The sequence below is a fragment of the Sturnus vulgaris genome, chromosome 12 (assembly GCF_052056855.1).
Source record: "Sturnus vulgaris isolate bStuVul1 chromosome 12, bStuVul1.hap1, whole genome shotgun sequence".
In the NCBI taxonomy this organism is placed as follows: Eukaryota; Metazoa; Chordata; class Aves; order Passeriformes; family Sturnidae; genus Sturnus; species Sturnus vulgaris.
In genome coordinates this window covers 18,474,394-18,588,110 of record NC_142254.1, presented here as the reverse complement: position 1 = coordinate 18,588,110, position 113,717 = coordinate 18,474,394, and the positions used below count along the sequence as shown (strand labels likewise).

The following is a 113,717-nucleotide window of genomic DNA, read 5'->3' as shown; positions in this document are numbered from 1 at the left end:
TTTGGATGTTTTGGACATCCAAAACAATGCCAGAGCATCACTAAACTTTCTCAGCAGAGCAGGAGCACCCCAAAGAGCCATGGGGTTGGGATGCTCCGTCCTACAGCCAGAGCTCTGGGCAGGAAACTCCCCCTGTGGGACAGCACGAGAGGGCAGAAGAGTCAGGACAAGCCAGGGAGCTTCCACCATCCCCTGATGAAATAAGGACATAACACCACTATCATCAAAGAATTAAATAATATATAGGAGTCTTTTAGAGAAGGCAACAGCAAGCTGATCAAGGAAATATTTTTTACCAAAAGTTCTCCAGGGTAATGTAAGCTGGCTGAAGAAGAGACAAACAAAATATCATCTGCTTCAGAAACAAGAGCAGGGTTTCCAGGAGGACACAGAAGGAATTGCATCCCCTCTCCTGGCTGCTCAGTGCTCAGCCCTGGGACTGCCACATCCCTTTCCCTCTCCCCTCCAAGTTCAGTTCCACCCGAATGCAAAACAGGAACATTTCTGACGTTTCAAAAAGTTGTAAAAACAAAGTAAAATAATTTCCATTTTGTTTGGGGAAGGCTCCCCTACACCTTGAAAAGAGCTACACAGAAACCTTCGGAGTTTCCAAGGGTAGGATTCACACCTGAGGAAAAACAAAACCCACACACACACCTTAAACCAACTTTGTGACTTTTATTGATGGGCGACAACTTTATACTTCTAGGTATCACTAAACTGTGTACAATTAGGAACTCAACATTATAGGAGAGCAGACAGCAAAATTAAACAAAGCAGACTTAAAGAAATATCAATCTTAATTATTTTGCCCATTTTCTTAATTTCATGTACACAGAAGCATAAATGCAGTTTGAAATTTCTTAATAGCAATAAAGTTACAATCACCCATCTATATAGACTAACATCTTAACTCCAAATATTTGATCTGCAATGTGTACTTTAAGCAGTTTCTCATCGCACAATTATTAAAATGTGTCTTCCTATCAGGAACCAGCAACTCTGCAGTTTGTACATGTTTTGAAGCACAAAGGACCATTTCCATCTCATACACATCGGCTCATATTTTACCACTTATCAAAAAACTATTGGGGAAGCAGAGAGAGCTTTTTATTTTTTTTTTTTTAATTTTTTTTCTTTTTTTTACTGAAGTAAAGATAAAACATTTTCACAGAAATCTACAAGTTCTGTTGCTGGTGCAGGGTTTTCTTCTACTACGCAATTAGAAAGTGGGAATTTAATGCAAATCCCCTTTTTATTATCTTAGGATTCAGCATTAACTCGGATGAACTTTATTTCTTTTTTAATATTTTTCTTTTTTTTTTGTGATTCACGAGGCTTCCAACCGAGCCACTTCATTCTGCAAAGTCAAAAAAAGTCAACACAATCTACGTTGTGCACAAACGGCAGCTTCCTTTATCACTCTATCCCATAGTTGCGAGGGGACAAAAAAAAAAAGAATAAAAAGGGGCATAAAACAGAAAAAAAAAAAAAAAAGAAAAAAATAAGAAAAAAAAAAATAAAAGAGGGGATGATTCACTCAGAAGAGCATTTACAGGAGGGGAAGTTGGTGATGCTGGCGGGTCACAGCAGGTCCACCTGGCGGTAGTACAGCAGGTAGGCCGTGCGCTCCAGGGCCGCCTTCACCACCTGCGAGTGGTGCACGACCCTCACGGCCTGGTCGTCGATGCGCAGCCACCCATTGAGGCCGATCTGGAACACGTCCGTCGTGTAGTGCCCGCCCGTCGCGCTGTTGCCGTGGTGGTACACGACTGTGGGGACACGGAGGGGGTGGAGGTGGCACACCAGGGGTTAAATGGTACCCAGAGATCACCACACACACACACACACACACACACACACACACACACACACACACACACACAGAGAGTGAAGCTGGCGTAGGAAAAGCTTCGGGGTTTGGGGTGTGCTGGTTATAGAATGGTTTGTTCTGTGTGCCCTGCCTTGGACACCCCAGCATGGCAAAGTCACACACAGTCATGGAATGGTTTGGGATTGGAAGGGAACTTAAAGCTCATCCCACCCCATCCTCTGCCATGGACACCCCCAGCTCTGGGTCAAGGAACATAGAGAAGTCCATAGGTGGGACAGACAAAATCATGGAATGGTTTGGGATTGGAAAGGATCTTAAAGCTCATCCCATCCCACCCCCTGCCTCGGACACCCCAGCATGGAGAAATCCATAGGTGGGACAGACACACAACCATGGAATGGTTTGGGATTGGAACGGTTCTTAAAGCTCATCCCATCCTATCCCCTGCCATGGGACACCTGTCACTGTCCCAGGTTGCTCCAAGTCCCATCCAGCCTGGCCAGGGATACTCCCAGGGATGCAGAGGCAGCCACAGCTGCTCTGGACACCCCACCCTCACAGGGAAGAAAGTATCCATGTATCCTAGGAGACAAATCTTCATCCCAAATATTCCTCTGGTGGTATTTCTGATGGTGACTGGGACTGGTTTGCCCATGGGGAAATGGAAAATGGGATTTTCCAGCTGCCTGCAGTCAATCCCAATGGGGTGACATCCAGAGGCTTAGGTGGGATGAACATCTTGGTTTTGTATGGGATCTAGAGAAAGTGAAGGAAACTGGGACAGTGCTCTGGGATTTGGCTGTAAAACCAAGGAGCTGCTTTAGGTCCCTGTGTCCTGCCCCATCCTTATGGCAGCAGCTCCCCACCCTCACAGGGAAGGATTTCCTCCAATATCCCACCCAACTCTGCCCTCTGGCACTGCAAAGTCATTCCCCTTGTCCTGGCACTCCCAGCCCTTGCCCAAATCAGTGTTTCCCCAGCACACCAAAACTCCCAGTTCTCAACAAATCCCACTAAACACATGGATTTCACACCAACGAGCTACTTCAGTGCAATTAACAAGAAAACACTCAATGTAACCCAGCGTTTCCATAATTCCATATGCAGAATCTGCATTTGCAATCAAGGGACCACACAGATAAAATACCTGCAAAGAGCCGGTAGGTTCTTTGGCCTTTGGAAATTTTACTTTTCACACCAGGAGATAGAAGCTCTGGAGGAGGAAAAACAGTCACATATTAGAAATTCCATATGAAGAGGATCAATTGTTTTTCAGAGAAACCAACTCCACAAAGGGAAACATTTAATTGAAATTTCTTCTGCGTCTTTTTAAGGAATGGTCAGGGTTCTATTAACTGTTAATCAAGGGAGTGAATTTGCAGGTTTGCTGAACACTGTGGTTTATGAAACACCAAAAAATGAAGGGAAAAAAAGACAGAGTAAAAGATCAGACTATTCCATTTTTTCCCTTTCATTCCTGCTGTCAGACAGTGACAGAAACAATTTCAGATTCCAAGTCATGCTTACATTCCTGAAGTGAAACTGCAAAATAAAATATTAAGTAAACAAAAGGGCACTGCCTGACAAGGTCCAGATCTCAGTTGAGATATGAGTATACATTGATTTCATTTACTCTCATTTGAGCTACTGGCTTGCCAACAGTCCATTTGTCAGCTCAGAACAAAAGGCATTGTTTTGGCAAGCTTCAGATGCTGGACAATTTCCAATCTCACACTATTTAAAGTCAGTATATCCTAGGGAACTTGTTAAATAAAGGATCACTGTTTTATCTCTGCACTATGGATTGTCTATCTTCAGGCTGCATTTTCAATTAAACACCAGTTTCCTTCCACCAGCCACTCATTAATTAAATAATTTGACACTTCTCCGAAATTTGTGACAAAAATATCCAATATTGGCAACAGTATTATACAGACAGGGATACAGATCCAGGAGGATCACTTCCCATATCTGCCCTCAGCAGCCTATATCCTTACTCCATAAATCCACTGGAAGCAATTATTTGGCCAACTCATTGCCCAGGAAGTGACAAAAGCTTTAAGATCTTTCATCATAAAAAAAACCCATTAAAAATTCTCCCAAATGACCAAATTTTCAGGTAACAATGAAGACAAAACCTTGTGTGGAAGAAAATCAAAACACAGACACTCACAGGAAACACAACATCATCTTTCCCATGAAGAGAGGGAAATTCTGGTCATAAATCTTTTACCTTTACTGATTTCCAGATCAACTGTGTACTCAATATTCTTGATCAGCTTCTGGCATCCACCAGTCTTCTCATACACAAAGCGTTTGAGGTGTAGAACAAGAACAGGGGGCAGCTTTTCTAAGGTGAGCCTTCGACTGATCTCCACCTGACAAAGACCCACAGGAAGAAAATCTGTCATTTTTTGTTACCTCCTCAAAATTCCTCTTCTAAATAAGGAATAAGTATTTCATTTTAAATACACTAGCAGCAAACCCTCCAGATTTGTTATTATTGCAGTATTAATTTATGATAAACGCTCGTTTGTGATTTAAAGCTCACTGGATCCTCAATCCTAACATTATTTCAGAGAACTCGGTATATTCAAAAAGAAAACCATGAGTTATGACCACACTTGTCTCTACTAAATAGTGATTTTTATATAATTATAGCCAAACAATCCACAAAATTTCTGCCTGGAAACCAGGAGCCGAGCTCAGAATTGCAGAACAGAAATGTTTTGCCTTCCTAGAAATGAAGACATAAAAATATTTCTCAAAATAACTGCTTAAGGTTTTTCTCCTTTTTTTAATTGAGAAAAATCTCTTTACTGGTAACTGGTAATGGGCATATTATTTTTCAACATATTGCTTGATTCTGCTAGACCCTATGTGTTGAATAGAAATTAATGGGGAAGAACTATCATCGCTTTCCAAGGTTCTACAGACAATATGTTCAGTGTTTTTACTACAATTTTAATACAAAAACAACTATTTTAATTTGAATTTCTTTTGGAAAAAGGATGTGTATTTCCATCCAAACTCTGAAATATCACACAGCGCCAAATTTGAACACCCATTTCTTCCAACTCAGCACTGGGTTGTCAGTTAAAAACTTTAAACCATTTGGAGTAAAAAACCAAAAAAAATGAATGGGAAGCAAAATAAGATCTTTGTGGTAAATCATAATCAGCTTGCAAATATTCCTTTCACATGGAAAACTACTGGAGAAATACATGTTCTGAATATTCAAGGTAAACAAATTTCTGCTTTTCATCTTTAGCTCTTCAAGGGAAACGAATCATCCTTTCTTTATCTGACCCTATTCTCACTTGGAGGATTTTGAAAACTTAAGACATGAAAGTCATAGGGAACACCTACAATTCCAGAGTTACCAACAGTGCCCACAGAATTCCCATGTAAGCAATCCCTGCACATCAGAGCTGCCTTTACCACCTCCCACCACAGGAAAAAAGGAAAGGTCTTAGTGAGGGAAGTTTAATTATTATCCTCTATCACAAGTTCTCAAACTGCCAAACCAAAGGCATACTTCTCCTCTTTGTAAGTACTTTTCTATTGCAATTATTACTATAATGTTTTATTTGTATAAAAAGTATTTACTCTGAAGAGCTGCCCCTTTACTAAGAGCATCAGGCAATCCCTAGGAATCAGTAAGTTATGATATTGAACATAATATTATGTATGTTTACCACAGTTCAGCCTGTTAATTTAGTATATTCTCCATTAAAATCCTCAATAAATTATAACATCAACTCAAACCCCAGCCATTTACAGGCCTGGCTTTGTTTCAGAGCTGACATTTCACTGCTGCAGGACACTCTGGAAAGGTTTGCACCTCTTATGTTAAAGTGTGTTCCGACAACTCTTTGTAAAGCCAGAACTCTATAAAAACCCTTTTGAATTAAAAGTTGAGCACTTGGCTGTGAGTAAGGGGTGAAGAGAACCCACCTCTTGCTTGGTTTTTGTGGTGTATCCCTGCACAGACTCTCTTGCCACCAAGCTTTCCAAGGCATCCTGCACGGTTCGGATCTTGTCCGACTGGATGTCCAGCTGCAGGGTGAAGAAAAGCTGCAGTGTGGCAGACTCCTTGGAACTCTGCTGGTAAACAACAGATCTGAGGAGAAAAAAAGAAATCAAAATGTAATAAAGTGTGATTTTCAACCAGACAGAACCTTCAAGGAAGAACGAGTTAGTCAAGTAACTCAATTTATAATTAACTCAAGGCAATGCATACAAATATAAAGGTTAAACATCAAGTTTCAACAATTTACACCATAAAAATGATTTTAACATTGTAAATGAATTGTTTCATTTATACAAAGTTATTGGATAAGCATCCGAAGTTTAAAGAAAAAGACTGAAAATTTTGATAAGGATTTTAAAAAATTCACCTCCTGGCTCTTTTTGTTAGCTTAGTTTTCCAGCATCTCTTCACCAGTGCTTATCTGTGTTCTGCTGTAAAAATCACAGCTGATTCCAGATTCTCCAATAAAAACATAGAATTTTTTCAGTCACTTCTCTAAGACAAATTTTACAGTGATTTTGAATTGTTTGCTTAAATCTTGCCACAGGAAATATAAACTATGCTCCATTGAGGACTGGGAGTTCATTTTCTTCCCATCATTTTCTGTATCCAGACTTTGTCCATGTATATAAATTATGATGTTGTTATATATTGAAACCAGAATTATAATTAACACAGCTCTGACTCATTTGGTCATGCTGGAGTACTTCCAGGTCAGGTAGGAAATGTTAATTTTTAGGTTAATTTGAATGTTCAGGATAATCAAGAGAGCCCTTTTTACTCAGGCAAAGCCCTGAAGCACCAACAGAAAGCCAGTGCAGCTTAATAGTGGCAAATAGATATCCTTTAGAGGGAAGAGAATGCATGAAAAACAGCAGCACCTTTATTTAAAAAACCAGAAATTAGACTCTAACACCTCTTCAGGATATTTTTTTCACAATATGTGCAGAAATTGATTTGATAGCAAAACCTTCACTGGGCTCTGATTTCTCCATAACAATGTCCCCTACTAGAATAATTACAAATCTCAGCTGGACATGGGGAAATGCATCATTTTCAATGAAAAATTACTCAGGCACTGCAAGAATTCTCAGGAAAACTTGGTACTTTCCCACTTAAGCCTCACGTTGCTAAGAAAGACTTTATAGGCTGGGGTTTTTAAGTAATTATGCCAAATAGACATTTAATAGACTCAAGCCTTTGAAGGACAGCCTAAAAACTCCCAAGCCTGAAGTTTCCCAAGTCAAAAGATGCCAACTCAAATCATCTTCTCCTCACTGCTTTTCCCATTGGATTTTTCCAGTTTCTGATGCTTCCATTTAGTGGAATTCTACTGGCAGTTTTATATTCAGTCCTCCCTATCTCCACCCCTGAGGCTGAAGCTTTCCAAAATCCCATGGGATGCTGTTTCTGTGGTGAGCTGTGCCCTGGTGTGAAGGATAAATAAAGTGGATGTGGTGTCAGCAGATGTTGGATTGGATCCTGTGGTTCTGCTGCTCAGTGCAAGTTTTTGCCTTTTTCCACTGTTACCTTTTGCTTTATATAATTTTCTGTGGACTTCTACAGAAAACTGCATCATCTCAGTATTTTTAAGATAAAAACTGATGGAATCATGTATAGATCTGAACAATTGTGACAAATTCTGGTAAATATACCTGGGGGATTAACACCACCTTGGGTGTGTGAACCATCAATGCAGGACTCCATCAATACCTACAAACACCTGTCTGCCAAATTCTATGGAAAATATAATTTTATTTACCAGCTGTCTGGCTCAAAACCCAGAAGAATAAATAATTTCAGAACATTTCCAAGGCAGAAGGCACTAGCCCACATTATTCACACTTCTAGACTCAATATCTGGCAACACAGAGAGTCAAACACCAGCAATTAAGTGTCTGTGTCCAATTTAAAAATAATTCCTCAAGTCTAGCAGTTTTGTTTTGCTGTATGTTTTTAGCAAGTGTTTACTTTGCTTTCATTTTAAATTATACATCTCTCCAAACAAGTCAGAAGGCTTCCTTTCCAAAAAATACTATTTTAGATTCTACTTTCTGCCTTTGTTTGGTAGCAGACCTGCATAGAAGTGATATCCCACATTATTTTCATTCTAGGAGCATCTCGTAGCAATTTACATTTTTCCAGACTTCTTTTGCCTTTAATATTTCTTTACTGTTAAACACAGCTTTCTCTGGGAAGCATGAAGGGTCTGAATAACCTAAAATTCACAATTTCATGCTTTAGTTCATTGTTTTACTGTCAAGATATAACTCTGTAAATCTCATTCTCTTCTCAGTATCCTTATTTATAACATGAGATGAGAAGTTATAAAAATTAGGTAGCTCTAAAACACTTTGGAATTCTTAGACAATATTCAAAACATAAATATTCCAAATTCTTTTTCCACAAGTAATTCAGAGCTTGGGTTCTCAGAGGAGTCTGTTCAAAGACTGAGCCACTGCAAGTCAAGAACTTGTAGGAAGAAGTACTGTACCTTATGTGACCACCAAAAATATCAGTGATGGGAGTCTGGACAAAGTCAGCCTGGCGAGTGACCGAGGACTTGTTGCGAGGTCCCACCTGCTCCCACTCATCCTCACTGCCCTCCCCCTGCTCCTCCTGCTCCTCTTCCTTGGGAACACTCTGAGCCTCGGGGCCGTTGGACACCGACACTTCTTTGGGTGACAAGGAAAAAAAAAAAACAAACCACACATCGGGGTTTTTAACAGATAAAACACCCAGACACATAAAGGATTTGAAAGGCAAAAATCCCAATACAAATAATTTTTTGAGGATAAAATGTTTTCATGCATCATTGTTTTAATTTAAAAAAAAAATAACGAGCATATTCCAGCTTGGCTCCCAGCATGACACATCCATGTATTAACAGAAGGCAGCTCACTGATGACTGTATGTAAATAGCAAAGTTTGATATATTTTTAGTAGTAAATTTATGGGGCTTCTAGAAAATTAGAAAGTCAAGTGTTATTCTAGAAACAGAATTATGCCATTATTAAATACAACTCCTTTTCTGCACAGGTATTTTACAGGGAACCCAAAGCTTAGCAAATATTTTCCCAGCCAGTGCCAAAGTCAGGAGGTTATAAACTGCACACAGCTAAGGAACAAAATATGGTATGACTTTATACCCTAAAAAATTTACCCTACCAAAGAGAAATTGGGTAACCAGTGATCTGAATTCTTACTTGGCTAAGGCATGCAGGATTTTATTTGTAAAGGGGGTTCAAGCTAAAGTCTCTATAAACTGACATTTTACTCTGTATAAAAATTCTACTAATTCTTTCACAGTAAATTCTCCTCCAACTTTGTCAGTAAGAATTTTCAATTAATTTAATATGTTGGTTTGTATTAGATAGGAAAAAAAAATCTTATCAGTTAGTTTAAGGATCAGTGAAAAAGGCACTGATCTATTTTTGAACTCCCATGGAGGGTCTGATATTGCAGGTGTTACAAATGACAAGACTGATCAACTAGGATTAGCCCCAAATAATGCTTAGCTGGGCTCAGTAAAAATGTGTAATACTGAGTTTTGTTGTTTAGGAGAACCAGGGATGGGACTTATTGTCATTCAGAATATTGACAGAACCATGATGCCTTTCCAGAACTCTTCAGATCATTCATAAACTGGGCAGAATGGACTCATTGTATCCAGATTTGACCAAAATATTATTTTCTTATGTTCCAGTCCTCTAAAATATGGCATTTCTATTCCTATCTTAACATCTACTCCGAGAACTACTCTATGTTATGGAATCACCACACAAAAACAGTATTTGAAATCAATTGTTTGCTATAAAAAAAAAAATGCACTAACTTTCATTATGTGGAGAGAGAAGTTTCTTGAGGGTCAGCATTTCTTCATGTAGTCCATTGAGGATAAATCCCAAGTATTCCTCAGCATCCTCTTGCCTGCCCTGAACAAAGTATTTTTTTCAATTAATTCTAAGATATTTTCATGGTTTCCTTTCAACAGAAGGTTCATAACACTGAACAAATCCAGCTTTCTCCTATTAATTTAACTAATTTAGCAACTACTATTGTAACACAAACTCTTTTTTAACCAGTTAAACCCAAACTGCAATAAGCAGTAAATACACACATCAGCTACACAACGGCTACAAAAATACTGCATTTTTCACAATACAAATTCCATTTAATGTGTGAGTTGGAATTTTCTTCCCCCCATTTCTTTTACAACTACCATTAAAAGTTGCTGTCAAGTCAAGGCCAAATCAAAGGACAGTTTGAATTATTATCTTTTCTTTATATTGAAATGAAGTTTCTGGACCTTCAATCAGTCTTAGCTGAATTCCTCATAAAAATGAACTGCTCATTTCTTAAATGTAAATCAATTGGTAACTCCATTATAAAAAGAGATGTTTCATTGCAACAGTAATTTTTCCATTATTCTGACATCTCAAACTGCCAAACCTGTAATTAACATTTTGCTGTAATTCAAGGTCCCAAGACAGCCAAGCTTCATCACCATGAACTGGCCATGAGCTGATTTTAGTGGCACTTGAGCAGAGCCTGAGGTTTGGCTTTGCAGAGGTTTAAGGACTGTGCCTGCCCTGCAATGCAGTTCCACAAGCCAAGGATTTGAAGTCCCACCTTTTCTGACAGACTTGACTTTATAACTGTCAAGAGCCTGTAAATGTAGGTTGGTTCAAAGGCAGCTCCTGGTCGGATGTCTCTCACTATTTTATCACCTAAAGCTGCAAGGTGAAAGAGAATTAATATAAGTAATAATAAATAAAGGGTTTTCTTACAATATACCTTACCAGTCTCTCCACACATCACTAGTTTTGGAGTCCAGCACTTTTTTTATTAATAGTTTTACTGCAATTTTGGGGTCTTGAGCTCAGAAGTTATAAGACAATTCTTATCTGTAAACATTATTTTAAAACATATCACCCTGCAGAAACTCCTATATAGTCAGGAAAAGTTCTAAGAAGATTAACAAGAATATCAATAGCCATCATAAAAGAACACTTTTAGTGCTATTTGCATTTTTTGCATTTCTTTTGTACTCAAAAAACCACGTCCTTAAACGTTTTGTGTATTTGCAATTCTATCAGATCACTTTTGCTCTCTGCAGAATAAAAACCCCAAGAATAGCCTGACAGAATGTTCCACCTAATGGCAATACAAGGCCTCAGAACTATACTTGAAAACTACACAAGAAAATGACCTACAAGTAAAATAAATTGCATAAGCCAGTGAGATTTGTTTTACAGAAAGAAACCACAGAAATGTCTGAACTGTTTGAAAAATCACTGGAACAACCAGCTCCTCCTGATATTTCCTTATCATGTTACATAAAGAATTGTTTCAGGAATGTGCTTGTTTCTACAAGTTTGCAATAAAACAGACTTGGTTTAAAATTAAGTTTAAACAACTGAAATCTTTAAGATAATTTATTTGCATCAAAAAATATGCTATTCTTCACTCCACAATCATCACTGAGCCTAAATATGTATTAGGAGAAATCAGACACATCTGAAGTTTTCCCACTGGAATCAGAAGCCAGGATAATATTCCTGCAGGCAATCTCCAACTGCTTATGGGACCTGTTATGGCCCCATTTTGTCCCAAATCAGTGAGTGTTCAGGATTTAAGGAGCAGAATTGAGCAACCTGATATGTAAACAGCTGGAAATATGTAAGGAAGGCAGTGGAGGAAAATATGGAGAACATAAATTTATTTTCTTAGAAAGGGCATGTTCTTAAAAGGCACCTTCACAATTAAATGAACCTTAAACAAAAACTGTTCCTGTTGCACTTTTACACTTGGTCCACCAAACAGAAGGAAAAAATCCAAGGTGCAACACCTCTCCCCATGCAGATCTTTAGCCCAAAGGCTTCTCCCCATCATTTTCTGCTCTGTGCCCCTGCTCCCACTCACCTTGCTTTGCTTTAGGAGGTACAGGCATATTAGTGAACTCATTCATTAAACGAACACTGAAACAGAAGGGAAGCAACAACTGGACATGAGCAGCAAGTTAACACTTAGAAGGACAAGTAATAAAATTAGATAATTGTCATTCTGATTTCTGAAACAAAACCAAATCAAAGAATATCACCACGAAATGTGGGTAAAGTTCAGACATAACAATGCATCTGATCATTGCAGTGAAATCCAGGCTGGTTCTTGCACCTCCCACACTTCATTTCTGCACATTTAACACTACACAAAACTGATACTCCCAAGGCAATAGGAATATCTTCCTTGACAAGCCAAGGTGTAAAACACCAAGCTCATTATAAAAATGTCACCCAAAAACACACAAAAAACTTCTGGATACAAATCAGCTTCTACCAACAGCCATTGTTAGGTATTTCTGAAGGAGTTTAGCCAGATCCCAGACTTGTATTCCTTTTTCCCAAGCTACTTACAAACTGTCTAGCATTGGTGTGGAGGTGCACGGCCTCTGCGATTTGGAATACATTGGAATGGACTTCATTAAATGATACATTGGAGGGCAAGCAACCAAGGCTTGCAGGGTCTATGCAGTGGCATTAAGGAAATATGCAGAAAATGGCATCTTGTGTATTAACCAAATATTCCATTATATACAAAGTGACATGAAAAACAGAGCTGTATTTTTATTACATAGTTCAACTCAAGAATTAAACTGGAAAATAGGATGAAGCTTTATCACAACATTAACCAACAACGTACAGAAGTTATACTAAAAAAAACCCCAGCATCTTATAACATGCAGTGATCTCACTGACATTTTAATCATGGCAAAAACTTCAATTAATAGGTAAGGAAACATTTCATCCAGGAGCAGGAGAGGAAAAGAACTTTCATAGGAAAGACTTTAGAGAATTAACCATTTGAAAATTTGCAGGAAATAACCTGGAACACATCTTCTGAGAAGAATGGAAGAAACCAGCTGAAACTTAAAGGTGCTGAGTCACCCCTGCAACCAAAGCAAAACCTGCTGAGATGTGAGACACTCTGTACTGCAAAGAGTTAGGAGCAGCCTGGAAAACTCCAGAGTATGCTGGAAGAATAATATTCTAAAAACATCACAACTTGGTGAGAGCAGTGAACAGAGGAAATGCACTAAAAAACTGGAGGGAAAGGGAAATGGCAAAATCAGGGATCAATATCAACAGCTGAAGAGAGAGATTAATCTGATCCCTATAGTGTGCAAAAACTGAGTAATAAATTCCAATGTAAAACTTCAAGACTGCAAAAAATAGGAGCTAAGATGAATAGTGTATATAACCAAAGGAGTACAGAACTGGTGATATACAATAAAAGCTTTATTTAAAGCAGTCATTGGCCTAGAAATAGTTTATTAACATCTGCCATGATCAGTCTTGAAATTGGTGTTAACATTTTTCACTAGCAGTATCAGCACTAGAAGTATCCCAAGTGTCACTTGCAGTCAGCCTTGCTGACCTAGGAGACAAGTTTTTTTATCATAATAGAGCATGGAGGGAAGGTGCTTTCTTTTCCTCAGGGTGAAATTTATTTTTGCAAGGGAATACAACTCCAATTCATTAAGAGCAAGCTCACCTTCCATTGTAAGATTGCAGTAGGATTAATTTAAATTAAATGCTGCTTTACACAGATGATATGACAGTGAAAACCTGCTCAGCACAAACCCAAATGATCCACTTAAAACTGCAAAACAAAGCCCAAGTGTAAGAACACTTACTTCAAGTGCAAAAGAGAAATAACCATTTAAATGGATGCACAGAGTCAAAGGGGAACACTGCTAGAAATTACAAGGCTTTCAGTCAGGAGAAGTTACAGTTCTGAAATATTTTGACACAGGTAACAAAGTGCAAACAGGATTGCAGGAGAACCCTGCACACCAGGTTCAATGATCCAAAATCCCCCTGGATTTCTGGCTGCTACACTTCAACATTTTAATCACAGGAGCAGGATCTGGGAAAACAAAACACTTTTATAAAATACTTACCAGAAAAATCCAGAAAAACTCTGACAGATATAATAAAAAAAAAATCAACTTAAGAGCATTAATTTTTTCCCAGGGAAGGATACAGCATTGATGTAGCACCAGTTTCCTTTGTTGATCAGCCCTCGGGGTTGCAAAGACACTGGTTTATGTATTAGTCTTACATTTTCCAGTATTTCTGCAGAATGAGAAACAGTACATTGAGCATCAACAAAACTCTCATGGCCATCAAACAAATAACTGCTGCAGCATTACAGTCATTCAAATCATTGAACAAGATTCCCAGAAACGTCAGCAAATGATTTCCATTCCATTTAAGCTGTGAATTTTTCACATTCCAAATTAGAGGTTTTTCTTCCACCGATGACATCCCGGGACTCGGAGCAGGAGATGCTGATACAGAACTGATCACTGCCATTCCAAAACAAGACCTACTGATTGGGATTTATTTTCCTAAACCCAGATATTTTATTTATATTGCTACATAGATACATACAGAGATACAAAATGCCATTAGCTGAAATCACCTGTCACCAGTTTTATGAAGTATTTTCCACATTTTTCTGTTTTGAAGAGGGAAGAAGCCAAGGCAGCATTCTCAGTCTAAAAGTTTCACCATCCACTATCTTGCAACAAAATCATCTCAGTCAAAAACACAGACAGATGTGCTCTGCTCTTCAGAACAGGCTGTTTTATTTAGCACTTCCAAAATCTACAAGGTAACAGTCTTACATAACAGAATTCCTACTCTTTCCTGCTTTTGAAACCTTCAGCAATGGCCCAAGTTTAAAACTCAGAAACCACTGCAAGTTAGTCTGTCCCAGTTATGAAACCAAGAGCAACAAAGGGAGCTTTTCCAGGAATCCTGAGCTGTTATTTAGATACCTAAATAACAACTGTTTAAAGAAAATATTGGAGCTCATATACTTTAAACTTGCAAAATAAGGTGTACACAAGACAAAATACAAATTGCAAGTAAATATAGCAATTGTGTACCAGAGGAGTTATTTATTTTTATAATAAATGTGAGGGGCTCTAAAGCTCTTATAAAGAATTGGAGCTGTTCACTATGGTACTAAAAGATAAAATAACATGATATAGGTACAAAAACTGAGGTACAAAGCTGTAAGTAAGCAGAGGAGGTGGCAGAACAGCAAACAAAATCCACATCCTTCTACTGGCAAGCTATCTCCCTATCTGTACCATCATATTTCCTGCAGTTCTAAGTAAACAAAATTGACCAAAAAGGAGAAAATGTTTACTTTAGTTGTCTATTGCATAAAGAACGTGCCACCTGAAAGAGCAGACAGCAAAGAAATGGCAAATGGAAGATGATGTAGCACAGATGAAGAAGATTCTTTTATACTGAGGGTTAAAAAGCGTTATTTAAATTATTGCTAAAGTACTTCAGAATTTATTGCTAGAGCAGAAGCATTTGAACTGTGTTCACACACAGTATTTCTTTTAACATAACTCATCACTGTTGAAAATCAGGATAAAAGTAACAGAAAAAGCTTCTATTTTTTGTGTCTATCAATAAATTTTACATTAACCTTTTTCTTCCCCATTTTTGCCTCATGCTAAATAAAGATATTAAGAGGACCTTTAGCATCCTCTTGTGGTCACAAAGCTGCTTTGTGAACAGGCTTCAACAGTGCAATTCCTGGGAGTTTTTTAACAAAGAAGTTGGGTTAGTGTACAGCAATTACATTCAACAGCACATTTCCAGCTTACATCTAACACACAGTAACTAAAAGAACTTTTACAAGTGTATCAGAAGAAAAATACACATACAACCGTGAGAAAATCTTAAAATTTCAAAACCTGTTGGAAAGCTCATGTCATCACCCAGAAAAGTCATTTCTTTTGGAAAAGAAATTTGTGAGAAGGAGATGAGGAGATGTTTAGATAATTCTGCTGGCAAACAGAAAGCATTTTGCTGAAGTTCATTCATTGGGTTTTGTTATTACAATTACCTCTCACATGTTTTTAAACAAGGTGATTTCCTACACAAAGCAAGTCCAGAGTTTAAGGAAAGAGAAGCCCATGGATATGTGTCCATGCTGAAGAGACAAGGGGGGTTACAAGTCAGGAACTGAACACTTGGCTTAAGGCCCTGATTTGGAGAATATTGTCTCTGTCACTCTGATCTTTCCTCTAATCTGGACAAGGATTAAAAAATCCCAAGAAAACGCTACTGGATGACCCTAAACAAAAACATTTCTATAAGAATACAATTTGAATGCACAAAAGGCTGCATTTTTGAAGTTTATAAAACCCCACAAGACCCTGGATGTCTCCACAACTCCTTGCTCTAGTATTTACCTAGCTTTAAAACGAGAAAATAATCTTCAACTGTATCACATTGAAACATCTTTCTTACAATCTGAATTAATTTCATTTTATCACTAGTCTTGGCAGAAATGAATCACCATCTTCCTTATGAATTCATTATGTAACTTTGGATTTACAACCATGGTCACGCCAACAATGTCATCCAAGACAAATTAACTCTGAATTTTCAATGTTTGCCCACATGATTTTTTAAATCTTATTTCCATTTTTGCTGCTGCAAAAGGAATACCCAAAGACTTGACATTGCATCAAGTCCTCAATAGCAACAGCAGAATTAGCTGTTTTCCATGTTTTCCATGTAAATTGGTATTAACACACACTGGGAGGAAAAAATCTTTGTCTTCTTCAGCTGCACTAAAGACACCCATCAACTCCCTAGACTTCCAGATCCTTTCCTCTAATATTTCTACCATTAGTTCTTCACATTGTACTTGCATTTGGCTTCTGTTCTGGTGCCTTCCATACTTGGATTTATTGGATTCCCTTCCTTCTAATTTGAAATCATTCCAGATTTAGTCAGATCTTAAAAGTTCCTGTTCTTCACTTCATCTGAAATCCTGCCTGCTGTAAACAGATTTTATGGGCACTGTAACCTCCATCATCCACAGTGAAAACACTGCAGAAGAACATGATTCAGAAAATTGCTTTACATTCTCTCACTGCAATTTTTCCTAAGATCACCAAGAACAGTTAAAAGACTGCTCAGAGAATTGATATTTTTCCAATCACATTATTTCCTTAGCTTATTCCAACATTATATAAGGCATTATTAATTATCAGGTTATAATTGTAGGGGACTAACTATGAAATGTGGCAAGTAAAGTCTTGAAGAATCTTATTTTTTTACCAATATAATTTATAACCTTACTATCTCTTAGATATGAATTATTTAAATGTTTGTCCTGGCATCTAAATTAGGCTGTGGTGCTTAATTACTACACTTGTCCCTTTCTAAACACACAAGTGCACACCTGGCACAGCAGATACATCTTGGACACTTGGTAAAATTACCTTTTCAGTATTTGTTCCTCATCAAGATTAACATGAAATTTGTCTGTTCTATTTATTTTCTGGTCCTGATCATCTCCTTACCTTGTGCAGCTTCTGTTTTTGAGGCTAAAGGAACCATAGATTTCTGCAGGTTGAATCAAGCAGCATTAAATTATCTTCAGGGTGCCTGTGAATCATTAACCTCCCTTGTAATAACTGCTGAAATTTAAGTACAAACCAACAATTTGTCCCTGGAAAAGCAACTTCTCTTCTTGTGTGTTGAGCACCTGTTCTAAATATAAACTGCAGAAGGACCTCAGCACTCCAACACTGGGTTGTTTGTTAATTTGATTTGTTAATTTTACCTGTTCACTCAAGATACTTCAGGTGTAGAGTTTACCTGTGTCCAGCCCCCTGTGGCACTTGTGGTCAAAAATTCATTGCCACTGGCATGAGCTGAAGCTGCTGAATTCCCAGCAAATCCAACAGGAGGATCTCAACTCAGCCACAGGGAAAACAAGGAACTCACCTGACAAACACACAGACCCTCACACACTGATCACCGAGGCAGGAGACTTGAAATTAAATACATACAGATGATCTCTCTGGAAATCATGAGGTGAAATTCTTGTAACATGTTTTTGAGTGTGGGTGGATGAACAGAGCACTCAGGTAGGACAGAAAACACTCAAGTACATATAAAGAGAATAAAGAAAAACACCTTTTTCCACAGAGTAAAGCACTGATCACATGGCATTCAGATCTCCAAGTAAACATTCTACACCGAAATCAGCAACATCTGAATTGCAGCAATTGCAAGCAATAACTCCTACCTAAATCAGCTACAATGAGCAGATGAATTCCTTTTATCTATGCTCAGATTATTCCTCCACCCAAACAGTAAGCTAATAGTGAAGGTGCAAAAGAACACTGGGTAAAAGTTACATTTGTGTTTTACTACAAACTAAAAAGCTCTGCTCCCACCTGGTGGCAAAAAATAGTACAGAAGCAGTGACAGTCTAGAAAGTTACAGCTGGAAGAACTCGGACAAGATAAAAAACCTTTTCCATTTATGGCAAGCAATCCTAGCTTTATGATGGCCAAAAAATAGTTTTAACTTAAAATCATTACCAAATGATAGCTTGAGACTTCAAGACAACATTCTCCACATGGGTTCATACAGACTGTAATCACCTTTTATACATATATATAGTTTTAATACAGTGTTTGTAGCACCTAAGTGGAAAATGCACTGAAATATACGTTATTGTGACAGCTTTTCTCTCAGCAGACAATTGTGAGTAATGAAACCATTGCTGAATAAGGAGGGAAGGAGAGGCAGAACACAATTCTGGGCACTCTGAACATCATCTCCAGGTCAACTTCTGTTCAGAGTGGAAATCTGACTTGAAGCTCTAACATTCAAAACATCATTGTACCTGTAAATTAGCTTGTAGCATAAACAGCAGGACTCTGCACAAAGCCTTCTCACACATGGACCACTTCACAGATTTAAAATAATTACTTTGGTTCCCCCACTCGTGAGTCAGTGACACAAAATGCACCCAAGCTGGGAGAACTTGACCATTTCTGGCTGAATCTGTACAACCAACCTCCTGCAGTTTCTAGCATTTCCCATTAGGACCACAAATATGACAGGACCAAAACTTAAAGCTTTTGTATCACTCATTCCCTGTCCTGATGTCCCCTCTGGACAGCTCCTTAGGATTATTGTTGAACTAGGAATAGCTAGCATTGGTTATGGATAAAGCAATACCGTTTATAATGGTTAAATTGGAAGGACAGACACCTCAAAAAGCGTATTAGTAAATATGATATTTCCTGAATTGAAATTTCTGAAGCAAGACCTATGTAGTCATGACACTTCAGCTGCTGTTTAGTGCCCAGGAATTTCAGCTATTTTTGCATAAATATAGCAATACTCTTCTTGTAATGGAATACTCTGCAAAATTGTAAATACTGGATAATATAACACGCCATTTTCTGAACAAACCTAACATATTCTCCTTTTTATAACAGCACACAGCCTATTTGAAAGCACAGATCACTTCCACAGACTGTTTGACAAGTTGTTTGACAAGCAGCAATAGTTTCCCTGTATCTGGGATAATGACACGGCAGCGCCTGGTTGGAATGTTTACCCAGGGGGATACAAACTGGCTTACTCAAATGACATCCTTCATGCAGTGTTTGAACAGTCAGCTCATTACCAGAGGAATGTTCTCTATCAGTATTGCACACTCCTGTTTACAAGCAGAGTTAATACCCTTCAGTGTAACATCCACTCGTGTGTATTAACTATACCTGCAATCTTTATGGCTACGGGATCCTCTGAAACTGGAACAGGTCCCTCTTTGACTTCAACCTGTTTTTCAGGGACCAGAGGAGATGTGGCAGGAGGGGTATACTTAGTCTCAACATAGACCACGGATGTGGAAGCAGAGGGCTTGGAATTGTGAAAAAGACTAGCCCACGACTTTGCAGGCTGATTAACAGGGACTGATCCTGCAAGCGGGACCGTTGCCTCAGTAGTAGGTGAAGCTTCCTCAGGCTTAGCTTGGTCTGAGTCAGTGCTTTCCACAGTGTGCAATTCTACCCCATTGGCAGCTGCGTCCTCACCAGAGGATTCAAGTGTTTGTCCATTAGTAACGCCGAGAGTTTCAGTAGTATCAGTACCAGCATAAGGCTGTACACCAGCTGTCCTTAGGGGGCTATCTCTGCCGGCCTCCGGGGGGAGGCAGAACTGTTCAGAATGGGTAAGGCGGCACACCTCGGCCTGCCCGGCAGTCCTGCCGGGGGCTGCGGCGCCGGGGCCGGGCTCGGCACACGCAGCTCCGGCCACGAAGTCCACGGAGCTGGCGGGGCTGCTGCAAGTCCTGGGCGTGGCCAGCGAGGGGAGGTCTCCGGCCAGCTCCGCGTCCTCCGCGCTCAGGCTGTTGAGTCCCGCGGCCGTGGCGTGCCCGTTCACCAGCGCCTCCGGGGCAGCCACGCCGTCAGGGACATCTTCCAAGTAACTGTAGTATCCGGGGGGTCTTTTTTTCTTCTTTTTCCGCTCCCTCTGCCCAAGGCCTCCAGCCAAGCCGTCGTTTTCAGCGTTGGAGCCGCTGTCCAGAGCCAGGGTGGGGTCACTGAACTGGCAGTCAATGGAGTTGTAGTTTGTGTCGCTGAGAGCATCATCTGGGGTTTTCTGAGCAGGTGCACAGCTGAGAATGAATTCTGGAGCCTGAGGATTCAGAGTACTCGAAATACTGTAGTCGGTGTTATTTAGGACAGATGACTGAGTCTCAATAACTTCATTAACACCAAATTCAATTCTCTGATAATCTTCCCCTGGACAAGAGAAAGCAAATCTCAGTTAGAGAAAAACATCGAATGAAAAAGCTACAAAAGCAAGAAAAAATACTCTCCTACTTTCCCGTAAGTCAGAAAACAAAGTACACTCCCCCAAACAAAAGGAATTCTCGTTCTTAACCATGACGACTTTCAAAAGATCATTTTCTTAAAGATAGCAGAGCATGATTCAGGTTTTCTTCACCACAGTTATGTAATTTCCAAATCACTGCACAGCTCCTGCACATAACCCCTATTAAATTCACTTCTTAAGAAAAACTATTAAAGTTCAATGTCTATAGGAATAACCTGCATTAAATTAATTACTGGATAATTGCCTATAAAATACAGTGTAATACTTAATTCCACATCTTTTTCAAGCCAGTCTGTTCAACTGACAATTACAAAATCCAAGCCTTTGCCTTTTTAACTTTCCCATATGAGACGTTTGCTTTTTGAGGGGCTGGGTTTGGTTTTCCTGGTGTGATTTATCATAAACATTTACCAAAATCCTTAATAACTGAAAAATTTATTTATTAATTGCATGGAACACTGCAATTAAAACTGTTGAGCCTCCGGGTTCATTGATAACTTCTTCAATTTTATCACAATTAGATTCATTACTATTACTATGTGACTGTAACGATATACATGAGTCCAGGATTTTATGACATGAAATACAACGCATTCCTCAACAGAAATCAGCATTCACCTTACATAGGAGTTGTACTGAAAACTTATGAACAGATTTTTTTTATTGATTTATTTATTTGCTCTGGAACTAAAGAAACACTAAGAAATATTCTCATGATAGACTGCAAAATATTTTCAGTCACCAAGTTGTGTAATTTCCTGGAATTTATTTAATGTTATAATGTATGTGTGCTAACTGGTAACACCGAATACTTCAGCTACAACTATTTCTGTAACTATGGAGTAAAGATATAAAATTAATGAAACAGTTTCAGGAATTCTGAAGGTAAGCTGACATTTTACAGCTCTGCAGGTATTTTTGATACGTATGTAACTGTTTCAAAGAAATTTACATTTTAATAATTTGTGTTTCCTCAACCATGGGGGCTAAAACATATATTCCCATTTTTTAAGACTTACTACCGAACCAAATAACACTAGATATTAGTTGCAAAGGAATTAAGTGAATACAGCACTAAACTTTTAAAATTTTGTGCAACTTACATTATGCACGACATGTCAACAAATACATATTTTCAAGTACATCACAGACTCACTAAAAATGAGGTGGATTTTTTTTAAACACAACAAAAAGCAACCAACAGTTCCCAGAAAAAAGTTATTGACACACCTAATGAAATAATCCTATGGGAAAACAATGTAGCAGGGAATTTTTTGATATATGACTGTCAATATAGAAGTTTTGCAATTCTGGGTATTTTCTAGAAAAATCTGCTAACAAATAATTTAGCTTTAAAAAACGTGAAAGGTACAAGAATCTGCATTTTTTAATATCAAATGAAGAGTAACAAACATTCAATGTGTGTTGAGGTCTGACTTATCCATGCAATACCAACATATTATGATTTAATGAACAAATTATAAAGATGTTAATTGCTATTCTGCTTTCATCTATTAACATGACTAAATGAGAAGCAAACATGTCACAAATCAACTTCAATCTTGCTGCCAGTCAGACTAAAGGAGACTTTTTAAAAATTAAAAAAAAGGGTAAAAATCCCACACACATCTGGTTTCACTAAATCATCTTAAGAAGAGAGTGAATTTCAAATTTCTAATTTTTTCCCCTGTCCCTGTGAGACAGCATTTTTAACACCCTGTCTGGTATTCACCAAGCACTTCTGCAATCACTGTTGAGCCATCACCACCCAGAAGAGAGGGCTGAAGTTCCTTTTTGAAAAAATCAGCAGCCTGGAGGCAGGGGAGGGGGGGAAGCTGTGCCTGATGTGCACTGGACAGGGAAGGGCTGGGAGAGCTCAGGCAGCACCTCCTGTTCCAGGGGCAGCCTCTGCTTCATTTGTGTGCAAATGCAAAGTTTTGGGAGCTTTAAGGGATATAAATCCACACCAAAACCATTCCTCATTAGTTCATCTGTTCATGGAATGGCTGCTCAGCTCAAGCATGAGCCAAGAGCTGGTTCTTTCTACCCTCTGTTACAACAACACAAAGCACAGCAGGTAACACCCAATATTCCTCCAACCTTGATACAAATGAATTACTGGGCACATTTCAAGTCCCTACCGGTTCAAATAATCCAGGACTTCTTCTTTTCCAAAATCCAAGTTTAAAAAAAAAAAAAAAAAGTAATTGCTTCAAAGCTTCAAAACAAAGAATGTGGTTTCCCTCCATGGACGAGTCAAGTCCATCAGAGCCCCAGGTTAAAGTTGTCACCTCTGCACCCCTGTCCAGCTCCTCTCTCCCCAGCAAGCTCCCAGCACTGGTGTGACCCAAAGCTAACCTGGCAAAAAAAACCATCATCTAAGGGAGCATGTTTTCTAGTTTTGGTGAATTTATGAATTTATTCACAATAGCCCAGTCAGGGCTAGTAGGGAGCAGAAAACAGAACACATCCCTTACAGTTATGGCACAATGAACATCAGAGGCTGAAACCTTGCCAAGAGCATAACTGATGTTGTAGCGTTTAACACACAAATTAGGAAGTTACAGCTGAGCAATTAATCTTTGCACCTTACAGCAGGATTAGAATAATAAATACCAGTAGCTACTGTACAGTTAGTCTATGGAATGACTGTCAGAAGCTCATTTGCTGTAAGACTGTGTCAAGCTCATTTGAGAAAAATAAGAGGTAATTTTTTTCTTATTTGTTTTGACTTTCCACTTTGCTTCAGGGCATCTTTGTTTCAATCTAGTTCACAGCTCTATTTCTGAATGGACTGAAACAGATCTCTGTGCCATGAACAACATGGCACACATATTGAAACAAGCACCAACAGATGCTCCAAGGACAGTCTATGTACAACCCCAAAATCTGTGAATGCACAGTACTAATTAGTGTGAACAGAGTTCTGCAGATTAGAGCTTAAGCCATGATTTGATTACTCCTAGTAGGTATTAATAGATATTCTGATTCTGTAATAAACACTGAAGATAAGTACAGAAAAAAATGAAGACTATGGGGAATGGTAACATGGTAAGTGTGTGTCATCATACACAAATATAAATATTCTGCAAAACCAAGCATTCCAGTTTAGTTTGCACAGCTTCCTATGCAGCCATCACAGTGATAATGTGCATGCACAGTACAGTGGAAGCTTGTTAAAGACATTTTTCAAGCAAAACCTAATTTGCTGTCATTACCTAATCTCAGGGCTGGGAGGGGTTCTCTCAAGGTCTAGGAATGATCTGAAAGACATTTGTACAAACCATCTTTCTGTATGGCTTGTGAACATTAAAATCTCAGTCTGAAAGAACAAAACTTAAACCCAGTTAGACAAAGCAATATTTGACTGGATGCCCCTGTCACCAACAGACAATTCACACCACATGGTCTTTTAAAAAAAACTCTCAAACTCCTGTTTAAAACTACTCAGGGTCCTAAAACTGGTCCTGTACTAAATAAAACTCCTGAACTGTCAGAAGTGCTGCTGATCTGCTCTCAAATGAGACCTGTGGTGGTCCTTTCTGTTTTTCTTCAAAAGCAAGGCTGAAGTCTCTAAGCACAATGATCAGGTGATCTTAAACACTAATGTGTAGCTTGGTTGTCTTCTGAGCACTTCTGAGTGATGTTCAGTCAGATACTTCCACGATTTTCTAAGGAGATCTGGAGTAATTTTCATATACATCTGTCTGAGTCTCAACTTCCTTGCTCTCCTCTGGTTCAGAGAGGAAACCAAAAACGCATTTACCTGCTGCTTAAAATAGTGTGGAAGTTTGTTTAAAATTATTCAGAGTGAGGATCCCAGGGCAGCTCCTACCTACCTGTCCACTTCTTGCAACTCTGAAGTACAGTCAGGCTGTAAGAGGTATGGGTTGAGACACAGGAGACCTGTGAGTGTCTCAGCTTTAAAAGGGGAACTCTTTATTTTTACATCAAGCCACACTTTCATCAAGAGAGAAAAAAAAAAACCAAACCAGGATTCTGGTTATAATAGCCAAGCCAGGCAGAAACAGGAGTCAAAGGGAGCACAGAACAGAGCACTGCTTGCAGAGCAGTCTTGCTGTAACTGTTAGAAAATACTCATGCTATGGCTCTTCAGCCCCCCTCATTTTCACAGCTACACTCTACAGTGTTTCCATAAGGCTCTGTGTGGTAGCACAGTGAAGGAGGAGTAAGATGCCCACTGTAATTAGCTGAAGTTCAATGCAGGATTTTCAAAATCTCTCACAGATATCATTCAGTAAAGTTTTAAGAACCAACGTGCCTAACATGTGCCTTTGTAGGTCCTGAGTAAGTTCTAACAATTATATTTAAAGAGAGATTACAGTAAATCTCATGAAAGTGTCATAATCTTGAAGTTTTAAAAAAAAAAATCTTGATTTCTTACCATCATGAAACTTACCTGTGGATTTAATACCACATGAAACTGTTTCATTGTATGGGGGGAGCTGTACAAAAAAGAAATGAAACTTATTTAAAGGCAAAGCAACTCTATGAACATTTCATATCAGTTTTATATGAAACATCCGAATGCTTTAAAAATAACATCATAATTGAGATTTGATTTCGGGGAGGATGCCTTGAACTCATGTTTCTATATTTATCAAATCCCACACTGCAGCTTCAGGCGTCCTTGCAGATTACCACAAGTACCAAAAGATAAAGATTATCTTGGTTACACACTACAGGCTCACCAACCTCTCAAACAATTCACCTCCCAGCATCAGCATCTTTCTTCATCAACTCATTTTAGGATGAGGAACACATCCTCTCTTTAGACAAAAGCTGAAGACAGAGCAAATTGGCAAAGGATAAAACAAACTTTGGCACAGCCAACAATCACACCTCAACCTTTTGACTCTCAACCTGCTCCAGTGTGGCCCCTGTAATTTTTCAGCTAAGGTGGGTTCTTGAACACATTGATCAGCCCAAGCATGATGTACCCACAGCACAGGGTTTGTAAATACATCTTCTATAAACACTGCCATCATTTTATGGACTCGGGGTTGACAGAACCCTTGCTATGGTGTAACCACAGGTGGGCAATTTCTAACCCCCCTACCTGCCCCTAAACCTCCTGAGCACTGGAAGTTTCTCCTGTGCCTGCAGCACTGGCAGAATTGAGGCAGAACTGCCACATTGCATTCCAGCAGCTCCTGGAGAACAATTTCTGTAGTGGGAGATACAACACTGAGAGGACAGTGCAGCTTTACCACTGCTACTCTAATAGTAACTCCACTGGTGTAACAAATCAAAGATTTCTTCATTGAACTTTTCAATTCCCTAAAGCTACAGATACTCACGTATTGCCTTTTTAATGCACTGCAGACACCAGTGCAGCAGAAACGGTAGGAAAAATATTCCTGAAATTCCATTGCAAAAGTATATAAAAAAACACATGCTGTAAATTCATTTATGAACCTCAATAGATATATCATCTTTACAAGTCAAAAATGAGAATCAGTGGGTCAAGCTTCATATTAATTTTGAACACAGGTTGAATATAATTTTAGTTAAAGCTAAAGAAAAAAATCACTCTAAATGTCTATAACAGTTTATGATAAACCCTGCAATTTTTTGTTTTTATCCAAAGCAAAGACCTTCAGAAAATACAAAGATTTTAAAAAAAAAAGTAGTCAGCCTCTTGGTCCTCAAAATACCTGATTAATCAAGAGCACTTCTGCAAAGCTGACTTGTTCCATACAACTGGGTCATGTGAACCATCCCAGTCAACAGGTATGGGACAGAACACGTGTCAAAAATGTCACAAGTAAAAATACAGACTCACCAGCTTGGAACAGACCTTCAAGATCATGGAGCTCAACCCATGCCCTAACACCTCAACCAAACCATGGCACCCAGTGCCACATCCAGTCTTTTTTAAACACATCCAGGGATGGAGACTCCACCACCTCCCAGGCAGACAATTCCAGCACTTGATCACTCTTCCCATAAAAAACTTCTTCCTAATATCCAACCCCTATTTCCCTTTAGCTTTAACTACTCCCTTGCAGAGTTTCCCTTGGGTTTGTGGTTAAGGGACCTCAGAGGGACAGCAGCACATGAGGGGACTGTCCCCAGCTCCATGTGTGTCAAACATCACTGCAGCATTATCATCTCTGCCTCGTCCTTCTTCAATTTCACCCTGCCTTTTTCAGACCAACTTTTTTACACCAATTAGTGTAAAACTAATAAGCATCGTTTTTATTTCATCACCCAGGTAATTAAAACATTGAACTGAACCAGATCAAGGACAAACTTAAAGAACATCGTTCAACAGCTCTTTATTTTGGCAGCTAACCAGCAAGTGATACACTGAGAAAATGAAGTCACACTGGTTCTTGTGCTGCAGGTTCATACTTTGAGAACAGCTTTACACAAGCCAAGATATGGCATTTTCATCCTCCCCAAAGTAAGTGTTGGAACAGCTGATGGGAGCACTTCAGGTGACACTAGAAGGGGTGAAAATGTCCCACTGCTGTGACTGCATTTCTGGTGGGAGAACAGCAGGATCATCACAGGTATTACCTAAAGATCTCTTCTGCTTCCCACAGCCAGAGACACAGCTCTCCCCCCAGAAAAGAAGAAATGCTCTTTTTCCTTTCTGAACTTCCCTCACTCCCCACCCCATTACCTTCGTGCCCTTTCATTGTTTAGCAGTTGATTACACTAATTATCCTTGGAAAATTAAACGACAGGAAACAAAGTCACATTAACAATGGTTTGTAAGCTGTGACAAAAGGATTTCCCCATCTACAGCTCGAGTGTTCGTTTCCTTTATGAAGGAGAGGGCAGGATGGAAGCATGACTGAAATGTCTGAATGGAAATGTCTGGAGGAAATACATGGAAATTGACCCAGAGGAAAATTATTTTTCAAGTCTGGAGATGAGGACAATGGGATAAAACTCTTCTCTACGAAGGAAAATGGTTTCATCATTCTCTACCAAGAACTACAGAGAATAAGAGCCCACAATGCTATGTAGTCAGTATGTAATGAACTCCAACACACAAAGACAACTGTTCCCACTCCCTGGTTCTCTCTGTCACTAATTAGTTCATTATTGATTCATTTCTCAGACCTCACACACAGCTTTCCCTGTGAGCACAGCTCTGAGGGTCAGCAGTGCTCCACCCAGCCAGAAATATTAACAATGCCTGGGCTCCAAAAAGGCTCCCAAGATTTAACAGCCCACCTTACACACAAGAACTCTGCTGGGAAAGTTCTCAGTACCCACCCCTTTAAAAAAGCCACCAAAGCTGAGGTACAGGGCTGGAAAATTCATTGTCAACATCCCACCACTACTGTCAGCTAGTCCAGCTCTGAAAGATGACAAGCAGAACGTGGAATCATTAATTTACATCTAAAAATTGACTTAATATCCACATATCTGGAAAGAAGACTACTGAATAAAATTTTCAGTTTGTAAATTAGCAAGCCAAGTGAATGATAAATATTTGTATTGTTGTATTTCAAATTCATACAAAGAGATGGAACTTTCAAATGTTATTTCTAAAATAAGTTTAAAGTAGATCTTACCTCAACAGAGCATCGTGGAGTCACAAAGAACTGATTAAATTCATCAGGGCTGAACTCCCCAAAAATATACTAAAAATAAAAGAGAAGTATCTTTGTTAAAGAATTATTTACATTCAATACAATTAATAAATTCATATTAAAATCCATTAGGATACTAGAATTCAAAAAGACCCAAGTGTTGGGAGTCAGAAACTCCACCTTGCATCCCAACTCCCATTTTGGTTCCTTCCTACATCTTTAGCAAAGAACTTTAAGCTCTGAAACTGTAAATAAAGCATTTTCCTTCAAATTCCCACTGGAGGTGATCACAAACTGCTCCTCATCCTGTGACCAGTTTAAACCATCCCGTGGAGTGAGGAGTTGCATCAGCTCATACAAGTCCCAGGCAAAGGCCAGTTTGCCTTCTAAACCCACTCCTCACAAAAGGAAAAAAAATCATCCAAGAATTACTTCAATTACTTCTCCAGAGTTCTGCTAAACTGAGGAGTTACACAAGACTAAGTGTCCTGAGGGCACAAAGAACTGAAACTGCTCAGGTGTAGGAAAATACACAAAAAATCATCAATTCTTCATAACAAACCTACGAGAAAACATCTTTTCTTAACATCCTCTTCCTGCAGCTTTTCAGATATTTTGCATCTAAACACTATGAAAAAAAAACTACCTAGCAAGACCACAAAGAAAATGACACTAAAACGAGAAATTGAATTTACAGAAAACAAAGGATTCCCAATAAAAAGGTCGGAGCTATTGGCATTTCACAGCGCCTGGAAGTTTCTATCAACTTCCACCTCCAGCGGTAATTGACTGAGTAACACCCAAACATTCCGGACAGAGATACTAGGACACAAAGAAGTTAAACAAGGAGCTGAATAAACTGACAAAACAGACAAAGAGGACTGAAAAACACCACTCTTGGCATGTGGATAAAAGCAGGTCATTCTGGCCCAGTACATCTCAGCCCCCACTCCCATTTATCTCCGTGCTCTCCCAGGGTCACTCTGGACAATTCTCGGCTCTCCTCCACCCTCCCACCAGAAAAGCTTTTTCAGCAATGGCGAGTCTTGCTCCTGGTAAATCCTCAGCTTGGCTGTATCGACACACAACAAACTAGAGTGGGAGTTGAGCCAGAGAAAAGAATTCCCAAAATCTGGGAAATCATCTCTTCTGAAGTGCAGGCTGCTACCACACACTGCACACACAATAACCCAAACACAGGATTTTTTTTCCCAGACTTTAGGTGGTTTATTCCAATGGAACTTGCTGTTTACATGACTCACAGCCATCTACATTCATAAATTTCAAAGCTTAACTGAAAGCCAAATTCCACAGCAATTACAAACCATCGTTTTCTTACACAAAAAGTGATTTATACACACATCACTTTTACATGTGGCAGAGTGTGCCCATTTTAATGGCCTTCAGGGTTTTTAAAAAACCAGCAATGTAATCTGGTTTAGACTACAAACAACTCTAACAGTCAAAACAAACTGGAACATCTGTGATTCAAAGGGTGAAGAACAGTTAAACATATAATGCTTCAAAAACTCTTCCCTCAGCCAACTGCTGCCCACCAAGGGAGAATCCAACAGCCAAATCCCCAAATTGTACCCGAGTGGCTTCACAGGTCCTGGCACAGACTCAGGCTTGGTTTATACTTTCAATATAACCAAGGCATTTTATTCATCAACATATGAACTAGAATTTATCATGTTCCAGAAACAAACCTAAGAAAATCACTTGCTGACTCATCATTAAAATTATGTTTTAGGAGATATTTTTGATGTTGTCACACAACAGAACAAAACAATTAATATCAAGTGTAGGCTGTTAAAAGTTATATAAATACAACCCTAATTTCTCCATCTAATAATAGAATAAAGTCATTTTATTAACCAACATTTTTAAGCAAAGTATCACAGGCCTGGTACTTCTTTCTGAGCTTCTTTTTTCATGAGGAAACACAAGACACAAATTGAACAAAGTGATCATTAGTACTATATTAATAAACTGTTTTCATGGTGTATTCATTTAGAGAAATTTGTGTCTATACTACTCTTCCTGCATAATTTAAAACAGGACGTTAAATATTTACCAACATCTCATCCTAGTCAGACTAAAGCTCAAAAAACCCATCCTATTTAGGCTTGAAACAAACAGAATTTGATCTGATTTGATTTTATTTATCAATGCTTTACACCAGCATTAAGTCACCAGTTAAAACATCCCTGCATGATAACTGAGAAAAATAATGTTTCAAAATAAACTTAAGGCCATAGGAGTGATGACACCAAACCCGCCCAGTTTAACCAACCTCCTCTGCCTCCAGTCAACCTCATCTCCCCAGAAATAACTTCTGCAAGCTGGACAGAATTTTCTACCCTTTTCAAGACACAACGACGCATTTGAGTGAAAAAACTGTGATTTCACATGCCTTGGCAAGTATAACAATCCCTACCAAAAAAAGACAGGATTCAGAGTGGGGGAAAAATGTATTTTAAGCAAATTGAAAGACACTGTAACTCCCTGCCTGCTGTCCATCCACCCCAAGGAATCAGTGTACCTGGCACTCTACAAGTTACCTGTGGGAGAAAATACTTGTTTAGCTCTAAAACAGCATCAAGCATTGCTGCAGTACTTACACCCTGTACCATTAATTCAAATTTAGAAGGTTTTCCTGCACCTTAAATGCCCAAGTAATAAGAAATTTTGAGCAAGAGCAGACTAAGAGCCTATAAAAAGTAGCAGATCCTTACAAGAATAATCTCATTACCAGAGCTTTTGGGGTCCTAGCTTGTTTGCACCCTCAAAATCGTTCCATCTGAAGTCAAAATTCTCAAAGTTGCCTTCTTTTCCAAACTGACAAAATCTAATGCTAGGACATCAAACAGTTAATTAAATTACTTACTCTGATTATCAAGCCACTAAAAACAAGCATTAATTTCTCCCCCACTCCATAAATAACATTTTAACACATGGCAGAGATACACCAGCACGTGTTAATTCTTGGCCAAGCTCGTTTCAGATGATTTCAATTCCAATTTTAGTATTTTCAAGTGTGTAAGAAACACACACATTCATTACAACTCCATCAAGCTGATGCCTTTAATGCCCAACTAACCTGGCCCAGGCAGTCCCAATCTCTGATCCTGTATGTCACAACACTTCAAGGTCCCAGTCAGGGATTACAGATGGACTTCACAAGCTCCAAGGAAAAGTGGGAGTCAGACACAGACAGCTCAGGGTCAGCCCTGGAGCAGGTGAGAGATTGTGCTGTGCTCATAAGCTGCTTGTCCTGCTCCATCAGTGCTGTGCCAAGGCAGCAAGAGCCTCCCACCTGCACCAGCAACTGCACAGCCCTGAGTGAAGGTCGGGCACTGCACGTGAGCACAGAGCTCACCTGGCCCAGCCAGGCCTCTATTCCCATCAGTCACACACAAACTCGGGGGATCTGGCAACATACAAACCCAAAATATTAAAAAATATCACCTGTGAAAAGTTGAGGTTTAATTAATAGCTCCACATAAATTTCATTTTAAGACAAAATTAAAAACAAAAAAATAATTTAAAAAATCAAGATTTCTTCAACACAGTTGAACATTCAATTGCTGATTTCAAAAACTGATTTTGATTTATAGTCTCAGACAGAAACGCAGCTGCTTGAAAAGCACATTAAACAGCAGTCAGTGGTTTCAGTGTTCACTAACAGGAGAGCACAGACAAAGCTGAGGAGACCCAGTGTCACACCAAGACTGAATGTGGAAGAAAATCTAAAGAGAACACTTGGAGAAAGTGCTGAAATTTTCCAAAAGCAATGATACCCCCAGACTTACTTTTAAAGTTACCTAATCCCTAAGAGGCTTAATTCAGTCCCATCTGCCCTCCCTCTCCTTCTCAAAGCCTCTCCACAACCTCTCGAAGAGCTGTCTGTCTGTCCTGGCTCCTGGGAGGAATCCTCTGGTGTTTTGGGGAGCAGGAATTTGACACAGCACTCCTCCCCGATGATTTAACTCTGCAGAGCCATCACTGACCCTGCACTGAGGGTCCCTTAGGACACCTCAGCCTGGGGAGCTTCATTGCTGTCACACATTAAAAGCAGCATCACAAACAGTATCCAACAGATGCCAATGACCTTCCACTTGCAACTGTATAAAAAACCAGATGGGAAATAAGAACCTCCTGTGGGGGGAGGCCGGGGTGTGTGGGAAGAATGAGGCTTTGTGGAATTCTTGGAAAGGAGAGACACAGGACAGCTCTACCTCTGCTGCCTTTCCACTTCCTCATCGAGGCCACCAAACTTCTCCTTTGGGATGGAAAAACACCACCAAACCCAAAACATACCGATGGACCTATTCCATTGTGCAATTCTCAGCACAAACCCAACCTGACCATTTACCAGAGATGTACAGAGTTAACAAACATACTAAAATTACCATGATTTAACTAATGTGAGCAAATACACACCAACATAACCAAATGCTTCACTTACACTGCACTATCAAGTATTTATGCATTTTCCATCCAGAATCTTCCATATTGAGTTTCCATAACCAACCACTTTAAAGAGACAATTATTCACAAGGGCTGCTTTCCACCCTGGTTTTTAAGCACTGGTTTCAACATACACAAATTCTGAACTTCTGAGAGGTTTCAAATGTGAATGTCTTCTTGCAGATGTCACATGTATGAGACAAGATGAAAGTAAAACTAACAGTGCTTGAATAAACCTTAAAAATGAGGTAGTTTTAGACAGAACACAACTAAAATCTTTCCCTTCAGATACTGACACTAACCACAACCAGCACATTAATTAAAGAAAAAACTGCAAAATTAAACATACTTTATGTTATTCTAAAATGGCATCTTGTCTCATGAAGCTGCTGCTTCCATGGGTGTTCCAGTACTTCAGATTTAATTTATTTGCCTTATCTCCACTTATCAAGATTTTGCAATAAAGTTTGGGCATTGAATACAAAAATACTGTCATGCTCTTGGGACTACAAAAAAGCCCCACAACTAAAGTATTAAACTAACCAGTTAAAAATGTAGTTCTGAACTGCTTCCTGTGAAACTGAAGAGAGGACAAAGAAAGAGCTGCATCTTGACTCTCTTCTGCAAGTTAAAATTTTAATACCAGAACATTACACAAACATTCTGCAGATGAGAATATTCTTAAAAGTGTAGCATTTTTGAAATATATTTAGTTAGGAATATTGAATGGATGAGACTATTAAAGCTGTAACAGTGTTTCCAGCTCACTCCTGAGCCTCTGTCACCAATTCCATGTTCAGTCTGACATGCTGCAAGCAAACAAGCTCCCTATATTGAATCCCTGCCTCCCGACATTAATTCTCTTTAGAAAAATACTCATGTTAAACACCTTCCTTAGAGCAAATCCCAAATCCTGCTGGTTGTCAGTCGCTGGTGCTTCCAGTCACAACAAAACTGGAATCAGTTTCTAACTTAATCTCTCCAATGTGATTACAGCAGTGAAACATCCAGCTGCACTCCAGGAGATTCTGCAGCACTCAGAACAAATCCTTTCATCAATAACATCCCCTTTACATCTTCAAGATATTATCTGCAGCTAGATTTTAACACAAATTACATAAAATTAATTAACCAAACAAATCTATCCAAGGAGATTTGGTTTTTACCTCCCAGGAATGAAAGCAAAAGTATTTATATGTTTGTGTAATAACTGATCACCAAGCAGCATCTTGACTATGCATTTAAAAGCACCAGCAACAGAACTGATTTCAAGGATGGGAGGAAAGACCCCAAAAGGCTAAAATACCTGACCTGCAAGCTCTCCCCATGCTGACTGGTTTCTGCTGTGGTCCCCCAACCACCTTAAAAAACAAATGCTAATGTTACTCCAGTGCCTGCAATGAAATCTGCACTGGTGTTCCTGTCTGGCAGCACGAACACTGTCCTGGAGGAATAGAAGGAGGATGAGTACGTGTTCCACAGCTGCTTGTCCTAGAAAAAAAGGCAGAAATAGCACTGCTGCTGCATCATCATCCTGGGATCACCTGTGCTACAAGAAAACCAGGAAAATGAAGTGTCAACTTTGGCTTTCAGAAAGCATTAACGTGGCTTTCATCTACCACCCAACAGCTTCAGATCTTCAGTCAAATTAGTTTAAGCTGCAAAGACTCCCACTTCAACTGCTTTTCCATAAAGGAGTTAAAAATACAGCTTTTACAGCTGGATTATTCCTTGCCACCACTAAATGTCTAAGCAGAAGGTCGAACAAGTCAAACTAGTTCACTAGTTTGAACTGAAATGATGAAATAGCTGATGTATACTCTAAGCTATACTTATATATATAATATATATAATTTTGCCCACCAAGTTACTCCTACAAAGTGGAATTACTCTTACAGCTCTGGGATAGGCTGGAGTAGAGCAGGAAAAGGAAGCATTCAGACAGAAGTGTGTTTTCTGGCAAGGAAAAAAGGGCACATGGATATGACTGCACTTGGGTTTTATTAGCAGAGAAAACACTCTCCCATTAGTCATTCCTGCATTGCTTCCTCACCCTTCATTTCTCTCCCAATTTCTCAAGGTTTAACAGCTTTTTTATGGGAAATGCAGGAAAAAGCAGCCTTCCCACAGGTTGTCCTTTCCTCTGAGCTGAAATTCATCAAGTCTTAGTACACAGATGATTACTTAACTGGAGACAAGTTTTACAAACTAACACATCTCAAGACGCTTATTACTAAAATGTTTTAAAAAGCACAGAGAAAATTGTGAAACTGAAAAACGGGTTTGCTGTTTGGGCTTTTTTTAGATTCTGAACTTGCAACCAGCATCCCATAACCAGGAGCTATGAAAACCACTGGCCATGTATTTACAGTTGTACCACAGCCTAAATAATATTTTAGGCAAAGCATATGTCAATATACCCTCTTTACGAAAAAAATAAAGCCGACTTTTATAAACACAAATGTATGCAAATGGAGCCACACTTAAAGGTGGAGCAGCTGCATATTAAAACTTTTAACAGCTGAAAATGCAACAAATCACAAGCAAACTCTCAGTGAAGCTGCCAGTCCTTTATCATTAGCCTGAAGCTCAAAACTAGAACATGAAAACATCTCCATAGTGCCTGGAGAAAGATCAGAGCTAGGTAAATGTAGGTCACCTAAGCCCATGAGTCAGTGCAACTCTGCCTGCCCACCATTTAAGTTATCAAAGGCTCAAAAATATAGTGTATGACTGAACCTTCCCTTTTTTCTTTCTCCCCAGTCCAGGGGGTTTTCAGACGTTATTATAGAATTCTTACAGCAGAAGAAAGTTACAGATTTTCTGCACATTTCACATAAATTAATCTGATGGGTTTTATTCATTCATGGAAAAAAAAAATAATGATCATCCTCAAAAAGTCATTTTCTGGTCAGAGGAAAAGCCAGATCTCTGGCTAGTAGTGAAACACTGTTGTGACTGTCACAGCACTGGAAGGACAGGTTTTGTGGCCAAACGGCCCCTACACCCTGATGTAATCAAGGGAGCACAACGTGGATCTCAGCAGTTTATCTTGAATATTGTAACTCAAATACTCGCTTAAGCAGAGCAGGTTGTACTCTTTTTATCAATTATATAACGTACTTCAAATCAAAGCAACAAACTGAACAATAACCACAGAAAATCCTGCCAAAAGACGAGCCAATTCCTTCCACCCAAACAAGTTCTGTTTATGTATGCTCCTCATTCTATTTCCAATAATGAGGTGCCTGTTGACACTCCTCTATTTCAAACAGCAGCTGCCACAAAGTGCATCCAGCCCAAGGAAGTTGTCCATTAAATGGTCAGTGTAGTTAGCAGGGGGCAGAAAAAGGGAGTGGAAGGATAAAAACCACCCATCTCACCCAGGCACCACTGCATTTCTGAGTGAGCTGTTCCAGAAAGACTCCTCTTCCCATGGCCAGGCCTGCACCAGCAGAAAACCTCTGCTGCTTCACATGTCAGATTTTACCCAGCTGGTATTTTTCTGTTCCACTAAACAAGAAAAAGCCCACTAAAACAGACAAGACGTTATTTTGTAAATAACCACAGCATAAGAAGGGCAATGCAACCGTAGCACTCGTACACGATCATAAAGCACTGGCCCCTGACAGGGGAACTGTATCCACATTTTATATACAACTTTTCATTTGCATCCTGTGGCACACCATCAGGTGTTCCTGATGTGAAAATACCTCCCTGGCACCTTCCCCTGGCACCCAGGGTAGGAACACAAGTGTTATAAACAATGAGCTGCAATGAAGAGCTGGCATTTGGGGACTACAGCAGGAATACCTGCAAAGTGCATTCCAGGCAAGAGCAGAGGGAGGGAACTGAATTGTGAGAGGTGATTACATCAACTCTTGGCTCTTTGGAAAGCAAAAGAAGGAATTTCTGACACCTTTCCACCACCACTACAAACCCACAGAACATCTGCCTGTGATAAAGAGAAATAGTAACATTTTCCTATCTGTTTTCTTGCTACGTTAAATCTAAATACAAGCCAAACAAAAATACTTTCCTATCATAATCTCCAAGCTGGCAGTCCTCACAAATATCAAATGAAAAAGAAATACTTCCCAAACAGGGACACTGGTCCTTCATCAGTTCTGAATTCAAGCACAGTGGTTGGTAAAACACCTCTGGCCAAGGCCTCATCTCTTCACACCCTCTAATAGTTTGAAAACACCAGCTCCAGGCTGGCTGCTCGAAACTCAGCAAACACATTTACTTCAAGCTCTGCAGGCTCCTCTTGCACTCAACTAGTTATTGAATCTATGTGCAAATTGGAAACTTTCCCTATAATGAAGAACGAAAATAATTAAGACTTGCATTATTCTGATTTACCACTGCATGATAAGCTCTGAGGAGAGAGAAGTTGGAACATGAAGATCTTCAAGAACACAGCCAGTTTAACTACTCTTTTATTACAGGTGGGGCAGGCAAAACAATCCCTTAGTAATTTTATCTAATATTTCCCAGCAGAAAACCCTTGGTGTTGGCCCTTTTTTTTCTTTCTCTGCCAAACTAAAATCATGAGGGCTGCAACCTTCAGTGCCAGACACCTTCAGTGGGGTGAAGTTCTAAGAATATGGTGGTAAAATCAGTTCTGCATCTGGAAAACACTGCTTGGGCCACATTAAAAAGCAAATTGCCTTGGAACACCTCATAGCTGTCCACTCACGCTCCACAAATCCACTTTTTTTCTGTGGTTTACAATCTTTATTTAGCAGCTCCTTCAGCAGCTAAAATCCTGCAGGATTGTTTTCCACAAGCTTCTCTCAGTTCCTCAAGGTGGTAACCAGCACATATGCATCTTTCCTGCCATCCCCACAGCATCCAGGAGCCAGCACATTCCTACCCTGGCCGGGCAGGATGCTCTGGGCCACCGGAACAAAGATCAGCTTTCCTGGAATGGCTTCCAGCTCCAAAACTGCAGAGCTGCTTGGCACTGCCCTGCCACAGCAAAGCCTTTCTTCTCTTCTTACTGTGTCTGAATTTACCTCACAGGCTGCTTTTATCTTTCAAATCCATGGTTTAAAGAAGTAAAACTCACAGATCTAGACTTGGATGAGGTTATTAAAAAGAAAAAATTATAAGTAGAGCTCTAGGAGTAAAAAGTGCAAGAATCTGAGTTTTAAGAAATGAAACAGATTAAATATGGGCACATTTTAAGTAGTTCAAAAATATTACAATTGGTTTGATGAGGCCAAAGAAGAGGAACAAGAGTTAGATGAAAAGCTGACAGAGAATCTGAAATTATTGGTAGAGACAGCAAAGGAGAAAAAAAGAAATTGAAAACCGTTTTGTGCCTGCCAGACCACTCTCCCTTCCAAAAGCTGAACTATCACCCAAAATTCTGAAGTCATGTCATCCTTCTACTGTTGCAAGGAATTTCTTTAAATCAGTTCCAGCAGTTTGTATCTCACCCTCCCTCTCCTGTGAGCTGCTCCATGTGCCGGGACAGTGAGTGCCCTTTCCATGCAGGTGAAGGTGCCAACCTTGCAGATACAGCAGCCAAAATTCAGGATGCCACCCTATTATTTTAAATATAGAAACTGCACTAAAAATTATGCTTCTAAAATACAGCAATCAAAAGCAATGCTGCATAAAAATTCAGACTGTTTGTATCTTCATTAGAGTCCCACTAGTTTGTGTATATTTGGTATTTTCTTTGCTTATTTCCACTACTCTCATCTTCACAGAGGACAAATACCTCAAAGGATCAATACAGACCTATCCAAGAGAACGATTCTACCCTGGGCAGTGAGGAGACAGACTGCTGTTCCTATTTGTCAAGCAAGCTGGAAAATATACAGAAAATTGGGAAAGAATGCCTAATTTCTGAATTACTGCAGCTAAACACTGTGGACAACTGAAACCTCTCTCTCTAACAGCACCTCAGCACACAAGTCACCCACACAATGCTTTTCACAAGCAATTACTCAGGGCAGGATTTAGGATGGCTAAGATTAGGTGAGGCAAAAATTAGCTATCTGGACTCCATCCCGACATGGAACACAGATTAGCACTTTTGGAAAGCAGCTAAGCCCACCTGCCCAGGACTCATATGCCTCTTTTGATGGCCTAGCTTCACATCTCAAACCTAAATTTTTGAAGAGCTGAATGCTTAGAACATATTGCTGGATTCACAATCTCATCTCCTCTCCAGAGGCTGAATGATCAGCGAGGTGATTACTATCAAACAGAAAAAATGATCCAGATGATCTTTTATTCATTTTTTTCCACTGGTGGACGGAGTGTTAAAGAAGTGAGGAATCGATGTCGAGCAGAACATACAAGTGGCCAGGAACAAGGAAGAATGAGACTTTCCCCTCTGCAAGTTGTGACCTGCCAAAAATGGGTTATCTCATAGAGAAACAGGCAAAAATAAACCAGAGAATATGTGAAAAACACAATGATTGGTAAATGACTCATGGGGATCACAGAAATGAAACACAACTGCTACTGCATAATAAAGTCTCCAATATTTTAAATTCAGTGTCAGCTGAAGTTTGATAGTAACAGCTCTGCAGAGGTTCTTGCTGTGTTTTCTCCTGAAGGAACTCCAGCCCCTTCCAGGATTTCACCAGGTGACACAAAAGGGATGTGGGATGTCCCATGAGGACACCATCCCACGTTGTGATTCTCAGAAATTCTCAGCCACCCACCTCCTCTATCAGCCCAACATGTGGCAGGTGGAAACCTGCGAGGATCTGGCAAAGCCCGTGACGGCAACTTTGTATTTTGAGGGGATTTGCAAGCTAAAATGAAAATTGGGACACCACACATATGCCACCACCTCCCGAGACAGTTTTAGAGCTTAAGTATCTGCAAAACAATTTTATGTAGATGCAACATAGCTGTTAAAACAAATGCACAATTAATACACTGCTGCCACCAAATCCCAAGCAGTAAGCAGGCTAAACACTAATATTTTAAGTAACAGCATTAAAAATTGGGTGTGAGTATGGCAGTAGGTATACTGCAAGAAAAAAAAGTCTTGAAATTGTCAAAGTTAAGTAGCTGATTTCAAAAGACTAGCACTGATAATGCTGCTACTTTATGTCTTTCCTTGTAAAAGATCTTCTGTCAGCATTCAGAACTCTTTTGCACATATGAATGAACAGAATGCACAACACAGCACTCAAGATATTTCCCAGCATTTACAGACTCAAAGATACTGAAACTCTTTTGCTTTCTGAAGGTAAAAAAAGCGATTAAACCAGAATATAGTGGCAGATAAAGCCCCCAATGCTCAGAGATCAGAGTACACTCATAGCTCGGGTACCCTCCATGCAGGCAGGAGTTGAGTCACCACTTCCTTGGCGTCTGAGAAGGGGAATATCAGAATACGGACACCCAGCAGGAGCACACACAGCTCTGCTCTGGCTCTTCAGCTTCCCCAGTGCAAGGACAGAGGCGGGAGCAGCTCTGTCTGCAGAGTCCCTGCTCTCCTCTCCCTCATCCACGCATGGCTTTGGAGATCCCACACAAGTACTGACAAATTGTCATCTGTCCCACAATGCAGACAAGGTTGAGCAACAACCACGAAACCACACCCACAACCCTCACACTTCTGCACACTCTGAACCTGTAAGACTTTCAAACAACGCCAATTTAGGCAGTTTTTGGAAGAACATGCTTCTCATGTCTATACAGTGCCTCCTTTGGTCCCAAATCTAATTAAGAGACCTAGCAAATCATAATGACATTCGGTAAAGTAATGAGTTACTCACACAATTGTTCTAAATGGTTGTTTTGCGAGTAAGGCAGAAAACACAAAGTGAACTAGAAAATAGAAACTGATTTAAATTTCACACCAGTCATGTCTGCCATTATCAATATCGCTACTCAGTAAACACGCTGGATGTGCTGGACACTCAGACCTGCCAGAATGAGCAGTTGTTCACTAATTACAAGTGCTTTTTATTTCAAGCCGTCACAAAAAAAAAATTAGCACACACACAGTTAAAAAAATTGGTTTGCAAACCGAATTACTAAAAAGCACCTTTGTTCTTAGCTTCTGTTTTCTAACTAAAAAACTCCATGAGAAATTCAGACCAACTGTGAAGTCACTTTACCATGAAAACACACAGGTTACAGCTCAGCCCCCAGTGGAGCACTGCTGCTGGGCAGGAGGGACCCCTCTGGTACCCACCACTGCCAGCAGCACAAAGCAAAAAAATGTGGGAAAAATGTGCAAAGTGCCCTACCCCACTGCAGGGCTCAATGCTGATGAGAACCAGGGGAAATCTCTACTTCAAGGATGTGATTAGACCAAATCAGAAAACTGTATCAGCCTTAATGTGACAATCATTAGTGCCAAGTGTAATACACATCCACTGCCTTTATCCTCTCCAATTCAGCAAACTCAGCTGTGGCAACATCTGGAACACCATGGAGTATCTGCTCATGGACTCACAGCAACAAGAGTGACCACCAAAGCCCAGTGCTGTGTTTGGACTATGGGAAGTTCAAGAGACTGAGCCCATGAACCTGTTGACAGGAACAAACTCAACAGTTTTATTTCTTCTGCTCTGAAAGCTGACTGCTCCTCTTCCACACTTCTGGTTCTGCTGCACTTACATAAAATTGTCATCCTGACTTTGCAAGTGACAGAAAATATATCTCATTCTTTTCTGCTCTGAAAGCACACTAACTGCATAAACTCTGGTTGTTGTTTCAAGTTCTGTTAGGGAGTTCTCACTTTGTGTGATGAAATGTGGAAGCCTAAACTTCTTGTTAAGGGCACTGGTCTATGGTCACAGCCCTTAGGTTCGAAGAAAGTGAGCACTGCCCAAGTATGTGGAAATTGCCTCACTAAGTTATCTTTAACTTTTTTCCAACTTTGTATCAATTAACTACAGCGCTCCACAGACATTTTCAAACAGTTGTGGTTTTGGTTTTGTATCCCAAACGCAGTAGCAGAACAGAAAGTGAGGTTTTCATGCTGTAAAGACATCAGAATGTTATTTCTTACTTTCTTTGGTCAGCTAGCTATTATTAGAACCCGTAAGATTTAATGGATAGACTGAAGTAGACTGGAACTCAAGAGAACTTGATTCTTTTTGCAATTCAGCTGTTACCTGTGCTGACAATGACTCTTTTTCTTTCTGCTTGACTGCCCTCTCCTTTTCACCCTATCTACTCATATTTAAAATGACAAGGCCATCCCACACTATGTACCAGCCTCATTTCGAGCCAAATACCCTCCCTAAGGTAACATGGTCCAAAACCATTATTTGAATACAACTAATCTAATTGCCTGCCCCTGCAACTGAACAAATTAACTGAACTTTTTCCACTTCCCTCTGCACTCAGCCCTAATGCTTGCACCAAGAATTCAAAGGATTAACAGTACCTTACCTATTGGTTAAAGGTTGCTATTTACCTACAAAGGCATCCCACTCCAACAACACAAACCATTTTCACTCCAGAAGCCTTCACTTCTCTGTATGAATGATACACGACTTCTATATTTTGAGTTACAGTGGCAAATCCATTGCCACCCTGCAACATTCAGATAAAATGAGGCAGGAAATCTGTGAATCACTACAGCAGGCTCTAAATGTTGTATGAGAAAACATGGCCAGTGCACTGAGGGAATAACTCAGCTATTTCTGCTGGTCTGCTCAGTGGAGTTCAAACAAAATAAGAAGTCTTTCATATACAGAATTCTTTGAAGAAAACCTACTTTCTTGCATGTTTTTTAAAATGCATCTTTTCATACAACCTTTAGAGACATGCTCTTCTTTACAGATGGTGCATTTTTCTCTTCCACCTCAAAGCTGAGCTTCACTAGGGATATTTACTTTTTTAACAAAGTAAAAGAAAAATCAGATCCCTTAAGTGTTTTTCCAGTTTGTGTTAACATTACCCTCAATGGCAGCTGATCTATATTCCTTTCTTCCCTACTATAATCCCAATGCAAATAACACACAGTGCTTCTTTTAGAGCTTCCATCCATGATATGAATTCACATACAACACTACAGCAGCAAAACTCCCCAAAGTGCCCCTGCACATTTCTTTCCTACGGCACAGACATTGGTGACTACCACAGAATCTCAACAAGCCTTTCATGCTTTGAAGAACAGATGCTTTTTTCACAAGGTGTATGATTCAAAGAAGTCTTGCACAAACACTTTGTTAGGGCTACTGTGATTTAATCTTCCTCCTGCCTAACTACAGGTGAAGAAAAACAGATCTTGTAGCACACACTGAAGATCAATAAATTGTATGCTGTCAAACAAGGAGGAAAAGTTCTTACATATATTAAAAATATCAAGAACATCTGGAAATAAATTAGGTATTATAGAGTCAAATCCAAAATGAAAAGACTAATGTACTTCAAAGTTTTACTCTATTAAAGCATTAATGAATATATTAACATGAGCACTAACAAAATAGAATCCTTTCAAGTGTTTTAAAAATAACCAACACAGCCCCATTATTGGAAATACTTAAAACACAGGCTTAAACACCTATGTTACAATTTCATAAAACCAAAATAGGGTTCAGAACCCCAATTTTAAAACATCAGACTATTCTATTATGGAATGTCTGAATATACAAACATACACACACACATGTACACACACATACACACACTTTTTTCACCATGAAGCATAACCCTTTGTTCCCTAATCCCCAGTTGTATGTTTAATGATCACACATAAAACACTTCCATCAAAAAGAAAAACCGCAGTTCCAGCATGTTTAATTCTTTGGAAATGAACATCTACATTGCTGAAATGGCATTAGAGTGACAAATGACTATAATCCAATGGCCCAAGGCCAGCAACTTCTATTCTAACAGATTTGGCAGTTTTGTACGACACAGCATGTTGTGTGTCGACTGCTAAACAGAAATGAGACTGCTCAGTTTACCTATAAACAAAACCCCACTTAACTTTGCAAGTATTTTAACAGCTACATGAATGGAAAGACCAGTGTGTCTGAGCAACTGCCTACAGAAACTGGATTTATTAATAGGTAAATGGCTGGATCCATTCTAAGAAGTCTCCAGATCAGTGCTATAGTCTAGAATGCACAGAATAAATAGCAGTGATTCACAAAACCTGTGGGTTTTAGCCTATTTGCATGCTGCCATATAGTTCCAAATTTAAGTTCTATGTCAGTTTTCCCAGACTTCCTTTTTTTAAGTCAACCAACCCACATTCACCCACTTTACTCTCTGTGGATTCACCATTCACATTTTAGAAAGGCAAATGATCCCTTCTGGCTACCGAAACTCCCAGCTTCAGCTGCAGCCTGAATTCCCAAGATCACAGAAGCCTGGAATAACTACTCACTCCATGGGCAAAAGACGGGCCCAGACCCTTCTGAGCAATGAAAAAGAAGTGGGGAGAGACAAACCCAGCTTCTTCAACCCTTTAAAACATGGGACAGCAACTGAGCAGCAGTAGCAAGATGAGGCACTCACACACTCCCTCCAATTCCACTCCCCAGCAGCCCTTTCCCACACCACCTTTTGTGTTCAGGGTGTCCCCCATATCCTCAGTGGATTTCACAAACCTGACAGAATCCAATTGCCCCGTCCCCAAACACTTCTTTCTGCCTGTGAGGACACTCCAGCGTTACACGTAAGTGCACAAGAAACTCATCCAGCTGCATAACAACCATTTTTCTGGACATTATTTTCGAGACATCGATTTCCTAATCACCACAAACATCAGGCAAGGCACTGCAAAGGCAGCACAGCACAAATGCCTGCAGACTGCTGCCTTTTTTTTTTTTTTTTTTTTTTTTTTTCCTTTCTTGCTTTTTGTCTTCTAGAAAGAGCCCTGGCTTAGGGAAACATCAAACTACACCCTGGCAGGGAGCAGCCCTCCAAGCCGGCCATAAAAGAGGCAGTTTGCAGTGCAGTATTTCAGGGAGTCAGGTTGCATGCCATGTTCCGAGTTCCAGTTCTTCTGGTTGCCAGGCCAGACACAACCTGGGTGAGGATGAGCAGCTTAGGAGCTTGTTCAGCTTTTTTTCTCAGCTCAAGCTCGCCTGGTTTTCACTTCAGCTGGGTTTGGGGGCAACGTGGTACATTTAAAATGGCACCGAGTTCATTTGACACCACTGTAATGGTGAAAGAACAAAACAAGCATAAATGATTCATTCTGCTGTGGTATCCTTTCTTCTGCTTAACTTGTTTTCACAGGATTTACAAATGATGCATCTGTATTAATTCCTTCTATGAAAAACAATAGAAAAAGTGGCTAAAACAACTGTTTATACAGTTCCTACAGAGTTTTATTCTTTCCAAACAGGGAAATAGTTTTTAAGCTTTCTTTTTTTTTTTTTTTAAGAGATTTTTAGATGCCCTTGATGACAAGTGGTTTTAACTAGATCAGCTTAACATCTTTAATGTCATGGAGTGATACAGCAGGTTTGCTTCTAGCTCACCTTAAAAAAAGGACAGATTGTGAACACAGGCAGCACACACCCAGCAGACAGACAGGAACACTAAAACCTCTCATGAGATGATTATGAAATAGTGACATGGAATAGAGGTACAAACCACCAGCAATATCTAAACTCCTGTGCTTGCTGAGCTGGCCACCTAAAATCAATGTCCCTTTGGATTTATTCCATATGATGGTGTCTCGGGATTCATTTGTCACAATGTGCAAACTGACTGATGAAATACTTCTGCCCACTGTTCCATGAATCCATCCACTGGCAGAAATCTGACTCTGCATTTTAGCTGGAGGAGGAGCAGCATTTTCTTGAAGATGTTTTTTCCCCTGTGTGACAAAAAACGTCTCGATGATGGTACACCCATATTAGAAATATGGAAGAACATATTTTTTTGTCCACTTTTGCATCATGACATGAACATAATGACTCGATAATCTTATTTAGCTTGTACTCAGAACAGGAAACTTCTAGCAAAACTTTATTTTGCCTATTGATCTGTAACACTACCATCCTAAAACAAAAAGGAAACACCTACATCTAAAACTGCATCCCCGAACCTATCTTCAGGCTTTTCATCTCAAAGGGTTGAAAACACTGTTGTCTTAATTCAGCATCACAGTACTGTTCTGGAAAATGTACTCACATAAATCCTAGACAGCATCTCAGTTAACTGGTTAAATTTGAAAAAAAAATAAAAAATAAAAAACAACTCAAAATAGGTTGTGTTTAATAACATGAACAAAGCATCAGCTCAACAGTATCTTACAAATGTGCTTCCCAAATGATGTATGTTCCACATTATATATAAACTATATAATACAAATAATATATTGTAACTTAAGCAGCAACCTCACGAGACCTAAAAATCCACCTTTACCTACAGAAGGGGATGATTTAAAATAATCTATGCTCAAGTTGCTACTAAAGATGAATTTACAGCCCAGTTTTAATATCAGCTATGGAGCACTTCACCATAAACTAAATCATCAGCCTGACTTTTTTTGTTTTGAAGTACACCAATATAATTACAGACAGACAAAAACACATCCTTAACTCCTCTAAATAATTTTAAAAGCTGCATTTTAAACCCCGAAAGAATCAAACTGACCACATGCACTGCTGAGGGAGGAGAAAGCAGGGAGTGATACAACTCTTGAGTTGGACACTAATCCTTCTGATGTATCTGAATTCCAAAAATCATTCACTGGAACAGTAAAAAAAGGTCCAAAAGTGAGTGAGTTTCCTTCACTTTAAAATGAAACTTAATGGACACAAAAACTTAAAATTAGCCTTAAATTTGAAACAAACTCCAAACACTGCAGCTGCCTTAAGAATACCCACATTAACAGAAGCACTCACGTTTTTCTCTCAAACATAAATAAACCAAGCTGGACAAGAAATGTCGGTATAGTTTTCACCGATTACAAACTTTTTTTTAATGGAAAAATCAGTGTCAATGCCATCAGAGCACAACTTCATTTGATGATAATTTCATTCAGAAAAAAGCAAAACAACAAAACAAAAAAACCCCCACAGAACTCATAATAAAGCATCACCCTGTTCGAAATGACTTACATTTTATGAAATGTGCTTTCTATGACAGAAGACACGGATCCTTAACAAAATTAGTTTAACGCCACCACAGTTTTCTAAACTTTATTATTTGCTAAACAACAAAGTTGCTCTAAGTCTTGCAAATAAAACACTTCAGTGCTCCACACGCTTTTCCTGACATTCCTGCTTTCAAGCTCTTTGGGAGAAAAACCTTAACGGAAAGAAACAGCGAAGCGAACCCATTCAATCATTCGCTCTAAGCACACACTGGATTAGCCCAGGAACCGAGCTGTAAACTTCCAGCGAAAAACCACCACGACTGCAGTTTTTTTTCCACTCGGTGCACAAATCTCCCGGCTGGTTCAGCCAGTGGGATACGGGGAATCCGCACACGCATCCCCGTGCACGGCGATCTTGCAACACTCAGCCCTTTGCACCTCGATGCGCAGGGGTTTATCGAGTGTTTGGGCGGGGGGGAGGGGGGAGGATTAGTTTACAAATCTCCTTATTCCCTTCTCGTTATAGAATCGTTTCTGCCTCTCCCCCCCGCCAAAAAATAAAAAAAAAAAAGAGCGGCCGGAGCGACGGGCTCCGTCCGTGGCACCCTCGGGCGGGGGCTCAGCACCGACACCCCCCGCCCCGGGCCCCGGCGTGGTGACACCGACCCCGGCACGGCACCGACCCCCCGCACCCGGGACCCCTCCGGCATGGGAATTCCGCCCCGGGAGCGCGGGATCCGCCGTCCCCGCGGGCAGCGAGGCGGCCCCACCGCCCTCAGCACATTCAATGAACGTGCACAATCACCCTGGGCCTACTCCCGGCCACCACGCTCTCCCCCCCCACCCCGGGGCCCGCCCGCCGCCAGGAGCCCGGTGGGGTCCGGCCGCGGTTCCGCAGGGATGCCCGCGGGCCCGGACGGTACCTGCGCGCCGTGCAGGGCCATGGCGCCCCGCGTCCCCGGGGAGCTCGGCGGTCCCGGCCCCTCACGCCGCCGCCCCCGCCGCCGCCATCTTCTCCCTCGCACGCACCAGCCGGGCCGGGCGGGCGGGCGCGCGCCGCACCGCGCATGCGCCGTCCCCGCCCGCCCGCTGCGCGCGCACGGGGCGGGAGCTGAGGGCGCCGAGGGAAAAGGGCGGGAGCGGCTCCGCCTCTGTGAGGGGAGCCCCGAGAGCCGCCGTGGAACCGCGCTCCGGGCATCGCGGGGAGAGACTGACTGAGGGAAACGCGACGGGTTCGGCCTAGAGAAGAGAAGGCTGAGAGGGGATCTTGTTAATGCGTATAAAATATCGCCAGGGCGGGTGCCAGAAGGATCACAGAATCGTGGAATGGTTTAGGAACTTAAAGATCATCCAGTTCCATCCACGCCATGGTCAGAGACACCTCCCACTGTCCCAGGCTGCTCCAAGCCCTGTCCAGCCTGGCCTTGGACATTCCAGGGATCCGGGAGCAGCCAAGCTGCTCTGGGCACCCTGTGCCAGGATGGTGCCAGACCTTTTTCCGTGGTGCTCAACAACAGGACGAGCAGCAATGGCCATAAGCTAAACCATAAGAAGTTTCAGCTCAACATGAGGAAGAATTTTTCCTTGGGAAAGGTGACAGAGCTCTGGAATAGCTGCCCAAGGAGGGCGTGGAGTCTCTTCTGAGGAGGCATCCCGACCCCACCGTGTTCCTGTGTCACCTGCTCCAGATGTCCCTGCCTTGGCAAGGTTGGACTGGTTGATCTCCAGAAATATTTTCCAACCCAAATAATTCCGTGACTCCTTGATTAAGTTGGGAAAGCCTTCCAAGACCATCGAGTCCAACCTGTGACCGATCTCTACCTTGTCAGCCAGGCCAGAGCACTGAGTGCCACATCCAGGCATTCCTTGGACACCTCCAGGTGATTCCACCACCTCCCTGGGCTGTCCTTTCCAATGTTTAATCACCCTTTCTGTGAAGAATTTCCTCCTAATGTCCAATAATGTCCAAATTTCATCTGTGAAAGGCCACATGCCAAGGGTCACTCTGGCAAATGACAGGTAAGGGTGTGTGCCCAGATTATGCCACAGCAAAGCTGTCCCGCCTCTGTCCCAAATAACCAGGGTGGGAATGGGTTCAGGGTTTGTATCTAGGAAAAAAAAAAAAAAAAGAGGAATGACTAAGCCAATCTCATGATTTTGAGAGGATTGAGTCACAACAATACTGAAACCCCCAGGCAAGAATCCATCAAATTAATCGCTAATTGACTCCATATTTTTTTTTTCCTTAAACAAACTACCAAGTCCTGCAAAAGCCTAATTCGGCTGGACAGCGAGTGATAGAGAACTTTATACCAGTGAGAAAGTTGAAGAGAAGAAGAGCACACAAGAACTTTGTGTCGTTGGCTGTTCACGGGATGTGAGAAGATTCCTCCTCGTCTCCAGGACAAGGACACGTCCCTCCTGTTTTGTGAAGTGCAACACTTACGGTGTGCTGATGACAGTAAATGATTTTCTCTATCAGCCTTTCCCCTTCCAGCTGACACACCCAGCTGCCGCTCCCTCGCTTTTGTCTCTCCCGAGTGTTGCTGTGCTGTCCTGAGGCAGAGAACCAGCAGTGAAAATGGCTGGTTAATATTAAAAGGGAGAAACAAAAAAGGGAGACAAATGTTCTGGCTTTTTGCATACAGCATTTCAAACGTCTGAAAGCCCCTCTCCCCTCGGGAGTCTAATTTACAAGGTAAATAATGGAGTGAAAACCCTTACGTAGCTTGTCTGGTTGAAGGCAAAATTCCCTTCTGCCCACAATGCTGCCTAAGTAAACCGACTGTTTCAAAATACAAATGAGCACAGTGTCTTCGGCCTGGAAAGCAGAAAATTCAAATACCAAACTGTTAAAACCCGGAGCTAAGGGTGAAAACTGAGAAAGCATGCCACTGTCTCATTCAGCAACATTTTAAACACGTTCAATTTTATCCCATCTTGGTATAGCTTAATTATAAAGTCTGCTAACATTTTACCATAATATTTCGTGATAATCTAAGGGGGGTTTGTGATATCATGTTTTGATGAAACTCGCTGCAAAGTTTCCACCTCGGTTCTGTTTTATCAATTTTTGCCGGTTTTAATGGCCTGTTATTTCATTACTGCTTTCACTGAATAAATCTGTTGTATTTTCTTACATTCCTTATGCCAGCGGCTCTGAATTATCCCTCCAAAAGAGCACGTTGCTTTTCCAAATTAAAAAAATAACCAGTGTCGTGTTTTTCTTTCTGGGTATCCACGTTCTTAAGATTCATGGAGTCATGTTCCTAACAACATGTGAATTCATCAAAAACAAATGAGGTCCATGGCTGTGGAAATAAAGAGTTGTCTGACAGCAGCCCGGGAGCTGGATAAACCACTCCCAGGGTATCTGGCTCCAGGTGCTGCTGTAATTGCTCTTATCCTGCTGGAAATGCAAAGTGTTGGGGACTTTGTGGAATTTCACAAGGTCATGAGATCTGTGCTGGTGACAGCGCCAGGGAGATGTGTACACATGACTTCTGAGGATGACTTTTGGGGAGCTCTCAGGACCCTCACACCCACTTTTTCAGGGACAGAGGGAATACTGTAGCACTTCAGGTGCTTCCCTTGTAGAGCTTCCTCCTGATGCCAAGAGCTTCTGGAGCTCCCAGGACATTTTCTTCAGAGATGCAGAACCTTTATCCCAACAGTTTCTAGGTCCAATAAGGGCTTTGCCTACACAAAGTATTTGCAAGCAGCAGTCACCTTCCCTGGCTGGATCTCAGGGGGGGTTAGCTGGCTCATAAAAACAGGAAATGTAAGTTTTCAGTAGAGAACTGTAAGTTTTCAGTAGAGTGTTCAGTAGAACAGCTCTAGGTCAGCATCAGAGATTGTAGAATTGTCAATCTTAGTAGTATTTTTTGAACTTTCTGAGCCCGAAATGTCCCAGGCCAGCAGCAGGCACTGGGAGTGGGGAAAAGAGAGCAGGACAGGAATGGTTCTGCAGGTAGAAGACTTTAGACAGGTAGCACGGGACACAAACCACAACTATATAATTCCAAAAGTGGGTTAATGCTAACCTAACTTCAAACTCCACATTCCTGAATTTGCTGGAAGTTTGTAGAAGATTTTCTGATGTAAAAAGTTTAAGCATGGACTAGTTCCAGCAGAAACACATTTGAAGTGTGGACAAGCCTTTAGTAGATCATGTGGATCCCTGAATCAGTGTTTCAATTATCTATGCAGAACTTCTGGCTAATTAATTGTGACTTATTCATCCTTATCTTAAATATAAGTTTTCCCTCTTCTCATTCAATCATCTCTTTCAGTTCTGGAGCACCAAAAGAGCCAGCAAGTCTCCATCTCACCTTCCCCTCATGTTCTGTCACCCAACCAAACATCATAAAATCAAAGGTATATTTTTTTCCCAAAGCTACTCCGAGTTCCAGGAGGAACTAAAAAAATGTGTGTAGCACCAACAACCCCGTGACTGGGCTGTGTCCTCCCTGTGTGGAGTTACCAGGAAGGAGGAGGAAGCTGTGAGTAACTGAGCTGTGCTCTGACTCTCACAGCACAGTGACAGAACCTCTCTGTCTGCCCTGACCTGATCTCTGAGACACCCCAAAACCATAAGTTCATTAGGCAATAATTAGCATCTTGCTCATTATTACATGCATGAGAACTGAAATAGCTCAAGAAGCTGAAATAAAATAATATTTAAAGCCTGTCAGCATTTTTTCTGTCTTACTGGTCAGAGGTTTGCTAAGACATACCAGCAAGGGAAGAATCACAATTCAAATCTGGGCTTGTTTTCTGCAAGTTAAATTGCTCTCAGAAAGAGTACTGAAGGTTAAATTATTTCTTTACATTCCCTAGACACACGACCCCTTTTTTTGCTGTCACGCAAGAATCCAGAATCCTAAACAGCCCAGAAAATCAGCAGTCTTTGGAAAAAAACACTGCAAGCAGTCTCATCTCTTACACAGAAAGACACCAGCACATTTTTCTCAATTTTAGATTTTCACTTGAGAACAAAAATATTTCCATCTTCTTTCTCAAGCCTTCAAACCAGCTGCATCTCACACCAGGCTGTAATTTTTCCTCAGGGTACCTCGAGGGATTTGTTATCTAATGTCAGTTACAGGCAGCAGCTCCTTGACATGCCAATGCCACGATACAGGCATGGAAGTGTGGGAAAAGCAAACCTCAGGGTTTTGGTAGCTGCTTTGTTTCAGGTAAAACGAGCTTTCCTCAGAATTTGGCAATGGAAGCCTTTTTAAAAATGAGGTAGAGCAGTAGTTATTTTTCCCTGGGGCAGGAAGAAAGAGCTGTGCTTCCTGGCAAGAGTAAAACGCTTCACAGAGCTTAGGGATGGAGGTGGTGGGATGTGCAGGTTCAGGAGCCAGGCTGAGCCAAGAGAATTCACCTTTCCTCTACCAACCCTAATTCCTCACCAAGAGGACTGTTCAGACCTCAAAAGCCGGAGCAGAAATCTACTCGTGTCACACAAATTCTCCCTTTCATTTTTCAGAAATTCCAGCACACCAATTCCCCAAAGCTGTGCAGTGCTGGGGAGCAGGGGTGATCTCCAAGCTCCCTGTGCTGTCTGCTGAGGGATGATCAGCCACATCTGGATCCACAACATCCAAAATCAAGAGTGATCAGCCACATCTGGATCCACAATATCCAAAATCCTGGGTGATCAGCCACATCTGGACTCACAACACCCCAAATCCAGGGGCACTCTGCCAGACTATGCCTTTAGAATTGCTCCCTGCCATGAGCTTGGAGGTGCAAATGGGGATCACTTGTTCCTTTAGTAATGGAAAAATGCTCCTGACAACAAGAGGTAGGATCCCCCAGGGAGCTCTGATGACACAGGAGATGTCCCACACTCACTCACAGCTTCTGGCTTTGGTATTTTCCCCAACTCATAGACCAGGGGAAACAAGGATTGCTTTGATGAGCACTGGAGCTCATAAGTTTGTTCATGCAATGAAGTTTACTGATAAGAAATAATAAATTGTTTATAAATTGTTTAACCCCGTTAAATAGTGTCTTTGAAACCAGACAACAAACTGGATTGGATCTTTTGTCAGACCTGCAAAAATGTGAAAAGGAATTTCATAGAATCACAGAATGGTTTGGCTTGAAGGGACCTTAAAACTCATCTTGTTTCACCCCCTGCCATGGCAGGGACACCTTCCACTGTCCCAGGTTGTTCCAAGCCCCAATGTCCAGCCTGGCCTTGGACATTTCCAGGGATCCAGGGGCAGCCACAGCTTCTCTGGGTACCTGTACCTGGGTCTCCCCATCCTCCCAGGGAGAATTTCTTCCCAATGTCCCATCTAACCCTGCCCTCTGGCACTGGGGAGCCATTCCCCTTTGTCTCTTCTGACTGTCTAGAGCAGAAAAATGCAGAAAAGATGAATTATCTAAATAAGTTATATTTCTACTTCATATTGTTACATTTACTTTCCTAAAATGTTTCCACCATTACAAATTTCACTGAAAAATGATTACAGGATTATTTTTTTTCCAATTAATCACAAAGGAAAACCTCAGTGAAATCAATGCACAAGACATCAGACTGTGATGAATAGAATATTCTAAACTGGATTTATTGTTCCCAGACATTAATGTAATACATAAACACGTTAGAAGAGGGGATATAGTAACAAGCAACCCAGTAACAGAAAAAAAAATAAGTCTTTGAAATTTTTGTTCTATACTTACACATGAAAATGTCCCCAAAAAGTGAAGTAGTTGTCAGTCAACATAGCAAGGATTTCAGACATTAAAAAAAAACCCCAAAAACTTGTTAATTAGTTTGTCATAACCAAAATGTTTCATTTGGGTTTTTTTTGGTTTTGTTTTAAATTTATTTTTAGGCTAAAAAGGAATAACCATTACCTCATGCAGTATACAAAGGCTTTAAAATAAATCCATTAATGCAAATGAAAGATTGACTCTTGAGGCTTTTTTTAAAAATAAAAATTAAAAAAAAAACCTCAAGGAGTTTCAGAAAATTAATTCCAACTCGGTTTTTTAGCATTGAAAAAACAACCTATAACCTCCTTGCACTCCAGAAATTTATTGTTACCTCCTTCAATATATGTGTGCTTGTAGTAGGTCTTAGATTTACCAGAGTTTCAAATGAAATTAAATGCAAAAATGTTTTTTAGTGTTTTCCAATTATTGAGGTAAATAGTTGAGGGGGAGAAAAAAAAAGAATGAGGGTAGCAGGATATCTCCTGCACATACACCACCAGATGGAAGAAAAGGCAAATCTGAAATACATGGAAAGGGAGATGGGAGAGGAGGACTGAGAAAAAATAACAGCAATGATCAACAGCTGAACTTTAAACCAAAGCCCTTGAAATCCACCGAGCAGAGGAGCAGCCACTGAAATAAAGTGTGTTTATGAGCATGGCTGGGGAGCTGGGCTCTGGGGAAACTGGAATTGTGACAATAGTCCCAGTTCCAGCTGACTGCCTGACAATGCTGGCAATGCCAGCGCTGCTCCAACAGCTGCACCACGTCCTGGCCAAGCCACACAGAGACCAAAGATCATCAGAGGGGAGTTCCTGATGCCAACAACAGGGTCACAAGCACAGAGCAGAGCAGCTTCTATAGTCAACAACGTAATAAATGGCAAACGAGAGACTGAGATAGCAAAATGTGGTATAAAAAAGTATAAAAGTTGTTTTTAAAAACCTCCTTAAAATGTTGATATAATACGATGTATGTGGAAATGCCATGAGCCACAGAAGGAAAAGCCTAAGCCATAACATTCAGGAGAGCAGCAGAACCTCTCTGGCCACATCACCCTTTGTATAGCAAGAGGGGGAGTTTTTGGTTTCTTTTGTTGTTTTTACCTTAAACATGAGTTTAATCCAAAAACCACATTCAAGTGTACATTTTCCGAGGCTTCAGAAGATGCCCTCCCCACCCTGTTTAAAATGAAAAGGAATAAAGGTTAGATAGAAATGTCTAAATACAAGGTCCCTTCGGAGTCCACCACCCAAGGGTGGCTATCCAGGAGTGGTCATCTCCCTCGATCTTGATGTTTTTTTGTTTTTATCTTTTTCTTTTTCTCCTCTGTTTTGGGTTTCAGGGCGCAGACACACGCGGACACTCCGGCAATCGCTTTGGGCAAGTCCGTTCCTTTGCACCACTTATTTTTCTCCTTATCATAGACCTGGACTGTTTTGGAGAAGACAGCTTCCTCCCAGCTGTATCCTCCGAGGATGTAAATCTTCCCTTCCCAAACTGCCACCCCCGACTCGCTGTTGGCTTGCAGCAGAGGGGCCACTCTGGTCCACTGGTTGCACTGGGGGCTGTAGGACTCCACGCTGAGGATGTCAAAGCGAGCCATGGTCTCGATGTTGTCATCACTGCCACCGATGGAGTAGATGTTGTCCTGCAGGGTGCACATGCTGTGCCAGCCCCTGGCAGTGATCATGGGCCTCTTCTCCTCCCACACGTCCGTGCGGTGATCGTAGCACAGCAGGTTCTTTCTGTAGGGGCCGATCTGGTAATCGTGGCCTCCCGAAATGTACACGAATTCCTTGTAGACCGTGCCAGCGTGGCCATAGGTAAACCTGGGGCAGGCAGACAGGAACAGTCCTTATGGATTTTATCAAGACACAGAGGCATGCAGCAGGGACTGTGCTAAAGAAGCAAATAAACAGTAACTGAAGGCAGAAGAATCCCTGATCTGGCAGTTACCCAGTAACTCCTCTCATTCCCAGGGCTTCACCCTGCACTGCAGAGTGCACAGCCTGACAACCACTCTTAAATCATCCTTTCCATAGCTGGTCGCTACAGAGCACTAAGGTATGACAATCGCTTTTTAATGCATCCTCTAGAGTGTGTCACACAACAGAAATAGCCCATCCTGCTCTACTGGCATGACCTTCACTCCCATTTTCCTGCTCCAGTGCTTGGCTTGCATCAGTCTGAGAGGGCCAGGGAGGGAAAAAAATCCACATCTCAGTAAAGGTTTCTGTGACAGAAAGAGCAAATAATCATGACACCTCTCAGACTTACCAGCAGGGATAAAGCAAAAGAAACCAAGAAGAAAACTGCTGCTGCCTTGCCCTTGCACAGCTTCAGGATCACTGGTCATATTTCTTACCCACAGGCACTCTCTGCCCGGTTCACCTGCAGTCCCACACAGGCAGTGTCCCTTTCATGAGCCATCTGTCTGTTCTACCAGCACTGCCCTACAGGAGGGAACTTCTCTGGTCACCCCAGGACAAGGCAGCAGACCCCCAGTCCATCACAGATCATGGTGAAGTAAGAGAAAATGAGATGGTAGAAGCAACACCATTCATGCTTCATCCACAGGGCAGAGAGAAACCCCCTTTGATCATCAACAATAAAGCCACTACAAACCTAAATCTCCACGCTGTTCTTAACTTCACGCTAGGCTATTCCTGCCCAAACCCCTTTGAGCTCTCAGGAGTGGACAGCCAAGGTGATGAACAGCATCAGCTCCTTTGAACATATCATTCTTACATGTCTTTCTTTCCTCTTTTGGGGGAGTTGGGGTGTCAAAAGATGCGGCACCAGCCACAGCAAATTGGCTCTCACAAGGAGCCCAATCAATTCAATACCCACAGGGCACAGAGCAATGTGCTCATCACGCTGCTCTCACGAGCTTCTGCCACCATCCTTTGTAGTCAGGTACTCGAGACAACGCAACCTCCACGGCACACAAACCTCTGCTAGCATTGCTTTAGCCTTTGAACCGTGCCTGAACACGCTGAGCTCCGTGTGGAGACAACCTTGAGCTGTTTTCATTTCGCAGGATAATGGTTTCTCTGAGCCACACAAATGCTATCGGAACATCTTCCGCACACCTGAGTGCCAGCGCTTCTGTGCCAAGGGAAAAGATGGACTAGAAAAGAAACCCCACATTTACCCTGAAAGCACAACGCTTCTGAGATGAGCTAAAAGGTGGTTATTATTCTAGATGCCTACCGAAACCTCTGATCCCTGTCTGAATCAGATATTTTAATAGGTTCCTGCTACAAGAAGCAGAAAAATCCCTGACACGCTTGGGCTGATAATGCTGAGTGACCAGGACAGTCTGTTCAACTAGAGCACCAGCCCTGGAGATCTTGCAGAGGTGACTTCACAGCTGTTCTGCTTCTTGGCCTCTCAGGGAAAAGACAGGAAGAAAAAAGGAGAGAATTTTGGTACAATTATGGACTTTATCCAAAAAGGCAACTAAAAATTTCCACAGCTCTCAATGTGCCTCATGATGGAAGCAGTTAATTCACGCTCAGTGCTTCTGGTGGACATGATGTACCCTGAGCACATGAACCCTTGGCTTTCACTCTCTGACAGAAATACCACAGCAGATGAAGTGCCCAGAGATGCTGCTCCACTTTGTCTGAGGTCTCTTCCAGACAAGAACCAGGACTGTCCATCTCCAATGGTTTCTGGGCCGCTTGTCAGAGCCTGTGTTTCTCCACATACACAGGAATGGGTTTAAAAATGCTCCATCTGAGATGGGATGGACAGCTTGAGTTCAGTTCATTTCAAACTGCAGCAGACTTTAAACCCACATGAAACCAAGCAGCCTGGAGGCTGTGCTGTACCAGGGAGTTTGGAGGAGTCAGGAGGAGGACAGTGCAAGGGCATGGAATCCACCCCAGAGCCCAGCATTATTGCACTGCTGATGGCAATCACACATTCAACATTCAGGGGGAGAAATGACCCTAAGTTAATAAAAACTTGCATTTTGGAGAAGCAGGTTAAATATTCTCCTACTCTGGAGTTCTGTACAGGTAAGCAAGCAATAGCCATTGTCTCTCAAGCACAGGCATGCATCCCAGCACAGGCAGCTGCAGAAAAAGCACTGATCTGCTTCTTTTGCCTCAGTCAATGGCTGTGTCCAGGGAACAGCAGCAGCTAAGAGAGTGGTTTGACAGAAACAATCAGATCTGAAACTCCAAATCGACCATCAATTTGTTATTGTCCAGTACAGGACAATTACCCACTGAAATGCACCAGAGGTGTTTCACTTTGCCTCACTTCTGAAAGCTCATCCAAAATACCATCATTTTCATAGGAACTGCATGAAATAGATGCATAAATTGAAACCAATCAATACAAATCCTTTCTACAAGCCCTGTGATTGAGAGAGGGGCATTACTAAATGGGCACAGCAATAGAGTGGGTCCAGACATCCTCCAACAGAGAGCATTGAGCATTTTGGCAGTGTTATCTGCAAGAGTGGCCAGAACAAAGCAGAGGCATTAAGAGAAAGGAGATTTGACTTTAACATCTGCTGGAGCCTGGCACCGATTTTGAATGTCTTAACCCAGATACGGTGCTGAAAAATTAGTTCCTGACCCAGTAACACTTCAAATGCTAGAAAACCTACCATTTACTGTCCAAGACAGGAGAACACATAACTCAATAAAGCTTTGGGAATCCCCTACTCCAACCAAAGTCCAGGTGAGCTGTGGTTGCTCTGGATCTCAGTGTCCACCTGTTGTAGCCCTGCGAGATCGTTCATGACCCAACCAGCAGAGCAGATACCATCACTCCCCAACCTGTTCCAACACAGCCCTTCACACAACAGCTTTCAGTTGTTCTGCCAAACTTTAACCTAGGGCCACTCAATTAATTTCTCTGCTGTCTGCAGCAGAGCTTTTCATGGTCTGTTCAGGATGAGAACACACTGCCCCACCTCCTGCTCTGCCAAGCTCGTCAGCCACCGCTGCTCCCTGCCGGGCTAGAAACTATGACAGAAACTGCTCCCAGTTTCTGGGAAAACAGGCAAAAAATACAAGGCCTCTCTGAAGAAAGGGAAAGGTATCCCACAACCAAGGACCCTAATGAGCATCAGCAAAATTAATTCCCTTGTAACAGGCTTGGACCAGGTCCATCCTTTAGACAACTTGGCTGAAGTTTTTGCCACGAAGCATCTGCCCCGGGAGGCTGCTTGCCTCTCCAGAAAGCCTTAGTTCAGTCAAAACAGCTCAGCTCCTTCCAAGAGAGCGCTTAGGGAAAACAACAAGTTGTTCTGACCATATAGGGTGGAAGGAGACGGGGGTAAGAAGAGATAAAGAGCCTGTAAAGCTCTTCCTTACAAGAGTGAGACTGCAAACAGCAGCATGGACACGGCATTTGGCACTGGCATGTGTGCTCAAGGACACAACCACTGCCTTTCCCCTGCAAATCTCCACCTATGTGGCAAGCTCTAACCCTTGGGAAGCAACAAAACAAACCCCTTTTCTGGATGTGCAGCATAGAAGCTTTAACAAACAACCTCTGAGAGTCCCACCCCACACAGCTCGAGTTGAACAACATAAGCCCACACCCCACAATGACCTCAACACGAGCCTGCCACTCCAGGGAACAGGATTACAGGCAGCTGCTGGCTTGGGACAGTCAGGAATGGCACCAAAAAGCCTGCTTGTGGTGGTCATGCTCCCAAGAGGAACAAAACACGTTCTCTTCAGAGGGAAGAAGACAGAAAAACACAAGAAAAGAGGCAGTTTTGTTGGGATGCATTGCCTGATCAGGACTGGAGCTTCTGGCTTCGTCTACGTGAAAAGTTTTGCTGCTAGAATAGGGCTGGGGGAGATGTTATTTGAGTGAGGAACTTAAATCTGTTTGAGGAACAAAACCATGTGGTGAGGAGGAAAACAGATGAGATGAGGAGTGTGTTGAAGGGAAGACTGGAGCAGGCAGCAGGAACTGTAGCTGGAATGTTTTTAGTCTTGAATGGATCACAGAATCCTGTCTCATCCTTCCTCCACTGCCAGTAAATCACACACTCACAGGGATGGGGCAGCCACAGCTTCTCTGGGCAACCTGTACCAGGGCCTCACCATCTCACAGCAAAGAATTTTTCCTAATATCTGATCTAACCCTGCCCTCTGCCCATGGGAAGCCATTCCCCCTTGTCCTGGCACTCCAGGCCCTTGTACAGCGTCTCTCCATCTTTCCTGTGGGCTCCCTTCAGGCCCTGGAGTGCCACAGTTAGGTCAACCTGAAGCCTCTCTTTTCCGGATTGAACAAACCCAATTCTCTCAGCCTTTCCTCTTAGGAGAGGTTTCCATCCCTCTGATCATCCTGGTGCCTCCTCTGGACTGGTTCCAACAGCTCCACCTGAAGCACCTCAAGGAAGGGCTTTTTCAAATCTGCCAGAGCCACTGCTCCCCCAGCTCAAGCAGTGTCAGAAAGGTTCCTGCTGCTCACCTCTGAGTCTGGCCTTTTGCAATCTGCAAGAAGTTCTTTTTGCCTTCTGTGCAGAAACATGTAAACAATTCACTGCCCAGCACCAAAAGGAAAAAAAGGACTGAAAAGACAAAAAATCTAAAGGTGCCAAGAGTCCACTAAGGTCTAACAAGACTTAAACGTGTAAAACAGCAGCTGCATGGAAAAGTGGAAGCTGTCTAGTTCACCACACAGCTGAGCTCACACAACGACAGAGCAACAGGAAAAGAAAATGCAGAATCATTTATTTGGATGCAGGAATAATTCATCCCACTCCTTGCAGTGTAAGAGGGGTCTGTCCCCTAAGGGGGGACTTTTGCCTCATCCAAGAAGACCAGCCAGGCAATCAAATAAAAAATTAACACCCACGAGTCAAAGTTCACCTTAAATGCTGCAGCTGCAGAATTCCCAAAGCCAGCACACAGGTAGCATTTGGAATATGCAGATAAACTGCTCCTTTCTAGAGAGTCTGGGTGGATTAAGCCAACAGTGTGAACTTCCCCAGGATCATTTATGAGTAAAAATATCCATACAGGATACACCTCACAGGTGACCCCAGTTTACAGAAGGATTTAGGACCTGAAGATACTCTCCTACACAGCTTCCTAGGAAAGACTGTGGTGTTTAGCCCCAGCTGCTGGATCTGCCTATGTGAGCAGAAATAAAAAAGCATCCTGCTTGTGAAGAGCACTCAGGCCCAGCTGTTAGCCTGGATCAGCCTTGCATTGCAGCACCTGCCCAAAATAGAACTGGGCAACAGGCTCCTGTGCCTTCACTGGCTGCCTCTGGCTCTGCAGCTCTGCAGCTCAGGGACCAGGGAAAAACCCTCAAACCAAACTGCAGGAATCTGTCTGTGATGGTACTGGGAGAGCCAGCACTGCTGCTGAGGTTTCAGACATCATGGGAACACCATCCCTACAACGTCCCTGCGATTGCCACAAATGTGAAACGTCACTGAATCTGAGTCACTGCTAGCAAATGAAATGTCCTGCTGTCCTTACAAAGTCACTGCTCTGACGTTGATTCAAGACACAGCAATGCCCTGCCTGTCACCACAAGAGCTGCAGGGCTTAAACCTCTCAAAAGCAGAACAGCCAAGTCTTAACTCAGACAGAGAGAGAGCTCACATTTGCCAGGGTTCTGTATTTCTAGCACAGGTAAATGTGTTTAGCTGTGACAGCCAACCTGAGCAGCCCAACACCGAGAAAAGCCCTACAAGGAAAATCATCACACCGAGGTGACAAAGTAAGGCCAAAGAAATGACAAACCCCTTTGACCAAGATGTGAAAAGTGCTTCTGAAAATATTCAACTCCAAGTGGCCACAGGAAAAGCTTTGTAAGAATTGTAGAATTAAATGATCAGAGCTCTCCCTCCCAGCCTCCAGATGCACCTTGGGATGAAAACTAACACCTCGCTGGCACACTGCCTGCTCAGATCCCAATTCTGCTGTGGGTTGACATGGCTGATGCCACACTGGTTTTACATCCCTTTCCCTCCCTTCCAGGGTTCCCATTCATCAGCTAAAGTCACAAAAGCTCCCTTTCTTTACCAGCACTCTTCAAACACAGGGGAGCTTCCATCCAGCACAGTTACCTGGGCAGTCCTGCTATGTAGGTCCAGGAGTCCTTCTGAGGGCTGTAGGTCTCAACTGAAGACAGGGCCCCGTTTTCATTCCTGCCACCAACAGCCACCAGCATGTCAGTGATGGCTCCCAGGTAGAAATCTACTCGTCGCTGTCTCATGGAGGCAACCTGGCAAAGAAAACAACCTGCTGGCATCTTCCAGTGTCTGGTAAGCAAGGGACTTAAGGGCTATTCATGTCTGAGGATTGGGCTGCTGCTCCTTCCCCCTTATTTGGTAAGGAGAGATTCTGGTTTTGACCATTATATTAAAAAAAAAACACTTCTGGTTTTCTGCAGTAGCATCCGTTTTCAAACAAGGGGAAAACAGGAAACATCTAAGAGACAGGTTACTCTATAAACGTTTGTGTTTATAGGACCTCCTTCCCAAATTCTGCAAGAAACGGGTATTGGAATCACTAAAATCCACAAGTGAGCCATCCAGGATGACTGATTCGCAGAGGAATCATGATTGGTTCATATGGAAACCATAACTGGTCCATATAGGAACCATGGCTGGTCCTTATAGGAAGAAGGAGTGGCTGATACAGTGACCCACACAGGTGAAGGGTTTTGTGGCAGAACTGGGAGCAAAGAGCTTGTTCTAAAGGACATTTAGTACAGAGACACTTGACAATTGTCAGACACATTTCCTTTTTACATCACACCCGTTTTTGATTCATATGTACTACTGCTTGAGGAAGATGAACCAAGCAGTCACCTCTGAGTCCATTCCAGCATTATTCCCAGAAATAATCTAAAGAACTGCAGGTGGATGCTGATGAGGAGTTTCTCAGAGAGATGCCCGAATCCCAAATGAAGCTGAAAATCTGCCCCAAACCCTTTTAAGCATTCCCACAAAGGACTCAAGTAGCTGCTTCAACTTAACTGACTTGACTTTTCATTTGGAAGTGCTGCCGTTTGACTATTCTAACAAGCCCCGTCCTTTCAGCAGAAAAGGAGAAAACACTTGAAAACATGAAGGACGTTGAACAGAGAAATAATACAGCTCAAGTCTCACCTTTATCCACTGGTTACAGCGGGGATCATACCTATATAGGAGATTTGACGCCGCATCCCCTCCATTGTCCCGGGAAAAGCTGCCCCCGGCTATGAAGATGAAGCCTCCCAAGACCGCGACACAGTGGTGACTCCTCCGGGCCGGCAGAGGGGTTTCTGCCACCCACTGTCCCTTCCTGGTGTCCAGGAAGCAGGTGTCATCACAGAGCTCCAGGCAGCGCTCCGACACCTCCCCGCCCACGAAGAGCAGGCGCTCCTCGCAGGTGCGCAGCGCCGTGCGCTTGGTCTGCAGCACGGGCTGAGCCGTCACGCTGTTGTGATAATTCACTGCCTCCTCGATGAAACCCTCGCAGTTGGCTTCCTTGGGCAGCAGCGAGCACACGGCAGGCTTGACTCGGTGCAGCAGGTCGCTCTTGGGGATCAAGGGGAAGTGGATGTTGTCCAGCACCTGGTAAGCCTCGTTCTCCCGCTCCGGGTACTGCGTGAGCCACTGCAGGGCAGCCTGCAGCAGGTCGTGCTCGCACTCCTGCTGCACGTCGCTGCTGTCCAGGTACTGGCACAGCTTCTGCAAGGAAATGTTCTGCAGGAAGTCCGGCGTGAAGGACAGCGTGCCGAAGTTCTGCAGGATGAAGGAGTCGATGTAGGAGTCAAGGCGCTTCAGGTTGTAGATGGAGGCCAGCTCCTGCAGGTACAGGTAATTCTCCTCGCTGACCTCGTTCTCCAGGTACTCGCAGCAGAAATCCACCACCTTCCAGATCTGCAGCAGGTGGGCTGTCTCGAGCACGTAGTCGATGTTCCCTCCATCCAGAGACAGCTCACTGCCGTACAGAAAATCCACCACGGCCTTGAGACCGATGTAGGAGGCTCCAAAAAGCTCCACCTCCTTCTGGTGGGCCTCCCTCATGCCGATGGTGAACATGGAGTTGAAGTAGTCACTGCACACGGCCAGGAGGTTGCGGTGGGCCGGGACTCTCTGCTCATCCACCACCAGCACGATGTCACAGAACAGGCCTCGGTGCCTCTGCTCGTTCAGGCTCTGCAGAACCAGACTGGAGTGGTCATCCCACCTGTACACCTGGAAAACACAGTCAGCATCAGGCACGAGGCGCCTCCATCGATGTCAGCTCCAGAGCGAAATGTGTTTTCCCACTAAGTGCAGTCATACATAAGTCAGAGGCAGCTTTTCTGTGTTGCACATTCACATTTATAATAAATTCCGACATGAAATAGCTGGCAAATGACACAATACGAGCCTGAGCTCCTCACCTTCACTTTGAAAGGTCTATGGAGACTTTTACTGCTTCCTACTCCCCTTTTTTTATAATTTACTCTTCCTTCCCCCACAGTGCTGCATTGAAACCTCCTCCCTGATGAGTTATACAGGCACAATTTTCTGAAACTCTTCCACTCATTGTCTTGGAGACATCTTGCTGACATTTCCTTTCTTCCTTGTCCCCTAAATGACTCCTTACAGAGTTCTCCGAGCTAAGCTACTCACAGAGCATTTAGAGTGGGAAGCACACACGAAGCAGCACTCTGAATTTTCATTCAGCCCATGTATTGTTTGGGTTACTGCTTGCTTGACAGCTGCCCCCTCTTAAATCTTTCCAGAACTCTGCATTTCTAAGCCTGTTAGGGTAAAATCCCTCTCTTTCTTCCCACAATATTCCAGGCACACACACTGCACTCAGAAGTAATAGCTGTTTATTTATGTGCAAAGCCACACATGTGGAGAACTGATTCCCACAAGGCTTCTCCTCGCTTCCAGAAGCTGAGGTAGGTTTTGTTTAAATGAATAGGAGTAGATATTTTCCTTTTAAAGAAAAGGGAAAATGCCCTCAGGACACATCCATTAAGTGCCCTTCTGGGATCCCCCCGGTCCTCACATCCTAACCATCAGCTCTGGATGTGTCACTGAGCTTTTGAGGCAAACAGCATTTGCTTCTTTTCTCACAGACTCACATCATCAGATGAACCAATATGGAAACATTCTGTTAGCCCTCAAATGTCCTGCAGAGCTTGAACGGGGCTGGTCAGCCCAAAATGTCAAGTGAAGTTTTAGTTGTTTTGGGAGTTTTAGGAGGAATTATATGCGTGGTGGAACAGACCTTGTGATGCCTCTTAGTAAAAAGCCAGGTTAAGGTAAATGCAAAGACCAAATACTTTAATTACCAAACCCAAACCAAGCAGAGCCTGTAAGAACTTGTAAGTGTAGTTAAAAAAGGGTGGAAAGGAAGCACATCCCTGTGTCCTACCTAAGGCAGTCCTGGCTCTCTGCATCTTGCCCTGTCCTAAACCCCCAGGCTGCATTCCCAGAGGTGACACCCAAAAAGGTCACACAGGTGACCTGAGGTCTCTTCAAGCCTCCCAGACACTCCCCTTTCCTTCCCCACCAAACTGTTGTTTCTCCAATAAATCCTAATTACCTGTGGCTCTCCTGGCTGCCCGAGCAGAGAGCACAGCAGTCTGGAAAAGCCATTGCTGGGTTGGTTAAACCACGGTGGGACCCTCTCTACCCACCTGGGTGGAAAAGGTTTGATTCTTAGAGCCAAGAGGGCTTTTTGAGACCCAAATTAACAACAAAATGTGCTGCTCTTAGTGTGACATCCCAGCAGATTCTCTTTATTTCCTTATGTTCTTTTCTAAACAATGGAGCCCAAGCTGCCAAAACTCCTGCTGTTGGAATGGCTCTGAACATTCGAGTGTGCAGAGTTAAACCAGTCTAAGGAAAGAGGCTTCAATAATTAAAAGGATTCTGGATCAAAACCCTTTAATTTGCCTTATACTCATCACACCCCTGGACTTAAAAAGGGATCTATAGCATAGACAACTAAGTGGTTTCCACTGAGGAATAAAACTGCCAGAGATCTGTAACAGAAAAAAAACAACCCATAAAAATAGGGATTTAAGGACTGTAAAGCTTTTTATCTGCATTTTCCTGAGGTTGGGAAAAGCTGATACTGTACAGGAGCCTAAGCAGAAACCGGGGGGGGGGGGGGAAGAGAGGGGGAGAAGAATAAATATGGCAAAGGATAAACCACACTTTTGTGGCAGCTATAATCGGGGGTAGTTGATGGTGGCAGATGAACAGACAAGAAATAACAACTTGCAGCACCCTCTCCTGAATCTGACTCACGGGGGATAGGATTGAACCAAATCCTTGCATTGAACCAAACCCATCCTCCCTCTCATCCCTGGGAACTGGCTGATCATTTCTCTCTAATATTCCCTAATACCACCATCATGCATAACAAGATTACAGCAGAATATAAGATTTGCCAGAGATCCCTCTCTGCTGAGCTGGGTGTTGAGTCAGCAGCGTAATCCTGCCCTCAGATCCGCCTGGCAACTCGCTCTCCTCAAATCCTTGTTGCCATGTGGAGCTGCTGCTGCTCCAGGAATCAGGCATGAAACCATTCCACACTCAGAATACAGCAACATCTTTCAGCCACTTGGCAAGTTCATTTGTTCAGGAGCTGAGAGCTGCACATTTCAAAACCAAGACTAATTTTATACTGAACTTGAACATCTTTCTCAAGCTATTTATATTCTGCAGAACAGCCTTAGCATTATCCAGTAATTCTAAGTTTAACAGATAGTGGCAGCTGCCGTCTAAGCAAGCAAATAAAACAATGCTGTCAAGTTAATTAATTTTTAATGTGATGAATTATCATTACATTCAGACTAAACCATTTAAGTGGTAGACAGGATCAGCATTGAGGGAAAGATTATATTGGTAGGGATGCATTTAAAAATTAGTCCTATTTGTCTTTCATCAATTGTGTTAGAGCAGAATTTCAGCTTCTCTTAGATTCAAAGATCTAATTTCTCTCAGACTGCTAATGCAGCACTGCTGCTCATCAATGGTGCAAAAGAAAATTAGATCTGGCTCATTCAGCTTTGGTAAGACAGATGAAGGCACTGAAAAGTTTCTCTTTTCCAGCTTTTTTTCTGGTATTACAAGGTGCCTGTTCTGCAGTTCCTGTAACTACAGCACAAAAGCAGCTTGCACTGGCATGAAACAAAGTGAACAAAATAATTACAGCTGTTATTAACATTTTATAAGTCATCCTGAGGATCTGCATAAAGAGCTGCCTGGGATGGATTTCCGTGAATTCACAAATAAAAACAATGTATTTGTGCAGAGAGAGGTTTGATACAAAGAAAATGAACCCCACGAACCTAAGAAAGCAGTCCAGGTTCTGTGAGTTCACTGGGCTAACCACAGTTTGCAGGATCAAGATTCCCATCTTTTACAAAACCAAGACCGAAACTAAAGAGTAATCTCAGCTATGCTTTTGCAACGAGCTTGGATTTTACGAGATAGATCAGCATAAAAAAATAAACACATCACATTTCATAACTGAATTTTTAGTATAGAGAAACTACTGTGCTGCAATGATGTGGGTTTCTAAGTTATGAGTCATAACGAGCAGATGTCCATTTGCTCCTGCTTTTCCTTTTTTTCCCTTAATCACTAGGCAGGAACTTCTACCAAAAATACTTGAGCAGGTAAACCACCATTTCGATCCCTCTTTTTAAAAGCTCAGAACACTCACATTCCCCCACACCGTCTACCCCCACCACCCTCGTTGTTTCCATAGCGGTTTTTTTTTTCGGTAGGAGACACAAATCGCACGAACCTTCGAGGATTCACTTATCTTGTGCGGGCGGCAGATCCTGCTCTGCCGGGTTCCGTCCATGACCGCCCGATCCGCAGCACTTCTGCAACAAAGGCACAGGGAGACGTTCAGCAGCTCGCCAGCCCCTCCTGAGCGCTCGCACGCATCTTGTGCTGAGCAGGGAATGTTCCCAATTCCCACACCGGCACGTGCTGATCTGCCCCTTGGAAACGCCCGCCTTGAAAAAAAAAAAAAAAATTATTTTTTCCCTCCTCGGTGCTGTTCCCCGGTGTTGTCACAGGTCGCGTTGTGTCAACAAGTTGGGCACAGCCCAGCCCAGCGCCGGTACCGGGGCCGGCCGGAGCCCCCCGGCCGCGGTGACCGACCGGCCCCGGCCCCGCTCCGAGCCTACATCGGCCGCGGGGGGAAAATCCGGGCGGAAAACAGCGGGGAAAACAAAGCGGTGACAAATTCCTGGAGGCTGCAGCCGCCCCGCGCCCCGCGCCCGGGGCAGGAAACGCCGGCGGGGCGGGACCGGAGCGGGGAGGGACCGGAGCGGGGCCGGGAACAGCAGGGGAGGGACCGGGGCGGTGCGGGGCGGGGATGGGATGGGATGGGATGGGATGGGATGGGATGGGATGGGATGGGATGGGATGGGATGGGATGGGATGGGATGGGATGGGATGGGATGGGATGGGATCCCCCCCGCGGGAGAAAACCAGCGCCAGGGATGCTCGAACACATCCCGGGATATCGGGGCTGTTCCCTGCCCCAGGCCAGGGATATTCGGACACATCCCAGGAGCTCGGGGTGCTCCCTGCCCCGGGATGCACGGACAGCATATCCCGGGAGATCAGGGCTGCTCCTTGCCCCGGGATGCACCGACACATCCCGGGATATCGGGGCTGTTCCTGCCGGGTCAGGGATGGTTCTGGCAGAGCCTGAGGCTCTGGGTAGCCGTGCCAGGGGCACTGCTGCAGGGAACGCGGTGTGTTTACTTTGTACAGCGGTGATAAATGTGCAGTGGGTGCGGAGGTGCTGCCAGAAACCTCATCACCATCTCCTCTTGCTTACCCGGCATGACACTACCTGACCTCGGAAATTCACCTCCCCAGTGGGACTTTCCCTGCTTCTGCGGGACTTTCCCTCATTCATTACGCCCCAGGAAGCTTAAAATTAAGAAACCCCCACCCTGGTGAGCAGCAGGCTGAAGGTTCCATGCCTCGGGGGGGAATCAGAAGCCGAGACACTTCACAGACCCACCGGGTCCAGTTTCAGTGCAATGGTCCCCCCACAACACTCAGGAAAAGCCCTTTGCTAGCCCACACTCCTGGGTATCCTCCAGAGATTATGGCCGGGACAGCAGAGGACTGGGTGTGTGTCCAGCTCCATCTGCTCCCACCAAGGACAGCCCAGCTTGGACACGTGTCCCAGGTGGTGACAGGGCTGCCGTGGCTGGCAGAGGATGATGAGCAGTGTGTGACACCAGGGGACTGTGCCACGGCTGCCTGCTGCCAGCACCTCCACCTGCCCCAGCCTCTGCCACCCTCCAGTGCTGGCCATAGCTCCAGGGCTGGGGCAGCAGCACCCAGCCAGCTCCTGGGACACCCCAGGAGACCCGAGGGTGTGATGGGCTTGTACTCATCTGTTCATTATTGAGTCTGGAGATGGAAAGTGGTTTTGCCAGCTTTGGTCTCTCCTGCAGCCCTTGAGACCATGAGGACCAGGGTAAAGACCCTTGACTGTCTGAGTGAATTCCCACTTTGCTGCCAGCCCCAGTGCTGACTGTGACCTGTAAATTGACAACCCCAGTGCTAACTGTGACCTGAAAATTCAGGGCAGCCTCTTCCTGAAGGAGAGCATTGTTCTCTCCATTTCTTCCTGTTTCTGCACAGAAAATACAGGGATGGAGAAGCAGGATTGGGGACAGGCATACAGAAAAAAAGAGGGGGAGATGGCAGAGAGACACAGGGACAAGGCACTTGCAGGGGTGTATTTTAAGATAAAGATAATGCTCCTGGGGGCTCATGGCTGTGCAGAACCATCCTGTTTGCTCAGCTCCCTCCAAATATTCTGAGACCCTTCCTGAACCTCATGGTACAGTCCAGACAGCTGAAGGTCAGTCCAGACTCCCAGGACTTCATGCCTGCTGGAGATGTTTTTTTGAGGAGGTTCGTAAGTCCTCACTTTCTCTTGTGCTTCTTCTCCAAGGACTCCTGTGACATGGACAGGTATTTCTGCCAGGCCAGTGACATTTTCCTGACAGGATGAAAAGCCCTGTGCTTTGGAGGTCTCAGAATTGCCATATGAAAAGCAAATCAGAGCTCACCAAAGTCAAAATAGTAGATAATTTCCTCACTTCAGTCACAGCCTGATGAAACTGAGCACAATACTCCATCCATTAAAAAAAAAAAAAAAAAAAAATCCATGGAAAAGTGAAAAAGACAAGGAAGAGAAGCAAAGAGAAGAGGTTTGGTCCCACAAGGAAGATGTGCATTTCTGATGATTGGATCTGGCACTCAAAAGTGTGAGGCATGAAGTCCCTAATTAAGAGAATTAACGCTCCAGCCACTGGGTTGCAGAGACCTGCACAAGGATGACATTGGAGTCACCCACCTCTGCCCTAGGACACACCAGGACCTGAGGATCAGGGATGGAAGGAACAAGGACAAGGACAAGCAGCAGTGTCACAGGTATAAAGAGCAGCAAGTACCAGTGGATGATAAACGCAGACTACAAAAAATACATTTATGAGCAGATAATGGTCAGCATAAAGGCTTTCAAAAAAATGAAAGTGTTCCTAAAAGCAAAGACAATCAATATAAATCCCGAAGTATTAATGCGTGATTATATTATCATCTAGAGCCCGCAGCCTACAGATATGGAGTGCGATTCACCCGGTGTCCTACCCTTGTCCTGACTTCAGAAACATTTCCCTGTTCCCTATGACCTCATCGGATCAGAGATGCACTGCAGCAATGCCCGAGCTGATCCCGGAGCTCCGGGAGCCTCACGGCACCCAGGGACGGGGATGCAGCTGGAAGGAGCTGCGGGCAGGGCTGGGGCTGTGGGGCTCTAGAGGGTCCCTGGCAGCCAGGGCTGGCTCTGGAGGTCCTGTCCCTCGAGATGTCTGACAGCACCCAGAAACCGTGGGGTAATGAGGCTCCCACTGCTCAGCCTTCACATGGACAACACTGATGTGAAACAAGCAACCATCATCCCCTGCAAACTTTAAAAGAAACAAAATGTGATACTTTTTATCAAGGCGTGTAGTTTTTATTAAATTGCAAACCCAACCCCACGGGCTTCGGGTAGAAACCCACTAAAATGCCTAAGGACCGGTTTGTGGAACTCCAGTCCTTGTGTACATCACCGAGTGCTGTTTATTTCCAGCGGGGTTCTGCGATAGAGACCTGTCTCTATTTGTGTGGGACCGAAGCGCAGCCTCACAGGCATCCTCTGCCTCTCATCCCGCATCTCCCCGGAGCGCAGAGACTCGCAGAGATGCGGGCTTGTTCCTGGGCAGCGCCGGGAGCCCGGCAGGGGGAGATCGCTGCATGGGAACGGGGCGAGCCGCTCGCACACAGCACAGACACGGACAGACACCCAGACAGACACACAGCCGGGCCCCAGCGCCCGCACACACCTGGCCAGCAGGCTGTCAGCACCCAAAATCACCCCGGAGCCGCTGTTCCAGACCGCGGCCGCCCGCAGGGCTGGGGAAGGGATGCGGGTGATGTTGGGTCTCCGCTGCTCCTTGGCCCCGGCACAGCCCCGAGCCCCCATCCCCATCCCCATCCCCATCCTCATCCCCATCCTCGCCCCTTTCCCCTCGCCCCCCGCTCACCTGCCCGGCTCTGCGCTACCTCCCGTGCTCCCGGCCCGGCCCCCGGCCCCGCCGCTCCTCCGCCGGCTGCTCCATCCCGGGCGCCTCCTCCTCCTTCTCCTCCTCCTCCTCCTCCTTCCTCCTCCCGGCGCTCAGCGGCTGCCAAAGCATCGGGGGGCTGCCAGCACAGCGGCGGCCGTGCGGAGCATCCCCGCGGCGGCTGCGGGCCGGGCCGGGCCGAGCCCCGCGGCCCCCGCGCCCCCCGCCCGGGCTATTGCATCACCGCGGTCCCCCCGCGCCGGGAGGGGCCGGGCCAGGGCCGGGCTCAGCCGAGCCATTGGCGGCGGCGGCGGCGGGGGCGGGACGGCCGCGGTTCGCGGGGCTCGGCTCGGCTCGGCTCGGCTCGCTCAGCGCGGTGCGGCAGCAGCGGCGGCCGCGGCCACCCCAGCTCCGCGCCGCTCCGCGCTGACCCCCCCTCCCCTTCGCCCCCATGGCCACCAAAATCGACAAGGAGGCGTGCAGGGAGGCGTACAACCTCGTCAGGGACGATGCCACCGAGGTGAACTGGTAGGTGGCCCCCGGCATCCCTCCCGGACGCGCAGCGCTGCGCTGGGATTCCCGTCCTCTTCGCCCCGCTCCCCAAAGGGTGGCTTCTACAGACCTCGCCCCCTTCTCGTTTCCCCCTCTTCCTAAAGGATGGGGCTTCTTACAGTCTATTCTCCCCCATCTCCTGCTTTCCTTTCCTGTATTCCTTTCCTTTCAATGTATTCTTCGCCTTCCCTTCCCCCATTCCAAAGGGTGACTTTTAAATGTGTTATCCTCTTTCCTTTCCCACCTTCCGGAAAGGTGACTTTAACCGTATTATCCCCCTTGTCTTTTCCCTCCCCGAAGGGTGACGTTTAAGTACAATGGCTCTACAATCGTCCCTGGAGACCAAGGCGTAGACTATGAAACCTTTAAAAGGAAGTGCACAGGTAAGCTCCGTCTCCGTGGCTTTAGCCCCTTTCAGCCCTTCCTGCTGCCCTGGGCGAGGGGAAAGGATGGGAGGGAACTTGGGGCAACTGGGCTTAGTGCTGCTGCTTCCCCGTGCCCGCCCTGTCCTGCGGGATGGCGCTTCCAGCTCCACAGAGTGCAACTCCCTCAAGTCCATAGTCCAGCGGGTCCTTTGTCTCACCCTTAGACTTAAGGTCCTTTGGGCTCTTTGTCGCCTCTTTGCACAATCTTTCAGTGCTTCTCGGTTATAAACCGGATAAAAGGCGAGATAAGCAACGGTCGCCTTGCTGGGCAGTGCAATTTCAGGGCAAAACCGACCCAGTTGTGGCTAGAAAGATGCGGTCATACAGATCGTTGAGAACGAAATACTTTAAAAATTCTTCTGAAAATCACAGCGCTAAAGCAACTGCAGTTGGAAGGTTTGCTGGGGTTTTTTAAGAACACGGAACGTGAGCGGAGGGTGGTCATTGCAAAGCGGGGCTCGAACAATACAGCCCTGCAAACAATCGCAGATGTGGCGTTGCACAACCGCAACTGTTGCGGCTCCAGGTTTAAACGTGGCACTCGATCGCTGAGCTGCCGGCTGAGGAACATTCAGGGGAGGAACAAAGCCTGGGGAAAACGAAAATAAATTAAAGAGTGTTTGACTTCGTCTGATCGTGACTTTTGATGAGTTTCACGAAAGCGGGTTTTGATTTTTCTCTCAGTTTCCCTCCTATCTTGGCTCCTAGTTAACAATGTCACCGAGCGAGGCGAGATATGGAGTATTTTTTACTAATATTGGATTATAACAAAGTCTTCCTCGCTCGGCCGGTTACTGTACAATCAAGTGCTATGATTCACGTGTATTTTCAGAATTCTGTGTCTGGACTGTGGAGGGGATGCGTTGAGCACCCTCTGAAGGTGGGGCAGTTCCTGGGGACACCTCAGGCAGTGGCTGTGGAAACAGCAGCGCCTGTTCCTGGGGCTGGGAATCCCAGGGCTTGGCTGTGCTTTGTTGAGTGGAAGGAGAGAATTCCCAGGAACGTAACTGAGGGCAGGACAGGTCTGATCAATCACAGCAGAAAAGAGTATTTCAGTCCTTGGAAAGGAGCCATGAAATGAAGATGGTTTAGGCTGCTCTGCTCTGATGTTGGCAGTGGGGTCTCACGGAGATTAATGCAGCCACTCGTTTCCAGCTGCTCTTGAGAACCTGCAGGGAAAATTCTCGGAACTAAGAAAGGTCCTGCTGTAGTTGGTGTCAGAAGAGCTGATCACTGCACTGCAGGAGCTCCTTCCCACTCAACTCTCTTTAGTGGGCAGCAGAAGGGAAAAGCAATTACCTGGAATCCAGGGAATCTCAGGGTTCAGCACTTTGGAAGTTCATGGCAGTGGTTAATTGCTCCCGTGGGAGGTCGGTGACTTCAGGATGTGAGTGTCACGTTCTCTGTCTCCTCTCCTGGCCAACATAACTGAGCATCTCCAGCGTCTCCAGACTCCTGAGGCTTGCAGGGGACCCTTCCCCATTTATTGTCCCTCATTGCCTTTACACAGTCCATGTCTTTTTGTCTGAGCTGGTTTTCAATGTCATTTTCAATCTCCATTCTGTGGCAAAGGGAATCCTTTTCTGGAGTGGCTGAGCAAGCACGAGTTGGGCTGGGTAGGATGAGGATGGCAAATAGTGGAGGCACACATTGCACTCTAGAGTGCAGCCACATCTGTGTTCTTAACAAGGCTTATAAATTGGGTGTTCAAACCAAGCTGGCCCCAAACCAGAAAAAAAGGAATTTTTCCATATTTTAGAAATAAGCTCAGTAAAGGAAGAGTTAAATACAGGGCATTTGTGGGGTAGGCAGTGGCCTATTGTTAGCCTTTAATGGGGAGCTAAATCCCTTAGAGCTGCTCCATTGCTCCCTTTCCCTCTTCCTTCTTTCCCTTTCCCTTGGCATGCACCTGCTGAGGGCTGTTCCCTGGCAGACCAAGGCCAAGAAGTTGTCCTCAAACCCACCTCTGGAGCACAGCTGCTGGAGGCTTAAATGAAAGACAAATTGAGGTGCCTGGTCCTTGGCTGAGAACTGAACAGGATCTTCCTCCACCCACGAATTTCGGTGCTGCAGTTGGGGAAGGAAGAGATGCAAGTTTTGGAGCCTCCATATGTGCAGCAAACCTTCACCTGGCCTGCTAGACATAGTCAGGAATCAAACCTAGTGCCAGCAGTGGAGTTGGAGCTTTCCTTCCCATCTGGAAGAAAGTAAGAGTTGGTAGGAATATTTCTACTGAAACAAAGTCAGTAAAAAAAGCGTAGTAAGGGTGGGAAAAGCTGTTAAATATTATTTCTTCTTCTTGCTACAACTCTTTCCTCGTGTCTCTTCCATCTCCTTTTACATTTCATTGGAGGGGAGAAGAGCAAATGCTATTAAAAATTTTTAGAACCTTGGTATCAGAAAAGACTTCTTTGTTTTGAATTCCTGTTGTGTGACAAACACTGCCCTGAAATCTACAAAGTGGGCAGTTGCCTCTGCTAGAAGCTGAGCATCACTTGGTGGTTGGAGGGGAGAGCAGGAGCTGGGATTGCAAATCTCAGCGTGCAAAGAGTCACTGCCAGAGCTCTCTCTGCTCCACTTCCTGCACCAGCTATTTCAGCGCCGTTCAGAGCTGCAAACATCCGTGTTCCTGCTTTCTTTAGGCACCATTCTTATAAAAAGCACCTTGGTACACATTGCTCCCCTGCCGGGCACTGGGCAGCAGCACAGGCGGGGTCTGGGACCAGGAAGGGCTTTGGGACCTCTTTGGAAGGTACTGCCTGTGGTGGATGTCCCTCCTTGTGCAGTGACACAGGTCAGGGGGCTGCAAGGGGCTCTTGGTAACAGGGCTGTGGTTTTGCTTTTCCTCCCCCTATTCATAACCTTCTCCATGCCCATCACTGACTCTGCAAACCTCCTCGGGGAACCAGCGTGGCTGGGGACAAAGGGGAAGGAGAGAAACTGAAATTGCTTCTTTTAGAGGAAGTAGCAGTTGAGGGAGGCTGTGCCAGAAACCAGCTCTGCACATCTCCAGCCCTGCTCTGGGGCTTCTGGAGGAGCACACATGACAGAGGTGCTGAGCTGGGGCAGTGAGACCCATGCCCTGAGCCAGGAGCTGCTGCTGTCCCTGCTGTGGGTTCATTCCTCCTCTGCTGCACTCTCAGATACACATCCCACCCCAGATCCTGGCGTGGGGGCCTTTTCTTCCTTAGATCTTCACTAAGCTTTGGGTAGGATGAGAAATGTTTAACAAACAGCATCATTAAACCAGCACGTTTTTCCCAAACTTATTTGGGGATGGCAATTGCCACTCTTAGAGGAAGAAAACATAGAAAGAAGAGCTTCTTCAGTGCCCTTTTGTTCAGGGCTCTGGGGTGCTGCTGCAAACACAGCCTGAACCCTGGACTCCTGTGTGTCAGTCGCTGTTGTGCTGTCACTGTCAAGGTCTGTTTGTCCCAGGACAACTCAGACCCTGTCTGGGAGGCAGCAGACCCTGCTGTAGAGCCAGGCATTCATCTTCCCTGGCCTCCAAAGGCCACCCCCACGTGTGTGAGCATCTCTCCTCCAGCCTATCCCAAAGTAAAGCCAAGGAGGTTGGTTTAAGCCACTGGCACATCTTTGTATGATTTGGAGGTGGCTGCTGGGGGCTCTTCTTCTTGCAGTCCTGCCTAAATCCAGTGTCCTGCCTGATGCCAGTGTCCTGCCTGTGCTGGCCCTTGTCTGACCCAGAGAGCCTGGAGACCAAACTCGAGGCCATTCACTGTGCCAGGGTCATTAAACACTCCGTGTAGACACTCCTTGTGTCTTCTGGCTGAGGACTGTTTTGGTTGTTCTTAACAGCACAGATTACCTCTGCATGAAACAAGGACTTAATTCAAGGCTTCTGATCCATTTTACTCCCCAGTTCCAGCTCTTGCCTCTGCAGATGGCCTGGCTCCAGAGGAAACATTAATTTGGTGGTTAGCACTATGTGCCATCAGTACACTTTGAAATAAAACAGCTGAGCTGGTGCATTTGAAGCCAGAAAGAGATAAGAGTTGAAGGTTATTGTATGGAAGGATGTGACAGCTCTTAGGATTGTTTTTTGGGATGTTTTTAATTTCAAAGTCATATAACTGGGCTGGTGATGCTGTTGCTGAGAAGAGTTGAATGAGTTACAACTGAAATGACATCCTGTGGAACTTCTGTGTGTGTCTGTTGTACCTGACTGCCCTGGACATTGCCTCACTGTATTGTGAAGCAGCAGAGCATCACATTGGCTATGTCTGTGGTTTAATTTCATTTTTTTTAGTGTGTAATTTGCCATTAAGCAACAGAGTGGTCAGAAGACTGTATTTTCCCTCTCCACTCCCCAGCCATATGTGAACAGCTGTTCTCAATGCATCTCTGACAAAAGAAATAATGAGCCTTTTATTTGGAAAGCCCCAGTCCAGATAAATAATTGCAATGACAGCATGAAATGGGATGGTTATTCATGTGTCTGAAAAGATCAGCCCAAAACCACACTGGGCATTCAGCAGCAGGAAGAACAGAAAATCTTTGGTCTGAAATAAATACCCTATAAAATCATTTGGGGTTGATATAAAATATTAGAAAATAGAAATAGAATTGGCTCCTAACAAAAATACAAGTTTTTTGGGGTTTAGATCAATAGTCCCAGAAAGCCTGGGCTGCACATTAAAAATGCAGGAGCTGTGAGTTGAGAGATCACCAAGGTTACGTTGGCACCTGAGGTTGTAGGAAAGATTTGTAAAAACACACGAGGACATATAATGAGATAGGTGCTTATCTGCATTTGGCTGCATCTTAAGTTGCTAAAATGGGCCTTGTAAATCAATCTCCTACTGCTTTTGTTTTTCCTCTTCAGTGTTCATCTCTCCTGCTTTCCCTTGCTGGCTATTTAAAGGAAGACCTGGGGCCATGGGTGGCTTATGGAATTTGTCACCGTGCCCCTGTGGCCTCCCTGCCTGTGTGGACGTGCTCCTGGCAGGGTCACAGTGATCTCCTGGCTGCTCCAGGCTTAGCCTGGCCCTGCCTGTGGACAGGGTGTGGGTTATGGGGATATTCTCACTCATTTTTGTGGGAGTAACTCATCATGTCAAGGCCTGCAGCAATGGTAACTCTTTGGTTTTGTGATTTTAATTAAAATGTTGTGGCTGTGGCTCTGCCTTTGTCATCCCATGGGGGAGCACAGCAGCAGGGAAAGGAGAGTTTTGGACCTTTTGCCTGCCCTTTGTTTTGGGACATGGCTCTTTTGGCAACCAACACCACCATTCCTTCCTTCAGGGAAGAGCTGGGACCCCTTCTGCTCCCATTCTGCCAGGTCAGGACAGAAATCATGAATGCCACTGGGGTAGCAGCAACCTCCTGGTGGCTTCAGTGGAGCAGAGAAGCCACTGTGGGGTCATTTTCCCTGTGCACTTGTGTCCTGCACTCACATCAGCCACCCCGAGCCACCTGGAGAAGGTTTGGTGCTCCAGCCAAGCCCTGTGGTGGCCCTGGGGTCAGACAGGTCTGAGATGATTTAATGAACATGTTGGGGTCTCTGCAAGAGATCTGTGGGCTTAGTGCAGGGTTTAAGAGGAAAAAACAGTGTAGGAAGAGGTAGGGAATGTTTCTGTCTGCACTTGTAGCCATGTGACCACAGGGCTGACTGAAGAGGTGGAGAATTGACAAATTAATCTAAAATTAATCCAATCGAAGCAAACAAATTAAATCTTCATGGAACCTGCCATGTGCTGTAGTAATTCATGTTGGACAGAGGACAAAAGCAGACCAGTCCATCACCTGCCTTGCTGCCTGTGACCTTGATGCAGCAGGCAGGTGATGCTGGGAGCAGTGTTTTTATCGTGGCACATCTGTGGCTTGGCCATTCACAGCCCTCAGCCCAAGAACCGTGACGGTTTGACAGTGTATTTCTTTCCTGCAGCTATTATATTTCACTGATGACTCACTGCATTTTAATCTAATGGGGATTTTTTCACTACAGCTGAACCAAAGCACTTGAGTGGATGTAGAAAAAGGGAAGGATACCATGAAGGAAATCTCTGTAGTTTGGCATCAAGCTCTGTTGACAGCCAAGGGCAGTTTAATCAGAATATTTGGAAAATCCTGCCTTAGTGATAAATAAAGAGTTTGGAGAGAAATACCAAGTGATGCTCGTTAAGGCATTCATTGTGCTGCTCATTGTTTGTCCAGCCATTGTGAAAGGAGTCCAGGTATTAATTGAATTAACATTGTTAATTTCTGCTGTTTGGGTCTTGTGTGATCTCAAATACAGCTGCAATTTCCATTCTCCCCAGATCATTTATTCACTTCTCTCTGCCCTGAAATTCATGCCTCAGTGGCTGGGAAGGAGGTTGCACAGCACTAGGCAGGATTTCCTCTTGCAGGGGAAATCTACATTGTCTCTCTCTGATTTGTTCTGCTCCCCTCACTCCCAGCAAATTCCTAAAACCACCGTGAGTGGTTTTGTGTGAGAAGGGGGTGGTGGATGTTAATGCCCTGAGATTTCTCTGGGACTTGGCACTGATGGCATTGATGACATCCAGCGTGGGGAGTTGATCTGGCAGGGTAGAACTGATTAACTGTGAAAGAGGAAATCTGGGAGCAGGAAAGAACTTGCATTTTGATCCCCTTATCACTCCGAACACGCTTCAGACTAATTGTGAAACTCAGCCACTTCTGCTCAGGGATTTTGACCTGCAGTTGGAGAGGCTTATACCCAGGCTGAGCTAGTGCTGAAAACCTCTCCATCCGTCCCTGATGCCCTTTTAGGAACAGAGACATGTTAATTGCTCAGGGCTCCAATTCTCATTCCCTCTCGGCTTTGTGTGCAGTGCAATTCAAGTGTGGCACAGCGAGTTAAGGCATCACATTTGGGCTAAATATCCTGGGCTGAAAGCTGTGGCAGCTGGAGAGCCTGATCTGCCTCCAGTAGGGATATAAACTCCACGGGGAGACAGGAGCAGACAGGACCTGGCTGGGGTGTGACCCCTTCAAGCCCCCACAAGTGAAGCAGCCCCAGGAAAATCTTCCCGGGAGGTGACTCAGAGCCCCAGTCCAAGCTCAGGTGCTCATTAAACTCACTGGGACTGAACACGGTGAAGTAAGAGCTGTTCATGCTCAGGTGAGCTCATGGATAAAAGCTGGAATTGCTGGATTTGGCTCTCTTTAGTGTCATGGAGCTGCTTTTAACCAGGATGGGCAAGCACTGGAAGTTCTGCTGAGAAGCAAATCCTGCTGCTGCCAGTGAGCTGTGGGCTCATGTAAAATGGAAGTTATTCTGACAGACAAATTCATAGAACCCCAGAATGGTTTGTCTTGGAAGGGGCCTTAAGGATAATCTCATTCCAGCCCCATCATAAGCAGGGACACCTTCCACTATCCCATGTTGCTCCAAGTCCCATCCAACCCAGCCTTGGACACTTCCAGGCATGGGGCACTCCTGGAACTTCCTCCCTGTGCTGCTATGAAAAACCACTGATTTTTCACATTCATTTTCTTTTTCCATTCTCTTTATGATAAAGGGCCATATTCTGTGACAGCCTTTGTTGGAAGGGGCAGGGACGAGAACCCCACAGGCTCAAGGTGGGGACGGGCAGTGACAGCCCTGCAGTGCAGGTGACACTCAGTGACACCAAAGGACCTTCCAGGACTGTTCCCTGAGGAGCCACAGCACAATTCTGGGCAGAGCGTGGCCTCCTTTGCTGTCAGAGCTAGGGAAGCAAGGCTTGCTCCTGGATCTGTTAATTGTAATTTAGGGGATTTACTGTCTCACTTCCCCTTGGGTATTTCCTGGCTGTCGCTTCATTTATGGCTCTAATCAATCTGGGGAGGAGGATTTGCTGTCAGAACCAGGAGTCTCCACGTGTGTTTCTTACACTCACCAGTAGCAGGGTAACTGAGGGAGAAGTTTTGTTTGCCTGCATTGTTGATACACGGCTCTTTCTCTCCTTCCAAAGACCCATCTGGATTTTTCCTCTGAATAAGATCTCTTTGTTTCTATTTTGAGACCTTTAGAGGAGTTTCAGTCAGTGACAAAAAAATAAAAAAGAACAAAAAGAAGAATGAAAAAAAGAGAGAACAAAACAGGGAGAGAGCAGAGGTGGATTTTTTTCAGACTTAAAAAAATCTCTTTTATCAAAGGGATTTTGTCTTTGTCCACACTTTGGCAAATCAAAGTGTTAAAGAAGCTCCTAGATATGTCAGCTTGCAGAAGAATATCCCAATTTTTTTAAAAGCATTGATTTCTAGCAGCTTATTTTCTGGGGATGGGCAATTTAGAGCTGCTTCTTCCCTGTCTCCAGAGCTCTTGGGGCTGTCCTGGCTCATGGAGAGTGCTGGGGATGTTGGCAGTCATTCCTACACCTGGAGCCTACATTTTCACCTGGCAATTAGTCAACCCAGCAAATCCCTCTAAGGCATGTTGAACTGGTCACAAGAGGTGTGCCAGGATTACCAGGAGTCTTTGTTCTGGTTTGAGTCACCTCCTTTAAAAGGCCTCGAGTGACCTCTGAGAGATGAAGAAGCCACGATGAGGAATATTCCACAATTGCACAAGTGCCCATCTGCTCTCTGCTTTCTGCCACTCCTGGTGCAAGGCTCCAGCGTCCCTTGGAGCCTGGGGATGCAGGGGGATAGTGCTCCTGATCAGGAAGGCTTCCAGCTGCCTGGCTCCATGAATCACCAGGAGATGGAGGAAGGAGCTCTTTGAGATAAGAGTCTACAAGGTTGTCACACATATGGCCAGGTTAAATTGTCTGGCGTGGTGTAGCACAAACCAGCTGTGAAACAAAGATCAGCACAACTCCAAAATTCAGGACTTTTCCCTCCAGGACTTTAGAAAGAGTAGAAAAACACACCTGGGCAAGTAATTGCAGGTTTTTCTTTTCCTCCTTCTTCTCCCCTCCTTCTTGTAAATTCATATTACAAGTGAGCCAGAAATTGATGGAAAGAGGGAGAAAGATCAGATTTGCACAATGGCCAGTCTCTGGTAATATTATAAAATGTGACCCTAACCCTGCTATTCTGTAAGAAAGAGACACCAAGGTATCACTTTCTTCCTTTCTTCACCAGACCTGTAGGTGAATCATTTGGCTGAATGTGTAACTGGGGTTAGCTCTGTGCTCCTGACCTGCCTGCTGGCTGAATTTCAGCCATTTCCACTGTGATGTGGCATGTCCAGCACAGCCAGTTTCCTCCCAGTAACTCAGAGAACCCAGAAGAGGCAGAGCTAAAATGGGCAAAGCACACCTTGTAAGCACAGGGCATGTGAGCAGAGCCCCTGGATTGCCCCCTGATTCCCAAATGCTGGCATTGAAACACGGGATCAGTGCCTTGCCTTGGTGTTTGAGAGCAACAGGCTCACCCTGGAAAAGGGGAAGGCAGGGATGCTCCTGGCTTTAATGAATTTGTCCCTTTTTTGCCTCTGCAGATGATGTGCGATTGTTCGGCTTTGTCCGATTTACCACCGGCGATGCCATGAGCAAGAGAGTCAAGTTTGCCCTCATCACCTGGATTGGAGAGGATGTCAGTGGCCTGCAGAGAGCCAAAACCGGCACTGACAAGACTCTGGTCAAGGAAGTAGTACAGGTAACCTCTTCCTTATGCTCCTAACCACCAGCTCCCATCGCTGTTTTCTGCACAAACACCAGCAAAAGGAGTGAGAAGGGAAGGATTGGCTCATCCTCCAACTTGGGAGTTAATCCTTTAAAGAGAAGACAGTTTCCTATTGCCTGTCTTCCTCTTAGGAGGGCTTAACATCTGCCCTTTGAGCACTCAGGCATAACAAAGCACCTTTTGAGCTTAAGGCTGCCTTAGCTATTTCATGAGGAGGGAATTTATGCACTCCCCTCCTTGTCACCACTGAGATGTATCTCATCCCCTTCCTTGATATGGAAATAATTCCATATTGAATGATCATGAGCAGTATTAAGGTAAAATTAAACAGGAAGACCCACACCCTTGTTTAAACTTCTCTGGAGGCCTTTTGTCTTTGCACAGCGAATTTGTGGAGCTAATCACCCAAAGTCTGAAGTCCCCATCGTACCAATTAACTAACTCTTAATAGCTAACTAGATGTGAACAGGCTTTGTTTGGCCTTGGGCGTAGCAGGGGAAAGAGAAATGTGCTCAGTCCAAGTGAGAACAAACAAGAGCCAGGAGAGAAGTGACTCGTGGGAGGCTGCACAGAGCCACAGCTGAAACCTGGCTGTGATGGAGAGGATGCTGATGTTGGGAATGTTTCTTCTGGAGAAGTATTTAAAGCAGGATTAGCTCTTCCAATGAAACATGGAACCAGCTCTCCAGAGCCTGAGAAATGGTTTTGCTTATGCTCTTGGAGAACGGGCTGGTGATTAAATTAATCTCCCTCAGTAACTGAGCTCTTGCCTGTGTAAAGGAATCTCCCAACAGGACACGGTGAAGGGTGAGAATGGAGCCCCCCTCAACTCTTTGGTAGTTTATATGATACAGAAGATTACTTTTAGATAAGAAGAAAGATGAAGATAGAACATTCCTGTCCTTCCAGAAAATAAACTCTGGTGCTAAATGTTTCACAATGACAACGACTCAGAGGGGTCTGTTCTCCAAAGAAACTTCCAGAATGACACCTGAGAGACAGGAAAACAAGTTTCTACTCATGGGAAGCAGCTGAAACTGCGTAATTGTAGCTGAAGATGAAATTATAGAGTACTAATGAATGACTCTTATATGAGTCACTAAGCCCAAGATTTTCTTAAAAATCTGTTTAGACAATGTGTTCCTGTTGAGTTGAATAGCATTCCTGAGCACTGTGCTCAGATCTGTCCCTAGGTCTGTTACATATAATTTGCAATTTCACTTGTTTCATCTTTGATTAGTAGTCTGTACAAGTTAATAATCTGGTGGAGCATTAACCATTCTTGGCTGTTACTTAAAAGCTTTCATATTCCAATTAGTCTGCACTAAAATACAAAAACAATACAACTGGTACTTGATACACTTTTACTGAGCAACCTTGTCTCTAAACCCCTAAAGCATTTCTCAATGTCACAGCAATGGTGATCTCCTGTCCAGAATTATCTTGACAAGTATTTTGAATAGTTCTTAATATGCAACTGAATCCCTCTGAGTGGAGTGAGATAAAAGCAGAACTATTTTCTTCTTTTTATGCCTGTGACCTTGCAGATAATCTGTCAAAATAAACAAGGACAAGAAAATCCAACTGAAATTTAACGGAGGGAATTTATCCCAGAGCTGTTTCTCTCTTAGTAGTTCCCTTGACCTTCAGGCACATTCTCAGTCTTCTGTTTTTCACTGAGTTTATTTGAGATATGAGTTATACCTAGAAAAACACACTTGTTTTTTTTTTTTGTTGGGTTTTTTTTTTTGGTAATGATAAACTACAAATCTGAGTCAGTGTTGGTTCATCATTTAGAATCAGTAATACCTACTGGAATCAGTAGCTCCTACCACCCTGAGGTGGGAGATTTTTGGTCTGCAAACCCTGAATGGGATGTGGTGCAGTTGGGCTCTGTGCAGGGAAGGGTGGCACAAGGAGGTTTCTTGTACAGCTTTGATCTACACAAGGGACAGGCTGGGATTCCAGAAGAGCAGCTCTTCACTCTGAGGAGCCCTCAGTAAAACCTGAAGGGCTCTCACCATCTTGTACAATTTGCCAAAGTGACTGTGGGTCTTTATTTAAAACCAAAGTGTGAGGGGATTCCTGCTTCATATCCTGTGCTGTGCTGATGATCTGGGGCTGAGCTCTGCTCAGAGCTGAACAAACACCAATAAATGTTGCCGATCCTGTGAGACAAAGTGAAAGCCAGTCAGCTCAGGCACCTCCTGCCAGCACAACCCAGCCCTGGGATAAAGAGGATCCCACACAGGGATTGTTAATGGGCTCCCAGGAGCACCTGCCATAAGGACAACACAAGGGACATTAACTGGAGAGGAGCAGATTCTGGGCTGTGAACAAAGGGACGAACTATTACAGAGCAGAGACAGGGACTGGGCTGCCCTGGCTTTTGTGTTCCTGCCTTGGAAGGGGGAGCAGGTGCTGTGAAATCCGTGGGGAGGTGGCTTGGGAAGCAGCGCTGGTAGTGAGTGCAGGAGGTTGCCAGAAAACCTCTCAGGAAGAAAGGACAATTGATTTTTAGCTGTAATAACTGTAAAATGACAGGGATGGATCTCATCTGCTACAAATAGCTGTAGTTCTTCTGATCTGTGCTAGATGAGAGCCAGGTCTTCTGGCCCTACTCGGACCTATGCTTATTACCTCTTTAATGTTGTTGGAAAATGGCTTTTGAGTTTATTGTATTTCTTTTGGATTGTAGAAAAATCCACTTAAAGAACTATTAGGAGCTTTTTTTTTTCCCCCCACAGCCATTTATTTTTCCATCCTTTCCTCCTTAACTCAGCTGGAAATCTTGGCTCAAGTCTGCAGCCTGGTCCAAGCAATTCAGCTTAGAAGTAAGGCCAGGATGGGGAACAAGTGTTTATCTCTATCTTCTTAAGGGTCTGGCTAAGTCCTACAGTGTGAGACTGCTGTGCAAATGGAGACAGGGAGTAGGGGGATGCACAATTCCATCTTTTATCCACTGGGCTTCTCTCCATGCCAAGGACAGATCTAATGGGGGAAGAAGTGGTACAAAATTTCCCATTGCAGGTGGTCGCTTAAGATGTTTGGGAGATCATTTCTGGGGTAGAGTCTAAACCTACCCCTAGAACAATGTAAACAACTGGGAACTTTGTGGAACAGTGACTTCTGCAAGGCTGCATCTGCCTGTCAGCAGCAGCCATGTGTCACCTTGAGCACAGGGTGACCTGGCAGATGTGTCCAGAGAGCCACCCCACAGCACTGGTGTCCCCTGCACTGCTGCACTTTGGTCACCAGAGCCCACAGCAAGGGTGAGGGCACAGGCACAGGGCTTGTGGCACTGGGAGTGGCACCCTGTGCTGAAATGGGGTGGTTTTGATGTAAACACCAAAGAACTGGAAACAGGACTTGGTTTCTCTCTGAGTGTTCCTTCCTCTCTGTGAACTCGTTGCCCTTCATGGCTGCATTTTCTACCAGGAGATTTTACCTCTTCCTTAGGCAGCATTGGGGGCTTTTTACTGATAGGATTGAATTCATGTCCTGCAGGACTCTTCCAGCAAAGGGACTGCCCAATCTTTGCCAGTTTGTCTGATTTTCCATGGATTTTGACTCCTCTCTGTTTTCATCAGCACTCCTTCCCCCACAAGTCATGTGCTCTGTTATTTCCCTAATTCATATTCAGGGTAAAACAGCTCTGTTTCTGTGAGCAAATATTCGAGGCATTTTATTCATCATTATTTTTGGTGAGGAATTCATCTGGCTTTGGTGATGTCAACAGCTCTACTGAGTTCCTGCTTTGCAGCTCACGCCCAGATCTTTGTTTTGCTCACCTTCCCCTTTTCCTCTGGATTCCTCACTGCACTGATGATGGTGTCCCATGAGGGAGCAACCACTGATAGGGTCCTTGTCCCTCATCTTGGTATCACACAGAATTCCCTGTATGTGCTTTGGTTCTCTTGTATCAGTACAGAGTCCTGACCAGAAGATTTGATACCTAAATTAAACCAGAAGGTTTAATAGCTTTGTTAGAGGCAGTCAGGAAACCAAACTCACAGGGAACAGCTATGCCACAGAGGCTTAGAGACTTACTCATGAGGGTGAGTGAGATCCTGCTGGGAAGGCAAACTAAAATCCCTTTTTTACTGTTTTTCCTGTTCTGGTTTACTGTAATGACAATACCAAATGGGTATGGATTTACAAGAACTCCCAGTCTAGAGAAGAGGGACAGAATCAGCAGCTTCTCAAGGCCCTGTGTCTGACACACAGACTTGTGACTCTTCCAGTGGGATGAAGCACAGACAGGCAGAATTTGCAGAGCAGCTGAAATGCAGCTCCCATTGCTGAGACAAGTGTTTGCCAGAGGTTTGGACTGGCTTCTCTCAGTGTCTGGAATTGATCCATGTAAAATTGGCAGGGAGCAGATTTGAAGAGAGGGTTTTTGCTGAGCTTGGAGTCTGACAGCTGAGTGCAGGAGCAGGTTTGCTGGAGGCCTGGGACTCAGACCATGCTGGAAAAGAAACCTGGGAGATGTCATCTCTGTACTGCATCTGCACTGAGGATCAGATGTCCAGTGGGTGGGAGTGGTGACATTAAGCATAGTAGAACTGAGGATTTGAACATCAGCAGAAGCTGCTCCAAGCCCCAGTAAAAGTAAAATAAATAAGAAATGGCAAGAAGCTGCTCAGCTACCTGGCACCATCTGTAGCTGCTGAGAATCCAAGTGCCTCTAGAATACCAGGATTTTACTCCTGGCTTCAGGCTTCCCAAGCTGGAATTTATAAGGGCCTCTACAGACCTAGCTTGGTACAATATCTGCACCACACAGATTTTCCCTTGGGCAATTTAGGGAAATTTTATGGCCCATATGCTAAACATTCAGGGCTTGGAAGACGAAGAAAATCTACTCCACCCTTTTTTTCCCCCCTTTAAGTTGGCTGGAAGAGGAGGATTGAGATTTCTGCACAAATGTCATGATTCCCAGGGAGGGATGCAGGCTCCTTCTTTGCTCCTGCAGGGTTGGAGCCCTTTCAGTCTTTATATGCTGAGGCTGGGGATGGGATTCCAAAATTGTGACTCTGTGCTGCTCAGGTGCCAGAGAGGTGCACTGGAGAACCAGGAGTGAACCTCAGGATTTCTGTGTCCTGTTCACTGATCTGAGAGGCAAAGCCAAGAGACTGTGGTCACTGTTGTGTTGTGAGAGTGAGAAAGATAAATGGCATCATTGTTTTTGTTATCTGGAGGCTGCTGGTGACTGGGGTGAAGACAAAGGTTAGAATTCACTGGCAGGGCTTGCTGTGATTGTAGAAAGCCTGGGCTTGGGGGGAGGAGAAGGGAAAAGGAAGTGGAGGATGTAAGATGAAGATACATGTCAGCAAATCAAGAGCCCAAACATCAGAGTTATGCACTGTGCCTTAGGATTTGCACCCTGAACAAAAGCTCAGCCCCAGAGAGCTCAGACAGTAAATTCAGAGTGATGAGAGAGGCTGTGGCTGGAGAAGGTCAAGCAGGATGTGAAAATCAGAAATTCCAGGCATCCAACTCACCAAAAGCATCTTCCCTCCTTGAGGAGACACCGTGGTGGGTAAGAGCTGGCGTGAGGAACTGAGGAGGACCCTGAGAATGGAATAAGGCAGAGTTATTAATAGCAGTGACCCAGATTGCACTCTGAGGGTACAAATCCGGCACAAGAGGTGGCCCAGTCAGCTAAGAGGATATTTAAGGGTGGCTGGGAGCAGAACCCATCTGGCCACTGCTAGGGGGGTACTGTTCATTCCTTGCAAGGTGTCTCGGTGGTGCTGATGTGAAATCGTGGCTGATGCTCACAGATCATCACCCAGGAGTCATCTGGGTAAGTGTCTAGTGGAGAAGGCATCTGAATAATTATATTTACTTTGTGGCACATGTAATTAATTCTCTTCTGTTCAGGCATGAGTGCACTTGCAGTTTTAATTTCAGAATCAGCTGGATTCTGCAGAGTTGGCATTGATGAAAACCCTCCCCACATTTATAAAATACATTTTTCATGGAATCACTCTCAGAAATGGTTTTATGGACGTGCCTCAGTTCTCACTAAAGCAGGGCAAAGACTCGCCCTGAAATCAGGTAGTCCTGATTTAATAATCTGCTTCCCAAGGTGAGGGAAATTTGTTAAAGCTGGTACCATAGAAAAGGATTTGAAAAGGCTCAGCTCAAAACTCACATAGGTAGCACACCTCAGTGAGCATCAAATAACTGAAAATCCTGGGGTTGGTCTTAGCAAGAGCTGAGTTTTGCAGAGATCTCACCCTGGAGACCTGGAAGTAGGACACTCGTGAGCATGACTAAATCTGAGGGTTTGGGCAGCTTGCCTCTTTATTCCCATCTCAAAAAAAAAGGATTTGTTTTTCTCTAAAAAGCAATGTCTTTCCCATTTTCCCTGCACTCTGCCAAGGCGTGGATGAGTGCCTGTGCTGCCCACATGGCCAGCAAGCCCCAGCACTGCGGGCAGTGGAGCAGGGCTGGTATTCCTGAGCACTTTGTGGAGCTGCCCATCAGGCAGAGCAGAGCAGACAAGGCTCGCAGGATTTCCTACAGTGTGAAACAGGATCAGCCACAGCCCAGGGGGAGGAGGGAGCTGTTTTCCTCTCCCTTCCATTTCTCCCACTGCATGAAAGAGGTGCTGAGGCTCTTTCAAGCTGCATCCTCCTCCACCCCCTCCTCTTCCCGACTCTGATCCCGAACTGAGACCCTTGAGACGCTGCCAAATAAAGAGCTCTCCCATGGCTTGGAGTCTGAAAGTAATTAGAACCCCCCCTTCCCGTTGTGCCAGGGCTGTTCCAGTGCCAGGGAGATCCTCACAAGATGCCTGCTGCTCTCCCAAAGCTTTGCCTCCTTCTCCCGTCACCTTTAGGGGAACTCACTGCCCAGGGATTCGGGCATTGCAGATTTCCCCAGACGTCACAGCAAAGCTGTTGGGATTTTAGTTCATGTTTTTGGTGGAGAGCAATGGATGCTTGTGTTTGTCATTCTGGCTAAAGCTCTGTGGGGTGGGGGAAGGGAGACTCATGCAGTGTTCTCTGTTGTGGTTAGCAAGGGGAGGAAAATGCTAAAGCAAGCAGCAGAGAGCCTGTTTGCTGAAATGGCTGTGCACACACATGGATGCCATGCCAGCCCTGCTGTGAGGCAGGAAGGACAGCACCCACAAGGGAAAAAAAACCCCGGGGTGCCACTGCTCTGCCAAGAGCCCTAAAGGCACCCTGGGATCCCATCCTGCTCCCAGAAAGGTTTTCTGTGTTCACAGCCTCACATCCCAGCACACTGCCCGGGGCTTGCCCAGCTCCCAGGAGCTGCAGGGAGCTCTCCAGCAGGGGAAAAGCTGCCCTGCAGACACCAGTGCATTCATCCAGTGTGTCCTCAGAGGTCACTTGGGATCACCAAACACAGGGCAGAGCCTGTGAGCACAGCAGCCAGCTGTCTGGGGCAGTGTCCTGGCTTCAGCCACGGTGTGCTGGAGAGGGGAGGAGGCACTAAATGATGGAGATGAGGGGAGGAGGCACTAAATCCTCTGAAGGAGCTGTGTTTGCTCCTGGTGCCATCCCTGTGCTGTTCAGTCTCTCACCGAGGCACTCTCCCCAGCTGGCAGGTGTGACACTGTAGTGTGCTCCGGTGTGCTGCTGTTCTTTCTTTAGCAGAAGGGGCCCTAGAAAGGGCACAGAGAAGATTAGTGACTTGCCCAAGATTATGCTGAGGGTCAGTGGTGCTTAGGAGGTCAATAATTTTGAGTGTTTTAGTTCACATACTGCTTAGAGAACTTGACCTAACCCGGTCTGTGCATCTCCAGGAAGAGCTGCTGCACCCCTGGATTGGGTCTCACAGCCACTGACTGTGGAACTCTATATACAACATTTTTCCAGGTTGAGTGTTGGGTTTTGCCTTCACTAGTCCTCTGTCTCATCCACAGCTTTCTATTTATCATCCCAGCCACAGGAGATCAGGGCATGCAGCTCAGACACTCAGAGAAGCTGGACAAGCCATCTTCATTCTGCTCTGAAAATACCCCCCTTTTTAACAGGCTTTTTCTTTATCTCTTGCAGAACTTTGCCAAAGAATTTGTGATCAGTGACCACAAAGAGCTGGACGAGGATTACATCAAGAATGAGCTGAAGAAAGCAGGGGGGGCCAATTATGATGCACAGACTGAGTAAAGGCAGGAACCTCCTGGCACCATCACCTGGATCTCAAAGGGAGGGCAAAGGCACAACAAACTAACACACCTGAGAGATGAGGCAACTGAACTCCCCAGCTTTCTGTGGCTGCACCTAAGAACTCCCTTTTTTTTGCATACAGTGGACTTTTATTTTCCATTCTCTCTCATGAAACATTCCTCTCTGGGGCTCTGTTTTTCTTTTTTCCCCCCTTTTTTTACTCATAACTCTGTCCGTGTTCTCGCACCTGTGGAATTTAGGTTTGGCTCTGCTTTGGTCCTGTTCAGCCCTGTGTTTGTAGAGGCTTGCCACTGTGTCCTTCTTCATGTCTGTGTGTTTTACTTGGGCTCAACCTGGTCTCTGAGGGAAGAAAGTTTTGGGGGAGTTCTGAACATCTATTACTTTAATTTTTAAAAAATTTGTTCTGACTGATATTCTTGGGAATAACATTATTTGCTGTTCTAGGCTCAGATCAGCTTGGGATGACTTCCCTCAAAATTTGATTAAATCATCTAAGCAGAAATGTCCAGCTGAGATGTTATCTAACAGCTTAAACAACAAAGCCAACAAACAAAAACATTTCTTTGACTCCTGATAAATGGGAATAAATTTGCCTTAAACATTGCTTGACAGTTGCTATGCTCTGTGCTGCATCTCTGTCCCTCCCTCTTAAAGATAAGATCCACCACGATCCTAAAGAGGGTTTTGTTGCTTTTTGGAGGTATCACAGCACAGTAAACTGAGGGGCTTAGAAATGTCTGGACACTTGGTCACTATTTTGTGTACGTTGGTCTCTGGGTTTGTATCCGACTTTCCTAATGCTGGGGCTCAGGAGGTGAAACTGAAATGCATAGATTTCCTTTTTCAATGATGTCTGAAAAAAAAAAAAAATAGCAGCTGCTGAATTCTTCCCTGCCCGTGTCCCCCCTGGTTATTTTGCAGTTAAACACAACATCTTCAGCTCTCTGGGGCCTTTGGCAGTGAACATCCTCCAGCTGGCACCAAGGGATGGAGCAGGGCAGCTCCATCCCAGCTGGGGTTAAATACTCAACAGAGAGAGCCTGGGCTCAGTTTGGTACCAAACTGTTTCTTTGTGGGGGGTTCTTTGTATGGCTTTTTTTTCCCCATCAAAGGTTAAGTGTCCCCAGAATTACATGTTGGGAGAGACTGTGGGGCTTGGGAGTCAGCGCTATAAATCCATTACAGAAATAAATGTTTTTCAAGAACAGTTCTCAGCGACTCTGTTGTTCTTTTACCCTCCCTGCAACAAACCCATATTTAGGAAATTTCTTAATCCTTGTTGTAAAGCTCTGAGCTCCTGCAATCTTGGGGCTATTAGGAGAATTAAACACTGGCTTAGCTGTAAAATGATCCCAGTGCTGCAGCCTTTGTCTGCTCATCTCTGCTCCGAGAGGCAGAGGTGACCACAGAGCACCTGACACACTTTTAGTTCTGCAGCTCTAAATCTCCATTTCCAGAGCTAGAATACCAAGTGGGAATTGTAATTAGGTCAAAGAGAATTTCACAGCCACGGAAAATAAATGTAGAAAGGTCAGGAACAGATTTGGGTACAAGAACAACACTTTCAGACAAGTTTTTCAGCTTCCTGCACAAGGTTACATGGGGCACTACAATTCTGGACAGGACTTCCTAAACCTTGCCCTGAAAGTAGGGAAATGATTGTTTTTTTACAGGCCTGGCAGCAGGAACAGGCATAACTAATGGGAAGGAGCTTTGCAGAGAGCTTGTGATGCTCTGAGGCTTTGCCTTGCTGGTTCAGTGACCATGATAAACTTTAATTTGACACCCTGTGGCACAAATCTCAGCCTGGTTTTAAAGCCTGGCAGCACCATCACAGGAAATTCATCAGCACCAGCTGTGCTGGGGGCTCCAGAAAGAGCTCAGCAGAGGCAAATCAGCTTTTTCTCAGCCTTCAAATGCACCTCAGCAAAACAAATGGAGCACTTGTGCTGCCTTTGGCAAGCTGGGTCCAGGGATGGAGGAAGTGGAGGCATCACCCTGGCTCTGGTTGCTTTGCTATCCTTAATCCAGTTCTTAGAACCTGAAAAATCCCATATTTCCTCTTTGAATAACCTCTGTGGTTATGGACTGCCACATGGACTCTCATGCTGACCACAGGAATATCAAGTTTGCAGGCACTAGTGCATGAACAACACATGAGAAAAATTAGAAGGACTTACTGGTTTGTGGTATGAGGATAAATCCTTCTGGGGAAAAAAAAAAAGTAGCCTAATGAATGAGAGTAATGACAGAGAATCAGTGGGGTTGGGTTTTTCCTATCCTCAATTTCATCTTTTAGGGCAGGCTATGTGGGGATAGCACCCTGCTAATGTTATGAAGGACTTTGTGGGGAAAAGCTGGGATAAGATGCACGGGAGCAATGCTGCTGCTCTGCCTCTGGCCTCACTGGGTCAGTGCTGAAAACCCAAAACCCACCAGGGAGCTCTTGTTTGTACAGTCCTGTCCCTGTGACAGCCCTGCAACAGCCAAGTTAATCGAGTCCCTGCTTGTCAAAGCCTCAGTCAAACAGAGAATTATCTTGGTCACAAAGAATGTCCTGGAAACACACCCAGCCCGAGTTGATGAATGCACATCCCAGGGGGATGCCTGGGAGTGTTTGGGGCAAAATGTGTTTCCAGAATTAAATGTTTCATTCTCTCTGTGCTTCTCATTCCTGAGGAGTAACCTGAATTAGCCATTAAATAGCTTTGTTTCTAGAATGTTGATTATACTTCAGTGTTAGAATGGTTTTCATTTCCCTCAGGAGAGTGACTTTACTGGTGTTATGTCAAACCCTTACACTGGTGGTGGGAGCAGCTCAGCTGGTGCAGGGGCTGCACAAGCCTGGTGTAACTCTCAATCTAAAACTCATCTCTGGGGTCTGCCCATGCTTGGCTGGAAAAGCATTTACCCCACAGTGTTTGCAGGCATTCTCCTCCCGTGCCTACAATTAATAATGCAAGAAACAATTGGCAAAAAATGGAGCAGCAGAAAGGCTGGGACACAGAGAGCAAAAGCTTGAAATCAGTTATTTGCAGTTCGGGATCTCACGCGTGGCATATCACAAAATAAATTGGAATTTGTCTCTGCTCTGACAGCCCAGGGGAGCTGAGTGTCTGGGAGTGGCTGCTCTGATCAGAAGCATCAGGGACTCTGCTGTGGGTTGAATTTTCACCCAGAGTGGTGGAGACAGAGAAGGAATTAATAATGCTTACTTCTGCTCGTCAGGAGTTCCCAGAGTGTTTCAGGAACACTGGAATCACAAAATCATAAGGGTTGGAAAAGACTTCCAAGATCATCAAGTCCAACCTTTGGCCCAACAATATCATGTTACCTAAACCAGACCACTGAGTGCCATCTTCAGCTGTTCATTGAACAATTCCAGGGATGGTGACTCCACCACTTCCAGTGCCTGACAATCCTTTCAGTGAAGAAATTCCTCCTGAAAATTGTATTTTTACTTATTGATAGAAACCAGACTGCACTAAAGTTCCTCCTGGAGCACAATATTATTGTTTAGGAGGGGCCTTTCACCATGGAACTGGAGCAGGAACAGCAGTCTGTGTGTTCCAGGGCCCCACAGCCCTGGGAATTGAGGCTCTGGATGTGTGCCCTCCTCTCCTTATCACAGCAAAGCTGATAACGCTGCATCCCAGGAGTGATGCTAGCGACCATATGAGACAGACATTCCCCTTTTTTTCATTTTTAAGGCTTTTTTACACAATCAGGTGCCCTGGTTTTTGTCCATTTAGCATTCAAAGCCTGGCTTTGCCTTATCAGCCCTGTCCTCAGGCTGTGCTGAGGCTCGAGGGCTGTGTCCTGTGGTGTCCCTCGTGTTGTGGCTCATGGGGCTGTCCCCAGGGCTGGGACACCCTGCTGTGCCTCTCCCGGAGCTGGGACAGTGTCAGCAGCACCAGCAGCGCTCTGGGGGCTGTGTCTGGAAAGGAACAGATGGAAATGGATCAATGGCTGCTTTATATTTGGCATCACTGAAGGATTTGCTATCCCTCCCCATTAGGAGCGCAGCAGATCCGATGCAGAATCCAATTTTAGCAGGGAGGAAGCAACAGAGCCGAGGGGAACAGCCTCCAAAAATCCTGATGAATAGAGAGTGATGCAGCAGGTGAGTTCATTCCAGCCAGCCCTGACTGGGGGTTTTGTGCAGAGCAGACAGACAGAGGGAAGGGAGGGGGTGAGTGGGTGACACCCCAGGACATGTTTAGGACACCAGGGCATCCCTCAGGCAGGGAAAGGTTTGGTACCCAGGGGCAAAGTCGTGCTTGGGGCATGGAGAAAACCAGGCTGCAGTGAGTCAGAGCAGCCTGCAACACGTGAGCAGCAAATTCCCACTCGGAGGAGGAAAAGAGGCCTTTGGAGATGAGAAAATAGCTGAGCCAGGCAGCGCTGGCCCCTGGAAACGCCGGGGTTTTACAGCCTGCTGTCCCCTGGGGTGTGTAATGCCAGACTAGCCCGGGCTTTAAGGAGGCTCTGCCGTGGCATCCCGAGGGGATCTAATCTCTGCAGTGGTTCAGCACCAGGGCACCGACGAGAGGGGTCTGGAGAAGGGTGGAGGGACACAAGGGATATTTGGGGAGTTAAGGGATGGGACTGGCTTATAATTAACGATACAAGGAACAATTGGCAAAAATGGAGCAGAAGAAAGACTGGGACACGAAGAGCAAAAGCTTGAGATCAATTGTTTGTGGTGTGTTTGGGATGTCACACTTGGAGTATCACAAGAGCACGACATAAATTAGAATTTGTCTCAGTTCTGCTCAGTTTAGTGCTCTACCACACGGCACAAAAAGGGACACTGTTTCAAGGTGTAGGCTCAGCTCAGTCAGGGGCTGTAAACTCAGCTCAGTCAGGGCAGGGGCTGGAAGCTCAGCTCAGTCAGAACACAGGCTCTAAGCTCATCTCTAGTGAGGACACAGGCTCTAAGCTCAGCTCAGTCAGAACACAGGCTCTAAGCTCAGCTCCAGGCTCATTCTTTGCCCAGATCCCACTGGACACTCCTCTGCTGGCACTGCATCTCCAGAGCAGGGGGAGCTGGGAGCAGGAACTGGGGCATCTCCCACAGATTTCCCCAGACTGGAACCAAGGGCTTGTGGGAGGGGAATAAATCTCTTATTGGGCTATGAAGTGAGATCTCCCCTGCCCCCAAATCACACACTTTGGGGCCCTCTCTGGTCTATGAGGGTGCAGTGTGTTATTGCAGCCCCTGGATCCCTGGCAGTGTCCCAGGGCAGCTTGGACAGGGCTTGGAGCACCCGGGGGCAGTGGGAGGTGTCCCTGCCCATGGCAGGGGTGGCACTGGATGAGCTTTAAAGTCCCTTTCAATCCCAGTCCAGTCTGGGATTCTGTGATCTCAGGCTTGGCTTTGTGGCCCAGTGAGCCAAAACACCAGAGGAGGTTTCATTGCAGCCTGTGCATGGCTTGGTGGGAATGAGGGCAATAAATGACATTCACAGCCCACTTAAGCCTTCATCCCTTTCTCTTCATCTTTCCCAGACATCTGTTTCTGGCCTGGAGTAGATCACTTTGCTTGTCTTTCAAGGACTGGTTGATTTGTGTAAGTTTATCTGGGCTGGGAAACAAAGAGAAACCTTCCAAGATATTTCACCTTTCTCCCTCTTTCCACCATCAAAATGTCCAATAAAGTTTTTCATTAACCTTAAGACTTCTTCAGAATGAGAGCAAATTTCCTTGGAAAGGCAGCTGAAGGGAACAAACAGCATCTGCTGAGCAAATATTAAATGTGGGCAGGGGATGAATAGACTTATCTCCTTTATCATGATTAGCCACATTTCTGCCTTGTAATTTTGGCCTATCACTCAAAAGAAACTGTAATCAGGATGTAATACATCCTATTGGCAAATTACAGCCATGCAGCTGCTGGAGGCAGCAGCTGAGCCCCTCAGCAATTCAAACCCAGTTTTATTACACCAGGGCAAGGCTCCAGTAAGTATATTAGCACCACGATTTAAAAATAATAAAAGCTGAATCTTGTCCCACTGAAGTTAATCCCGAGGCTGGTTTTCGTGGGAAGAAGTGTTCTGCCAAGGTGAGGAATGCAGGAGGTCCCAGGGGTGTCCTCAGCAGAGTGAGAGCACAGAGCTGTGCTGAGACCAGCCCTGAGCCAAGGTGTGAACGCTGCCTGCTCACCGGCGCTGCTGGGTTACTACACGCCAGGAAAAGTTCCACGTGGGCAAAGTTAGATGGAATCCGGCTACAGAATACAGGGCTCAGACCACATTTAAAGGCTGCTGTGGCAAAGTGTGAATTTTCAGCTCTCCTCTTGAATGCAGCAGTGAAGGGTGTGTTACCGTAACAAAGAGTATCAGAAGTGTATTTAACTTAAAATGTCAGTACTTCAATTTTGCTGAGCTCTGAACCAAGATAAAATTAAAAACTGTTATAATTCCTGAGAGCAAGAATCCTGCAAAGGTCCCTGAAGTTTTATGAAAAAGTTCCCAGTATTTTTTAGAAAAAGAACCATAACTCTTGATCCTAAAACAGATTCCTATTCCAAAGTCATAAATTATTCTGTGGGCTATTAGAAACACCTTGTAAGAGTCAGAGAAGCACTGTTCTCTTTTCTAGATGCCAAGTGGTTCTTGTCTATTTTGCAGTGGTAGGGTTTCAGTGCCCATATCTATGTGTCAGTATTCCCTACACTGCCCAGACAAGCAGTTGTTTTCCATATCCATGTGCTGGCTGTCACCAGATACCATATTCTGTCTGAGAATTATTTGCCTTTTTCCCCCCTTAACACTTTTAGTTCAGTTGGAATGACAGAGTCGATGAAAAACTTTTTTGGCTGAATCACAAAATTTGTTTTTAAGTCAGAAACCAGCACTTTCCTTCTCTTTTAAGCTGTTTTCCAGGAAGCATCTCACATCTGGCTGTATCTTCCTTCTAAAACACAAAGTTTCTGGAGAATCCCACTTGTGGATTTTCACTGGGTTAATATGGATACAGCTATGGAGTGATTTGATAGGGAATCTCAGTTGGGATCTGTATAGAGCAGTCAGCTTATCTCACATCAGAGCTGTAAATCAGATATGCCACAACAGGCATTATCTTTATCTCCCTTATTTAAGAGCTCGAACCTGTCAGATGAAACCATAAATCTGCTCCTTGCATCAAGCCTCTTAATATTCCTGTTGATGGAAAACTCTCTGCCAATGTTTCATTTTCCTCTCATACTGACACTTAATGCCTTAAGTGCTTGGAAAGATAAACACTGGCTTTAAGCAGTGCAATCTCATGATCAGTTTATCTGAGGATTATTACACGGGTGCACAGAGGAGTCAGTCATAAATTGAGCACTTTTTGCCCTGGCTGCTGATTTAATTGCAGAGAATGGGGTGGAATATTCTGAGAATCACTGGCCTGGGACATTGAGGAGATTCAACTTCCAATTTTATCCAATTAAAACCTGCTGGAGTGGGACACCAGGCTGGAACTGGGACCCAGGCTGGGGGTGAGGAGAGATGAATTTTACTGGGGGCTGAACTGGTGTCTTGCAGCTGAGCACAGCAGGACTAGAAACAGTGGCAAAAGGCTGAAGACAGATTAACAGAAACAACAAAATTGACACAAACATTTTATAAAGGAAGGTGATTAACTCTCTGGAAGAAATAAAACAATTGGCTGATTCACCTTTTCACTGCAACACAAGGCAAGAACTCTCTTCAGTAGATGCTTGAATGAAACACCAACAATTGGATTTAACAAATGGGAAATACAATTCTCTGCAGTACCCAGATGATTAGATTTGCTCTCAGCTCTCTTATGAACTTAAAGTATCTTTCCTGTCTCAGGTACAATAATACAAGAGATGATTCAAAGTGCATTTTCACAGAGCTGAGATGCATTTTCAGTGGCAAAAGTGAGCCAGCTCTGCTCCAGACTGGGGAAAAAATTGGAATAAAAATATCCTAAAGTGTTAGAGGGCTCCAAAAGCAAAACTCATCTCTCAGAGCCATGGGATTCTCAGCCTTAAATTAGGACACACAAGCCTTTGTTTGCTGTAGTGCTCTTTTTCCCTTTCAGCTCCATTTTGAATAGGTTAAGTTGTCTGAAGTAAAGTTTATGGCTTTTACCAAATGCTACTTTCAGCACAGGCAGAAAAAATTGAGTTCTCCAGTGGAAAAAGTATTTTAGGACTGATGTTGTATTAAAATATACCAGCACAAGCTCATCCCCTTAAAGGTAAACCAGGCAAGAAACCAAGAAACTTTGATTTTTAGTGCATGTTGGAATGGAATGTGGAGAAGAGTCTGCAAGACGTGCTGGGAAAGAGCTGTGACAGATTAAAACAAGGTGTGGAAGTGCTCAGTGGCCCCCAGCTCTGCCCTCCTGGCGTGTGCTGCACCCCAGACAAACAGCCCAGAACCTGCCTGCACATCACTGAGTGCTCCTCTCAGCACAGGAATAGACACTGAAAGTCTTTGAACAGGATAAACAACAAAAAATGACAAATTCTTCACTTAAGAGTCACAAAACAGAGCAGCCACTCCAGTGTCTGTGGTTCTTGTTACACTCCTGCTCCAGACACCAGAGTCTAGGAGCCTTCACTCAAGGCAGGAGGACACAGAGCTCAAAAACCAAAGTAAAAGCAGTGAAATGTTTGCTAAATTTTCTGATTTTTCCATTCAAGGCTTTAAACTGCTCCCAGCAAGTGAATCTCTGTTTGCAGAAGCAAGGAGAGTTACTTTACCCTTCCCTTGGGCAGCACAGCAGGGCAGGGGAGGAGGTGCTCACTGGTTACTCTGCATGGCAAGTCCTGTGCAAAATGAGAATGAATAAATGTCAAACTAAGCTCAGAAGAGTCCAGTTAGGGCAACTGACAATTAATTATTGCCCTGGTAATGCAACTATCCCTAATATCAATGCACAGCTCCCAGCTTTTCATTCCACAAGGATATTTTTTGGTGAGTTTAGAATCTGCTTAGTCCCCATTCTGCTTTCACCAGCTTACACACACCCCACACAGGCCAAAATCCTCCTGGGGTTTGGCTTTCTTGGAAATGTAAATCCCAACAAACAACAAAGCAGCTTTCACTGTAAACTTCCTTTCCAGGCTTAACTGTTCCCAAGGTTGCTCCTGGTGACACTTCCAGTGTCAGTCTGACACTTCTTTTTATTATTTGGTTGCAACTTGTAAATCTGATCTGCAAGAGTGGTCCAGCAATTATCACAGTGTTCCTTTTTGCTGGCTCCAGTTTTGGAACTGAATGCAGCTCTGCCTGAATGAGCAGGTTGTCAGAATTACAGCTCTTCTCAAACATACACAAATAATTCTTCCAAATTCACATTTTACTACATTATTTATACCAACAGATGTCAAGGCAAGAAAACACTAGATTGCTTCCTGAAAACTGAGACTGATTTCAGTTTGGGAGTATATCCTCCTAATGAAAAACATGTTAGAGGAGAGGATGTTTTCAAAGCAACTGGTTCTGGCATGTTAGACTTTGAAAATAAAGATATGCTTTTCTGTATCCTAAAAGAATTCCACAAAATTCACACATACTTGGGAAAACAAAAGATCTTTTTGTATGTGTGTGAAAATTGACCCATTGCTGGAGCAAGAAATTCAAGCTAACAAACAAATCTGCAATGAGGACAGATCATTTGGGGACTTCTTTACTGAGTAGATTCTAGGACCACTCATAGCAGTAATTTTTGAAATTCTTTGCCTTTGAAAGGTTCTTTGTGAGGGAAACGTGGCCTAGATGGAATCGGGGGTTTGGGAGCTGGAATAGAAACAGAGTCCACTTTCTCCTTGAACAGAGCACTTTTCATGTTCTAAGCATGACAGACCAACACAAATCATAGATAGGCCTGAAATTCAGTATTTGAACATACAGGAAGATCTGCCCTTCCACTCTGTTTCAAGGGAAAGGAGGAAAAGGCATCCACAGTTTGTGTTCAGAACTCGCTGAACACTGAGGGGACAGAGAGCCCCATTCAGCAGCCTGATGCACGAGGCTGATTGGGGCATTAGATGGATTTGGGATAAACCTCCATGGAACCCTGAAAATTCTCCTCCTGAGGGATATGGGAGTAGCCAGGTTCTCCCAGAGTCCTCTGGCATTTTCCAGGACAGAACTGGAGAGCTCCTGTGTGTGTCCTCACACACTCACAGCTTCCCTGCTGTGGTTGGATTAATTAATGTGCCTCTGCAAATTACTTCATGCAAGGAAATTACAGCAACGTCTCCTCTGCTGGGATCATCTGAGATAAGCTCTGTTACCCCAGGACTGAAATTGTACCTCGCTCTCCTTTCCTACAGAACAACAACCTTTTTACTCCACCAAGCTTTCGGTCCAGATTATGTTTCAACACTTACAAATGTGGTGTGGTGAAAGCATCACCAAAGAAAATGTCTCATAAATAGTAATAGGGTGCTGTGTTACCCTCTCACTCTTTCAGAATGAAACATGATTTCATTTCAACAAAGAAATGCAGGAGAAATGGTAAAAATATTTTATTACAGGTCATCTGCTCCTTCTCTCTGTTCCTGTTGATTAACCCGAGAGGAAAATAACGGAACTGTGATTTTTAAAATTTTATTGTGCATTCATAGCTTTATGTTGGATTCAACAACATGAATTATTACTGAGCTACATCTGTTAGAGAACAGTGTCCAGGTAAAATCAGCTTCTACTGGCTCCTGTTCAGATGAAATCAATAGGCTTTTTGCCATCATTTTTATAGGCCCAGATATTGCTGTAAAATGTAAGAGTAAAATATTTGGACAGGCAGACACATATGATGTGTCTGTGCAAACTGAAGCCAAAGCTTTTCAGCCTCCAGCGAGATTGTGTTCTTAATTAAGTATAAAAAGGAAGGATAATTGGATTCAGAAATAACATTATCTTTCCTCCACCTCCCCTCGTACCAGAAGGTGCATTGGTTTGACCATCACTGGTGAAAAGCACAGAGCATCACAGACCCAGTGCTGCTACACTGCTTAAAAACAAGCTCTGATTAATCTGGGGCACAGGCCAGGAGTCCTGAACTGGTTTTCAAGCAGAGAGTGCTGCAGAAGAGGAGGCTGGAGGTTGGGGAGCATCCTGGAGATCTGTTCCATGGAAATGGAGTTTCTCTGCAAGGTCACCAGGCCAGGATGTCTGAGATGGTGAGCTCAGAAAGAAATGATCCCTGAAAGGGAAGAAATTATACCTAAAAGAGAAGAAATGATCCCTAAAAGAGAAAAAAATGATCCCTGAAAGGGAAGAAATTATCCCTAAAACAGATTTATTCCACTGCTCTGGCATTGGCAGCTTCATCACTGCAGTGTGGTTGCATTTTTACCCCTCTTTTCTGTGTGCCAGTTCTATATTAACTTCAGGTTTAACACTGCCAAAGGGCCATCCCCACTGGTGGCATTGCTCTGGAGCTGCAATCTCCTCTTTGATGCAGCTCCTTGAACAGTATCTTACAGGGGCAAGCTGGTTTTGAGGGTAACTGAAGAATGTAGAAGTGATGATGGGTTTTGTTTTCTCCAGTCATCAATCTTTGCCTGAGAAAGGCTCTAAAGAAATCAGTATTTTCTGTATTTCCTGCCCAGTGATAAAGGGAAGGCCATACAGAGTTCCTGTATTTCCTGTACACCCCAGTGTAGCAGAGGACAGATGATGGCACAGGCTGGATCTCCCTCCTGTCCAGCTTTTATTCCCTTTGACTCCTCAGTGGGGAGAGGCAGCTCAATTCAGAGGACACAACCAGAGTCTCTAAATTAGCATTAAACTTTTCTCTGGGTGCAGTGCTCGTGACAATCTCTTTGGACACTGCTATGGTCAGGGATCAGGTAGGGATCCCCAAGGTGTTGAAGGCACATGAAAATAAAAATTCTCAACACAGTTCCTCAAAATGAACTCCTCATGCTTGGAGATTCCTCCACAACCAATGTGTGTTTTCAGTGGAAGGCACAGCAATGGTTACATGTGAGGCAGCCTGACAAAGAAAGAAACTAAGAAAGAAAAACTGACCCCAAAAGCAAAGATGATAAAGCAGAAGATGAAAAGAAAGTTGGTTTCAAAGATAAAATCTTTAGAAACCTTTTAGAAACACAGGTGAGGAAAGGAGACTATTTGGAGTTGACTAAAATATTTTTAGTGAGAAAATGAATTCAATAGCCACAGTTGTGTTGTCTCCAACACACTGGGATGTTTCACATTAACTTTTATGAACAGACCTGTATTTTCTCCCTCATTGAAGCATTTTCCCTCTTCTATTTTCAGAGCCCTATGGGGTGTTCAGATAACCTCCCTCTGTAAGTCAATCCCAGCAGGAGACTATTTAATAAGACTCTTTTAAAGATCAAATATTTCTACAAAGGTGGAAATCATGCTATACCTACAGTCCTTCTCAAAGGAAGCAGAATAAGAGCATTTCAGTGTGGAAAACCCCGTTTTGATCATTGCAGTCCCTTTCTCTGTCCTGCAGGACACAGCAGTGACAGAGCTATGTGATATATGATTATGGCAATCACTGAGACTCATCTGGAGACCCCCGAATTTCATTATTTCCACACCATTGCCCCTGACCCTGCAGTGTCCTTGTACCTGCTTTGACCTGTCTGAGGGTGGTGTCAACTTAATTTGGTTTCTAAAGGACGTGAACAGGAGCTGGAGCCCATGCAGCAGCTCCTGTGTTTGCCTTCCTGCACCTCTCACAGGGCAAGGAGCAGAGGAATGTGCTTTGTCTGCTCCAGTTTAACAGATAATCCTCTCTTGGTGTCTCCTCACATGTGCAAACATACTCCTCTCTTGAGTGGGCCTGAGTGCAATATCAAAGCCCATTCTGGTAGGGGCTTTCATTTTATTCTGTACCATGGAGAACTGTCCTTGTTCATGTAAGGCACTTGGGTAATCGAGCTATTAATTTATTTGTCATGTTGATTTTGGGCATGCTCTCTCCAGCCTTCAGAATTTATTTTCTTAAAAGCCAGGAAGAAACATTTTGACACCTTCCCTATACATATAAATAAATGTGTTTATTTCTGGCCTTTGAGTGGTCTGAGCACCCAGCTTGTGCTGGTGTGTGCCTGTGGAAACCAGGGCTGCTGGGCTCTCCTGAGACTGGTTCTGCTGCCCTTTTCTCTCCAGCTGGGCCTTACATGGAGGAGAAACCTCAGCCCCCCATCAGATGAGCAATCTGTGCCAGACAGGAAATCTTCAGCCTTTCATGTCCCTTCAGGGGCAGGAAAATCAACAAAGGGAAAAATGGTCAAGGTCTCATGTACTGTCCAACAGCCCCAAGTAGCAGAAAACAGGAATTGGAAGTCTTTTCTGTTTATTCATCAATCCTGCTCTCTCTGTCCCATACACCCACAAGATAAAAGGACAATAGGACATATATTCTATATTGACTATTCTATTTAGACAGTATTTCAAACGATAAAAGTTTTTAAACACAGCCAAAACTTCAGAAAATACTCATTGTTTAGAGAAAAAAAAAAACACAAAAAAGTTGTGATGCTTACAATAAAACATTTTTTTTTTACCCAACCAAATAATTTTGTTTTGATTTTGATACAATGTTTGTATATGTGCAAGAAATTTTGTCTTTACCACTGACATTTCTTTTATAGTTAATTCTTCAAAGAGCAATAAATAACAAGTATTATAAAAAATGCAAACTATTCAACTTATCTTTTTTTTTTTTCTTCCCTGCTAAACTGAATTGATGCATTCCCAGGAAAGGTTTTAGTTCTGCAAAATCAGCATGTCCCACGGAATTTTTGTTCCATAGGAAAAATTTTATCTACCTGCATCCGGTAATTGTTCTATTTTTCACCTCCATAAGACCTCACTTGGATCAGGTCAGATTTCCTATTCTGGTTTACATTTATTTCCTACAGGAAGCCCCATCTGTCAACAACTGAGTACTCTGCTAGCAATTAGAATCCCATCCAACATATGATAGCTTTTTCTAGCCCGCTGCAAGAATGGAAAAAGGACATTTTGGATGAATTAGAGGTATTAATATGAATGTGTGCCACACTCTAAGCATTGTTGATCTGCCATGACAATATCTCCATGGAGATTTCTAAAATATCTATTCCTGGATAATGTTGTCACTGTTGACCAGAGACTCATTCAAGACCCCAAAATTTGGGGTTAATATGAGTATCCTAGGGGAGCTGGGTTCCAAAGGAAGTACAATTAGCCTGGATACAGTTTTCAGAGATTCACAGAATATCCTGAGCCACAAAAGTCATCCAGTCCAAGCCCAGCCCTGCACAGAGCCCCCAGCAATCCCACCCTGGGCATCCCTGGCAGCTCCTGGAGCTCTGGCAGCCTCGGGGCTGTGCCCATTCCTGGGGAGCCTGGGCAGTGCCCAGCACCCTCTGGGGGAAGAACCTTTCCTGAGATCCACCCTAAACCTGTCCTGGTCCTGCCACAGGTTCAGAGAGAAGAGATCAGTGTCTGCCCTTTCCCTTGACAGAGGAAGCTGTAGACTGCAATGAGATCTTGACCACCCCAATGTTTCTGTAATCTTTCAGTTCCATTTGCCTCACTTAAAAAAAAAATATATATATATTTATCGTGATTATTTTACATGCTTAGGTGTCATTCTCTCTTTTTTTTCCCTGCCTCTCTGATTTTGCTTTATTGCCAGGAATCCATCCACTCCAGGAGTTCTGCAAATTTGACTGACTCGAAGAGATTGAACTACTGTCTTTTGTTACGAATTTTAATTCTGTTTACTTTTGGTAAGGTTTTAGGATTATCTTCCTGCTGGCCTTGGCTTGAGCAGAACAAAACACCCTGTGTGCTCCAGGGGGTCAGTGTTATGGCATGGGAAAGCTCCTCTCTGGAGCTCTCCTCCAGTGGGTAAAGTCTTGGGGCTGCACTATGCTGTGTGCTCTGCACACAAACTGTGCAGGAAAACAATGAGCATTATCACTAATGAATTCATTTCCATTTTTTCCCTTTCAGCACAGATTACATTTAAGAGCTATAAAGCCAAAACAGCTGTAGGCGAGTAACAGCAGAGTTCAGAATGGACTCTGGTCCTAAAAATGTCACTCAAATTCAGATTTGCAAAGCTCCCTGCTCACTCTCCACTGGGGATGGCTGGCAGGGCTGCCACAAACTGCTCAGTTCTCTGTGACTTGGGATGGAGTGAGCTCACTGTGAAAGGATTTTCTGGGAAGCCTCTCCCTTGTTTATTGCAATTCCTTGTTTGCTGGAAGAGACTCTGGGATTGTTCTGGCTATTGTGAATGTGACCTCAGATGTCTTAGTTGTTATTTCTCTAGCTGGGAGGATTTAGCAGTATGGTTCAGGGACCAGCAAAGAATGTTCCCTGTTAGTATGAAACGTTCACCTGGCACATAGATCAGCTAAAGTGTCCAGATGGAAATGGATAATAAAATTCATTACACAAGAACACAACTCACAAAGAAAAGGTGTTGAAATAGTTAAGGCAAATGTACCGCAGCTTTCAGCCACTTTAAAAAATCCAGAAAACTCAAGCAAATTTGCTATCAGGGCTCAATCCTGTTTCCCAAAATGAACTCAGTCTGGAACTTCTAACAATGATTCTCCAGGATTTGCTGAGCTGCTCCTTGCTGGGACAAAGAATTTGAATTATTTCAGGCCTGACTTCAGGCATTTACTACCAGGGTGTGTTTGGCAGGGGCAAGAGAAGATCACAAGATGAGGGAATCTTCACAGGATGGGCTGGGGAGGAACAGCTCCCTGTTCCACCACAGCTGGAATGTTTCACAGCTGCTTTCCCATTTGGTGATATCTCACTGGACTCTTGAGTCTGCCTTTGCTTCAGGAAGAATTCTTTGCAGTGATTTGCCCTTGTAGCTTTGCTGACTTCCCTGGTGGAAGGAACAGGAGAAATGAGTGCCCTGATGTTCTCTGTGTGCCTCTGTGAAAGTACTGCTGCTTTTTCCAAGCATTTTCCCAGGCTGCTGGGGCAAGGATTTCTGGCATCATTTTATATAATTTCTGGGATCATTAATAGCAGAGCTCTGCTGATCTGCAGAAATCTCACTGGGTGTGGATCAGACTGGCTCAGGATCGTGCTCCTGGTGAAGTGCTGAGTGCAGGACACAGCATCCACTCTCACTTTGCCTGCCTGGAAGAGGACAGACCATTTCTGATAGAGTAAAAATGCTGGAGCAGTAGCTGCAGGAGATGCCTCATTAGGACAGAGATCTCTGGTCCAACATAAACTTCTCATTATTTTTTAATACATTCAAATAGGCAAGTTTGCTTGCTCTGGATCAGTGCTCTGTGTGATGTGATTCTGTGTCATGACTTTTCTGAGCTGGCACAAGGAGCTCTTAAGCTGGATTTATTGTTTTGTTGAATCATGACCTCAGGGATTTGTGAGAGAAATGAACTGCAGCCAAGTGCTGGAGATTTTAAGGCAGTTTACAAGTGGAACCTCGGTCAGGCTGAAGTCAACAGCAAATCTCTGTATTCCTTTTTGGAACAAACCCACTTGATTGCTGAAACGTGAACTTTCTGTGAGAACATATGGACCAGGTTTGGTGTGGCTTGAATTTCTGGCCTGAGGCTTCAAGGAGAGGGCATTGATTCTCTCAGGATGATGGAGAGACCATCCCATCCTCCTCTGGGACAGGGACTGGAGCAGGCTCACACCAGGGTCCTGAGCATCCTAAACTTTCCCTCCCCCCTTCTCTGACAAAGCCACTCTGCAATGTTTCTGCTGCACTGCTGCTCCCACATTTACCCTGGTTCAAACACGAGGCAGGAAACACTAAAATGATCCTCCTTGTTTTGGAAAAGTTTCTTTAATTCTCCTGTGTCTGCCATTGGTGTCCTTCCAGCCAGTGACTAAGTAGTCAGAGCTGGATAAAAGTCACTTCCCCCATCTCTCCCCCAGATTCTTTTCCAAGACATTTTGAAAGGCCCAAGATCCTTTCTACTGCAGTATGGAATATTTTGGAAGATGAAATGTAATGTGGCTTATATAAAACTGCAGGATGCAGAACACAACCCCATTCAGATCCAATCAAAGCCTCCCTGAATATTGACATCCTTTGGAAATTTTCCGTTTTTTTCACCAAATTTTCAGAATCACTAAACCAGCTGAGTTACTTCTTAATGCTACTTTGATTAAAATATTAACTTTCTTTCAACCAATAAATTATCTTAGCCAGAAAATAATTTGCATTAGTTGAGCATATGGGTTGACTCAAAGACAAGTTAATTACAGAACACAGTGCAGAGAACCTTTGCCTACTTGAAGGAGACTGCTACAAAAAGGAAAAGTGAAATAGGTGTTATCTCTTTTTAAATTAAATTGCCTGTTACAGGGGATGTACTTTATTCAACATGAAACACAGTCTAGATGAAATGAGGAAGGAAAAGAGAAAATGAGATTGAGAATAAAAGGCTGAAGGAGAGGATGAGGGTTTCTTTCTATATTTTTCAAAAGGTCCCAAAGGAACTGAGGCAACAGTGAGAGATGCAAGATGGAAGAGAACAGTGAACTGTGCTCCACACTCTGATGGGTTAAGGGAATTTCTGCTGCTGTTGCTGCAACTAAGTCAGAGCTAGGCTCTGATTTACACCAAGAAAAGAAAGCTCTTAACCCAAACAATTGTACCACAGACTCCCCTGTAATTGTCCTTGGGAGCAGGACAAAGCCCAGGCCACAGCCTGACACACCAGGCTGAGCCTTGCTTCCAGCTCAGGATATCTTCATGCACAACATATAATTTTAAAAGCCAGCTTTAAACACTGGGATGATACAATTCTGTTCTCTGTGATTCCTTCCAGATTATATATGTGGATATTAATTATGTAAATAAATTTATCATTCATGTAATAACTACATATGGTCATGCATATAAACATGGGAGTCATGCCAAAGGCCAGGGAGAGGCTCTGCTGGGTTTCAGAACGAGACCTTCTGGTGCCATTTCAGTCTGACAAGAGGCTCTGATAACATCAGAGAAGCCTTGGTGCACATTAGTGTCCCACTATGAGACCATTCAGAACTGGGAAGCATTTCCAGGCTTGACCTCACAGGTGTGAAAATGGAATTCCCCCAGTGAAGAAAAGATGAAAAATGCAAGATAACTTTTCCCCAGCCATGTGTGCAGTGCATGCTTGTAAAGAGCCCAGTAATCTTCAGGGTCATTCTCCTTAATCTCAGTGTACAATCCATCTCCAAGAACCTACAGGATCTGAAATACTTTGTGCATGAATTCAGATCAATATAATGACTACCAGGTTGTCATCTGTGTTTCCTGACATTGCTTGTGCAGGATAGAAAATTATAACATCACAGTTATGTTACCAAAAGCCTTGGATTTAGTTATTTAGTTGGATACCTGCAATTTACTCTCTTATTGATCATTCCTCATTCAACCTTTTATTTATTCCACATCTGGAAAATCAGCACATGAACCAAACACCAGTTCACTTTTGATCTCCCTCCAAAAGCTTTGTTTAGTTTGATTGATTTTTGAATATATCTTCAGCTCTAAGTTACACCAGAGTCATTTCAGTATCTCTCATAAAAAGGGATTTAAGTCCCTGCTTCCCACAGTACATCAGCTTTATTGTCTGTATGAAATGGCAGGTATCAGCCAGCCCTGCTCTAAAACACTATTTGATCACAGGTAAGAAAAGGAAACTGCTCCTGTAAATATCTGGAGATTTATGGAGGTCTAGGAGTGCAGTGGGTCTGTTTTATACAGTGAATCAGGTTTATGGCCCAATCACCACACAGACACAGCACTTTTAAAACCCTTCTCAGGCATTTCACACATTTGGATTGTCCTGTATGTGGTAGGGACAAGCTCCAAACATAATTTCCACACGTTTGCATGGCTCTAAAAGATTAATATATGATCCTATAGCCCAGGTTTTGGATGACATCTGTAGAGGCACTTTTCCACTTCAACTCCACAAATCAAGAATGTCTTCATAATTAATTCTTTGGAAAGAATAAACCGATTCAAAGATGTCATTAAGGGCATAATTTAGTGTAATGAACCATCATTACAAGATAAAACCCAGCCTGGCTCAGAAATTATTGCCAATTTGCACCTGAGTCTAGACTTTCCTGGTGTCTGTGATGCCTTAAGTTTTAGCTTTCATATTTTCCAGATTCTGCACTGCATTGGTGTGTGACTCTGAACTTCATATCAAGTTAGCAAGTTCTCTTCACAGTTTAGTCAGACAAAACAATCCTTTTCCAGCCCCACAACCAAGGACAGCTGCAGCTTCAGCCCCAAAAAGTGCAAACAGCAGCGAATGGAGGAGAGAATCTGGGAGGATGGGACTGCAGAACCTGGAGCTGGAATTGGACAATGAACCCAATATGTAAATGAGCCAAAACTTATAAAGATGTGAAAATGTGTGACCCTGAGTCCATCTTGGGTGTAGCCACAGCTGGGCTCTTGCACTGCCCAAGGAGAATCCTTTGAAGGCCTTTTAATAAATCCCCAATTTATTCCTTTAACAATGTCCTTTTAGCACTGGGGAGCCTCTTTGGCATCATCTGTATTGGCAAGGCATTGTAGGCACAGGTTTGGGGCAATGTTTTTTGAGATTCCTGTGGGGAAGGGCAGGTCTGAGTTCTGCACCAGGGGTGTTTTTATTGCCCTCAGGTGCAGAGGTACTGAGGCACATCAGGTACTTTCAAAAGGACCCTGATCTGTCCCACAAGGATAGAGGGAGCCTTTAGATCTGTAAAGTCTGAAGAGCCATGCAGGATATTTGTGGTTTTTCTTTCTTCTTTTTCCAAATCCATCTTGTTCTAAAGGAATTCTGAACATGAGCAATCTGCTCAGTATATAAGAACTCGAACCTAAAGCAGGGACATCCCTCACCCAAACAGTGTTCTGATGTTTCATATCAGAGAGTTGACTCACTAAAAATCTATTCAAGAGCAGGTGGCAAAAAAGGCTTTCCAAGCCAGTCTGTGTCAAACTGGGATGTTCTGGCCAGGCAGACCCAAACCAGTGATGCCAAACTGGTGCCAGTGTTCAGCAGTGTAGGATGCTGGGGTGGATCTGATGCCTGCCTTGTTTACATGCTCCCTTCACTGCTTTCCTTTGCTCAATAAGCAGCTTTACAGAATGCCTTTGGGACTTCCTTATGTCTGAGCAGTGCCAGAGAAAAACAGAACTGGGGAGGTCTTTTACAGCATCAAAGTCAGAGCAGAGCTGAGGAAACACAGCACTTTAACCCTAATTTGACACATTATTAAATTCAAAAAGGACAGGGGAAAAAACATCCTCGTGAAAGGGGACCATGAGGAGCCTTTTTTTTCCCCGACTTGCCAACCATAAATTAGTATTCCATGCTCTCTGAAGGAGGAATGCTTTTTTTGTGCTGTACTACTTCTAAATGGCCTTGAGAAAGTGTTTCTCAGCATGCAGGGAATAGCTGAAGGTCTTGAAAGAAGAGAGTGCATTCAAACCAGCACTTGGTACTTGCAAAGATTTTGGCTTTCTATGACCTCACTCCTCCCGTTCTTCTACAACTACTATCCAAAAAGAAATATTTTCATCCAGCTGGCCTCTCCTGTAACAAAATAAGCCAGAATCTTTGTGTTAATTTGCAAACTGGGCCCTTCTCTGGGATTTGGGCACTCCCAGCTGTAATTTATTCCTTCATGTGACATTTATTCCCAGCACAGTGACACTGGCAAGGGCTGCAGCTCTGGCCAGGGCAATGTGGGCACTTGCCAAGAGAGCCACGAGCCCCTGCCCCGGTGGAAGGGCTCAAATGGCCACTGCAAAGGCTGGAGGGAGAGAAGTTCTCTGCTCTTGCAACCCCACCATCCTGCTGGCAATGCAGCCATGAGCCCCTTTCCCCAGGGATATCAGCTCAGCTCTTTGTGTCATTCTGGCTTTCTTTCTTCTGCCCTTTCAGCAGACAAGGGACTCCACACCCAGACCAGACTCACAGAGTGGATACCAGAAACCTTGGATGGATACAAGTTCCAGCTCATTTCCATTGCTTTGATTTAGTTTGACATCAGGTCTTTAATTCATCATAACCTTTAAGTTCTTTTCCAAAGTTAAATCATTTTCTTATCTGTTACTGATCATTTTCTTGTGTTCCTTCCCTGGGAGATTGTGAGATAGTATCTGTGAGCACTTTGAAGATGCTAAAGTGCTTATTAATGGATTTGAGAAGTCAACAAAATCATAAAGTTACAGGCTAAAAATATGTATTAAAAAAGAATAAATCCCAGACACCACTCCTGACTCATCAGCACAGCTGGATGCTGAGTCCTTCTGACCCTGGATCATGTGCTGCTCTTTATCCCACTGTCCAAATCCCACTGACTGCCCAGGTGAAGAAAAAAAGGGGCATCATTTAATTCAGATTCCCAGCTTCATCCTAAAGACATTCCCTGGGATCCAAAGCTTGCTTTTCTCTGAGCAGAAAGGGAATTTTACATCACCAGTGTCTGGCCTTGCACATGTAGGCAGACAGCTCTGGTTTCACAACTTGAACATCCTGGGCTGCAAATTACAGCCTGATTCAGATGCTGCTTCATATGTGGCTCATCTGTGCCTTCTGCCAGCCCATGAATTGCTGGGAGTTAGGCAGGACAGGGCTTGGAGCTCCAATTTAATCTCTTAGAGCCTGGCAGTCAATGCCCCGAGGGAATGAAAAGGAGGTGCAAAGTGAAGCCCTTCCAAATTCAGGTCAGGAAGAGTCATAAGGACACAGAGCACTCGACAGATGGATTTCCCTGTTCTCCAGTCCTCAGTAATTGAAGAATTATTGTGCAATTAGTGGCAAAATAATGCAGAGCAGAAAATGGATTCAGGGTAGATGTTAACACTGGGATGTTGAAGGTGGTGAAAAGGAGGTAACATGAATTCACTTGGTTTATGTCCCTTTATCTCCTGGCCATAACCAACCATGGGGAAGGGAATATATTCTGGAACAGGAGCTTTGCCTTCACTCAGCAGTTTGTGCAGCCAGGCTTTGAGGGCTCCTGTAATACAAATCCTCCATCACCTGCACTGCACTGACCTCCCTGTGCATTTTAAAAACTTGTTTTCTTCTCAGAAGTCTCCTATCAGATAAAGATTTGGTTTTCATTGCTCACATGTGACGTGTCCTGCTGACCTTTTGGTGCATCTGTTAACCCTGGTCACGGTGACACTTCAATTTCCTCAAACAGAAAGGAATGAAATACCAAAGGTTTCATCTGCAAAGCTTCCACCTCTGAACTCAATAAAACAGTATTTAAATTGAAGGAGTTAATAAGTATCAGAAGCCCTTTTTTAGACCTCAGAGAAGTGCAGAGAATACAGCAAAGGAACAGCAGTGTCTGCAGAACTGTGATTCAGATTTCTTGTACCTTCTTTACAGAGCTTTTCTCGGGTATTAGTTCTGTCTCTTGTGCTTTGTGCTTCTCTGACACCAAGCCAAGCCTGCTCAGCTAATGTTTTTACAACTCAAAGAACCTATTTTATCTGATTATTTTTCAGCCACTTGAAATTAGGGTTTGAAACTGCTCTTACAAAGAGCCATCTGAACTGATGAGAATGTGAAAAAATAGCTCAAGTGCCTATCAGAGAAATATCCTGACTGTCAGCTGCTTCTGGGGAAGAAAGGACTGCACTGAGCTACAAGAGGAAGCACCAAGAGCTCTTTAGCCCCCTTTTTGCTTCTAAACAGGAAATTGTGTGAGCATGGTTTGAGGAACAAAGTGGGCAGAGCTGAGGTGTGAATTCTGCTAAACCCCAGAGGTGCTGGGACTGAGTCTGCATCTCAGCAGCTCGGAGAAAAAGGCACGGAATGGGCTTTTCATCGACCCCAAACACAAGGCTAGGACCAGCAATCCAGCACCTTGTCTGTGAGAAGAGCAGGAGAGGTGCTGTGTCCAATTCTGCACCACTGGTAGGAATAAGGAGAACAGCCCTGTTAATGTGCTGTCTCTATGGTAACTGTGGCACTCACTGCGTGGATTTGCTGGCTGCTTTTTGCACTGCACAGGAAATACCTGTATCTTCTCTGTGAACTCCAACATCTGTGGATTTTACCGACTTCTGACACAAAAGAGCAGAATACGTGCCAAAAAAATATGGGATTGCCTTATTTCAGATTTCAGTTTTGGAGCTAGACTGCCAAAAGCCCTAAAAATCAACCAGGTTTTTATCAGTGGGAAAACAATGAATGGGAGAGAAAAGTTCCTTCCAGTCTCTTGTGGGCAAGGGAAGAATTTTTTTTTTTGTAGTGTGTACTAGAGCTGTGTCTTCTTTCTCTTCCATATGCCCACTGTGTCACAAGCATGGATCTAAGATTTTGTAGATTTTGTTTCTCTGAATGATGATTTCTCCTGGGCATTATCCAAAGCCAGAGTGCCTTTACCTCCAGCTTGTCATATTCATATTTGAGTTTTCACTGGATCTTTTTGGAATTTGTGGGACTCATCTGGACTTCTGTAGCTCTGACCCCAAGGAAAAGTTTTGGATCTGCAGATATTTCAGCTACTCAGCACTTCAGCTCTTTTTCCTGACACAAGAGTGGTTTTTTCACATCCCTTTCAGAGTGCAGAGGTGGAAGGAGAGGGTGATGGTAAAATCACAGATTAAAAGCAGTGATACAGATGTACAAAAGTTCTTCTACCCCACACTCAACAGTGGCTGCAACACTGGCCTTTCGAGCATGTTTTGGTTATTTGCTTCTGTATCCACTTCCCCTTAGACACAGTCTCTCCTGTTTCTCAGTTCCTCTCAGACACTGCTCCTATCCCAGGCTGCCTCGGTCATTTCCAGCCTGTGCTTACACAGGAAAAGGGGCTCAGCACACCATGAATCCTGGCAGGTCAGGGGTCTTCTACCTCTAATAACTTCCCAAGACTAAAACATGAAAGTAGCCCAAAAACAAAAGTGAAAAGGAGCAAAAACTGATTATGCTAAGGAGCACTGAGCTCACAGCAGATTCATTTGCAAGTGGGTTTCCTACTTTTCTTTCCACTG

The 113,717-nt window shown here is 43.8% G+C and overlaps 3 protein-coding genes across 4 annotated transcripts; 1 reads left to right on the top strand and 2 right to left on the bottom strand.

Moving 5' to 3' along the window:
- Positions 1–658: 658 nt before the first annotated feature.
- On the bottom strand, positions 659–47,662 carry USP10 (ubiquitin specific peptidase 10). Its single transcript, XM_014874449.2, has 14 exons — positions 47,593–47,662; positions 28,174–28,242; positions 25,038–25,083; positions 19,498–20,523; positions 13,914–14,005; positions 12,284–12,393; positions 11,793–11,848; positions 10,500–10,603; positions 9,703–9,802; positions 8,362–8,542; positions 5,792–5,957; positions 4,068–4,212; positions 2,982–3,047; positions 659–1,772 (listed from the first exon to the last, which is right to left on the bottom strand). The coding sequence occupies exons 1-14, from the start codon at positions 47,611–47,613 to the stop codon at positions 1,585–1,587; spliced, it is 2,370 nt and encodes a 789-aa protein (XP_014729935.2). The 5' UTR covers positions 47,614–47,662; the 3' UTR covers positions 659–1,584.
- A 5,561-nt stretch (positions 47,663–53,223) lies between these two features.
- On the bottom strand, positions 53,224–71,236 carry KLHL36 (kelch like family member 36). Of its 2 annotated transcripts, none has more exons than XM_014874450.2 (5): positions 70,985–71,236; positions 67,159–67,375; positions 62,517–63,590; positions 61,470–61,627; positions 53,224–55,236 (listed from the first exon to the last, which is right to left on the bottom strand). In XM_014874450.2, the coding sequence occupies exons 2-5, from the start codon at positions 67,216–67,218 to the stop codon at positions 54,681–54,683; spliced, it is 1,848 nt and encodes a 615-aa protein (XP_014729936.1). In that variant the 5' UTR covers positions 67,219–67,375; positions 70,985–71,236; the 3' UTR covers positions 53,224–54,680. The 2 variants fall into 2 exon arrangements, with proteins under 2 accessions (XP_014729936.1, XP_088028207.1); XM_088172081.1 differs by having other exon boundaries at positions 67,159–67,240; positions 70,985–71,034.
- A 68-nt stretch (positions 71,237–71,304) lies between these two features.
- Positions 71,305–90,951, top strand: COTL1 (coactosin like F-actin binding protein 1). Its single transcript, XM_014874485.2, has 4 exons — positions 71,305–71,530; positions 71,855–71,937; positions 81,395–81,552; positions 89,613–90,951. Exons 1-4 carry the CDS (start codon positions 71,454–71,456, stop codon positions 89,721–89,723), a joined length of 429 nt encoding a protein of 142 aa, XP_014729971.1. The 5' UTR covers positions 71,305–71,453; the 3' UTR covers positions 89,724–90,951.
- Positions 90,952–113,717: the final 22,766 nt, after the last annotated feature.

What these genes read in the sequence shown, in the direction of transcription:
- USP10 (XM_014874449.2), bottom strand. Translation starts at nt 47,613, where the DNA reads ATGGCCCTGCACGGCGCGCAG. An exon ending in ACACCAATGCTAGACAGTTT is followed by an intron (nt 11,849 to 12,283) that starts GTAAGTAGCTTG and finishes CTTCTGTTTCAG; the next exon opens with TGTTCGTTTAATGAATGAGT. An exon ending in ACCTCCTAAAGCAAAGCAAG is followed by an intron (nt 10,604 to 11,792) that starts GTGAGTGGGAGC and finishes TTCACCTTGCAG; the next exon opens with CTTTAGGTGATAAAATAGTG.
- KLHL36 (XM_014874450.2), bottom strand. Translation starts at nt 67,218, where the DNA reads ATGGACGGAACCCGGCAGAGCAGGATCTGCCGCCCGCACAAGATAAGT. An exon ending in GCTGTAACCAGTGGATAAAG is followed by an intron (nt 61,628 to 62,516) that starts GTGAGACTTGAG and finishes TTTCTTTGCCAG; the next exon opens with GTTGCCTCCATGAGACAGCG. An exon ending in TACATAGCAGGACTGCCCAG is followed by an intron (nt 55,237 to 61,469) that starts GTAACTGTGCTG and finishes TGCCTGCCCCAG; the next exon opens with GTTTACCTATGGCCACGCTG.
- COTL1 (XM_014874485.2), top strand. Translation starts at nt 71,454, where the DNA reads ATGGCCACCAAAATCGACAAGGAGGCGTGCAGGGAGGCGTACAACCTC. An exon ending in GATGCCACCGAGGTGAACTG is followed by an intron (nt 71,531 to 71,854) that starts GTAGGTGGCCCC and finishes CCCTCCCCGAAG; the next exon opens with GGTGACGTTTAAGTACAATG. An exon ending in CTTTAAAAGGAAGTGCACAG is followed by an intron (nt 71,938 to 81,394) that starts GTAAGCTCCGTC and finishes TTGCCTCTGCAG; the next exon opens with ATGATGTGCGATTGTTCGGC.